Genomic DNA, 126,386 nt, shown 5'->3' with positions numbered 1-126,386 from the left:
CATACAACTCTGTAAAAAATGTGCTTGAAAATCTCACTCACCAGCTTTGCAGGGATCCTTGTAGTCGATCACATCTGATGCGGCAACGGGTTCCACAAAGTAGCTGGGATCGATCGCCTCCAAATCGAGTGCCAATATCACGCCGAGGAAGGGAACGAGAAGCAAAAATCTCGCCGCGAGATCCATGATTGTGCTGGGGAAGACGGCCAAATGCGAGGGATAAAAGGTAAAGAAACAGAGGGGACAGAGAGAGAGAGAGGCAGAGGGAAAGAGAGAGAGGAAGAAATGGGAGGTTTTGGGGGAAACGAGATCCGTCCGGAGGGCGGGTTTAAAATCCAACCTCTCTCCGGTGTCTTCTTGGATTTGGGGAGGGAGTGAGTCAAGTGATTGCTGTCCTCCAGCTGGAGCTCCAGGCGACTGCCGAGAACTGTTCGAGAAACTTTGATGATATGGCAGTAGCTCTCCGGGGGCGGCGAAAAGAAAGAGCCCCCCCTTTATTATTATTTTTTTTAACCTGGGTGTCCTTTTATGGCTCACATGGGCTCCGTTGGCCATATTATTGAGGGATTGTTGTTTTTCAATGAATTACTTAAAAAAATAATACTAATAAAAAAACAAGTGACCACCAGCATCCATTGTCCTAGCTAGCATCCTTGACATTTTACCACTTTTTGGAAGTACACTTTTTTTCACACAGAGCAGCAAATAGTTTAAAACGGCGAATACGGTAAACGGAACAGAAAACTGAAAATTATGTTTCCAGTAAAATCAAACTGAAGACAGCACAGTTTAATTACTCGGGTTGTTAATATTTCTACCTCTTTTGGCAATTTTTGATATGCGTGAGCGAGACAAACGCGGAACGTTTGCTTGCACGTGCAAGCGGATAACAACAAACGGGTTGAGGGACATGTCTTTACCGCCTCCTGTCGGCAAAAAAACGGGTACATTGTGCACAGAAATTATTACAGTACTCCGAATTTATTTAGCTCTTTTCGGCAAATATTCAGTAAATATTTTGCCTACAATGGATTTGATAGCTAAATTATGTTTCGTGTACAATCAATGCATTTATAACGTGTATTTTTTTAAATTGACATATTTTAACAAAATAAAAAACAATATTGCAGATGTATAGAATGTCGATGTCTTTTTGTATGAAATGTGTAATTATACTTTTACCTTGAATTTTAATTCTGTGATTAGTATTTTCGAAAAATAAAATCTTCATGTATCCACTCGCTGTCAAGTGAAAATGACGCAACCACCAATCACGGATCACCAAGTTACCGGGTGGATAGCCCCTGACAAAATGTGTCTTTCAAATATAGGTATTACGGGATTAATTGTACACGAAAAAGAGTAATCAAATTAACTATAGACATTTTATTATTACTATGAATGGCTAAGTAGCTCTAGAATCATTTTAAAGAAGGGCCGAAAGGTAGGATGCGAAAGAATGAAGATATGAAAGGAGGAGGTAAAGATCCATCCATCATTCATCCAGTTTTGTAGGAACAATATTTGCTTTGTAAAACCATCACACCACCAAAACCATCAGCAGCACAGTATATCGTTGTGTGGAGGCCTCTATAGGATTAACTACAACAGAAAACAAAGGCGCTTTCAGTAATAAGAGTGGCTTGAAATGTAACAGCCAGCATGTTTTCCAGCAGGGACAAACAAAGTGCCTTATATAAGAAGGAAGGCACACGATCTTCCTCGCCTTATCTGCGCTCAGAATTTAAGACAGGATGTCTGCTCAGATGAGTGGGCTGTATTTACGCTGCTGCTGTAAACACAGCACTTGAGCATTAGATCAGGCTTTGGGGGAGCTTGTGGGGAAAACACATGGAATGACCTTTGTAGAATGGCAAATAGCCAAGAATATTGAGAGGAATTAGGATTTTTACTGAGCGTGAAAAGAAAAAAATATAATAATGGGACATCGATCAATCCTTTTTCTAGAGCAGTTTGTCCTCATGAGGGTGGCAGGCTTGCTGGTGCCTATCCCAGCTGACTTTGGGCAATAGGCGGGGGACACCCTGAACAGGTTCACTGCCGATTGCAGGGCACACAGACAAACAACCATTCACGCATCCAATCACACCTAAGAACGATTTAGTATGTCCAATACATGCATGTTTTTGGAGTGCGGGAGGAAGCCAGACTGGCCGGAGAGAGCCCACGCGGGCACGGGGAGATCATGCAAACTCCTCACAGGAAGGCTGGAGAAAGGTGGATTTGAACTAGGGTCCTTGAACTGAGGCGGACATTCTAACCACTGCTCCACGAGCCACCCCTAATGGAACATACGGTTTTAAACACAATCTGCACAAAAGATATGGGATCATTGAACCTAACATACTTAAGCATATCTTGGGAATGTCGTCGGCATTGCCACTTAACACAAATATGCTCCTACTACCACATAAAAAAATAAATGCTGTGCACTCAAGCGATATTAGTGTACACCACTTAAGTCCCGCAAATGTGACAGGTTTGGACTGTGACATTTCAACCAGCGTAAACGTCCACTTGTACAGGCATAATGTTCCTGGAAGCTCAAGTGTGTTCCATATATTGGCAAAAGCTTGTTGATAGAAGACTGCAGGAGGGACCCCTGGAGTATGCCGGTGCCATGTGTGGGGCAATGTGTCACAGCAGTTTGGGCCCAAACACTTGATTACTGCAGGGAAGAAGTAATGGAAACATTAGTTTGAATCATCACAAATGACCCAACAATATTGTGGACGTTTTATAATTTAGATTTCTTGATGAACAAATCCAAAAGCAGCATCTGGCGCCTACTGTTTACGTCATTATCAAGAGGTCTAAGGTATACATTATAAAAAGCTCTACTGTATATAGAGCGAGAATTGAGGCTTTTTAGAGAAGTTCTTCTGAAGTTGAATTGGAAGTGATTGGTGAATCAAATACGCTCTATCCATGCGGAAAAGTATGTAATTTTTGGCATCCACATCATTCAAATAGCTTCTGAGGTAGCTACAGCTCACAACATCCAATTTAGACAAGCTCAGATAAGATTTAGCTGAAGCCATTACTTCACTTATCATAATTACGCTCCCCTTCGAACCCGTCCCCCTCGAGTCGTAATTGCACCAATGAAACGAAATGAGCACTTATCTGGATGTTCGAAAAGCATACATATTCTTTTTGTTGGTGAAAAATAGCAACACTTAGTCATCTGTGGAATTGCAATTGTTTCCAAACCATCCATTTTCTGTAGCACTTGTCCTCATTAGGCACAGCTTGGTGAATTTATTTTTATCATCTGCTTGCGTTTTACATGGTGTGCCCGATGGGCCTTCCTTATTTTCTTTTCTTCCTACCTGTTCCAACTGGGTGATGTTATATACTACAGTATCCATTTCAAACAAGCTATAGAGTACATACCATCATGGCACAAGACAATTTTTGGACTTTCGAAAATGAGACACACCTGAGAATCATTGTCGTGAGCGGGCGTCACCTCAGTAGCTTGGTTGAGGGATGGCGATCGGTTTGAATGTTGCGTTCCTCGAAGCATCACTGTTATGGATGTGGGGGCTTTTTGCCCTAAACGACAACATAATAAATATGTTCAGGACTAAATGCAAGAGAAAAGCAACTGTGCCAGAGAGAACATGAACGGTCTTACTGTTCCATGCAAGTCAAAACTGGAAGCTGAACGAAAAAAAGAATGAGGATTACAGAAAATGCATCAGGCTTAAAGGTATGGCAAATGGAGTTGGAACTGAAGACAAAAGGCGGAGGGTGGGACAGAAGCATTTAACAGCCAGTATGATTCCAGTTTTTATTGCAACAGAGACAGAGGTTGTGTCATGTCAATACATGTCAGCATTTGTTGCATTTATGGATATTACATGCGGGTGATTGAATGGCGCAATTACAAAACAGAGTATGGCATGACAAGACAAAAACAAAATGACAGCTTCAACACGTTGGGCAAAAAGCTACTATTCCAGACAACAAAAATAGCCGACCAACTTTATACACTATTTTAAGACATAGAGTTTCATAGATTTATTCTATCCCCCCTCAATAAACAGGGCATATTAAAAAAGACAGCTGCAATGAAAAAAGCTTTTTTTTGACCTGATTTTAAAACGTGTCGCCATACAAATGATATTGCGCCGCTAGTCTGTCACCAGATGCTGTCTCGGTCATCAGAGTTGCCTTTTTACACAATCATCCTTGCTCGGCTAGTGTTGGATGGACACCGTTGCCGGTCAACGTGGCCGTCGCCCTTTGGCAGTTCGAGACATACCGGCGGTCTGGTTGGTGATATGGGCCAAGCTTGGCAAACTGCTGGCAAGCTTGGCAAGTCCGCCATTAGTGAGCAGTTGGTGGATGGCGTTGGTTTTGGCCACGCCTCCCGCGGTGACCACAGGCACAGCGCGGACCAGGGTGCCGCCAGTGGTGGCGGCGGAGACGGCGCTCAGGATCTGACCCTGCGGCTTGCCACAGAATGCCTGGAGCAGAAGCAAGCAATGCTGATGAACGTCATTGTTTTTATGTATGACACAAACAAGTATACAGACATCCGTTGTCACTACCCAAAATCTTTAAAATCAATTATTCTGTTCCATTTATTCTTCGAATAATTGCTAAAAAAAAATGGTTTTGCATGAAAACATTGTTACTTTATTTACTGTTAATAACATTAGTAGTGTTTATCTGGTCATGTTTAAAATGACAAAAACAACTTAAACAACATCACACAGGATGGATCAATTTTGTACAGCCACCTTACCAGCACAGTTATTGTTTTCTCAAGCGTGAGCTGTTTGCAAACATATTGATTAAAAACACAAAAAATGATCTGTTTGTTTTTATGAAGGACTACAAAAATCAATAAATACTGGGGACAGGCTTTCGACAATATCAAGTTTAAAAAATGGCTCTAATACAATTATCCGGTTATGAAAGTAGTTGTCCATTAATATGACAATCGATAAAAATGTTAACAGCTCAAAAGTATGGTATGCAGACTCCCTTTCATCGCATATGAAAGGATCATAGACTATGTTCAAATTAGAGGTGTAACAATTAACAACTAATTATCGATTTAATAGAATATTTTGATAAGGGTTATTATTTTTGATAAGATGAATCGTGGGGACAATGTTTAGCTTAAAATAGTCCAAAGCAACACCTTGGTTGAACAGTCAAATTCTCTTCAATCCCTTCTTTTCATTTTTGCTCAGGCCTGCTTCATGACGTTTTCTTCCTGGGGGTGCAGGGCAGGGCGTATTTCTAAGCCACTCATGCTTCATCGTTAGTAAATAAATGAGTAGTCGATGTGAAGTCCTTTGAAGGCCATATAGATAAAAAAAAAAAAAAAACTAGATCTTTAACCAAATGCTCATAAAAATTCAGTGGATCGAATTAAAGAACGCAGTAGGCCATATGTGGCTCACAGGCCCTATTGTGTCCATTTTCCGTCCTACCTGTGTGCTTCCAGTGCAGGCTTCCGCCGAAGGCAAGCTAGGTGCTTTGGTGACGATCTCCTGAAGACTGAAACTTAGGCCTTGGAGCAAGCTGCTGGCGGAAGGCGCTGCACACAGTAAGACAATTATCATGACCCATCTTGAAAAGCCATCCCCGTCCCCACCCATGCAGCCCTGTGGCAACCTCAAACCAGGTGGACACAAACAACACGCACCACATGTCCAAAAGGGCAAATTCAGGACGGGTGACACACAAGTGATGGTGTAAGAGGTGATTGATGACATTTGCCTAAAAACGCTCTCGCACACAAATTCGTGTCACTTCATAACGGCCAGAGGCAATCTTGGCAGTCGTGAGGCTAGAGCACTGCACGGCGGAGGCTGGAGCAGGCACAGTTGCGAGTAGGATCGAGCATGGGGGCAGGGCAAAGATACCTTGGGCAGTAGCCGGAGCTTGTGCCTGGATTGGTGCGGACGACCCTGACACCATGCAAGGCTGCACGCTGTTGAAGGAGCTGGAGCCTGGGGACAGGGCACCAGACACCTCTGAGAGACTAGCAGACCTGCAGTGACACACATAACCACCAATCTACTCAAGAGCCACCTCAGAAAGTGCTCTGTGGTCAAAATCCGGGATTTTTCTTATTTGTGTGTAACAGTCCCTCGGCACAAGACTTATTTTTGTTGTTGCTGTTTGTGTTTTTATCTGGCTAAGTAGGAACGGGGCATGGGTGTGGTTAGGGGTTTAGTACTATCGTGGTTATTATGGCCATGTGCTGCCGGGAGGGACAAGCTTACCGTTGGCCTGTGAGAAGTCCGGAGAGCTCCATCGCTCCGGCCACAGTTTGCCCCATTGTCACTGTAAGAGGCTTTCCAGAAACACCCACTGCACAAAGACAATGGCCAATGTCAGCCAAAGATTCACAGACAGTCTGGTGCATAAAACCATCAAATTACACTATTCCACTGTTTTTGGTCCAAAAATGATCTATTCATGTCCTGAAAACGAGGTATAATTCTTCATTTGTCTTGCCAGCCACGTTTATTGTGACAGGAGGAAATACTCATCCGATAGACTGTGATTGGCTGGCAACCAGTTCAGGGTCTCCCCCGCCTACTGCCCGAAGCCAGCTGAGATAGGCGTCAGCAAGCCTGCGACCCTTGTGAGGGTGACCGGCTCTGGAAAATGGATGGATGTATCATCCACTAGATGGCAGTATACATACGTTGTGGCTTTACCTGTGACTTACTCATAATTGATCAAAGACCTGCCACTATCTGTTTTGTGTTCAACTAAATATGCCCCACTTCACACAATGTATATTTACAACAAAACAGCCAAGATCATTATTTTGACCAACACCTACGAATTTCTGACTGATGACCAGAGCTAGCCTCAACTCAAGTTTGGAGAAACCCTGATACTGTATATGTAATGTGTACATTGTCTCCATTCACTATGTTGTACAGTATCCACTGGCACCTCGACTTACAAACGTCTCGTTACAAAAAAAATTCAGGTTACAATACCCCTCTTCGGAAAAAATTGTCTCTTGTTACGAGGGGAAATTCAGGATATGAAAGGCAAAAATTGTTGGTGTATGGTAACGAGACACAAGATACCAGCGCTTGCTCAAAAAAAAAAATATAATGTAATACGTCCACAAGCTGCAATGTCTACCCTCTGTTGAGTTAGAACAAATTAGGCTATTTACGCGAAAAAAGCACCTCTACTTACAAAAAATTAATTCAAGTTCATTTGTACCTTCCTGTACAGCTGGGCTGATGGTAGCCCCAGCCGACTCGCTTTGGGAAACAAGCGTGACCTTGATCTTGGCCCGCTTGGAGGCTTTGTTCGGGGTGGGGCTCGGGGTTAGCCGCCTCTTGCCACGAGCTCTCAGTTCGTCTCTGTCCAAGGCCTCCATCTGATCACTTGCCACTGCAGAATAAGACATGATAGGTTTATGTGACAGGATGGCATTGTGAAATTATGCCAACAGAATGCAGAGGATTTAACAAATGCAGAATCAAACAAAATTTACAAAGCAATATGGAGATTTTTTTTCCTCTTTCAGTAAAACTGTTGGAGAAGGTAAGGCAGTACTGATTTATGCAATCAACAATTACACACTATAACCGTGGATTCTTGTTGTACGGCAGTATTCGACATTGTGGTTACACTATTAAGACAAAATATATTGTACAAATAGATCAGCGTGCTAATTTTGCATTACATGAATTTGATATGCAAAATTTAATTACTGTATATCAATCTTATGGTGGTTTAATTCATGGGATCTATTAGAACGGGAGGTAAGATTTTCCTGACATTCCATCTTACAGAAGTGAGTCTTATTCTTCTCTTTGTGTAAGCCGTGGGGCCCTTTGCAGGCAGTGGAAGCCGAGGAGAGGGGGGAAATAGAGAGGACAGAGAAAGGATGTGGATAGCCACTTACCAAAAATACAAGGAGGAGTACCAGGAGTAAGGTTTTTCCTCACAAGCATGTTTTGTTTCATAAAAGCGGCGAACTGAGCTGTGAATGAGTCAGGAAAAGAAAAGGAAGGAGGCCAGAGAGGAAGGTTGTAGAAAAGGACACAGAAGAGTATTTCAGTCACGTTCCATCTTGCCCCATCAAGATGTTGTGACGTGAAGAATATTCATCTACAAATCACGTCTTCATTGCTCTTTCCTTTGACAACACCGTTTTCTCAGTTGTGTCTTATAGGCCTTTTTTTTTTTTTTAAATATCGACCCCGTGTCGTAGGTTTATACTAAGAACTTGGTTTCAAGTGAGAGCAGAACCTTTGCACGTGTGAGAATGTGCTTGTTAAGAGTCGTCCCTCTTCTAACCTTGAGCCTGTTTGTGTGACAGCACTGTGCCAGAGCGTTGCATATGCGTCTTCAGGAGCTGTGTGGCTGTAATCAGACTGGACTTCTGTGCTGGGGACAGACCAATCTTAGGTTTGGGGCTTGAAGTGGGACTGCTGCAGACACTGGACAAATCCTGTAGAACACAAGCGGGTGGGCATTCACTACAGTACAAGGGTGTTCAACATATAATCAAGTCAATTCTACTGCCAGAGTGCATAGAGTTGGCGGAGTGCGAGTGTTGAGTGACTTGTGGCAATCAGCATTTCCTGTCTTCTGTCTATCCTTGGCAAACCAACCGCTAGACAACATTCGGTTGGCTAACATTGATGCGTTATTTTGTGATGGTGATTGGAGACATGACGGGCACAGTGGACGCTTGCGGCCAATAGTCAAAACAGGCAAAACGTCCGTAACACCCATTGCTGAAATTCTGACGTACCCCTACATTTCTCTAAATTCCTGAAAATTCTTACTGTTTAGGACTTAAAAATAGGAAAATGTGTGCGTAATAAAGGCTGTTTATGTCGCTTTAGACTATCGGACAAAAAAAAACAACAATAATGAAACGTGATGCCGCTCTGCAAACTTCTAGTAATGCAAATCACTATTGCACAAAGTAACAAATCTGAGATGTCAATGCATCTAGAAAAAAGAGTAAGGAAGAACTTAAATTATGAGCTTTTTAGATCTTTTCACCACAACTGACCCTTGGATGAACACTCAGGCCTAAAGCTGTCATTAACTGACCTCTGAACCTGACGGAGAGATAGGCAGTCTTAGCGCAGGGGAGGAAGACCGTCCTCTCTCCATGTCAAAGGGGAACTCTCGTCGAGGCCTCCTTTTCTTCTCAGTGTCAAGGTCCCTCATTTCCCCTGAGCCATGGCTGTGGCTCTCTGCCCGTGTGAGGACACCAGACAAGAAGTCTGCAATCTCATCCTGCAGAACAGAGAAACAACAAAAACCATTGGAAATTTGCTGTGGGAAGCACAAAAACACAGAGAGAAATAGATTTCAGGCTCCAACCTGAATGCAGCGGTCAACCATCGTCTGCGTCAGTCCCTCGGATTTCATTTTCGCAGAACTGATTCTGTCAAGGGGAAATTGATAGCACTGACTTCAATGACTGCATATGTGAATCTATTTTGAAGGACATTATCTCAGACTATGACTCACCTGACGTTATCATCGGCTCCTCCCACCACCACCATACTGTTATCGGTCCTCAGTTTCTCTCGAAATTCCTCCATTCCTTCGACCGTGCACTGCAGAGCATTCTGGCCAACAACGAACAACACTGGAGTCTTCATATCCAGCAGTGGGTCATCCACATCCTGAGTCACAAACACACATACATATGATATAAACATTGACTACAAGAAGTTAACAGGAAAAATAAACAACATGAAATAAATTTCTTGAAAACTCACCCCTCTTGGACCATTGACTGTAAGCAGGGGGAAGCCGAGACAAACGACAGCAGTCAAGTACTCCATGAGGGAAACCTGTCGAGAAGCCACAGTTAAAAGTAAACCAAACAAAAAAACAACAACTTTAGAAATATCAGGAATTCTTACATGACAAGCTATGAGAGCGCCAGCATTCCATCCAACCAAGATGATGGGTTTATGTGGGAAATGCCTGCGGACCTGTATATTTGATAGACACAGTCAAAACTCTGTAATCTGTAGGAGCATGGGAATTCAACACTTGTACATTTTTCCATATTGGCATCACAGTAACACCTCACCTGGGGATGAACAATTAATTAAATCAACATCGTAATGAAGCAGCAATTTCAGGGGGAAAATAAACACCTCCACTTGGTTTTATTCAGCATGTTTAGTCTCTTAGATACAATGGTTACGTATATTTTACTGAGAAATTATTTTAAGGACTGTTCTTCCTGGCAAATGTATTAATAAAAAAATGGTGGGGTTGGGGGGCAAAAAGCACACACCTCAGGTCTGACATAGAACAGAACAGAATGCCTTTATTGTCATTGTATTTGTTTTATTATTTCATCAGGGACTAAAATGACCTGCGTAATCTATCTTCACATTCAAATTCATGGTGGGATGATGGAGCCCAAATGCGGGTGTATCTCAAATGATTACATTAGCGTAGTAAGAAATTGTTTCACTTGAATTATAGAGCGATACCCTGACAAAATGTGACTCTGTGTCATACATCATCGTATAGGTTTGTTGATGCACCTACAAATATAGTACCACTTTGTTTTAATCACATAGCTCAGACCATGTCTAGTAGCTATGAAGAATCAGCAATTTTTTGCAAATTAAACAATGATTGTATATAATGATTTGAAAACTATGAGGAAAATAATAGTACAGCAGCACAAGTGGGTGGGGGATTCAAGACAATGCCCTCCTACCTCGATGACCTTTGCCCGAACAGTTCCCAGCATGTGCTCCAGACACTGAGTAATGCCAATGCTGGCACTACTGCTGACATGAGTGTGTATGGGAATGACCTGACACACACAAACAGCTCTCATCAGTACTGTTTGCAAAGACAAAAAGGAGTACTCATATTGTAAAATATGTGCCACCTTGCCGAAACATGAGAGCTGCGACTGCCAAAATCTCATCCGTCGTGATGTTGACACGGCTGGATTGGTCGGGCTAGATGGCGCTATTAGGATGAGTGGTGACCCGGGGAGCTTGCACTGCAACATTCAACAGCATTTTTTTTTTTTTTTTTGGGTGGGGGCGGCCACAACACACTACACAAACGTTTTGTAAGTGTTGAATTGTACCGGTTTGTTTTGAGATAGAACTCCAACAGCTGGATCCCACGGCCGCTTGAGCAGCAGTGAGAGGGCCTCAGCACTGGGGGAGCCGGTCTTCGCTGCCGGAAGCAACATTCGATCGATCAGCGACGGCAACTTCCCGGACAAAATGAAAATAGCAGGTCAGTACATAGGTCAGTACAAATCCCATAGCAGAAAGCGTAGCAATCATCGGACATGAAGCAACCTTGCTTTTGAGAGTCTGCAGAACATCCAAGTAGGCGGCCAGCATGGCGAGACTCAGAGATTCGATCAGAGTGGTGTGCAACCACTGCGTCAGCTTGGTCTCCCAGTTCACACTGGCTAAGGCATGCCGCACTTTTCTGGCACATTTGTCCACCGCTATCCTGCGTAATATTGGCTCGTTGGATGCCTTTTAGCACACACACATAAAGAGTTCAACGATTAGATAAGTAGACTCTGTATATGTATAGGTGTGTATGTCTGTGTGAATACAAATCACTTTTTAAGAGTTTAGACTCATCTCCGGTTGAACCCTTACAATGACCATTCCATAAGAATGACTAACCTTTGCAACATAAAAAAAACTGTTAGAAAAAAGACATTTGAGCGCAAATAATGCCCCGTAATTGTGGGAGAACTCTCACTGGTAAAGTATAGGGTGTCCATAATGTTTTGTGGAAATGATTACATAATTTAAAACCCATAGTTTCTATGCCTTCACTCTGCACGATTATCTAGTGTTGTTTAAACATTGTTTCTAACAGATTTCTTTTATATTCAGCATTTTGTTTGAGCTGTTTTTATGGATACAGTAAGGTTGAAATAAGGAAAGATATTTTTACAGTAATGCCTAATTTAATAAATATCTATTTGGGCAACAGTTAGTAGAGTACGTGTTTGTTTGGAAATTGTGAGGAAACTTTGCAGACCTTTTATAAAATGTACAGATTCTAGAAGAAAACAAGCTTTTTAATATTGATTAATTTACATGTCTAATGTTGCTCAAAAAGAGAATATTCTATCTTATGCAATATTTTTTATTTAAAATGCAATTTTAGTTAACGTGTCAAACTGACCCTTACACGAAAAGACCACAATAACTGGGTACCAACCAAACAGTGGTTTATGAATAAACTTTGTTTTACTTTTATTATTATTATGCTTATTGTCTTTGGCCACATGATAATCACAGTATGTAACTATCTCTATTGGACAGTACGGTATGTGCTTTAAAGATATTGGGTTGTATTGTCATGAATGGTACACACAAAACACATACAACTTACATTTTCATTGGCCAGGCGGGCTAATCTTTCAGCCTGAAGTGCTTTTAGCACTTTATTGAACAGTTTGGTCTGAGCTACAGTCCACATAGATCTGCAAAAACAACGACATGGTCATTAGCACATATTGTGATAGACGCATTTGTACGCTGTCTTGCTCCATGCAATTGGCTTACTTGTTGATATGTTCCTCCCAGTCATCAGGAGGAGGGGGACTATCCGCAACAGTGCGAGCAAACAGGACATGCCGCTCGCACTCCTTCATCACGCTCTGAGCTTTGTGGTTATCATACAGAGGAACTGGAGTAGGTGTGACCGTCTCCACATCTATTATAGCTTCTGACTCTCTGTAATAGAAAATTCAATGAATCACAGGGAGGTTCTTCAAATCTATTGTGGACATCATTTTAAAGATCAGGGCTTTTTTTAAAATCTATTATTATTTCCTGGGATAGAAAATTGGGCAGATATTTTGCACAACGTTTTCCCCCTGAAAGAAATGATTAAATGACCCATTTCAGTTCCATAAGATTAACTCACGGAGAGACTTCAGGCTGGCGCCGCGAGGTGACAAACAGCGTTCTCGTGGGTCGCGCACTGCTGGCGTCTGGGTGAGCATTCCACGGCTTGGCGTAGCTGTGGTCGAGACAGACCAAGTCCAGCTCCCGATCGTGAGGTGACAGCTGGAAGAGCAAGGACGTCCCCATCTTCCGCGCAGGAATCTGGTAATCCTTATCCCCGCCACGATGCATCCTCTTCCTGGGCCCAGACGGACCCTGGGAAGGGCTCCACAACTTCTTGGGCTTGACGCACAGCTAAAAAGAGTGACAAAGCACAAAACACTTTACAGTGGCGCTCCTTGGTTTGCAAGGTAACTTGACGTATGTTTTGAGGTGACAAAGACTGTGATGAATTAGTTTTGCCCAGTCTTGCAAATATGATGTCATGCATCACAAGAAGCCACCCTCAGTTACTAGAAAAGTAAGGCTGGATGATTAATCAATTGTATCAATTATTTTTTTGTCAATTATGTTACCGATGTGTGGAAAATTCCATAAGGAATTAAGGAGAATTTGGGAAATTATTATTTTTTTTTTTTAACTCTTGCCAGGAATTCACTGGGAATTATTGATGGTAATTTAACAGAAAGTTATCAATCATCCAGTGTAAGTAAAAGATCTTGTGATAAGCAGCCACCAATGTAATGTCTAGTTCCCCTTATCTGCACGAGTTCGGACAAGGGAATTAGAGTACATTATTTACTCCACCATTTTTGCTATGTCACGGTAAGCCAATGATCAAGAATTGGCCTGAAATTCATTATTATTTCCCTTGAAACACCTCCACATTTTCCGCTGCGTTAGGGGAATGAAAAAAAGTCAGAGCAACTGCAAGGCACTCAAAAGGGGCCGAAAAGTGTGTGCAAATTTCGTCTTAAACTTCATTAATCCTCTGTATTTATTTACATCCTCATTTATTGTTATATTTGAAATCACAGAAATGTTTACATTATTGATCACATGTAGTTAATTGATAAATTAAACTCGTAAGCCTATGTGTGTAGCTGAAGACATTCTTGACCTGTAAAAAAAATTGACATTGCAGGGATTGCATGAACATAATATTGGCAAGGAAGATAATTGGAAGGCATTTCAAATAATTACCGTACTTACCATCATTTATCTGCGAACGTGACGACGTCGTCGGTGCAAAATTTCTCAATATTTAAAGGCAATGTAATATAACAACAATAGCTATATTTAAGACTGCTCTACACAATTATATTCGGATCGCATTTATCCTCAGTAATCCAACTAGGCAAAATTCCATCATCTTTAGATGCTTTGCAGGTGCTTTGTCTTCTCTGAGCACCAACCGACCTTAATCAATTCCTACGCCATTCTAGTAAGAACTTTCACGAACGCTCTTTCAAAATACAAGTGATGAACAGCATAAAGCACTATGAAATAGGCGGCTGTGGCCAAACAATCAGTAATCGCCATAAAGGATCGGTCACTACAAGTGAGTGACTGTTGTGGGCGGGCTGGCCTAGCATGCTAAAGTTAGCATGGGTAGTTAAAAGCTAAGAGAAGCAGATTACTCGCTCACCTTTGCCTCTAACGATCCATTTATGGTCGCAATAGTTCAAAGTCTTCTTGCGTGCTCAGATTATACAAACGGGTACACATTAAGATATAATTAATACACGTTACATAAACGGCACGGGCTGTTACTGTTAGCTTGCTTTCTTTTTGTTGCGTGGGGTGTTGCCATGTACGAGCGCCACAGTCCCCATTGCAGGCTTCGCATAAAAAACACTTTGGCGAACTAGGCGGATTTCCGACGGAACTGGCAACCCGAGTTATGGCGCGTTGAGGTCTACCACAAAATAAGGACTGGATTAAAAGAGTAAAATTTGGTCACCCGCGCCTCAAAATACTTTTCATACTATTGAGTGACAAAATATTGTTCTTAAGTGCCACATTTGAAACGGACTAATGGATCAGGTAATTGTAAAGAAGCGCCATGCAATTTCCAGGTTTACTAGACAGTGCGACTTGACAGGTTTTGACATATCAGCAAACAAATTTCTTTTGGTAGACCTCGTATTTCGAATGAAAATGACGTGACTCTGCCATATGAAAACATCACACACACGCACACACTGTATAAACAAATTCCTGTCTTTGCTAAGAGAACTTCCTCTTCAAGCAGCTTGTAGCAAGGAGGAAAAATGAAAGCACATTGCATTGTAATTTCTGACAAAAGCCGAATAGGCGTTGCCTCCATTCAACTCATCAATTGTAGCGCCACTATGAGGCACAACACGAGATGCACAAAGAATAATGAACCATTCCAAAATATCCATAACGTATTTTAGAAGTGATCGTGTGTAGATTGTAATCGTTCAGTATTTAAACAGACGAAACAGCATTGCTGTTACAGCACTCTTTTGAAGACTTTTTACGACGCTAACATAGCAAATGTTTTGAGTGGTGTGAACGTCAATGTAGTTGATTATCTGGTTAAAAACAAATAAATAAAAAAACAAAACAAAAAACAACAACAAAGGTGTTTCACTTAATGCTGGTTGGGTGTGATGTCAAAGTATTCTCTTAGGGAGGAAGAAAATAACATGCAAGGAAGGATTCAGTTATATCGCAAACAACATGTACAGTCTCTGTCTGTCTGTCTGTCTCTCTCTCTCTCTCTCTCTACGTACTGTATATAATTTCACAGATTAAGATACAACTGTGCAAGTGTACGTAATAATAATGTGAGATTTGTCAATTGAAATGAGGCTAGCTAGAAGCGAAAATACTTGACATTTTTCCTCCAAAAGGCAATTTAACTCTTGTGCAGTATTTTGTCTTGTTCTTTGATCTCTACATCAAAGGCATTCCACATCAAAGGAAAAACTTTGAAAGATTTCACCCAGATGGTGACATCATGCCATTTCCAACACGGCATGACCACTTAAGTTATCACACAACCAGTAACGCGCCATCCCTTGCAAAAATATTGCGAGAAAGATGTTGAAGAGAATGTCCCAAAAAGGATCACTCCACAATGATTTAATATGCAATTGTTTCCCTCTGCTCTCTTCCCGTTTATTTTGCATGCAATAAATTTATCCAAATCTGTATTACATTAGCAAGGCGGCAAAACGCTGGTTAGCACGTTCGCCTCGCAGTTCAGAATCCTGTGTGATGTAAGTACGTAATTGTTTGTCCCTGTGAGCCCTGCAATTGGCTGGCAATCAGTTCAGGGTGTGCCACGCCTACTGCCAGTAGACAGCTGAGATAGGCACCAGCAGGCTAGCAATCCGAGTGAGGATAAGCGGCTGTAGAAAAATGGATGGATTACAATTAACTATATCAGATGTATAACATGTTTTAGTGTTTTGTGTTAGGCATTCTCTAAAATGAGGGTAACCGAACAATGAAATGTTGAAAAGTTTAGCTAATGTCAATCAGTCTTTTAAATGGAACACTACATCATAAACTTTTAGCAAACAAGTATTGCATACTTAAGTCCTCAGATAAATATAATGAAGCAAACAAATGTATGGCTACATCACTTTTCACATTGTATAAAACACTGTACTGACCTAAGTGCCCCCTCCCCCCATTACTGCCTTTGCTAATTAAGTTTATCACAATGCATGGTTGGTTTTAATGTATTCTGTAAACTGTCTATGTACATGTTTGTGTGTGTGTGTCTGTATAAATTGGAAATTACCTGGCACACCAGCACAAATCCCTTGTAGTATTATTGCCATGTTCTGGCACACGCTGCACAACCAAACTATAAAGTAAGAGATGAACCTTCTGTGGAGCATTGAACATACTTCAGCATTAATTAAAGCTTCTTGTAAATGAGGAAGGAAGAATCACAAGGTCTTTTCATGTCATACTGTATAAGACCTTTGACTACACAGTTCTTAAACTGTTGCGGTGTTGGTAAACTACTTACCATGGTTATGGGAGGCAGCTGTGAAGCCGATGTACTGGTTGGATAGTGGAGGGGAGAGAAAGCCAAGGAGAAAAAAAATAAAAGTAAATATACTAAAGCAAGGATGGGGAATCTTTTAAGACAAGTCCAAGGGGCAAACCATTGTTTTAAGAATCTCATGGTGTATTTTACGGACCCTTGCCCCAAAGAGTGTGTGTGCGTGCCCGTGACAAAAGCAAAAGGACAAAACAAGCCATGAGTAGAATAAAAATAAAAATGTGACTTTAATTCAATTCCAACATGCTCGTGTAACAAAATAAATAGATGGCATGAGCTCAAATGGGTACAACTCAAAAAGCGTGACGAAACTAAAAGTAGACCAGTGCAACACAAATGATGATCCCATGCCCATACAATCCTTTTCGACCACACGCTATCAACAAAACACTCGCAGTAGTTTGAGGCCTCTTGGGCTCGCTAGTGTTTGATACAAAAGTAAAGTGCTGGTGGTGGTTTACCGTCGAGTGAAGAAGCACTTATAGACAAACGAGACCATGTGGCAGTGTTCGTCAAACCTTGGAGGAATGTTCTTTAATGGCGGCGCTCTGTGGTTTACACTGCATGATGTGTTCGTATGATTGTGTGTGTGTATATGTGCGTGCACCTTTTTGTCAGTGTGGTTCGGTGGAGAGACAACTACGCTCTAGTACATCAGAGATCTGTTGCGCTAACACCACGCACATCAGCTCAAACTTGACAACACGCCAATTTGCAGGAAAAAAAATACAACCAAAAAAAAAAGAAGAAAAAACAGCGTCTTGTCCGCACTGAAAATCAGCAATCTCCCTTATGAGACACCCCAGATAAAAAAGGGATGCTAGTAGTTAAAACTAACAGTTAAAACTGTTTGAGTCTTTTCTTTTTTATACACTCGCACACAGCCAGCAGGCATTTTAAAAGGCGGATTGACAATGTACCACAATGTGTTCAAGGCCAAACAATTTCCCAAAGATGCAGTTTTTTTAGTTTTTTTTTTTAATTACTTTGTGGCGAGTCACAAGTGCCACCATGATTCCATGAAACAGGAAGAGATTGGGTCCAAGTTTTTGTGACCCTCTTTCCTTCAGTGCTGATTAAAACATAGTGTAACCCACACAAGCACCTGAATGCATCACACAAGGCAAAGAAGCTCCAGGCAGCGTTTCTGTTCTGCAAGCAACTTGTTCCTGCGGGTTCTCCTTCGTAAAACCGTGCACGCCGGCGAGCATCGAAAGTGGGAAAACAAAGCAAGATGGCGCTAGATGATTTGGGGTGGGATGAGGCGTGTTCAGTAGACCCCGGCTGCTATTTTGCACTTTTCTTGGATGCCGCGCCCCTTTTGGCCTGCCACAGGTGGTTGTGGATGGTCAGAGCGTCCACGCTGACAGACACAGTCTTGGCGGGGATGACTGTGAACTGCTTACGGTCCGAGCTGTACTTGTACAGCTTGTCGATCATCTTCTTGCTGATGCTCTTGGGCCCCGTACCAGTCAGCTTGTGGATCTCCTCTGTGTCTGGGAAGTAGGAGTAAAGCGCCCGGAACTGGCAACCGCCGTCGCGAAACAGGATCATCATGTGATTGGACTCACACTTTTCCAGCTCCTGCAGAGGGAGAGCTCAGTTTAGCGGTAAATCAATTCTTTTACAGAAATTTAAGTCCCTGGTTTTAAAAAAAAAAAAGATGCTTGAGGTATTTTTTTCTTGCACCGAATACCCACTTATTAGTCTACATGTCAGAAGAAATGTCAAGCCAATCATAGCAACAATTGCCGAATCCTGATACAAACAACAAAACGTTGTTTTAAAATGACATTTTACAGTCAATTCGGGGCACTACCAAATGGCGTAATTAAGCTGACATTGGCATACGGCACCTGTTGCCGGAGTTTACCAATGTCTTCATTTCATTTATAGCTGCGTCAAACATAAATTTTGGTCCAAGACAAATTTGCTGGTTGGAACAGCACATTTGAGTCTCTATGGTTCGTTATAATGTGATCATTAAAAACAGTTACTATGTCAAGGATGCAAGCATCAGAGTGTGCAGTCATTTAAATCTGTTATGCCAGTTTATATAGAGCACTGAACTAGCAGTGCACACTCTGATAGTGCACACTCTGATGCTTGCAGCCTTGACATAGTTGCTGTTTCTGGTTGCCGGGAAATCTGTAAATATTTGGAATGAGAAAAATGGAAGCAGTTGTCCCACGATTAATCGAAATAATATGAAACTGTGAATCGGATGAACTGAGAATAAGTTGAAACGCGTCAAAAAACGGACAGAGTAAAAAATAGGAATAACATGTGCTTTCGCCTTCACACAATTAGTGGCAAAGCATGATTTGTGAATGATACCCTTTAATGTAAAATCATGACTTAACCATAACCCTTACCCTATACCCTAACCCAACCCCTAACCCTTACCCTAAACCTAACCCAACCCCTAACCCCCTAACTCTAACCCTAAAGCCTCTAACCCTTAACATCTAACCCTTCCCTTCAAACCCAAACCCTCTAACCCTAACCATAAGCAGCCCGAACCCTAACCTCTAACCCTAACCCCTACTGACAATTATTAGTTTTACTTCACTGTATCTTCATTTTACAGTAAACTTCCCTTTCCACATTTATGACAGTTTCAAATGTTGAGTTAGTTAATAAAGGTCTCATAGTGTTCAGTTTCAAACTAGTCCAAATGTATTTACTATATTACTAATTGTATTAAAACGAGAAAGAACTAAACCGACCTCAAGGATTTGATTCTTCTGTGGTTCGTTGACTTTTCCGGCCAGACAGCAGTGTGAGATAGCGTTGTGGATGATTGGCTTGTTGGATTTGGCACTAGGCTCCTTGAAAAGTTTTGGGCCTGAAGAAGAATGATCAACATATGAGAGAGACTGGATAGGAAGAGGATGAACAGCATCAACTCACCAGTGTACTCAGCCAGGGATGCGATGGAAGACGCGGTGGAGCCGTTGTCCCAGTCCCTTTCTGCAGCCCGGCTGTGATTACGACTTCCGGGGAACGACTCTACGGAGTCACAACTAAAACGCCCGACAAGAATGACTGTCACGTTACGACACAAACAAGTATAAAGCTAAGTAAGGTGGACCATCTTACCGGTGGGACCCTGCACCCCCGGAGTTGACGCTGTCTGCCTCATTGGTGGCAGCAGAGGCGAGCGACAGACTGGATCCAGACTGGGCCGTGCTCAGGTTGTCGGCTGTGGGAGACAAAGACATTTTAGATTTGGGGGTTACGCAATTAAAAAGTAGATACAACTCTCAAAGAGGTTTGTGAAAGTTCATGATAACTAAAAGGCCTACACAACTGTTTGTTTCAGTACCTATACATTTGTTTTTTTTAAAACAGGCGATTGATTTTTTTTTTTTTTTTTTTAAACAAAAAGTACCTAAAGGACAAACCGAAAATATTCAAGTCAGACCCGTGCATTCAATTGTTTCAAGAAGATAATACTAATTTTACCCAAAATGCTGATAGGTCATTTTAGTTCATCCTGAAATTTCACAAGACAACCATCGCCAACCTTTTTGGAGCGGTGCTTATACTGCTACAAAACACACTTGACAAATAAAGGTCTTTGATCTAACTACTAAAAACTACTTATTTACAAGTAGTCAGGGAAAAAGTAGTCTGTTACAAATGTTAAAATGAAAGAAAATTGCTTTATAGTCAGTAAAGCACTAATCCAGATTTTACTGTGAAATGTTTTGGCGACAAGCAAAACAAAATGGTTAAAAAAAGGTTGTCTGGTGTGTACAAACATATGTACCAAAACCATGGTGCCTCTATACTGTGGGTTATTTGTACTGTTGTGCTCAGACTACAGGTAAAAATATCCAGTTAAGTAAGTTTAGACGACATGCTTAATAGGGTGTGGAAGGGTGTGTGTGTGTGTGTGTGTGTGTGTGTGTGTAATAAAGTAATAATGATGTAATTATGTGACCTTTATTTGTCAAATGTGGTCAGTGTCTACTGTTTGCTGAGATGTCAAGCGGAAGAACAGTGGAAGTACTGAGGTGTAATGTGTCTCACGTGTGGAAGAAGAGCACTTTGAGACGTTGTCGCTGGACGACTCCTCCCTGAGGATGGTCTTGGGTCGGTGTTTCTGTTTGGGTTTAGGAGTCTTGGGCTTGACTAGACCTTGCTCTTCAAAGATCTCCTGCTGCTTCCTACGCAGGTACTCCTGCTTTATCAGCTCCCGCCGCGTCTTCTCATCCTCTTTACGCAGGCGATCTTCCTCAGCCTTCCGCCTGTTGTTGATCAAACACAGACTGTTTGTCGGGCCAAGGCCAACTGATTGCGGGGAATTCTACCTGGCCTCGTCGCGCTTCAGCTCGGACTCTGCTTCCAGCTGCTGCTTGCGAATACGGGCCTCCTCTGCTTTTTTTTGCTGCTTCAGCAAGAACGCTGCTCTCTTCTTGGCAAGCTCATCCTCTGCTTTCTGTTCGTCCTGGCAAGTTGGAGTAGAATAATACATATGATTGAATCATCGATCTGCTGGGTTACCGAAACCTGATTTGAAGTCAGTAAGTTGGCTTCAATTACTTTTGGTAACTCTTTTCATTTTTGTTTTTAACCAGTCCTGCTCAATGACTGTAACCATTAAGTACAATTTATTAGCATACATTCTTTTAGAACTGCTAATTTTGAAACAGTAATTTGGGTAAATTTGAATTTACACTTAATGTACAATACGTTTTAGGAGTTATTAAAAAACAATTGTAATTGTTTAAGATCATCACAATATTGGCCTCTGTATTGGTAGCACTTCACATAAGCTGAATAACCTTCAGGTTGAACCAAAATAAAACATTTATACATGCTTTTACGAGTGCTGACACTGCCATTGATTCAGACGCACGTGACCAAAATGTGACTGCGCACTTGTAACAATTTAATTGACTCACATGGTGCAAGCATGGTTTGATTAGTGGTGAAATGGATCATCTACTTAGAAATAAATTTTTTCTGACATGATATAATTTACATCAGTAACTGAATCTTAATTTATATTTTGAATTTTCTGCAGTCAATTTGAATTTTTTTATGAACAAATCAAAATCAAATCTTTTATACCTGTTTAATTATTGGTTAAATTGATTATCAAAACAATCAGTTCTAGGTCTAATCTCTAGGAGAAAACCACTGCCTCATTTTTGATAATAGTGAGATGTTGAATAAGCTACGACATGGAAAGTACATAAAAGCTAAGAACAAAGTAATCACGTTGTTTGCCTCTGTACAAAGACAAAACACAGAAAACCATTCTAGTTCGATTTATGTATTATTTAGAAATGAATAAAATTCTCATTCTCCACTCAGATGAGGTATCAGGAACTTGTATTTTAAAGAATGTGACAAAAAATAGCGACCAATATTTAATTTGGCCCATGTTGATATGACAATGCCCTAAAACACAACTTGAATATGTAAATAAAATCAAGGAAGTGGTATCAGTAATTGTAACCGGGCAGCATGGCTGTGCGGTTGAGTGCTCGTCTGCCAACCAGTATGTTGTGGGTTCAATCTGACCCTGGCGACCATGTGGAAGTGTGCTTGAGCAAGGCACTCAACCCTAACTTGCTCCCAGTGGAGGTGGCATCAGCCTCCATTGGCGTATGAATGTGTGTGCGAATGGGTGAATGTGAGCCTCTGTAAAGCACTTAGAGCACATATGGGTGGAAAGCGCTATAGAAGTGCACTCCAATTACCATTTAATATAAAGAAACTGAGTTACAGCTATCACAATTTGTGTCACCATACCTTGAAAAAGAAGCCCATGACGGACTTCTGCTCTCCATCCCCCTCATCTGTGGTGCTGTCAACAGCCTCCTCATCTTCTGGGTCCTTCAGCTCTGACATATCCACCTCGATCAGGTGAGCTTTGCTGCGTTGGACTTCCTCCGATAGCATGTTTTTTTTACCCGAGCCTTCTGAGGAGCTGATCCGCGAGTCGTTCAGGGTGCTAGACAGGCAGTCATCTAAGGACACTTCGGAAGCAGACAACGCATTCAGGTCCACTCTGGTCGGCAGTCGCACGTTGGCTTCTTCGTGAAGCCTAAAAGCGGTACTCCGTGCCTGGTTAGAGGCTGTTTTGTTAACAGTCTCTACCGTCGGAGGGTTTCTGAGGCTGCGTGGGTCAGGATGCTCATTTCTGGGGGACCTGCCCCCACCTGATTGCCTTGGATGTGTTTGTGTCTCTGGCCCACTCTGGGAGGGGGTCAAGGTCCTAGTGGCATGCCGGTTTTGCTCTTTGCTCACCTTTGGCTCTGTCTGCTTGGACCTGGAGCTTCGGCCTGAACTCAGTTTGGGGGGTTTCCTTGTTGGGGCGGTGCCGGAGAGGTGTTCTGTATAATGTAAAGTGTCACTGTTTTTGTCAGTTGTGAGGGGCTGAGGAGTAGCACCGGGTGGGGACAGTACATTCTGCTTCATCATCATTTCTTGCTGAAGGGACAGTTGCATCATTTGCTGCTGGATGCTGCCGATGGCTTCGTGCAGTAGCTCGATAGAGCGGTTGCATTCATTGAGGTCCAATTCTTCTTCTTGGTAAAGGCTGCCATTGTTTCCCTTCTTGTCTGCTTCTAAGGCACCTGAGGAGGTAGGTCCCTCCAGCGCTTTGTCCCCTCTCAGGGCATCAACACACATATCATCCTTAGCTGATGACGCTACTTTCTCCCCATTGAGCTCATCTTTGGAGGGGTCGATTTTGAGTGAACTGGGCAACGTGGCACCCTTACCACCGCCCTTCTTCACTATATGCAGGAAAGCAGCCTTACCCAGCTTCTGCCTCTGCCGAGCTGACAGCACTTCCATTTTCTTCTTTTGATGCTCGATGGCCCGGCGCTTCTCTTCCAACTGCATGCGCAGCTGCACAATTTCAGAAGCAAGGACATTGGTGCCGCCGGCCCCGTCACGATTGCAACCTCCCAGGGGCGATGAGGGACTCTGGTCTCGTTTGAGCCTCCAGGATGACGACAGGGGCCCGCTGCTCTCCGATCCATCTGGAGTGGTCCGCTGCGAGCTAGAGGCACTGGAGCGTAGGTCATGATTACTGCCAAAGCGCTGTTGTTGGGCTTTGCGCTCGGCAAAAGAGGTCATGCGCACGCTTCCGCTGGCCACGCTGCTGGCTTGCGAATACACACTAAGGCAGGGGCTGGAGCGACCGCTGCAGCCATTAATGTCTTTGTCCTCGTGCTCTTTGACATTCATGTCCTCCTGGAGTTTGGCAGATTCCTCCTCTTCGTCCAGGTCAAAGCTTTTTCTTGGCCAAGCTAGATCTTTTGCCGTTACAGCCTCATCCAAATCCTCATCCTCTTCGTCCAGTTCTTCAAAGTCTGCATCAAGGCTTGGGCAAGGCTTTGCCTCCTCAGAATCTGAATGCAGGTAGAAACCTCCACCAGACTCTTTTAATGAGGAATCCACACTGCTGGTGGAAAGGGGTCTGAAACCTGCCTGAGCCTGAAGAGACTCATCTGGCAAGTCAGGCTTGTCAACCGTGGAGGTCAATGTTTTGTTCAAAGGGAGAGGAGCTTTCTTATTAACTGCCAGGGAAGATCCATCTCCTCTGCGTGAAAAGCCCCTTCCTGAGGACCTCGATCCCTCTCCTCTCTCCTCCTCCTTGTTCAGACATACGGACTTCTCTTTAGCTGGTTTCAGCACAGCGGGCATCAGCGGTTCAAGGTAAAAACCATCCGGTGCAGGTTTGGATTTCGACTCTGGTTCCACTGTGGCCGACGCTTGGATTCCATCAGAGTGTTTCGATATGGTGGCAACATCCGTCCTGGCCGCTGCCACCAGAGATTCTTCTTCGTAATCCAGGTTGGCTTTACCCAAGGGGCTGTGTCCGTTAACTCTGCGTAGCTGGGCTAGCGCAGGTTGGTGAACTGAAGTCTGGTGTTTGGGCGTTACATTAGTGACGTTGGACGCAAGACTGTCTTTACTTATTGAACGGGCCAGGCTGACACTGTCACCAGAAGCAACGTCTGCATCGCTGTCAGCAGCTGAATGGCACATGAATGGGTTCAGCGTGGACACTGGCCTGAGGAAGAACAAATACAGTTTTTATCACAAGCTTATGATGACAGTGTAAAATTACTTTTAATAAACTACACATTAGTACAAGAATTGTGATGGATCACTCAAGAAATGTGCTTTACATTTCTCATTTAATTTTCTTTACCTCTGTCTCTTGTCAGGCCAGGCAACAACAGAACCTCGGGCCTGTCTGTCCATCTGGTTCAAGGAGTTGGAGCGGTTTCTTAGACCTTATATGGAAAATAACAGAGATTTCAAATGTTACAAAGAGGATTCTGAAGCTCAGCAATATTATAGTGTGATGATTTTACCTGAACCATCATCTCCTTGAGGCTTCTGTTGCCTCTGGCGCAAAGGCAACAGGGGGTGGGAAGGGCTAAAGGATGGGCCGCCTCTACTGGGGGAGGGGAGAGAAAAAAAAAGCTTTTCATTTTTGGTAACATGCAGTACCAAATAGTAATTTGCCCTGCCAAGAAAGTGTAATCTATCAATTCCCAACACTAGCATAGACTGATTTGTTTAAAAAAAAAAAAAACAGCAAGTGACCTGCCATAGGAACCTCACACCATTTATTTAAGATTAGTAAATGTTGCAGCAATACAACATGGTAGGAGGTGGTTACCTGCTACAGGTTTCATGGCTGCTCTGGTTTTCCGACATGCCGGGACTGGTCAGGAAGCTCCGCTTGGTAGCATTAGAGATGGGTACTGATGGACGAGAACTCTTTGGCTGAGCAATAGCTCGAACTATGACAATAGAAAATGACATTGGTAGGCGTCCGTTAAAGTTTAAGGTTTCTAATATTTATCCATCTCTCCATCCATTATCCGTAGCTGCTTATCATTCGGGTTGCTGGCTTGCTGGTGCCTTACGGTCAGAAAGATCCTATCAGGCAGTAGGCGGGGGACACCCTGGACTGGGTGCCAGCGAATTGCAGGGCACAGAGAAACAAACAACCATTCGCACAATGAATCACACCTAATTTAGAGTGTCCAATACACCTGCCATGCATGTTTTTGGAATGTGGGAGGAAGCTGGAGTGCCTGGAGAGAGCCCACGCGAGCTCAGGGAGAATATGCAAACTCCACACAGGAAAGCCGGAGTGAGCTGGGTTTGAACTTGAGACTCTGAACTGTGAGGTGGGCGTGCCAACCACTCCTCCACCAAGCCGCCTTATTTATTATTATTATTATTATCACCATCATCTTCATTATCATCATCAATAACATTCAAAAGAGTTTCCCTTGCATCAATTGCGCAAACGTACCATCTTTTGACTCTTGCATATCCCTGGGCAGGACAAACTCTGGCTTGACAGTCTCAAACCACCAGAAGAGTTCAGCAATGAAAACCATCACATTGTGCTGTATAAAGAAGTCATGATTACTGACTGGGATAATTTTAGTCTCAAATCTTTACTATGTAAATATGGTGGGAAAGCAAATCATCCTACCTTGAGCACAGGAGGAGAGTAGAGTATGTCTTCTGTTGTCAGATACAAACTTTTATTAAGATACTCATTAGCAAACTCTCTGAGCAGCTGTATGTTGTACAGGCTATCGGCCATGGAAGGAACTTCCTTCAAGCAAATATCTGATTAGACAAGGAAAAAAAAAAAAAGAGCAGATGAGATAAAGACTCAAGTGAATGGCCCAGAGGAGGTTTATGTCACGCCAATGAAAAAAAAAAAGTCGTGTGAGTATACAAAAAACAATTATGGTCCACACATTCTCAATGGGGGAGTAGATTTTTGATTTGGCCAAATAACACAAGTGTGTCAAAATGAATCTAGCAACTGAAAGTGCTTGTGGGATTATGTACAATGGCAAGGCGGGCATACCTTCCAACTTCATGAGTTCTGGGCAGTAGTAGTGCACAACCGTAAGCAATGCGGCCCCATCACAGACATCTCTCATCAAATCTTCCAGGAGAGGGAAAAATGGAAGATGGCGGCCAGACGCATGCTCCCGACGATATCGTACCTGAAGATAAGATGATCAAAATCTAATCAGACACAAATATTCCTCCAATGCTGTCATTGGAAACATGACCACAGTTGTAAACTGCAAATTCTTTCCACTAAAAGGCACAGCTGAGCTTGTCGACATAGATTTAACCCAAACATTTTTGACGTTTATTGCAGTCTTAAGCTGTCCATTTAAACATCCAACCAAGGTTCTCTCTTCCAGAGCACAAGGCTTTAGTTGTACTGGTATGGACAGGAGATCCAGAGTGCGGTGAAACCAAAAGGCCATGTGGCATTAGTTTAGGGAGAACCCGGAAGAGAGCAGGTTGCTGATGGTGAGATGGAGTGTTGAAGCAGTGAATAATAATAAAAAAAAAAGCTTTAAGCCTTAGTGAAAGGGTGGCCAGTGATGGAGCTCAGTCAAAGGAGGCAAACCAATGGAAAAAAAAAAAAAAGCCTTAAGCCTCTGGGAGAAGGTGGCCAGTGATGGAGCCCAGTAAAAAGAGGCAAGAAGAACCAGCATAACATGCAGTGAGACTGCACTTCAAGGACAATGTACGCAAAAAGAGCAGAAACTTGGAATTGATATTTGAATAAATGTCCTTACACATTGGGAGTACATTATCAACTTCCAAAGGCACAGCATACCATTTTCCCAAAAGCAAAAATCGCCATTCCATGATGCAACAAAATACCAGTCAATTAACAGATATTAGGTATTACAACGCTCAAAAAGGCAATCGGACTTAAACTAACAAACCAACTTGAACAAAAACAAAGTAAATTCAGCCTATGAGACATATAAACATGCTTAGTGACAAGACGTGTCATTAAAAAAAGGTAACACATTTTTAAATTTGCCTTCGATCTCATTATATACCATCATGTAATTAGACTTAACAGTATCCCCACACAGCTCGACGACGCAGTGGTTAGCATGTCCACCTCACAGCTAAGGGACCCCAGTTAAAAAAAAGAAAGAGTGAATAAGGCTCCATCGGCTTTGAACCCCCTTGGCTTTTAAAAGCAGCATAGAATGAACTTGAACAGACCTCCGTGAGGGGCCAGCACACAACACAAAACTATGCGTGCATAGAGGAGAGGGAGGGTGAGTGGAGGGGGTGGGGCGAGTTCCAACTTACAGGGACAAGCTTCCAATACCATTTGGAGGGAGACTATCCAGTTTGCAAGGATAAGAGAGGGAAAGGAGGAATAGACGGGGAACAGGAGCAGAAATATTAATAGGTCAAGGGTATTACACAAAGGAGTGGAGCTGTGCCCAATTTAAATAGAGAAATATAAAAAGGGTTACAGCAAAACAAAACCATAATTGAGGCGCTAACACTACAGTATATGAAGAGTAACTTCTTTAAGGAGATCCTTGTTTACCTTTTGGTGACTGGGGGATTCCAGCAGGTGATGTTTAACTTTGTGCTCCTTTTCACTAATTTCTCTCATTTTAGTGTTTACCTGCAGACATTACAAATCTGCGATTATCATCAAAAGTCACATTGATCTTAAAGAGAAAAAAAATCCTTTAAGCCATGTGTGATTTTATTTATAACACACAAAACCAATGGGTCAGCAAGGTATTTCCCTGCATCTGTACATATTAAAGACAGCAAATTCAACCGACAGTGTTTCATAATGAAAATGTGACAATTTTGTGATTGTCCCAACATGCATAGTTTTTTTTTAATAAGATAAGTGCAGGTGAAATATCGAAGTAATAACTAATTCACCTGTGGGAAGAACTATGTTTTGTGTGAATACTGTGTTCCCACTGGGACTGATTTGCTAGGGAGGACCGCATGTTATTGAGAGCGGTGTAATGGCGCCGTCTTCCAGTTTAATGACAATAAAACACCTGTTTATGGCCCCGTATTCACGCTGTTGGAATACTCTCCATCAGCTGCGACATTTGTGAGGATGAGTGCTCAAGATCATGGATAGATGCATATTGCGTGGCCCGCCGCTAATGAGCTGTAAGAGGCACGGACTGTGCTAACAAGGCGTTTTACTTCATGGTTAGAAATATCGGTACCAGAAAACAATATGTTATAGGCCCTTTAACTTTATACCTTATTGATCCAAAAAACCATGGCATCCTCCAAGTCAAAGGGAAGTTCTTTGGAAGGATTGAAGGTAGAGAACCTCTCCACTGAGGCTACTACTTTCTCAATGCTGATCATCTCCACTGTGTAGGCCATCATCAGGGCATCAATCATGGGTATGTGAGCACTCTGCAAAGGATGAGACAAACAGATAATAACACTGCTTTGTGTCACACACATAAGTGAAGCAGATGCTTCAAAAATATTTGCAATGGTACTAAAAAGATGATGAGGGACCATCAGTAGGAGAGGCTTTTTGGTTTCTATGAACTTGCTTTGTAAAGTCAGCAAAGTGGGAGGAGCTTTGAGGCAGACAGGACAAGGACGGGCCTGCACAGGATTTTCCATCCCCTCACTGGGCTTTGTGTCTGTGGATTATTACATCATGCCGCAAGCAGGAAAAGCAGACCCACGCTGATCACCATGGTAACAAACAGGAAGAAAGGCCGCCGAACGCAACCAAGCTGATGGTAACGTTCATTCTGTCCAGTCATGAATTCCACTGGGTTAGGAGAATATCATGGAAGATCCACAATCCAAGTTCAATCTCTGAGATGCTATCTGACTTTCAAGTTAAGATAATTTCAAAACAAATCTTGCAAAAAAATACTCTTTGGGATTCCCTTGTTTGAGTCTGAAATCATGATGCTATAAAAAAAATGCAGAAACAATTTTAAGTAACAACTTACACTGCTGTCAAAACAGCAAGATGAATTAAATAACTAAAATTCAAAAAGCATGTTAAAAAAAGACAAAAATGTCTAACTGTAAACTGCAATTTAATGTTATAAGACCAAAACAAACCAGTAACAACAAAACCATAATTTGTTTTCGTCTTCGTCAAAAAATTGCATTCGGGGTTTATTTTAAATGTATTTATTTTGATGAAGCTGTACTGGAGATGGAAGATAGTCGACTGGGTGTTATAGTAATACTAAACCAAAAGCATTAAAAATTAAAAAAAAACAATGAAAAGCAACCAACCTGCCCTGAAAACTATTGAATTCTTCTATAATACTTATTACTTTTGATTGCCTTTTGACCATCTTGGCACTCCTCCAATTATATGCGGTTGACATAATGAAAAGAAAAAACATCTGGAAAGACAGTACAAAATCATAACCGTAAAATTGAACTCTTAATTTAACTACAAAAAATAATTAAGGTAGAGTTGATTTTCTTGGCAGACAGAAGGCTATATTCCAAAAAGGTTAGTTGTAATTTCATGGTGTACACACGTTCACATTAACAACTCTTTCCTGGGTCCAACTCACCATTTTAATGGGCATACAAGCCAAGTCCTCCTCCGTAACTGCTGTGTCGTCACTCTCCACAACATAAATGCCCTTCCTGTCCAGAGACTGGATGACAGAGTGGTGCGACTGGAGGGATGCAGCCTGCTCTGTTTTAAGGATGAGGGTGCAGACACGACAGTACAGCTCACACGACAGCAGCAGGCGGATGACGGGGGGCTTGATGTGTTCTTGGTCATACTGGTCGGTGTAGAATGGGTCCCTTAAGTCCTCTGGTATGTGGTCTGAAATGCCCAGACAAATGTTAGATCAGATATGTTAGCTAAATAAGTAACAGTGCAGGTGGGAGTAAAAAAAAAGAAGATGTTACAGGAATGCAGCAAGATATGGCCTTTATTAGTAATATTTTGTTCACATCCCACTTTGTCTACTCGGAGTAAACAAAAGTGCAAGTCACAACTCAAGTAATGTGGTGTAAGTTTTGTTTGCAATCTGAAAAACTGGTCCCTTAGAAACTTACAAAAAAAAGAAAGCCTTAGTAAAACATTCAATTTCTGTGCATGTGTTGTCAGACAAAATCCAGGCTCACAACCTTAAGGAGTTGGAAAAAAGCATTGGATCACTGTAGGCCAAAACTGAAGGCTTAAAATAGGTTTGAAAAACTGTTAAAATTGTGCTCTACAACTAAACAATCCGGAAAACAAATTATTCCACTAAAGGTGTTTTTGCACCAAATGTGTGTGCCAGAAGAACAACATTAGTGAAAAGTGTGCTACGTGTTGTGATGGGATAAAAGAATGCGATCGTCAGCAGTCTCACATTCACAAAAACAAGACAGGCAGCTTCTTCCTGCAAAACCAAAAACACTTTGGTTCGAGCAGGATGATACACAAGTGGAAGAAAAGTGAAAATTACCAATAAATGCAGAATTACCGTGAAAATGACAATCTATCCAGCCAAAATTTTAGTTAGGAATATAAACAACTGCACACCCTTTTGAAATAAACAATTTATAAATGCATGCTGTTGAAATTGAGCACCATTCTCCTGTTCTAATGCAGCTCAAAATCGATATGGGCCTCTTGTTGAGAGCTGGGTCTGCTCCTTCACAAGTGAAATGCAAATTTAACACAACTGTCATTCAAGCTTGTCTATGCACTTAGGCTACCGGTACAACTGGAATAAATGATCCCATAACAAATGTTGATTCATCTGGACAGTAGCTTCTTGCCTGCTGTGACATTATGGATCAATAAATTCTCCATAAAATTAAACATATATTTCTTATGTACTTTTCACCATTTATGTTTGAGAACCATTTTAAACAATTCAAATAGGGCTATCACAAGCATTTTAGAATTGATTATCCCTTCAGTTATTCTATTAGGTTTTGGTTCCAAACCAGGAGGCCAAAGAACCAATTTGGAAGTAATTTGGACTAGGGCTCACCTTTAGAAAATTGTTTGATTTCCATTTCGTGGAGTGTAAGCTAGCCATCTGCTCATCTAGCCATCAATGAGCTTATCGTTTTAGTGTGGGCCATGGCTAATGATGCAGATGGGAGATTTTGCTCAGATACAGCACAAAAGCCTAAGGGACCCCCTTGGTTTTAGTGGTCCATCGGGAGGCTGGTCCCCTCTGGGAATTCAATGTAGCAGTCTCATATACTTTCACCCAGCGGCTTGTGTGGTGTTAGTTACCATTATATGCCTGTTGTTCTCTTGGCATAGCTTAGCGGAATCACATTAAGAAATACTGCTTTCCCTTTTGCAAATGTTTGTGCAGGATGATGCTTGAGGTTGCATAGCACTCAAGAACAACAGTGTGTCACTAGTATTTATTTGAATGTTTCTGTACTCATGTTGTCTGCCTAGCCCTAAGGCTGCTCCAGCTGCTCCCAAGCCTGAATGGCGGACAGCCAGCCACGGTGTCAAACACAGTGCGCACCTGTCACGCTCAAACCCTTTTTGCTTGTACCCTGCTTGTGCTTCTTAATTCAGTTGGCTAACTCTCGTAGCTCATCTCTTGCTCCGCCCCAACCCAGTTCGCACTACACTTTCAGCTCAGTGCCGTCCTAATGGGATCAGAAAAGGGAGGGTGCGGTTGCTATACAATGTCTTCTTCTTGGGAATCAAGTCAATTGTGAACACTTTTTTTTTTTAAAATACGTAATCACACGGTTTCAATGTTTATAGAAATAAAAACTCTCTAAATCATAAACACTAGATCAGAGGTCACCAACCTTTTTTGAAACTGGGAGCTATTTCTTTGGTACGGAGTAATACGAAGGGCTGCCAGTTTATGTGAGGACACCGATCATTTTAATGAGTTTTCACAATAATTAAGGAACAGCTGCAGTAAATAAGTAAATCAAGTGTAATATGTAATGTAAATGTAGTACATGTATAGTTGTTTGTAAAATTCATAGAATATCACCAATGTTCTATCTCTTGTAAGCTATTTTCAGAAGAGGCCTGCGGGCTAGTCATGATCTTTGGGGACTACCTGGTGCCCGCGGGTGGCAGCCAAATCAACTTGTTACACAAGTAGCAGTTTGGCGGATAGTGGATTGAACATTTTGTCCATAACAGAGAGGACCTCATCCAGTTGTGTCTTTCTAACAGTCTTGCCATACCAAGGACGGATCTTTTGTAAATTGACAACACTACCAAGCGATATTATTTAGTTCACTACAACAGAGTGATACACCTGAATGTTAGGTCTCGCCTGGTGAAAAAAAAACAATGCTGGCCAGCCTTTATGAAAAACAAGTTATTAAAAAACAATAAAAATAATTCCACAATAACATTATTTGTACAGGATACCGAATAAAAATATATTTTTAGATGTATTTATGTGTAAAGAAAGAACATCCTGCGATCATTCAAACATTCTGCATCGAGCAATTCTTTTGCTGGATGTCGAGCAAGTGGTATTAGCGATGCCTCGTTTGTCTCATCATCAGCCAATACAAAATTACACAGATAAGGAGGTTTTGTTGCTATCAGACAAGATGCAAACTGTATTCGTATAGGTTTCCATCATGAAGACAGACAGAAGGGACTAAAGGGAAAGTATTCCTGGAGAAGAACAATAGCTATTGTGATTTTGCTCGCAGTTGTTGATTGAAAAATCTACCCAGCAGTCAAATTACGTTGGTTAAGGGGTGAATGTGTTTAGTCAGCAACAGCTCAAAAAAAGTAGGCCACCCTATTCTCACAATAGGTTTATTATCCATTATTATTGGAATGTGGTTGACGATAAACTAATAGGCGGGATGCAAAGAATGCGTCTGACCACTGTGAGAGAAAATAGTGTTGAAGCAAGCACTGAATTGTATTGATATTTTGTGTTAATGGGACAAACATGATGGTGGAGCAGCTCAATTTGAACAGGGATAGATTTTTTTTTTCAATTTAATGAACTCTTACAAAAGGCCAACTGTTATTTAATCCTTAACCCAATTTAGATGAAATTCCAATGGCCATGTTACAAGTATGAAAACTGTACTACCTGCCAGGAACTGGATGTTTAACCTTTCACTGGGCATGGTGGATGCTTTTCTATTTTTAAATCATAAAGAGCCAAGACTTTTTGGCTGTTTTGACCATTGGCCGCTGTGTCCAGCAGGCAAAAGGGCCGACATTTCTCTGAAATCCTGAGAAGTCTTTCCTGTGTGGGACTTAAAAATAGAGAAGCGCTCGCTGTGCCCAGTAAAGGGTTTTTAAGAGGGAGACACTAAATAGCTGTCAAATCCATTTTCCAAGGTTAATGTGACACTTCTACACTGACCAGTGAAAATCATCTAGCCATTTGGTTAATTAAAGTCTTAATTTTAACCCTGTGAGGACAACTGATGTCTCACTGGTGAGACAACACAATCCATATGCAAATCCCAGTATGGTATGTGAATGTTAACAGAATTACTCACCAATGCCATAGGCCTTAGCAAATAGCCACCGCAGGTTGGCAGCTATTTTGGCTCTGGCAGAGTCATACATCTCCAAGGGTATGACATCCATGGTGCCTTCAACAGACCCAGTCAAGTCCACTTTCCTCCGTGTACTGTCTCCCGCACATAAATCAAGATCCATCCTTTGGGAGAAAAAAGAAAGTATTAGTTATTCAATCAATCAATCAATCAAATTTTATTTATATAGCCCTAAATCACCGAAGTCTCAAAGGGCTTCACAGAATGAAAAGAGGTCATACAGAGACATCTTTTCAATGTAAGGTACACAACAGCATCCCCTGTCAAAGCTCCCAGAAGGGGAAGGAAAAACTCAAAAACCCCAATTTGGGGAAAATCAGAAACCTCCAGAAGGGACCACAGGTGGGAGGAGCCCCCTTCCAGGCCCACAGGTTGAAGTGGATGCTGCATGTACCGAACACAGAAACAATATAAATTACAGAAAACATATTGTGCTATATAGTGCAGTGATGTCTTGACAGCAGGCAAAGCCATTGGGCAGGAACCATCCCGCATTCCAGCCAGGTGGACCGCAGACGGCTAGACTCCTAACCCGTGATGGTCGACCAGCGCAGGACCCAATGGAGGCGGTCAAGTCAACTCTCACCATCTAGCTAGCCCCCTCTCCCGGCCGGAAGAGGGGGGCAGGAAAAAGGAAGAAGGCTGCAGACAGGCTAATTTAACTAAATGCTTTTGAGTATAGATGTGTTTTTAGTCGGGATTTAAAGATTTCTACCGAGGTGGCTGCGCGAACTTCCATAGGTAGGGCATTCCATAGTACTGGCGCGCGAATGGAAAATGCCCTTGATCCCGCAGACTTCTTTTTAGCCCGTGGGGTCGATAGCAAACCGGCATTTTGTGATCGAAGTTGTCGGGACGGAACATAAGGTGATACTAAGTCGACGAGATAGGAAGGAGCTAAACCGTGTAAAATTTTATAAGTAATTAACAACACCTTAAAATCACATCTCACGTGTATTGGAAGCCAATGCAGGTCAGCTAGAATCGGAGTAATATGATCAAACTTTCTCGTCCTTGTCAATAGTCTCGCCGCTGCATTCTGTACACACTGCAGGCTTTTAATGTGAGACATGGGAAGGCCAGTTATTCTAAACATATGTTGAGCACAGTTTCCAGGTTCAAACTTTTTGCTGTTTCTCTTGGTTTTCTTTTTAGATGGCAGGCTGCTTAGAGTAAAATGAATGACAAGAAGGTTTACAAACGTACTTCTAAAAACACAGACAAGTAGAGAAAATCATTCAAAGCTGTATAATGCACGGAGCGATTCTTTTGGGCACACTTGTATTAATTTCGGGAATTTAGAATCATAGTCATGGCGAACCAAGTTCTTGTAGCGTAAACTCATAAGGTACCTGTGTAATTGTAACCATGAACGGCCCAATGCTCGCTTGACAAACACGCTCCCCAACTATTTCAACTACGTTGATAAGACTTGTATTTAAAGTGAATTCTGAAAAGTGGTTGTGAATCTTTGAGCGACGAATCGGCAATTAGCTAGCAAAGTGATTGGCTTAACAGGCATGTACGGAAATGTACGAGCAGCTAACCAAGCTAACTACGACGCTGATTTGATAGCGTGTACGATATTTCCAAAACGTGAGCTCATCTTACCTTAAAATGTGGAAGATCAAAATCACACTTTGGTCCAACCGGTGTCAATAATCAACCGAAAATCCGCCTTGCTTCCCAGCGGCCCGCTGCGCAGAAACCCCCCGCAGCCTGCAGCACATCGTAGCCGCCAGCTAATGGTGCTAACAGGGGAGGCGAGTTGGACGGGTCGCCCAGCAACAACACCCCATTCGCGGCCTTATTGACAACCACTCTGCGGTTAAACAAATGTACGAATAAAAACAACCGCAAGGCAGGAAAATCAGAGATGTGACTAAAGATGGGTTCCGGATCTTACAAATTTATCTCTGTGATGAACGACGAGGTAAAATAGGCAATTTCTATTCCCAAAAGTTGAAAACTGGCTGGGTTAAAGGCAAAGCACAAGCTAAATGCAGAAGGGCGTTCGCGCTCTCTGCTACAAAAAAAAAAAAGAAACACCTTGTTATCATATAGCTAATGCGCATGCGTGATTATTCCATTTACTCAACAAACTCATATTAATACATACATACATACATACATACATACATACATACATACATACATACATACATACATACATACATACGCCTTAATTTTTCAATGGACAACATCCGATGGATAATCTGATATAGCTGCCACACAAGCAGACGAATAATCTGAACATCACGTGGTTGCATGTTTTACGATTGAACATGGTAACAAGTTGATATAACATAAAACCTAATTAAAGTGTATTTAAAAAGATACAGTATGGCAAAATAAAACAATTACTTCCTGTTATATCGGAAGTTGTTTTTTAATTAACTTTGTAATTTTTAACAAAGTAGCAACGGAACTCACTGTAATTCCACATAACTGCCAAAAACAGTAGACAACGCTGTTTTCAAAATTTTATATATACTGTGTATATATATATATATATATATATATATATATATATATATGTATATATATATATATATATATATATATATATATATATATATATATATATATATATATATATATATATATATATATATATATATATATATATATATATATATATATATATATATATATAATGACCATTTATAAAGTTTCAATTAATCAAACAAATAAACAAACAGGCTACAACAACACAACTTGACAAAAGCAATATTAAGGCATATGATATAAATCAACTCAGATTTTCCTCAGGATATTAAGTATGACCCATTCATTCACCTTCAATTATGTAATGCAACATATTTACGGTGGCCGACTGGGGCAAACGCCCTGCAGCTGGCAGAACGCCAACAAAACAAGAATGAGGCAAACAAACAAATAAATAAAGAACTGCGAACAGAAAATGTAAATACATGAAAAAAAAAGCTGCAAATTGTACATGCTGCATTCACAAAAACAAAAAAGTAGTGCAATTACAAATGTCAGAACACTTGCAAACACAAAAATAACTGCAAGAATTAAAATGTTGCAAGTTGTCATTCTCACGACGGAAGGAACGCCACTGGATCAGAAATATAATGAGACCAGATCCTCGGATACCTAAAACTGATTTAATTGACCAGCTCTTGGATACTTTGAATCTTTTTAAACTTTAGGACTATATGTTTTACTATGTTTTCAAAGAGCTGTTATCGAAACCTGTTGATTTCTAAGGATTTGCATCTAGTAACTCAGACATGCATTAAGTATATTAGTACTACATTATATACTTAAAGGATTATGTCATTGTTTTTCATCCTTGAAATGTATGAAGAAGAAAAAAAATGCAGGGTAAATGTGTAAGTCAGTGGTGGACCTCAGCCTTGATAGCCCCCCCCCTCCCCCAATAAATAAATACATAAATAGAATTAAATAAAGAAAAACCCACTGCAGTACAGTACAGCGTATGCAATAAAAATAGAAAACACAACAACACTGTCCTCTAGTGGCCATCGACAGAGTAGGTACAAATGACATTACAGAAACCTTGCAATATACAGTACTGTACTTTGGAAGTACTCAATTTTTCCTCCGTAAAAGTTTTTGTTTAAATTGTTAAGGTAAACTAACAACTGAACTCAAATGGACACCACCTTCTGACATCACCCCTTTACTGCAAGTGGAGTAACGTTGTTTATATTTAACCTTATTCTCTTTTTTTTGGGCCAAAGGTTCATTTTTGTTTTTGTTCAAACTGACAGTCAATAGCACAGGGTTCAGAGAGCATGCAAACCCTCTCACTGTTTGTATTATCCTGTGACACAACCTTTGCAGGTAAACTGAAATTATAAGTGACACTTAATGCGCTGCTGGTCAGCAGTACTCAGTAAAATACGAGAGACAATAACAGTCTCATACATAAATAAATGTTACATTTCAATGTTGCTTCATAACTCTAAGACACAATTGTACACACCATTTCAAAGTAATATCATTGTTTTCAGGTTCAAATGTATTTCAAGTTGATAGATAGATAGATAGATAGATAGATAGATAGATAGATAGATAGATAGATAGATAGATAGATAGATAGATAGATAGATAGATGGATGGATGGATGGATGGATGGATGGATGGATGGATGGATGGATGGATGGATGGATAGATAGATAGATAGATAGATAGATAGATAGATAGATAGATAGATAGATAGATAGATAGATAGATAGATAGATAGATAGATAGATAGATAGATAGATAGATAGATAGATAGATAGAAGTTAAGTAAAGTAAAAAGGAAAACAGACAAGACATTAAAGTGCCTCACCAGACTGAAAAAAGGACTGAACACATTAATACAAAAACATGAGTACATAGTGTTCATAAGAGGTTTTTTGTTGTTTTATTCATGTCCATGTTTGACTTTAAATGTGGAAATAAGTGGAGTAAATGTGTCACATGAGTGTTTTTTTTTCAACAAGTGGCATTGCTTCGTCACTTTCCAACCATACTAGAAAATGGGCACTCGATAGATGGGTCATCCCGCTTGTGCACCCTGTATTTACATGCTGGTTTATCAAAAACAGACACACAGTCATCTGGGATTCCTCTGGGAATGCCATACCTAAATTAGACATAAACATACAGTCAACAACTGCATAATTGAGATAATAACACTTAAAAAGTGTGATCACTGTAACTTACGCAAAGCAGCATTTGGTGCAGGTACAATCCATGCATTCACTGTTTCTCCAAGATGATCCAATTGGGAACCATTTGTTATCTATCTCATCCAGGCATTGTGTTGCTCCTGCATGAGCAGCAAAAGTGATGACAATTTGTTGTTTTTTTCACAATTTAGCATGTGAAGATATAAAAATCAGCCCCAAACACAGAGCAACAACTATTTTAAATATTGTCTGTACCTGGTTCCAGTGTTTTAGGATAGCACTGGCCATTTGCCAGTGACAGCACTGCACATAGAAGTATTGACAGAGACAGATAGTTTCTCTAAGAGCATCAGAAAACACATAAAACAGTACTATCAGAAAACACATGAATCAGGACAATGTTAACCCTAATAACCTTAATAAAACTGGGTACACTTTACATTTGATGACAAAAGGCAGGAGTTTCTGTCATTTGAAGTTGGTTATAGCTTGTGAAAATGAAAAATAACATGACTAAATAACAGAGAAAAATTGGGCTGGATTTACAGATTATTTTGTATGGCCGATACTCATTCTATTTGTCAAAGGAGAAAAATGTGATAGTTGATTAATCTGGTGATTATCAAAAAAAAGTATATACAGTAATGACTAAAATAATTTATTGTTCGTCCCTTGATCCAGCCAATTATTATTGTTTTGAAAAGCCCTAACCTCAGATGACATAATTGCTCAGGCTCTAAAACACCCACATAAAAATTAAACTTACCATTGTGACACGTGTTATCAGAGCAAAAAGAGCCTTGGGTAACAAATGATTAAAGTGGGCATCAATGGAAAAAACGGTGAAATTTTATATGGCAAAGTCAGGGAGGAGGGGTATTTCTGGTGGTCACCACCTCCTTTTGACGGTAAAACATAAAAAATACATTGGACAGCTTTACTGGAAGTTATATTACATGATTTAAAAAAAAAATCAAAGTCCTTTGGGCTCAAAATGATTCTGCATGGTACCGGTGTCGATAGCAGCGGTAGAACATTAACCTAAGTAGCAGCGATACTGATTTTTATTTACCTTCTGTCTTCTGATTTTTTTTTTTTTTTTTTTACAGCCACAATTAATTCTGGTTTTCCTTACCAAACTGCCAGTTACTAACGCTGGGTTCAAAGAGCATGCAAAACAAAAAAGGACAACATCAAGATAAAAGGCACTGAGCATTTGAATTAGAAGAAGAGTGCTATACTGTAAGTGTAAGTCGATTTACCATTGCCCTTTGGAATGATGGGAAAAATGCTTTGTTTTAGCACTTACTCTATACTGTATGTCTGTCCAAAGGTATTTGCAAGTACAGTATGTTCCAAGGAGTTTGCCAGTCAAACTTTTTTAGTCCACATTGGCAGTTCCACGATTGGCAGTTCCACGATGAAAGCAAAACCATATATAAACACCCAGAAACACCACCATTTTCTCATCTGAGCGCAAAGTAGCAGACACTAACAAAAACTACTACTAGCAGTAGTAGTAGTAAGTAGAAGGAGTAATGGAAAAGTGTGCTTTGGTCTGATGAGTCCAATCTGTTTTTTGAAATCATGGACGTAGGGCCTGGAAAAAGCCGCCCGGATTGTTATCAGCCCTCATTGGGTAACTTTCACTTGTGAAGGTATCACTCATGATGAAAAGGTACAAAAAAACATTTGGAGCAACATGCTGTATGTTGCCATTAAAGCAACTGCTTTTTCAAAGAAGACAATGCCAACACACATCTTGTACAGGTTACAAAAGTGCAGCATCACAGCAAAAGGGGACAAGTATTAAGCTGACCTGCCAGCGTCCGTCAGGCCACGAATGTTTACTGTGCGTTTTTAACAGGAAAAATGATGTAACACAGAGACAAACATTGCTCTCCCAGTTTCAGTGGAGTACGTTTAAAGCATCAAATTCAAAAAGGATAAATGTTTGTTCAAATCAAATCAATTAACAAAATAAACATTGTTGAGGCGTAATGGAAATATTGTTTATAAATGCAATGAATCAGTAAACTAGTGTCTTCATGAAACTGTGTGTTATTCTAATAAAAATGGAGATGATGTGATGTCAGTGTAAAAAGCAGGAATATCATATTGGCCCTGAAGACGTCTGGATAGGACCGTTTGTCTCCTACAGAAGAAACAAAAGGCTTCCTCCAACAGACAATTAGTATCCGACTGTGAACAAAAGGCCAGCTGCTCCCATCGTAAGAAGCTGTCAATCAAGATTGATGGCTCACTGACATCTTCCCCCTTCAACAAGAATTGCCTGCTGACTGACGAAAGACTTTGAAGACACCGACACACACGTTTCCAAGAAAGTTTCAAGAAAGTTTCACGAAAGTTTCCACCGGCCCGCAGCGTCTATCATAAAATGAATGTGTACCCCTGTTAGCACTGTCGACAATAGTAGAAAATAATCAATGACAAATAAGCTATTTTATATTTCACTACAAGATAACAGCAGACCCGTGGTCGCACTCACGGATGATTTCGGGCACTTTAACCTCAGTCGTGTCAGATGACAGAGTGAAACCATCACTGCATGACCCTTATACGGCCCTTTCTGCCTCATTTCTAAAATTGACAAATTGCTGGTGGGACAAGGGGAAATTGGCATATTTTTTCAGTGAAATACAAAAAAGTGTCTGCCTAGTTTACTAGGTGACTGTGACTGGCCTTCAATATCAAGAATCACAATCAGATAGAGATGCAACAATAGTAAGAAAACCTCACGATTCAATAATTAGCATGAAATTATACAGTGTTTCCTCGCTACATCATCGTTCGCTTATTGTGGCTTCACTCTATCACGGATTTTCAGTTATGACCATCTGTTTTTTGTTTTTTTTTACTGCAGGCCAAATTTTCTTGCAAATTTTCTTCCCGTTAAATCAGACCAGACAAAAACAGAACAATTTTATTAAAAAAAAAGTCAACCTCTACTTCATGGATTTTCATTTCACCATAGCTTCTTGCTGTTTACCTCATTATTTTTTTTTATTCCTCCTTCTTCGTGAAGACCAGACAAAAAACATTGATATGATGTATTTTTTGTAATAACAAAAAACATAAAAAAGGAAAAAAGCAAAATAATAATAATAATAATAATAATAATAATAATAATAATAAGTATACAAACTGTAATTTCTGGTAAAGTAACCCTGCAATAAATGAAGGAACATCGTACTATACAAAAACTCACAATATTAAAGCTTGTGATAGTGAAAGCAGCGCTGACAAAAATAGGCATGGCCAGTCATTTTCTATTATTGTCTGTCCCTCTTGGTTCAGCAGTGCAAAATATCATGATGAGTGAAGTTCAAAATTTGATGTTAATGATGCAGATGTGTGACTTTGAATATCATAATGTGACTTTGATGTTAGTGTGGCAATGGCAATATTGAGATATTTAAGTTATCGTTACTTCTACGCTGCCCTAGGAAACTTGCAAATGATGACAGGATTGCTGGGAACAATCACTGTGAAAAATGAAAGCAATTGGAAGCTGAATAGTTTTCACATTTTCACACCAAATCTGGTCTGCTATGAAAAAGGTTTAGACGCAACTGTTTTGGACATTACCCCAGTCAGTAAAATTGTGGTTGGTGAAAGTCCAAGTATGGTTACAAAAGCTACATTTGAAAAAAGCAAAATCCAAAATTTCTGATGTACGCTTCTTGTAGCAAAAAATGAACACAAAATCCGAATAGATTGTTTCAAGTGTTATTTATTTTTCATACACAAGCTATTGTTGTGTGTGGGTTTTTTTTGGGAGGGGGGGCAAGAATATCATTGCTCCATCACTTCCCTATCGAAGCAAAAACTGGACATTCAGTGGATGGGTCATCCCTTTTGTGCACTCTGTATTTACATTCCACTTTGTCAAACACAGATATGCAGTCGTCGGGGAAGCGTTTGGGAATGCCATATCTGCAAATACACAGTGCGCACAAAATTAACGACTGAATATTTTACTGAGATGAAAAACATGAGGAACAGTGTGAGCCTTCAACTTACGCAGTGCAACAGCCGCTACAAGTGCAATCCATGCATTCACTGTTTCGCCAAGAAGCTCCCACCGGGTACCATTTATTATCAGCCGCATCCAGGCATTGTGTTGCACCTGGCATGGAAACAAACCTCAAAATCTCAAAATATGCATGCATTATTTTTTGTATTCATGTGAAAACCATCAGTCTCTGCATGAAGACAAAGTAACAAAATGTATTCTTGTTACCAGGTTCAAGCTCTGTATAAGTGCAAAAACTGTTAGACTGTGGCAGCAGGACGCAGAGCAGCAAAGCCAGAGGCAGGTATGTTCTCTAGGGATGAAATGAAAATAGCATAATTAATGTTTTCAATTGTCAAAAAGCAAAACAACAGAATAATTAAAAAACAAAAAAAAAGCATGAATTTTAAACTTACCATTGTTGCAAGAAATCTCTTCTGAGAGCAGCTGTAGTCTCCAAGGATTGTTATAGTGGACACAGAAAGAACCTTTGGAATTATGGTAAAGACAGGAGCCCACGCCTGATGGTCATGACCTCTTTACGTCAATACAGTAAACGGCAAACATCACAAAATGTATCGTTTGTCCTCGTATCACGAAACCTAAAAAAAAACAGGCTCAAAGTTCCAAATAGCACTTCTAGAAATGCTAGTTTGTTATAATTCTGCTTGAATAGAAATTGCTTTTTCATTTTAAATTAAATAGACAGATGCCTTTGAGGGTCTTTTATTGGGTTGAAAAAGAATATGATTAGAGTAATATTTTTTTTGTCTTTAGGGTGGCGTAATATTTTTTGGTGCTTACATACACCTCAGCCATTTGATCAAAAACAAAAAAGAAGTAATACAAATCATGCTAAAGAACATGCTAAAGACTTGATCTCGTGTGAGTCCTTACAATATCGTATTTATTGTGCATTTTAGTGCTTAATTCCAACTTTATTTGGTTAGCCATGGGTCCCAAGATTGCTAGGGAAGTTAAAGAGAGAAGCAAGGAGATGATTAGTATGGAAACGAAGCAGGAGATAATCAAGAAATGAGAAGAAGGCTAGGCTAGGTTAGGCTAGGCTAAGCTAGGCTACACTCGCTAGGGATAATGGCCATAATAGCTCAAGTCAATGTCACTCAAAGCTAAATACAATTTTATTTAAAATGTATATATTTTTTATTTATGATATTTAATCATAGACATGGATATTATATATAAGTAGCACCTACTAAACTATTTTGTTACCTATTTTTAATATGTATATACTATTTTGATGTTTTTACCGGTGGTTTTACATGCATTAGCTTTGCAGCATTGCAGTAAAATCTTCTAATTAATAAATAAAACACAGAGCACAGAATGAGCGAGGAATCCTTAGAAATGCATCTATGAAAGAAAATAACATGTTGGGTAGTTAAAATGGTTAAAAGATCCAAAAAGTTTAAATTTTGTGATGTGGGCCCTTTAAAATATTGCTAACTTATTCACTTCTAGCCATTTTTAAGATTTTTAACATTGTCAATTTCCACATGATATCGTGTTAAATGATTATTCATACATCATAACTAAATAATGAGTGCATAGGCACTTTTTTCTGCATCTTCCATTTGTTAGGAACTAATCAGTAGTTGAAAACCAGGTTGGTGTAAAAAAAAACTGATCTGTTTCTCTCAAACTGTGTTCATATCTAAATTGAAGAATTACTCCCCCCTACTGGTGGCTTTGCATCTATACATTTTTTGTTGTTACACGTTTATGTTGGAGCCATGTAACTTTTTTTTTTTCAATGAATAATTGGTTGAGGAAGCCTAAATGAATTACAGATAAAATAATGAAAAGAACATGCAGTACTACCATAAGGTCACACACAATTAGACACATGATTTAGGCAGCCTCACCTCTTTGGGTAAGCGACAAAGGCAGAATAAGAGTTTTATGAGAAAACAGACCTTCTTCCGCACCGTGCAGAAAAAGGCTCCACAGCAGCGTACTCAATCTTTCTGGCATACTCTAAATTGTTCAACTGAGATCATGCAGTATTCTGGTAATTGCGATAAGCACACAAAGAACCGGAGGAACTTAAGGGTAAAACTACTGATGATTTATTCATATCACATTTTCTTCTTTCATACACTCAGTAAATGTGCTACAACTGTGTAGTATTACACAAATGCCATTGTTGTTGATGTTTGCGAGGACTCAGTGAAGGATGTCACTGCTCTGTCACTTTCCTACTGCGCCGAAAATTGGACATTCCGTGGATGGGTCATCCCTCTTGTGCACTCTGTATTTACATGCAGCTTTGTCAAACACAGATACGCAGTCATCAGGGAACTGCCTGGGAACGCTATACCTGCGAATGAGCAGTGCAAACAAAATAAGCAATTGCATATTTTGCATGGATAAAAACACAAAAATTGTTATTATTCAACTTACGAGGAGCAACAACCGCTGCAGGTGCAATCCATGCATTCACTGTTTCTCCAAGATGATCCCACCGGGTACCATTTGTTATCAGTGGGATCCAGGCAACGTGTTGCTCCTTTGTGGTAAGAAGAATTATGACATTTATTTTTGCATTCAAAGGACAATAAGCGCGACATCGGGAAAATGAGCGAGAAGGATTTGCAGTCACCTGGTTCTGTATGCAACGGAATGCAGTGGCCATTTGCCATTGACAGCACTGCCGACAGCAGCAAAGCCAGACTCAGGTAAGTTCTCTACAGAATAAAAATGAACATGTTTCACTGGCAAACACAGCTTTGTTGCTATTAAGTGCTGCTTCATCACCTCAGATAAACAGTCAAATAAGACTTCATTTGTTAATGTCACACAAATCAAACTTACCATTGCTGCAATAAGTTTCATCAAACCGAAGAGAAGCTCAGCTTTCAAAAGCGATGACCAGTTATATAGGGTGAACCTCCTGGGTGATTTCGGACACCTCCTCTTTTGTCAATAAAGGACCACACACCGGACAGCGTGTTTAGCAATAATACTGTTGTATATTACTGGACTTAAAAAGAAAAGTATCAAAGTTCTTTGATAAAAAGATCATTTTGCTTGTACAGTATTTGTCAATATTAGCATTCAGGCAGTTGAACATTAACATATATTCCCCTTCTAACGATATTGCTAACTGAGAGATTACCATGAAAAAAGATTTCACTTACTTTGTGCAAAGAATGTTTTTTTTTTTTTTTTCTCCATCGGTGTGGTTTACTTGCAGCTGCATTTACCAGTGAGGCTTATTGACAATTTGAGCTTAAAGTCATGGCCCAATTCATTAATCATCAAGCTTATTTAATATGCTGACATTGGCACTTTGAAATTAAAATCAAGTCTTTGTTAAGCGTTAGAGACAGTGATAGACACCGACATTATAAGTGCCTCACCTGAAAATAACTAGGGTAGAAAAAAAAAGCCAATTTATGCTATTGTAAAGAACAAAGTGTTGCCATAGTGCCCATAATTCTAATGTTTATTGTTGTAAATATTTAAAGACGATAAAGGTTTTTAAAAGTCATTATATACTTTTACAGTAACTGGCTGATTTATGGGTTATCCTAATTTTACTCGGTTAAATATCAGAAGTGACACGTCAGCGATTGACCAAACAAAATGTGGAATTTCTTGCGGGAAATAAATGCATGTTGACTTAACTTGGCTGCATGCAGCTTTTATTTGTTCATGACCTTCAAATATGACCTTTCCCATCATAAGAAAAATAGTACAAAATGCATGTAGTCGAACACTGAGGTGGCGAACATGACACGCAGGCTACTGACACGTAAACAACATGCATGTTCCGTTCATATAAGAAAGACTGCGTATCAAATGGCGGCTCCGACATTGGCTAACGGGTACACTTATTTGTTCTTGGCAAGCTCGTATACAAAAAAAAGCATGCTGTTTGTTTTCAAATCCCTTGAACATGCCCTTACACTGCAGAGAGAAGCACACGTGACGTGGATCATTGCGGAATGTTGGGAGGATTTCAACTCCTCGGGTCCCTAAACATTTGTTAAAATGTGGATAAAGTTGGGGCGTTTTTCCAAAATTATATTAAAAAAAACCTCATGTACACTTAAGTGTTTTCACATTTGCCTGCAAAGAAAACAAAATGTTCCAAATGCTTCACAAAGGAAAACAGTAAGTGATGAGTTGGGAGATTAAAGGGTCATGCCGTAAATGTTCCATTAGTGCAAAAATAGTTGTTTATCATCTTGCTGCAGCACAAACGGGGGTTGGGAAGAAAGGGGGGGGGGGGGGGGGGGGTCATCAAGTCATTTGCACACACACAAAGAAAGCAATCAATGGTGAGACTTGGCGAGAGGAGCCTTACAGTAAATAAACAAACCTTACATTATGTCACCTGTCTGAATTCAAGAGCCTGACCGAGATTAACATCACGAGATTCGACAGGCAAAAAAAAAAAACAAGCTTACATGAAGGTCTTCTACCTGAGTGAAAAAAAATGCTCAAAATGTAGAATAGAACTGTAAGTTAGCGAGCTTAAAAAAACAACAACAAAAAAACGCTGCAAGAACCTAAGCTGTCAAATGCTCTCCATCAGATGCCTGAAATGAAAAAGTGTCCAGAGAGAGACCCTCTTGTACTTACAGTATTTGATTGAAATGTTATGTTATTCATAGTTTTTAGAATATTGACAATTTAGAGCGTGGGACATGGAATGAATTAACATATGTTGATGTTTCCATAGGAACAATTTAGATTGGAAACTTCAACTATTTGGAATTCAACCAGTAATTCAGAACGTCACTGAATTCATTTTGGCCAAATGATTTAAAAAATATATATTCTTTAGGACTGAAATGACTGAAAAAGAAAAGCTAGGAAATGCCGGTCAGGCTCTGATGTTCCCCAAAAGGGATGAGAAATGGCACATAGTGTAGAAAAAACGTATTTACAAAATAAATAATGGCACAAACAGCAGGTCATTTGAGGACACTTAACACATTGAAATCAATGAATAATACTGTCATTTTTTTCCCTCCGCACAGCAAAAATTATATTTAGAAATACTTAAAAAACATACAAGATGGCTAATAAGCCCACTTAGTTGAAAAGTCTTTCTCCCAGACGTGTGCATTCTGATCGCCAGTGGGGGGGCGCTGAGAGTTCCGTAAACATTTCCAGTGCTTCAACATCGCTCTCTTCAAGAGTCCGATACAGCAGGTTGTTGCCGAGGCGACCCGTTTGTCATCAATTAAGCGAATCGTGGCTACAGTCCACCGACCTGTCATGACAACCATGGCAGTCCAATGTTCAATTCTTTGACACTCAATGGCACCCCCTATAGAGAGGTGGCGTAAGACGCTTGTGCTCCTAAATGAAGTATTTACTACAAAGCAAAGTAATAGTTATAATAGAAAGATTAGTACGAAACGCAGGAGCGTTAAAGAGTCACAGACACCGTGTAAAATTTAGACCGTTAAAAAAGAATAAATTAAATGATTTAAAAACTTGCAAGCAAATGGGTTCTTAACGACCAACAATACGTTTTAACTATAATCGTAGGTCCAGTTATCATTAAATGATATTACATGGGGGGTGGCACTTCTCCGGAGGCTGCCATGTTTGTTATCGCTACAGACAATGGTATATGCAGCACCTCCTGCTGTCTGTAATGAAAAACGATCTAAATCTTACACAGTGTCCCTTTAAGATTGAGTGAATTAGGATATCGACTGATGGTTGCCCCTCCGCAAGGCACAAGGGCACAAAGTGTGCGTGTGCACTCGAAATAAATCTATCACCTGTACACTAATTACAAAAAGGTAGAGATTTTGGGCTTTCGTGGGGGAATTTGAGAAAAAAAGACAGAAAATAACAGAACTCAATATTCTTTATCTTCTGTGAATAAAGGCTAATATTAGCGCCGCACTGATGGTTGAAAGGATTTGAAAAAAAAAACACGACAATGAAAAGTTCATCTGTCTCTTTTATACTTCCCCCTGGTGGCCAAGGTGGGCACACCGGAAATGGACATTCAAATGGTGTCAAAAACATTTTCTATTTCCAAGACTGTATGTTTTTTTTTTTTTAAGTGAACGTGCACCACCAACAGCCCAGTATCTCTACCTTCTCATGAATAGAGTATAATAAGGAGCATTCGGGGGGGGGGGGGGTTCATAACAGTTCCTCTGAGGTTTTACTTGTTTTCAGAATATCCCGGTGGGCCAGATTCAATGCCGCACAAGCCCTATGTGCTCACCCCTGTTCTCCTCCAGTGTTAGTTGTCTATGAGAGGTGAGTTATCGACACGTGAAGATGATGAGGCACTCTTCATGCATCCTCCCGCAAATGTATGCGGCGGCTCAGTGGGAACAAGCAGCAAACGTCAGCCTGCTGTTCGTGTGTGTGTGTGTGTGGCTCATAGGTGCGTCTCGTCTCTGGCTTCTGAGACAAAGTGCATCTGGTTCCTAGTGCTCCGGTTCTGGCCCGCTTGGGACTCCTCGGGCATGTGTGCCAGTGGGTCGGAGCGGATGATGTACCTGAAAGACACGTCACTACGTTCAGTTTGACACGGGTTCACAAATCGAAAGCCCAAAAACAGTTGAAACTGGAACAACCTCAGTATTGTGGAAAAAATGTGCTCACCACTAGTGAAAATGTTTTGTGGCTTTGACACTATAAAGCAGAGTATGAAAACCTGGAGCTGCCAATATGGGTCACTTGAAAATACCTGTATGTTCAAACATACAGGTACCTCTACTTATGAAATGAATTTGTCCCAAAGTCATATGGTAATGTGACATTTTCGAAAGCAGAGGCGCTTTTAACATGTAAATAGCCTAATCCGTTACAAGCGCCAAAAACACTCCCAAACCCTTTGAGTTAATAATATTAATGGTAGCAGTTGACAATATGAACGCAGTTTATGATGGTGGTGTGTTGGTGGAGCCTGCAGAGAACTTTGAGAACTTCTCGCTAACATGCTAATGACGCTAACGTTAGACGCTTTCAGCGTTTCTTTACAGCAGTCCAAGGTGCGATGTATGTGTTTTTGCGTGAATATGTACAATGTTAGTGTTCAGTGTTATTGTATGACTGCTTGTTACTGTAATATGCTTGTTTGTCAAAAGGGGCGCTGTTGCTGAAATATGTTGATAAAGGTCAATAGAAGCAGTGTGCTTGATGATCGCACCTTCTACTTATTCCCACTCTCTCTGTGCTTCACTCTCTTGGTGAGCAGTTCATGTACGCGTGTGTGACGTTAAATAACGTACGCCAGTCGGCTAAAAGCAAAGTTGTCGATTGGTACATAGTTGTAAATGCATTTGAACATAGTTGCAAGTATTTTTTTTTTACAAGTTTGCCATCCAAAAATGTTATTCAAATGTCCAAGCAATCAAATAAACCTGCAACATTTTAAATAAATTACTTGATACCAAGCCACTGTACATAAAATATGTCTAAATGTGAGGCTTTCTTACACAATGTCGTTGAGCTCCAGCATGGTGTCTGGAGGCGGGTTAATGAGCACGTAAGACAGAGTGTTCTGGTGGTCGTTCATCTCATCTGTGGAGGGAAACCAGGAGAGGATTCAGAGTGGCTCGATGGTGGGGGCTGTTGCCCCGCCCTCGCCCCACACGGCAACAGTACTGCTCATTCGCGACCAATCACACGAAAAAGAAATCAACGTGCCAACTTTGTGAGTTGATGCGCTGCTAGAAATGTAAATAACTAAGGAGTATTAAACATTACTGAATGTAAACACCATAAATGATTATTTTACAATTATTTCAATATTAGGGAAGGGGAATTTATTTGAAAATGATTAAACAAATCCCACCTAATTTGATAACTAAATATTGTATCGTGTATCAGCAAATTTTGTAAGAGGATTATTGCATTGGATTTATTTATTTTTATCGGCTATATCCTTATACAGTTTTATCACTGTTGTTTAATTGAAGTGGAAGAAGTCTATTTGAATGTAATCAAGTGCGTTTTGTCATTATGACGTGTCAAGTAGGTTCCACGTGCCTCCACGACAACCCACCTGCTTGTGTCTCTTTAAAAAGACAAAGGGTGGAAGGGGGGAGGGAGAGAGAGAAGGGCCAAGCGTTACTGACGAACACTGCGACGAGGACGAGGGAGCCAGGGAGGGGGTCAGCGAGAGGGATCCAGAGGCGCATGCGCAGCTTCAAACATGCACATACAGTAGCGTCCGTAGACGCACATCATCGTCGTCATCATCATCATCATCATCATCAGCATCATGGCATTCCACGCGACTCCACTCCAGACTCAACTCCAGCCATTGAGGCGGGAGGTTGCCATGCCAACACACACTCACGCGCAAACACGTAAAGGACATGCTCCAGCATCCGTCAAGACTGAACCAAACGTTGAGAGCGGCTCAAAACACAAGCTAGTGTGGAGCAGAATGCAACCCCAGTGCGAGGGCGGAGGACGCCGTCTTGGACCCAAGAGCGTAACCTCGGTGAACCGGGAGCCATAAAACAATTGCTGGGATGTAGACCCTTTCTACCATCTTATAACAGATTGCTCGGATTCGTTGTCATTTTATTTTCAAGGATTTAAAAAAAAAAAAGACATGAAATGCCATAAGACCTGAGCACAATAATATCCTTGTGTCAAAAATCGGAAATTACTTTGTAAAAACAGCCAATTTATGACTAAATATGTGCCCGTGACAGGATTGTGTTATTACCTATTTAATGTGACTTCTGTTTTTGGACATCACTGGACAACTTCTCAACATGGGCCATGTAAGATGTTTTTGTTAGCCTTAATCCTTCCTGTTGAACATTCTGCTCTCAGCTTTCTCTTCCATGGCTTATCAAACACCTGTAGTGTTTTTTTGTTTTTTTTTTGCAAAAGCCGCCTGCCTGACACCACGCCAACCTGAAAGACGCATGGATCGCAGACTATGTTTCTTCGTTGACAGAAATGTTGAAATGTAACATTTATTCTATACTCAAGTGACCCATGCAACTTTAGAGCCAAAGGTTGCAGACCCCTCAGCTTTTATCCCACACTTAAATCAGTTAAAACAAGTTAAGCCCACAAATTCCAAATAGAAATACCAACACATCAGTTTAGGCTTACAGCAGACTAGAGCAGGCACAAAGTGCAAATGTGGCAGCCATATTGGCAGGGGCAATTTTCCCCTGAAAAGCATATGCGGTGGCCATGTTAGTAGGGGTGAGATTCCTATCAAAAGAAGAGGAAAATATTCGCGAACATTTTCCTCCCATTTTCCAGAACCAGAATCCATCAACCATGTTTGTTTGAGCGATCCAAGACGGGCGCCTTCATCCACAGACAATCATGCGTTCTGCTCCAGTCAACAAGGCAAACAGACGCCCTGCAGGGACTCCAGATTTTTTTTTTTTTTTAATGACACAACCTCACTGACGTGACCACGATGCAGAGAAGGCCAGAGAGAGAAAACGAGAGTGACAGGAGAGCGAGAGACTGGCTGCTGAGCTAACTGTGAAAGCCAGTTAGGGACATAATTCAGGATTAGCTCTCAAAGTACAAAAACATTTTAACACACAAACTACTGAAACAGGTTTTTCATTGTGAATGTACTATAACATTTCAGTTATATGTGTGTCACGAATTTCAGTAGTGTGTGTAAGAAACCATGTCAAACTCGTGTGTGAAAATAAATGTCCAGTAGTGTAAAAGCTTTTAAGCCTTTTCCATTTTGTGGAAGTGCATTTCAGTAGTGTGTGAAAGAGCATATCAGGAGCATATGTGTGAGTGGTTCAGTGGTGTGTGTCAGTGAAATAAATGTGAGTAGATTCTAAATGTTTCATTACTATGAGAGAAATTCAATAGAACGTTTGAGAGTTTGAGATCAGAAGAAATTCCAGAAGAAGAAATTCCAGCAGTGTTTAAGCAAATATATGTTATGTTTACGAGAGCATTTAACAGCGTTTGTGTGAGTGTTCCAGGGTTATCGCTCAACAAAATAAAAAGGTGTGAGTTCGTAGTGGGGAAGAGGGCATTACTGTAGCATGAAAGTAGTTTACTTACATCAACATATTCAGTTCAATGTGTTAGAGCATTTAAGTAGTCTGGGTAGTTAGTGTGAGAATGTTTCATTTGTGACATGACAGGATTTCAGCAATACCCCTGAGAGCATTTCAGTAGTGATGCAAAAACATTTCAGTAGTATATTAGCAAAAAACATTACTACAGGAGTGTCTTTGAAAGTCTTTCAGTGATGTGTATGAAATAAATGTCAGTAGGGATGTCGGAGCTTCATCAATGGGCATGAGAGCTTTGCGGTAGTGTGTGGTACGATTTATGTAGTTTGGGCATGTTCTGTGTATGACTTTACAATTCTTAAAACATTTGGGCTATAACCCAATTGAAAAAGAGGTGAAAAGAGGACCAGGCCATCATAATAGAGTTATTTTTGATGCAACTGTTTGAAGAGAATATTGGTAGCTAGCGCAGTTAGGTCGTGTATTTGAAAGCATTCTAGTAATGGGTGTGAGTGCTTTGGTATTCCGTGAGAGCGTTTTTAGTATTTTGAATGTGGACAAAATTGGCACTGATGTGACTACATCTTTGTAGCCTGCCAAGAACATTTCAGTTGTGTTTGCAGCAGCATGACTGGGACTACGTGTGAGAGTTTCAGAAATGAAAGTGAATTGAATAAACTGAGAATAAAAAAAACATGTATGTATTTCTAGTACATGTTTTAATAGTACTCGTTTATGTGAGATTCAGTTGTGTGCGAGTGTTTTAGTAGCGTACCTGCATGTAAGCAAAGCATATTTTCAGTCATACGCATGAGTGATTTATTAGTGCACAAGAGTGGGAAAGGTGCGTGTGAGAGACAATCCTGAATTATGTTCCTGATGGCCTCTCATACTGAACACTCGTCGTCATTGGACACGCACCCACACCACTCACACACGCTCTCACACATGCAAGAGAACAGAGTGGATGGACCGGCTGGCTAACCTGACGGCCGGCTCCCGTCTGTATACGGCTGCTCTGATATGTCCTGCAACTCTGAGCAACGGTATTCACGGTTAACTTGACCACACAGTGTCAACGGGAAGCACACACATCTAGTAGAAAGGAGGATGCTGGTGAAAGGACGAGCTCCTTTCGCCCACATGTCCGCGACCTCACCACTCACACTCACCGACTGGACAAAGAACACACACACACGCGTGTTACCTTGCAAATATCCTAGATTTACTCGATTCATCACATCGCTCGCAGTGAGATTAGAAACATCCTCTACAAGCCAAAAGGGGGAAGAGAAGAATCAGAGAGAGAGAAAGAGAGGAGAAGAAATAAACAGAAATCAGGCAGGCAGCGAATGCTTTTGCACTTTGACCAAAAGAAATGTTCCAGATGTGAGAGGATGCAAAAAAAAAAAAAAAAAAGTGAGAAGAAGCCATGCTTTAGTATGCACAGTCACTTCCAAATGATTCATCTGTCGAGGATGCTCACTCAGAAGATCTGGAGCGTTTGGGCTTCTCCCTGGAAGCAGCGTGATTGACACAGTACACAAGATTCAGCCGGCACAACACACTGGGACTATGCTTTTTTTTTTTTTTTATCACTTCGTTTTAGAAGCTTAACATGACAAGTGAAAATGTGAGCAGATGCAAAGGCGAAGCAAACAGAGGCGTAATGCATTCACATGTTGCAGGGTTTCTACAGGTATGAGCTGTGTCAACTAACTAAGATTATTTTTCTCAAGGTCTCAAATGTTCTAATTTGTGAGTCAAGCCCATTAGAAACTATTGTGGTTAACGGTTACATTTACAAATTTGCAATGAAAATGTTATTTACTCATTTAGTGCCATAGATGGTTACAGAGGACAAAAATCTGTTCTTAATAATAAAGCCAACCCTTTAAAAAATGTAATAGCATTCACTATTATTATCAGAAAATAAATGATGCAAGATTTGTTTTGAGTATTTATTGAATATATACAATTTTAAGGCGTCTAAACGTGCCTCGGTTATTTTTTATTGGCTTTTGTTATAAATTATTGTGCTGTATTGAGATCCTAGCAGGGATGCGATGTTTTGCTACTTATTTTTTCCAGGCATGTAAATTGCAATAAATGATGTATGTATACTGTATATGTAATGAACTGAGACCCACACAAAAAGTAATTGTGTATTTGTGTATAGTTGCCACATGATAGAGGCACACCACATTTTTCTATTAGACCGACACAACAAAGTTTGTTTTTCCAAAGATGCCATCAGAGGTGCCAAAGAAACAGTTTTAGATTAGACAGGGCTTTAGCCTGAGGATGAAAGCAGTGAAAAGAGCAACTTTCTTTTAAAAGAGTAAAAATAGGGCATAGCTTCTCCTACACATTTGTAATGGGTATATTTCACAAATGCTGAACCACACAATGTTTATTGCTCAGTGTTTGCCTTCAAATTTGTGTCTCCATCTATAAACGTCACCTTTTATGTATAATAGCCCAAAACACTTGTAGCATTTTGATTGCAGCGTAGCATCCACTTTGTTAAGATGGAAGAACATTATTAGGATAATAATAAAGAATAATCCTCAGATATACATAACCCGTGGAAACCCTATCTTGACGATGTGTGGCATGACTGCATACATGCATTGTTTCCCCCCACCAGTTAATGGTGGTTGATAAAATTGATGCTTAGATGCATGGGTTTACTGTGTACCATGAAAACACAGAGCGGCATGACCCAAAAGGCCATGAGATGAGAAAAAAAGACAATCACAGATTGGAGCTCCACAAAACACATATGTTTTTGAATTAAAGCACGGATATTAAAATTTGTTTTTAGAAATCAGATTCATCTGATTGATCGTTTACTAAAATAGTTGTTAGTTGCAGCTCTGGTATATATACTGTAATATTGCTGATAACAAAAACGAATGGAAATGAATACTTTTATTATATGTAGAATCAAACTACACTTATTATATACAGCCAAATTTGTGGATTCCATCCTTTAAAGTGAATTTTCTTCACTGAAACTCCAATCTGCAAAGAAAATCTGAAGTTTGTCTGCTGAATGAGAGCCATGATGCTCTGGTGAAAAATTGATAAAGAAACTCAAAAAGATGCAGTAATTATTTGATGTTTTGAGAATGGATGACATGTTGTAATTTGCCAAGTATTCCTTTCATGCAAGTGGTGGTTCTACTGACCGTATCCAACGGTGGGCAGCCCCAGGTGCTTCATGCGGTTCTTGACCAGCTCGGACAGCTCCTGGCGCTCTGAGCGGCGGTACAGGTTGAGGCGCTGCTGCGAGATGCGCTCTGCTCGGCTGGAGGGCTTGCTGGTGTTCTTCCTGCTCAGGCGCCGTGCCCACTGCATGCTCTTCTTTCTTAGCAGCGGGTGCTCTGACTGCTCGCTGGCGCAGGAGTTGCGGTGGGCCGTCTTCTCCTTCCACGACTCCTTGCGGTCGCGGTGCTCCTCGCCCTGCTCCACGTTGATGGACACCTGAGACTGGGAGGGTTAAGAAGCCTGTCAGAACACCACTTTAGGACCCAGCTGGTGGTCATGATGCCGGAGGTATTCGTCATATGCTTTGAGCAGGGTGGGGCAAGCTGACAGTCTTACCTGCACGTAACTGTCTTTGCACTGAAATAAGAGAAGGACAAACACACATCCAAACAAAAGGAAAGATGGGTGCATAAAAAGCAAAGTAAACTCATTAAAAAACAAACCAGACAAAACAAAAAAAAACCCACCAAAGAAAACTAATTACACTACTCACAAAAATTTTACAATATTTGGAGTGTCACATCACAGCACTTTAATTTTTTCACATTTTGTCAAGTATTACCTTGTATTAACTGTCGCTGAATTAGATTAACCGTCTTACGCCTAAACTTTGCTTAACCACAGGCCATCCGTATTCTGAACAAATCTGTCACGCACTTATCTGCCACAGCACCAGTCACTTTACTGCATGCACACATGCGCCTTAAAAACCCTGCACAGTGCAGGAAAGCTGCTAAACACATATTTTGCAGTACATGATATTTTGAATTATCATCCTCACATGTATGCAGTTTCTTCCACTCCTTCTACAGTACTCCATAATATGTTCAGAATGTAAGTATTCATTAGTGGTTCATTACTATTGCCCTTACTTTGTGAATCTACTTTTGACAGCAATTACAGCCACTAATTTTATAATATACAGTACTGTAATGCCACAAGCAAAGCACAAGTATCTTTAGGCAGTTTTACCTATTCTTCTTTGTTGTAATTCTCAAGAGCCATCAGGTTAGATGTGAGATGTCTGCGCACAGCCATTTTCAGGTTTCTCCAGACTTGCTCAATTGGATTGAGGTCTGGGCTCTTGCTAGGCCACTCCAGGATATTCACAGAGTGGTTCTTAAGTCAATCCTTTGAGATCTTGGTTGTAGCCTTTGGGCTTCATCCGTATCATTTCATCTGTGATTTCTCTATTTAGTGTTGCATTCATTTTTCCTCCTATGCTGACTGGTCTGCCAGTTCCTGGGGCTTAAAAACATCCACATAGCATGATGCTGCCACCACCATGCGACACTATAGGGATGGTAGAGAATTTTGTTTCTCATAGTCTAAGTGTCATTGAGGTGCCTTTTGGCAAATTCCAGAAGGGCTGTCATGTTCCTTTTACTAAGGAGTGGCTTTTTGTCTGGCGGATTAGTGGATTGCTACAGAGATGGTTGTCCTTCTGGAAGGCTCTGTTCTCTCTAGAGGAATGCTGGAATGAAAGTGCCAACATTCCATAAATAAATGTACTATTAAATCATTAAATAAAAGTGTCAGTAATTAATTAAAAACATTTTTTTTAAGTTAATGGTGCGGACGGCTTGCAAATTAATGGTGGGCTGCAAATGGCCCCGGGCTGCAGTTTTGACACCTGATTCAAAGTGAAGAAAATGGCTGGGTCATTTTCATGACGCAATGCTAACGGTTGAACAAACTTGCCTTTTCGGGGACTCCTGAAAAATGATGATTTTGGAGACAGGGGAACATCCAAACCAAGAAATAATAACTTAAGCAGACACAGGCAAATTGTAATGGCAAAGTAGACACGGGTTAGCCTATATGTTAAATATCATTTGGGACTGACTGGGGAGCATTTAGGGACGTGGGGAAAAAAACCCAACACTTTATTATTTATTTATTACTATAACCACCAAAATTACACAAGATGGCGCCAAAGCTAACTTTTAATTGTTTTGGCAGGCACACAAAAACTAATGGCGAGTTCAGTAAATGACACACTCACACACACACACCCACGCTAACCACTGCGCCACTGAGACGCCTATGCAAAACTAAAAATCATAAATCGCAAAAATGTAAGGCTTCAACGTATTCATTGTAGGTAGTTGTTGGATTGACTCAACTTTTTGTGAGTAGTGTATGTTGCTTTTAACTGCAAGCAATATTTTCAGACAATGGATGACAGCCAAAGCAAACACTCGCTATCACGTGTCACTTTGTAGCCAACTTGCCTCGGATGAGGAGAACATGTGCGACTCAGTGCGGTAAATCCCGATGGGGATCTCTGCGCTGGAGGAACAGAGTTTTTGAAAGAGTCTGCCGTACGTTCTGATCCACAGGTCCTCCTCTGTGATCTTCATCTGAGGTCATTCAGAGAGAACCAAATGATTGCATGGCATCAAGACACACACCTCCTTAGAACCTCGTGATAGTCCTACTTACAACACATAGATACCCGGAACCCGGTGTGGTGTCCAGACCGAGGAGAAGCCTGGCAATAGCTATCATGTAGTCTTTCACAAATGACTGTCAAAGCAAACAGAAAGGTTTCTAAGTAGATAGAAAAAGAGAAAATAGTACAGCGGTTCTGATCTAGGTTACACGCATTACAGGGTTAGAAATTACCCTGACCCCCCCCCCCCCCCCCCAAGATATTGAAAATGATTCAGTCAGTGTTTTTTTATGGCTCAAAGCAAAACCAAATGTCTAATTTTTATTGAAGGAACATGATCAAACCATTTTCACTAAGGACTACAGAAAACCTAGCATCTAGAGGCTGAAATTGGAGCATTCAGATCATTTTAAGATAAAAAAAAAAGTTAAACGATCACTCAGTTATTAAAGTGGTTTGATAATCTATTAGTTGTCAATCAAAATTTGATAGCTCTAATAATAACAAAGTCCAAAGCTAACGTTACCACATGGTTACTTTTGCCATTTCCAAACACACTGTCATTTCAAGTCTGCTCGGCCAAAGAGTGATCGGCGGTGGCATCAGCTCTGTACGCTTTGTGCCAAGGTTATTCCAACGGAACGATATCAGTTGTGAGTAGAACAGATAAGATGCGGATGGAAAGCGCCGTCCCACCTGGTAGAGCAACGTATCCAGCATGCTGATACTGAACACCCTGCCTGCTGCAAATGGCAAGCGGAACATGAACGCCAGATTGGAGCCCTTATCTCGTTCTATCTGGAAAAACATGACAAAGGTGAAATTAAATTGAAGTGTCAGGATTTGTAGTTGTTCGGTTACTCTTTACTACGCCCACCTTCTCCAATTTGGAAAGAGCGAGCGAGTAGCAGTCCTTGGCTCTGAACTGCATGAACCTCATGTTGGACGGATGCGTGAGCTCAGTGATGATGCTGAGACTCGGGAACAGTCTGAAAATTTGAATTAAATACATGCAGCCAGGGAGAATGGAGTAAAATGACCCTGTATTTTGAACAGTTTTTTTTTTCTTGCTACCTGAACATAGTCTGGACATTGACGATGGTCTTTGCGTCGGCCATGTAGTCTTCTTCTGCACTCATGGTGCTCTCCTTGTCCACAACCACCAAATTGTCAGCATAGATGATTCCACACTGCAGAAGATTGTCCAAGCTGTTCCATTCAAACAACAAGCATATGTGATTTGAATTGTAAAAAACAACAACACATACACACACACACACACACACACACACACGCACACAAACGCACACACACGTTTTGCAATAGGAAAGTCCTCATCATACAAGTGTCACATCCTGCGTCCCTAATGTGTTGTCCTGTTTGCAGATTGGGGAGCAGAACCACTGGCCGCACACCTACTCCTCATTCCAATCAGGAGACTATTTAGGTGCGGTCAGAGCTGGAGGGCGTCGCCAGATTATTGCGTCTGTAGCCCTCTCGAGTACATGCAATTCCCTCGTTCCTCGTTCCCTCGATTCCTAGCGCCCCTGCCCTCGTGTTTTATTTGCTACTTTTCCTCCTTGCCCCCAGTCTGCCAGTTGGTCAGCACTTTACTCTGTTACTTTGCATTTTCGGCGACGCCCTCCTGCTGGTTCTGCCCCCCCCCAAGTCTTAGTAAGTTCTTGCACTTTTCGAATAGTCTCTTTCAGTTGTACTTTAAGTCCCTTATCATCTTTTGTTGTACTTTGAAGTATCTTGGTTAGATTCCCACGCGGTGCGTGCTTTTTGTGTTAATAAACCGTTTTTTCAACTCCACGCTGTCTCCTGTGTGTCCCGAGTTCACAATCTACCTGCCCGAGTCACAGCCGTGACAACAAGAAAGTCATCATCCTGCAGGTCACAACAGCATGAGCATGAACCGAAATAGTTAATGACACAAACAAACACAAAAATCAATGAAAGCCTCTGAATCCATTCAAAAATGTATAGCAAATAAAACTTAACTTAAATTAAAATTAGTGCCTAAATAAATGCTTGAAAATAAAAATCTCTAAAAAATTAAATACAAAATGAACATCACAACAGAGGTGCACCACAAATTTATTGTGCAGGATTTTATATCAGTTTATGTACTATAGACTAAACCGCTATGCTGTTTGAACGTTTCTTTCAGTTCTTCTTTAATGTACCACTGGAGGGAGCTCACGTGACGCACTTTAACACTGTCAACTTTTTTTTTTATTTTTTTTATTTTAAGTAACCCATTAGGCTACAAAGCCGTGACTTCCTCCAGCTCTTTTCTTAGAATTGATCAAAAAGCTTCTAGTATTATTAGGAACATTTGTTTATCATGAAAAAAAAACATAAGTTGTAATGACTTGTAATGACTATTTCCATTACTTTACAACTGAAGCCCACATATTTTGACTTGATTTTCATTGCCTTTAAGGATGAATTAGACGCTGTAATTATAAATTCCTACATTTTACGGGAATTTTTCTTCCGGGATTATCATTTTATTCTTGTACTTTAGGCTTTATTGTTGTAATATTGCAGATTTATTCTCAAAGGTTTACAGCATTAAAAAATACAATACTAAGCTTGAACACTGAGATTTTTCTTGTAATTTTTCAACCTTTAAAAAGAACATATCATAGCATGACTTAATTGTCATGACACTAGTTTTCTTTCTGTAATAACGCCTTTAGATTTCATAACTTTATTACCTATATTTTCTTTAGTTTAAGTGTTTTGACTTAATTGTCTATGTAATATTGTAAACAACAAGGAAACTGCAATTATTTATATTGAAACGCAAGCTCAAGCAGCCAATGTAAGTTATGTCATTTTACACTGCAGAATCACGCTCACTGACTGATGCACTGATGTACACAGTGCAGAAAAAATCTGCAACAAATCTATGCTAAATGCAAACGTGGAGGGAGCTCTTCTTGTGTGTTTGAATGGAAAATACTATTCTATTTATTTAAACTTTTGTTATTTTCTGGTGGTTATTTCTCGGAGGGTTATTTAATTTGAGGAATAACAGTAAAGTAGAAAAAGAAAAGCTGATGTAAAATGTTGACATGTCTTCAAAATGTTTGTAGGAAAGTTGGTGTTTGAAAGTAAATGAGTTTAGATGATCAATAGCTAAAGTGAGGATAGAAATTTGGTATAAAAGGGCCATGAACATGAACTGACATCACCATTGAATAGGTATAACTGTAACGCAATCACATACTTATCGATGGTGCCGGCCATGAAGTAGACCATCGGGAAGCAGCAAATGGCTTCTAAGAAGTGGTTATCTGGCCTGGGGGGAAACAGGAAACATCACCGGTTAGCAAGCCACATGTATTATAGGCCACTTCTAGAGAAACCAAGAAAGAGTACAAGAATAACTCCTGAGATATACAAGTTGTGATGAGAGTAGCTCACTTTTCGGTACCCTATTCATGTATTTTATTACAGTTGCAGGGAATAGGAAAGAAAAGCAAAAATCTGCTAATCATTTTCTATAAATAATAATAGAAGAAGGACGCAAAAAACTACATTTGACAAAACAAAGCCTTAGACTTACTTCATAGTTCCTTAGCACCAAGATGCCAAAGCAAGACATTTCTCTAAACGAAGCTCCTCCATTTACACCAACAATGTTCCTTGGCAACTAGATAGCCTTGAAAGCACTATTTATGAGGAGGGGTACACCGTGGTAGCTTCCCATTTACATCAAGAAAAAAACAATTCATACTCACATCGACACTTACGGAGAGCAACATAACTTACGGGTAGTCCAGCAGTAGCACAATGGGGTTGAGTTCCTTCCGGGGTCTGTAGTACGCTCGGAGGGGAACGATGAAGTTGTACAAACCGTTGCCCGCCGTCTCAGCAGACACGATAATCAGCTTGTTCTTGAAGCCGTACGCTTTGGCGTCTTCAAAGCTGTTGTGCGTACAGCCCTGTGAGGGATCATCACATAGGAAGGGGAAGTTTTACTCTCAACCTCTCATCTGTACGAGTAGGAGGTCGCTCACCTTGTCGAGGCGCAGGCAGCAAAATGGAGCTTTCTGCGGGAGGAGGTGGCACAGTGTCGGCGAGCTGCCGATGTAAGGAGAGTTGGGAGGGTAGCCCTTCACGAAACTGGCAAGAAAAAGGCAAAACATGATTTGATAGAAGATGCAATAGAAGTCCCCATAGAATGGTGACATTGAGAGCAGCAAACATTTTTCTTCAGGCTTTTATGTGAGGCCACCCCAAAAAGGACACGGGAACAACCAAGAAGAAATGTTTTTTGATTATAATGAATAAAAATGCGTGAGATAAATCATTACTGCTATTAATATTATATATTAAACTTACTGTGACATAAGACTGTTTTTATCTGCTCAGTGCATTGTAAGCAATAGAATTTCAACAACAAAACACACACATTTTATTCAGCTGTGCAGATCTACCATTTTATATATATTTTTCTATTTAAAAAAACACATTGTTCGAAGGCCAGCTGCACATAATGGATTGTTGTTTGTCCGAAGGTTCTACTTATCAACACTAGGAAGATAGTGCACAAATATTTGCATAATCTCCTGTAGTATAAAGAGATGTAACATAACTCCCTGATCAACATACAAATACATTGTGGTGCATTCAAGGCACGTGCATGCAGAGAACCTACAGTATGAAGACAAATAACCGCACAGGCACCAAGAAAATAAACAACCACAAAAATCCATTTAGTATACTTAGATTAATAAATGTAATGAGGTAATGCGGTTTATATTCTCCGCGGAACGTTTAGTTTGATGTATGGCCAGCCAAACCAATAGGTTAGGATTAAATGATGCTGTCAGCACAGTATTACTGTACTATGGTTATTTTTCATGCACACATAATATGTTGTGGATGAATTTTGAACCAGACCAAGATTATCCTCAAAAAGAATGTGTACCTCAAATTATCAACTACAGATCTCTTCAAATTGTTTTCACTTGATAAATAATCCTTAGAAACCTTTTCGTACTGAAGAGAATGGAAATGTCATTGATTGGGTTCCACAATACTGCAATTAATAAAACCCAAGTACTAAATAAATGGATGGATGGATGGACACCAGTTAAAGATGGCTCTTTCTAGGGCAGTATAAAATAGACAGCTCACTATTGCAGTTTCACATGGCCTGTTTTCAACGCCGTGACTTATATCAGCAACTCATCTGTTCACTGAGCTTGTCAGTATGGCATTCATTTAGTCATTAAAAACACAGGATACAATGCATATGCCTGTTTGTACTTTGAATTGTCTATCTACATGTTGTCGCTTAACCATTTGTGTTCAACCGCTGCTTAAAGGGTTCAAGTGAGACAACATAGAAGATGAATGAATTTAGCTGCTTTGAATACATTTTAGTGTAACTCTCCATTAACAATTGACACCTCTTTTTTGATAAAGTTTTAACTTCCAAAATCGCAGTGTGTGGAGTTGAGCTCCACCGAATGTTGTGTCTAGTAGCTCTAGCCATAGGATGGATTGAGCTTTGGTGTCTCAACAATGATGAGCATGGAGAGTGGTGGTCTTTCTCAACTGCTGGACTCTGTTAGCCTTTTAAGTGTTTGCTGGACTGATAAAACACCACTGAGAGAGAAAGAGTACTGTGTGTGGGCAGTTTGTGAATGAGCTGCACGCATGATAGAAAGTGCTGCCCTTCCCTTCATGGCACATGCATTGATCATTGTCAAGCTGGCGCCTTTCATCATCATGACACACTGATTACATGCCAAGCTCATCCATCTCACCTTACAGGCCCCCCTGACACTTGAAGAGGTAGAGGACATTAATTCTTTAGCGTGTTTATTATGCTAGGGGAGGGACCGAATGGGCAGATTTAGTGTGTTTGGATCATAGCAGCATAATTTATTACTTACTCTGACCCGACGGAGCCCTCCTCGTCCGATTGGTTGGTTTCGTCCTCCGACTGGTCGCTGAGGAGGTCGCACGGCAGAATGGCGGAGGAGTCTGCGATCTCCAGCACGGGCGCGATGCTCGGCCTGCGGCTTCCGGCGCCGTTCTCTGTCGGTAAAGTCAGCTTGCTGGTTTCTTCGGGGGGATCCGGGTTTTGGAGGTCGATGGCCACTGTGCCTGCAACACACATTCCACTAACTGTTCAGTCACGGCCCAAACTGTGCTTTATTCTGTCAATATCTTTAGCCTGCAGACATATAATCCCTTGTCACCTTTGCCAATCTTAATCCTCCTGTGCACTGTAAAACTGTGTCACTTCAGTCAAATAGGACCCATTTTGGGCTCTAAAGAAACTGGCTCAATTTTTGGGATATATTTTTGAAATTACTTTTTAGGTTACAGGTAATTTATTTAACGCATACTAATTGGGTCAAATGTTTAAGCCACAAAACATAAATTGTGTTATTTGGGACAAAATAACATAATTGGCTTGTTTTGTACAACGCATGTTGTTATTTGAATATAGAAATAATTTGTGAGGTGAAGTTTTTCCTCATTTTTGGGGTTATTTATTATTTTGTGCATCATTTAAGGTTAAAAAAAAAGGTCATGTTAAATGAATATCACAATACAACCCAATTTTAGGTGTACTACGTAAAACAGCATTATTTTAGGGTTATTTTGTGAGTCATACAATTGACTTAATTTGTTGGGTTAAATGAAAAACCCAAAAGGTTTGACTCAATTGCTTTTACAGCACAGGTGTCATACTCCAGTCCTCGAGGGGCACATGTTTTCTAACCCTCTCTCCCAAACACACCTGATTAAAATGATTAAGTTAATTTTCAAGATCCTGCCGCTTGCTAATGTTAATCATTTGAATCAGGTTTATTGAGAGAGACAACCAGAAAACATGCAAGATATCGGCCCTCGAGGACTGGAGTTTGACACATATTTAGAGTGACCTTTCAAAATGATTCAAATTCAAGAGAAGCAATTCACGGTACAAAACATGATGACTTTTTGTGAATAAAGATGCCGCTTACAAAACTAAAGCAAACCAGTTCTATGTAGGATGATGCCAGCTAATTACCCAAGTCATATTTCACATATCTGGTATAGTAGAAACACAACATCTTTGAAAGTATTTGCATTACACCCATTAATGCCACTTTTTCACTGCACACTACCAACTTAGTTTAGTTTGTACTGCGGCAGACTCAGAAAGGCACTGGTCGGAATGAGACTCACACTGAAGATGAAATATTTTTAGAACATACCTATAGGCTATTCGTGTTGTTGGAACTAGCACAGACTAGCATCGTCTTTATTTAATTATTTTAGGACAATGAACATTAATCAGAGTTTAAAGTTTTTTCACTCATCCATGCATAACTGCTCATTTCCCTCTGCTATGCTGCCAGGTAGGAGCCCTAATTGACTTGAAAGAGATGGTCATATTGATTGTATTTTGCTCTGCTTCTAATCCATTCAGCTCATTGCAGGTGGCCAAGATTATTAGCGGTTCTTGAAATCTTGATTTTTTTTTTTTAAACCACAAAAGAGTCAAATCGATAACTGGTCCAAGCCTACCGCGTAGTATGAGTTTATTATACAAATATGGTCAAAAGTAACCCAAACTGTAAAATGCGCTGCGAGCAAAAGGGACGAAGCCAATGCTGGGTTATTCATAACTAGTGCAATGAATTAGGAATTTGACCCAGTTCGGTGGGTGAGGGGGGAAAACTATGCACACGGATGGGTTACTGCAAGCAAGAAATGAGTTAGCAGATTATCTGAGGTTAAAAATAATACACATTTTATTAGTAACATGAAGTCATTGGCTTGATATGTTTGGCACAGTTTTTACACCTGATGCCCTTCTGACACAAGGACAGATTTTTGTCAAAAGTTTGCAGGTTGCAGGAGCCATTCAACCAAGGTTAAAGAGTAAAAAAGTGGCACTAATACATATATGGACTACAAACTGTGCTACAGCTGTAGAAAGTGATGGTTCATGCACAAACTTACCATATGAAGTGGCCTGATCAACTTTTACAGGTCAAAGAAAAAAGCACAACACAATGTAGTCAGCCATGAAAGTAAAAAAGCGGGTAAGGAAAACAATCATGCTTGCAGCCGCCATTCATTCACCTTAACGCAATTCAAGCTTCAGTGTATCATGCCACTCTCACCCATGCTGGCGATGATGCTGTGCACGGGCAGCCTGGAGGGGGCGTCATAAAGACCGGCCACCGACAGGCTCTTGTTGTGCTTCTCCTCCTGTTTGAAGATGAAGGCCGAGTTCTCCTCCTTGGTGATGTTGATGTAGTAGCAGGTGTCGGTGGCAGCCATGATGTGGCGCGGGCCGGGGTTCAACAGGATGCTCTTGTTGTCCTCCCGCTTAACCCCGATCAGGCACACGCCATACCTGTCACACCGCAATTTCGTAAAGGAAGGTGGTGGCAATTGCACGATCATTACAGCGTAGCGTATGATTCAATTAAAGATGACCCCGAGAGAGGTTTGCATACTTTTTATGAGCGTGAAAGGAGGCGTAAGTGAAGCTTTTGCCCTCGTACTCTCCGAAAAACTTGCTGTCACACAATCGGATGTGGTACACCTCGTTCCCGGAGCAACGCCCGTACATCCTTTGCCACTGCTCCGGTGACAGCTGCCCTTCCCTGTAGAGGTATTAGCCGTGTGATGACTCCAGTTTCACTGATGATTGATTTGTGAATCATTTTAAAAGGAAAAAATGGAAAATGAAGGATCATCGCCAAGTCGGCACAAGTGAAATGGATCTTTTCTCAGTTGACGGCGGATACGATATATAGTTCAGCTTGAGTGTGAAACGCAACTCGATTTAGGACCCGGCTTTGAATAGGGAAAGATTTGCAGCGACAAGATGCCAAAAAGTAATCGACCCCCCGAAGACAATTACTTACGGAAGATGTACAAGTATTCTGCAGCTGTAATGAATAGTGCCATTGATCGCTAATGGATGCCACTGTGTAGTAATAGATGTGCCTTACACCAGCAACCTTGCTCAGCTGTAACATTTTAATACACAATCTCAATAATCCAGGTGCAATTGTTAGGTTAGCTGACGTTGCACTTGAAGTGTGTTCCAATTGTGTGATGGATTTTTGAAATGGGGCAACATGGTGGACGAGTGGCTAGCACATTTTCCTTGCAGTAAAACTGTCAAGGTCAGACCATCCCGTGCAAAGTTTTCATTGTCTCCCTGTGCTTGAGTGTCAGTCATACCCTAATTCAAACACCAAAAAGTGGAATTAAACATAGATGAAATCTGAGTTTGCGCACTTACTGTCCTCTGGAGGTGTGAACGAGTAGCGTCACTAAAGTGGACATGGCTGGACACACGCAGTTAAGTGCAAGCATGGCGTACTTGAACTCCTCTTCACATACGACATGATCTGTAAATGCAGGCGTTAGAATTTCTGAGAAATGAGATAAAAATGGAAGAAAACAACAAGCCTTTCTTCTCTTTACTTTGCCATCTCCAGATATAAATGTAAAGCAAATGTTTGTATCTGTGAAAGGTGTCAATTTTTGAACAGTTGTGAAATTAAACTGAATTTTTTTTTTTTTTACATCTTTGGCTGTGTTCAAAAAGAGTTTTAAAAATACAGTATTAGAAACATACAAAAGGCTTTATATATATATATATATTATATATGCTTTTTGGGGGTTTTTGTTCTCAGATTTTGAAATGTGTTTATTATTTGTTCAATCAATCAATTGAGTGGTAAAAATAGCCTATTAATTATTTCATAAAATTTCATAAACATTTTTCATAGGAATACAACAATGAACTAACTCAAAGGTTTGAATTTAACATAGTTATATATCCATGTTAACCTAATCCTCCATATATAAAAAAATGACCTAGTTTAGCATTTATGAAAATGTTTCACAAACTTGACTGGAGAATTTCCACTCTTTTGCAACGTCACTATTAATTGATTATTGTCTTGATGTGCTTCAAGACATGTCTCCAAAAAGTGTAGGAAATGTGTACTGTATGTACTTGACTTACCAGCAAATTTAACATGGAATTTGTTTTCTGGTTTGAGAATCTGCACGTAGAGTGGACAGTTAGGAGCAAAGTCCTTTGCAGCCCAAGCCCGCAAAATAGTCTGATGATCCTGTGGAAGAGCTGCACAGTTACTGATTTAGGCAGCAAAGAGTAATAAATAATACTGCTTTGCTGCTGAGGTGTGATGATAGTTTATAGTTTGATGCAAAAAGGTCTAGATTGTGTGATGTGTCCAAATTTGAGTGTGACTTACGGCAGCAGTTCGGTCACCCTCATTCCTGCTGCTGAGAATGAAACATGCCTCGGCATCATCCATTCTGAAACAGAAGAAGAAAGTGCTGCGACCGCCCGTGTAACTCAAAAACTTGTATCTTAACTCTTTCTGCAAAATGAAAGGAAATGCCATCGATCTGTCCAAACGGCTTCAATAAAATATTTTTTATGTCATTCTACAGTGATAATGGGTGAATACAAGTACAGTTCCAGGTATCGAAATCAGGCTGGTAGCAGCCTTTTTTTACTTAGTATTGGAGGCAAGTCATCGATACTTAAGGCAAAAATATCTGACCAACTAAGTTCTCCTCAGCAGGTATTAGCAAGGAACATGTCAGCTGAAGTGACATTCTTGTGAGAATGCAGTCACTCACTTGGCCCTCATCAGGTCCTGGTCTTTGAGGGCAGAACCTTGAAGGTAGATGACCCTCTGGGACCATAAGGGGATCTGGAGGATGCGGCGAACCTGAATGTCGATATCGGTTGGACACAGGATCACCACATAATAATCCTAGCAAGACAGAGAAAAGTGAAGACGCTGTTCAACCAAAATAAAGGATCATAGAGCAATGTGCAAACAGACAACTCAACTTTCTAAACTATACCTGCAATCTGGGATGAGCATAGAACTCATTGAGGAAGTCCATCAGCAGGTCAATCTTCAGCGAGCTGACGCACAACACCACGTGCTTTTCCGTTTGTGCTCGATGGCGACTGTAGTTGCCGCCTAATTTCTGACTCTCCATCCACAGGTACGCAAGCTCTTCAAACTGAAACGCAAAAGCCATTGAAGGCCAAAATGCACAGAAGCTGCTTTGACCAACCTCCACCTTAGTTACCTGCAGCGGGAGCACCACCAGGGCCACGCAGATGAGGATGACCACCAGTAGCTGCGAAGGCCAGATCTGGGGCGTCACATCGCCGTAGCCCACGGTGGAGAAGGTCACGATGCAGAAGTAAAAGGAGTCAAATAAGGTCAGGTTCTTTCCAGCTCTCTCTAGGTGCTGAATGCCACATGCTCTGCACACAAATGGAACGACACAAATTTGCATCAAAGAAAAAATATCAGTAATTCTTTTAGACACGAGCAGATGTTAAATTAAAGAAAAGAGTGGTTGGTTATGTCTGCTCGGCTACATTAGCGCGTGCAAGGTATTTTTAAGGTTTATTCCTAAAATAAAACGCAGGCCATACATCATGATAATAAATGTCACAGACATTGAAATAGCTTATTATTTTACTGACATTTTAACGAAAGAGCAAAGTCAATTTTCTATCATCTTAGTGTGGGGATATATTTGTTTCCCTGGTACTTTTCAACAAAAAAGTGTTCAAGTTTAATTTGCGTAGATGTGCACTCACCCAGTAAAAACCAGACACAGTAAAGTGCAGATGAGGATGAACACCTGGTTGAACATGGCCGAGTGTGTCCTCTGGATGGCACGGTGGAAGTCGTTCTGACATGAAAAAAAAAAAGTTAGCCATCATTGCTCATCTGCTCCTGTATGTATTTTTCTTTCTCGGTTACATGAATGATTGCTGTTAACAGTTGTTGCGCGTTAGTATGCTTCGCAGGCCACCGCCTGTCTGGCGTGGCCTCACTCTGCCGCTCTGCTTCACATCAGATTATGCCATCTGGCTGACGAGAGAGGAAGCTCTTCCTCTGAATTTCACGTCACCTTTTATCTACCTAAGGTCATGAAAGTGGGACATGGATGTTCTCCCACCCATTTTTTATGGTCAACTTTCAAACTTTCACAGCACCTTGTCTTTGACAAAAAATACATACATAATAATTAGGTATGGGTATGACGATCAGTTGACTGAGGTTTCGGAATTCTGTCAAATCTCTTGAATTGATCTTCAATAAATCGTGCCTTGAAGCGATTGAGGCCAATTACTTGGCCGTAGGTGATTCAACCTCAAGTGGCTTGCTGTTAAAAGATCAATTTTGATATATGTTACACGGCTATAGCATTTATGCAAATTCTGCTTTCTAATAGCAGGGGTGGGGGGCATTTACTGATCATGGTCATCTATGTTTTACTATGATGCAAGTTTTACATTATGTACCTATCAACTACTAGACAATACTGAGAAAATGCTGTCACCACGATATTGGCATGTATAATACGCATGTTGTAAAGATGTGCAATAAATTGCATTCAATATGGAATGGAATATTTTACATGATATTGACCAATTAGATGAAACCTTGATTGCACATTGCCATCAAACAGGAGAAATACATTACAGGGACATAAACATACCTTAAATATGATAATATGAGAAGGTAGTCGTACAAATGTCAAATTGCACCTGTGTCAAAGCACCTTCTGACCTCAATCTGACGTCTGTTCTTATCTTTAGTATGTTTAAGTTCTCATGCTGTTTAATTCCTCCAGTATTTCAAGATTCCCAAATGACCATTCAAAAGACCAAAAGGTGCATGTTTCAACAAGATCCTGTAAAAATGAGATGGGAACGGTTTCAAGCACCCTCCTAACACTGTAGCCACTGGCCCATAAAAATACATTCATGGCATGTTTAGTTTCAAGATTCCCACCATTTTCTTGATTTTAAACACACACTGGGAAATCTAAATTCTATTTCAGTAGACCAAATCAAATTGGACTGAGAAATGCCTCATTCTAAACAACTTTTGTAGTATCTGTAAAAAAAAAAAAGTTTTCATATTTTGCTATTTTAGGGGCATTTGGGGATGAAAGAATGATGTTTGTGATATTATTATTACTATCAAAATTTTGACCCATTTTGATATGACACATGGTTTCTAAGCATTAATAATGAAGAATGTCTCATTATTTGAAAGAGGCTGCGATTAGAAACACAGGGGTCTTTCCAGAGACAAATTCTATTAAACTGCAACAGAAATGTGACTGCACATCCCACCTCTGATGCTGAGCTTTCTAATCCCTATTCCAAGCGAGACTTAGCCCGGCTGACCTAAACAAACCCTGTGAGACGTCGACTCATTACCAGTGACATGAAATAACGTGAGGATGTGTCTTGACATCTAAAACATACTTACAATCATGTTTTCCAGTGCTCCTTTGGCTAACCAACAATTAAGAAAAACAGGAACAAATATGTTTCGTAAAGGAGGCCAGAAGATCTAGAAAAAGCAGTGGGATAAAGGGAGTCAATAGCACTCAATCAACAGATCAGAACGAATACGAGGGAGGTCAAACAGTCAGTGTTGTGGTGTTTGCATCCAATAATTGAACAGTGATTGCAACAATTCAATATCAAACTGATTTAGACAAGCACACGCTAATTACTCACTGTGATAATAAATGGCACTGTATTGATCATCTCCAATATGAAGGATATCTGGAATATCTGCTCCCAAATGTTGCCCTGGAAGCGGGTCAAAATGTTTAAAATAAGAACACGCACACACAAAGTCCGTCACATTGGTATCTAATGCTAATGCTAACAGACAAAACACAATGCCATAGCCGGTTAAACAAAACTAACGTGAATTCTGGTTAGCTGTGATCCTTTAAGAAACGGATATTTCAACACGAAGGGTGAAACAACACATTTAGGCATAAAATATACTGTAATATGCACAGGCCTGCAATGTTTAGCCACAACTAAAAACAATTAATTTATTGGCCGCTCAGTTAACTGATGTGACCCCCATCTTTGTTCTGTTGAAAATGGTGAAAGATGATTTCACTTGTTTTGAGTTAGGCGCATGATCGCAGCAAATTAAAGTAAAAAATCAAGGCCCATCTGTGCCTTAGTAGAAGAACAGAAGTGACTGAATAAACTTAATGTGAAAATTTGAATCTGAAATGAATTAGTGCGAGGTCTTTAATTGTCCCCTGGGAACAATTCTCGGGACAAACTTGGAGACAGATATCAATACATTTGGACATGGACTGTGACCCAATGATCTTTACCTTGTAGCTGAGATATGTGATCAGCATGGTTTCCAGAAAACTGATTAAAGCCACCGTCACCTGAAGTAGAGCAGAAAACAAGTGTCATGAAAGTTTGGAATTAATCAAACTCATTGTGTTGTTCAACCTTCATAGGGCAACAACTTTCCAGTTTTCGTTTAACCGAGGTTATGCAACAGAATTTGATTTATTGTCGAGGCGCTTAGGGGCGAAGGCTGCTGGTAAATTTGTAAGTATATTGAAAATGTGAGTGTGTAAGTCATTTTATGACCAAGCACAGGAAGGTTGGGGCAGAGATTTGAACCTCCAACCTCAAATCTGTGAAGAAGCTATGCTAACAATTAGTACACTGAGCTTCACACAATAAATTGGGTATTTAAAAAAAAAAAAAATCTCACCTGTATTGCCCACAGTGGATCAGGTCTGGTAACCCAGAATATCAATTTCCTTTAAAAAAAACATACAGTACGTCCATTAGTGTTAGGCATATACAGTATATTTTGTTGCTGACCAATGACAAGCTTTTTGTGAGTTTCAAAATAATGGGATTTAATTACTGTGGTGTTTTGAAACAATCATCTTTATCCGTGTCATGTCAGAATATGTGTGCATGGTTGTAGTTGGATGACGACAATTTCATTTTCACAATATCGTCACACTTCGGTTTATTTCAAAATCATTCTATTACGATAGATGAATCCAAAGCATTCCACAACATCCCACATGTCAACATTGACTTGCAATTCTTCCAGAAATTGCTTGATACTGCATAGTTCATTTTGAACATGATTTGTGAACCCGACGGAAATAAACTCGAAAATCAAAGTACAGTATCACTGTATGTTGTCGTCCAAGGGCGAACGTACCATTTGATTTCCGGTGAGGCCGCTGCTGAATTTGGCCAGCTGGAGTTCCGAATGATTGCAGTGTGACTAGAAAAAAAAGGAGCATCAGTGCATGGCCCAGGACAAATATGATCTTCATTTAATATGCTTATTACAAATGTCCCATTTGCACAGTATAAAAATGTGATTCATGAACTTGAGAGATTGTCACCAAGGGTTTCCATTAGTCTCCTGGGGGTCGTCCAGGCTGACTCTCACTATGTAGAGGGCACAAGTGAGGATCTTCAGGGAAAAGTTGAACAAGCGGATCCTCAAGCCTGTGAAAGCACAAAAGCACTTGACTGTGCTCAACATTTGTTCCGTTTAAGCAAGTGTCAGCTGGATTTTCTGGCTTTTGCGGCTCAGCGTTGTTATTTTGTCACGAGGCGTGAATAATAGAGCCCTCCGCTGCTCTTTTACCCCGTCAACGCTAGTTCCCACTGGGAGAATAGATTTCAAATCCCAAAAGAATATCACTAAATAACTCAGAGCTTTTGAGAGAGAATTGCAGTGATTGATGGTGATTAATCAGAACCTTGGCTGCAGTGGTGTTTTCTGACCAAATGGAGGTGCCAGCTGTGATGGCCGCCTCCTGAGGCAAGCCAGACATCGATGTTAAAATGATTTGGTCGCGGCTGAGAATCGATCTCTACCTGTAGCAGACTTTTACCGAAGGACATCAGTGTTTTCCTCAACGTTGTTTTGATCATCTTTGTTTTTTGTATTTCCTCATTAGAACAATTTGCTCTCCTTCCTCTCAAATATGAATTAGAGCCACCATCTTCAATATGAGGGTTAATAGGAGGCCTAATATAATTATCAAAACCCCAAGTGAGACTGAGATTGGATGCTTCATCATTGAGTGTATTTTCCCAACACGATGCAAATATTCACTGGGAGCCTTCAAACAAATTGCTTTGTTGGATATTACCACTGTGGCGCCTGTTGTACTTACTTGACCTTTGGTTTTTGATGAAGAAAAGCTTCAGCCTCTCCTTGAAGGTGTTTTCGTTCACGTAAAACTCCACCTGTACCCTGTTGGGAGAACAGTCGCATACAGTCTGAAATGTTCACAATTCTATGCAAATGCAAAGGTCTTCAAACAACAAAGTAGTTAATGCTCTCAATTGATTAGTACAGAAAGGCATCATTGCAGCCTTGACGAATAATAAAACAACAGAACAGTTAGATGCATTTCTTTATCCTATATCAAATAACATACTGTTGCGGTTATGGGGGGAAGGGGTGTGGCAGGAGCGAGACAAAAAAAGTCATCATCACTATTTGACAAGCCAAATAGCTCCTCCCACTCAATCTCTGGTTGTCCTTATCTCTCCGAGCCCTCGGCTTCCTCCCACACTCCAAAAACCATGCATGGCTAGTGTATTGGACATACTAAATTGACTTTGGAAATGATTTGCTGAACATCTTACTTGGGATATCATCCCAACTGACATCCATATATATATATATATATATGTATATATATATACACATTAGTTGCTACAGCAAATAACGTTGTCCCTCAATACAAAGATACCATTGATCGCTGAGCAAATTATGACATTGGATTACATTAATTTGCATGAAATGGCAAATATCAGTCGATCAACATCAAGCCAATCAAATTAGTGTAAAGTCTACAAAAGTATCATTCCAGAAATATCTATTTTTAGTCATGTTAACCTTCCAAAAACATCTATTGAATTTGGAAATGCAGTGATTACTTGATAACTAATCAATAATCAATTAAATTTATTTTTGATAATCAATTAACTGTGGAAACCTAAAATTGTCCAAATCCTTCTAGTTCCAGCCTCTCAACAGTAAATGTTTCCAGGATTCTTAAGTCATCTATGAAAGCAGACTGATTATCATTGTGTTCAATCAAAACAAGAAAAATCTATCCATCCATAATATGGAGTCGGGAGGAGCTCAGGTGATGCTCAGTAAGTCAGTAGGTTTATCCAACAACACCGTTTTAATAATATTATTCTGAATTGACTTAAAGTGTAACTCAGAGATGTATAGCAGCAGGGATAAAGCGAGGGAGCGATAAATGAAGGAGGTAAATGAAGTCCTAGCTAGCAAGGCAACATAAGTTTGTCTTAAGTTCATGCTAAGTTAGCTAAAGTTATTCCTTGTGTCAAGGCAGCCAAATACATTTTCTGTACGAGCTGTTGGGGGAATTCCATCAGCATGAAACATAATGCTGCTTTTGGTCTCTTGGCTCTGCATCAACGATTGTAGGTTAAAATGTGTATGTGTTTGCCCTTGCCTAGATTCAAGAGGATTAGGGCCAGTGATGTGAAGAAAAAAATAGCTCTCACAATTCTGAACAGTTTGTCTTTCTTTTACTGTAGTTCAATTTTTGAGCGTAAACTCTGATTAAAAAAAAGTAAAAAGCCTGCACCTCTCCTTTTCTTTCCATTGGTCCAAATCATCTCCTGTAACATTCTGTTCTTTGAACCAGACACCTGTGTGTCCACTCATTAATAATAGAAATCTAAAGGAAAGCAGACAGAAAACATTTTAACGACCCCGGTGAAGCAAATGACCATTTAAGCTGCGATGATGATGTCGAAGGGAGCGCCGATGAATGCGAGTTCCGTTTTGCAGCAAGGCTCATTGTCGCTAATGAACACAGAGGGAGTTATTAAAGGAACACGGAGCTGACAAGATGAATATGAGGCACAAAAGAGTCGGGGAGGAGACGAGAGAGCAATAGGGCAATTGCCGCCGCCGACATCAGGAGTAGGAGGAAGACAATAAGAAATGCAGCATTCCCCAGGCTAATTCCCCCGTCGTATCCAATTGGCTCTGTCGCCATGGATACAGCTTCCAGGGCAGGAAGCGCTCACTCACGTGTCTGTGTGCTTTCAGAATGAGGAATTAACCGCAAGCTGAAACTTACAGGCACTCCCATCGCAGAGACTTCGTTTCACCCAAATATACAGCTGCGGGTAATCCGTGTGAATCACCTGCATGGACTTCTACTTGATCACATGAGAAAGTGCCATGCAGTGAATCTGATCAATAATGTATGCGGACCAGGTGGTCTCTAATGAAAACAGCTGTCAGGTCCAACATATGCTGCAGCGACAAAGGCGTAGAGTTTACCCAGCTTTGCACACAGCGGCGTGAACATCCATGCAGTTACATACCGGAAAGCACTTCAACTTGAAATCGGACTCCAAAATAAACTCCCATCTAATAATAATTGCTGTGATGTCACGCTCTGTTTGAACATCGTGCCGTGTGTTTGTCTGCATCTTCGTGTGGGAGGGTGAGATGAGAATAGTAGCACACTGACTTGGATGGAATAGAGTGCTTATTGTTGTGTTTTGTTCAAAATGGGAGAGAAACATTGTGATCGGTCCATTCTATGTGTTTTTTCTTGAATACAAAGAAGCTGAACCTTAGAATGCTAAGGAGTCAACGACAGGGCGAATGTGAACGGCGGGGTAAACATGAAGAACATGAGTACGTTTCGCTATAGGCAGTATAGTGATAAATGATTCATCCTTTCTTGAGAGCACTTGTCCACTCTCACCAATGGACAATCCGGAGTCTCAAATGCACCCACAGTATAACATGCATGTTTTCATAATGTAGAAGAAAGTTGGAATACCAAAACAAAATAACTAGACTTCACAGTTTGAGAAGGACATTGACTGGTGTGGATCCTTGGAGTCATTTTTTTTAACACAAGGCCTTGATGTCCCATTTTTTTTTTTTTTAGTCCAGTCTGCAAACTAATTGGTTAAGCCACACAGAAGTCAAAGCCATTCATAGGATAAACCAATTTTATCGTTTTATTTTCACAAACATGGTAGCTGCATACCAGAACTCAAACTACGTAAGGCGGTACTCGAGAGTTTAAATTAAACGAACAAGCATGCAACAATACTTTAAAAAGAAAAATTGAATTAATTAATTGTTTTAGGAAAATATAAGTTCATAAACACTTTATTAAATTGAATGTTTTTCTTTGGACAAATATTTATTTATAAGAAGTACTTTTCAAAACAGTTCTGACACTTTATATTGATGATTTTTTTGTGGGAACAAATATGTATTAATAATTATTTCATTTTAAAATTTCTTCTATGATCCAAAAGAGGACATTTTAGGTTGATTATTTTTTATGGACCAACACAAGTGAAGTTTGCATGGGTCCAAAGTAAAACAAATCAGACACTGATGGCATGTTTTAATTCTTTTTTTCTTTTTAACCAAAAAATGCTTTGCGCTGGTTAAGGGGTACTTGGTTGAAAATATATTTCACAAGGGGTACATCACTGAAAAAAGGTTGAGAACTACTGTACAAGTGTAATTTTAGAACTCAACAGTTGTTGTGTGCCAACTTTGGAAGAAAAAAGCTTGCTCACAATGATCAATAGTTAAATGAAGAAGCAAAAGAAAGAGAGTAAGGTACTCCCTTACGCAGGTGACTGGAGGTGTGTTCAATGACCAATCACACAGTAGGACATCTCAAAAAACTATAGAAATACAGTACTTATTCAATACACTAAACAGCAATGACTAGTGCCTGATCACAAAACAGAGGCAACGTGGAAACGTTTTATTATTTATTGGACAAACCAAAATTAGAACAGCTGCATGCCAAGTTTCTGTGGTGAAAAAAATGTGACTACATTCGCTCAACATTGGGACTAAAGCAAAAAAAAAAGTGGGATCAAAGTGAAAGCATTGTCTTGTCAACAAAGATATCATTTGGTATTAGCCAAAGCTAGTGAGAATTTATTGCATATTTTATTTTCAGCAAATTTATAATGTCCGGGTTTTCAGTTTTGAAAATCTGGTCCACTCATGAAATGACCACTCAGAGCAGAGATTCAAATCCAGGACCTCATATCTGTGAGGCAGATGATCTAACCATCAGGTTGTCATGAAAAAATGATAAACAGTACAACTGGTTGCCTGCATCTTCATAGTTCAGGACATATACTTTACTATTTTTGTTTTTTGTTCACAAGCCAAAACAATAAAATTATTATTGCCATTTGATGGCTAGGTGTTTTTTTTTTTTTTTTTTAACAAAAGTTTTTAGTGTATTAGTAATAGAAATATCCTGTTATGCTAGCAGTCTAAAAGTATGCTAAAAGTATGTTTCTGTTTTGTCCAATATTTTTGTGTGCAAATGGCAAAAGGTAACATTATTGTTTGTTTAAATGCTTTGTTTGTGTTTAGTCATTGTAAACTGTACAGCTGTTTTTGTTTTCTTTTTTTTACCTGCGTGCTAGGGTGTTATTAAGGCTTGTATTCTTACTAATACTAAATATGTTTTGTAAGGATTTGAGTTGGATCATTTAATGACCAAAATACTGTTTCTGTAACATGGCCTTATCTTTATGAACATGCCGAAGGCACGATGTTGATGGTTTATGAACCTCTCTGCTTGTTTTGCTTCTTGTAGCATCGGCTCGCTGCATGATTAAAATCTTGGATCGACACCAAATTATATTGGTTGGTACCTAATTTCAAATGCCCAACATTTAAGAACACTTTAATATACTCTGTACTCTTTTTTGCTGCAAAACAATCTTGTCCTAATTATCCACACTGTTTCATACACTTTAATTTGCAGATTTTTTGTGTGCGCATCTATGTACGTATGTAACTGTTTTTTACAAACTGCAGTTAAGGTATAAGTTCACTAGTGGACATAAATATCTCAGTGTATGAATACATTTCCAGTTCAGCTTTGCTCGTTTGCTTGCACTTCTAACATGTTAGCCTGTGAAGCTAATGAAACAGGTTCTTATTGCAGATAACAAAATGTCTTCATTGTTAACTGCATAAACAATAACTGACGGAAAGCTGGTTGTGCAATTATTCCAATCAAGGCCTCAAAAAGATCAGCCCTTGTACTGTTCGCGACCATTACCCAATGACAGTTTCCAGTGGTGTGGTGACATTTCATTTGCTCAAGTTGCCTTGTAAGCAGTATGGAAGCTGCACAGCATCAACCTTTCTCCTTCGCAGCTTGAAAACAGTTTTATTTATACTTTGCTGTATTTATCCCCTGTTCGAAAAAGGCAGGCACCATACCTGGGATATAAAGGCAGCAGGCACGCTAAAAATATGCCCCGCTGTCCTGAATATTCAAAAGGCTGAATTGTCTTTTCTCATATCCTCCTCCGCCTTCGGAGAAGATATTGTGGAACTGGCTCAAGTCCAGAATACCTAAGTTAAGTACTGTACATAAGTTTGATATGATCACTGAATAACGACCTTAATGGCCGGAGGCCTCAAAATATGAAGGAAAAAATTCAGGTACCAATCACTTTAGGTTCATTGAGTCATCATTACGGGCTGTATGATGACTATAACAAACAAAATGCTGGAGCAACTGGCTAAACCCACATAATTATAATTTAAAATCCATTGCAAAAGTTTCCTGATGAATGTGCATTTCAAATATATGCTGATGTAATGCAGTTGTCAAAAGTCTTTTAAGATCTGATATGCTGTTGGACTCAAATGTGCAGAGGTAGTAAGAAAACCTGCTCATCAATGTCACAATTTCGAAAAAGCAATTTTAATAAAAGGTTGGTATGCAAAGCTACCAGTGTGCTGCTGCAGGATGCTGGTCAACCTCAGATTTTTTTGCTGGATTTATACTATGTATTTTTCTTATATTTGTGAAATAAGAACTAAACAGCAAAATCCACCTGTTTTTGTCCATCTCAAGGGGCGGCCATTTTGTCAATTGCTGTTGACTGAAAATTATATAATTATTCATGATTTAGGTAACGACCAAACACGGGTTATTCAGTCATGTGACTTTTGCAAGTTAAGCCATTATTGGTTGTTACCCGAGTAAATATGATGCCGGTATTAGCCGACAGAAAGTGACAAAATGAAAGCCACCTACAATAAAAATAGGTGCGCATTGTGACTTAATTCAAATTCCAAATGCAATGGTAATGCTGTGTTTATTTTTGTGGGGATGCGTAGAATATATTATTGTAAACAAGTATTTTGCGTTGAATGATGTGTCTCTCGAGGTAAACTGGATGGCCAGTAAATGGCTGACATTTGGAGCACCAGTATGTTGAGTTAACTTTTTCAGTGCCAAGCATTATTGGAAAAGGAAACCTCTAGAGGGCCAGTATTTTTAGCTTTTTCACTCACCTTTCAAGGCTAACAGAATACTGTGTGCTATATCTATGTAAATATGGGTGGTATCATATGAAAGATTGACTTAAATTCCTTACTTTGAATTGCATGTAGATAATAGCCGTGTGAAAAGTGTGGAAACTGCCATCCAATGGTCACAGTTATCACTACAATGCTCAATTGACTTATATTAGGTAAGCATTAGTCAAGGGTGACAGCTCCTCTCCATAAAAAAAACAAACAAATATATTGGACCAGAATTTTATTATTTAATATTGTTATTACAATTTTAAAAGATGAGAATTATTGTCCATGGCACTGAATGAGTTAATATGATCGAAAGCTGATGTTCCTTATTGTCTGCCACAGGAAATTTAGTGAGTTTGATGTCAGGTGTTTGGGGTTGCACTCGTTACAGGAAAATGATGACCACAGCAATGTTTAAATATTTATGGGACTCATTCAAATTGCTTCTGTCATCCCATTCACTCAGAGAAGGTGGCAATAACATCACTCAGCCATTTGACAGAAACAGCTTCTTGTTGGGCAGGGTGAAGGTAAAGAGCGCATGTCAACAAGCTTACAGCTTACCACTTAGTATGCCCCCGGGGATCAAATTCCATTTTCTAACAGTAGTAAAGGATCGTAAAGATATGGCTAGGCAGTGGAAAATGCAAAACAAAAAAGTAATTTGTGCAAAATTGATGTGGGAAGAATCAACCACTCCCAAATGTTGCTTCATTTATGTATGACTGGGGAGTTGTAGCATGCAAAGGTATCGCGCTTTGAAATGGATCGGTGCTCAGTCAGTTTAGACAACGGTGATGTGAGGATCCAATGAGAACTCAGAAGCTGGCCACTTTTTACACACAAATAGCCCTTTCACCATTTAGTGTGGTGTTTGAATTAAATTTAAAAAAAAAACAACCATTGTGCTTTCTGTTCTCTCATTTTAGGAGGTTTTGTCACCACAGCAACTGGTGAAAAGGTAAATGACAGGCTCATTATGAGCACTGTGTAGAAATATCATTGCTCAGGCCTTAAACGTAAAACCATCGAAAATGATCAGGGTGATGTTTGCACAATCAGTGTACAAGTGGACAGTGTACCATTGTGTTTGTTTTCCCAATGCCTCCTTTGTGCTATCAACCTTATGAAGACATAATCCATGCCATGCAAGCATGATGCTGCCAGAAACTTACTGGGCATTGGTTGAGTCCATACTGTATTCCTCCTGATACCTGGACGCAGCACACATGGACACAGATAGGCACGGTTAGGAAAGCAAGAGGAAGGGAAGCTAGGACAGAGAGAAAAGGATTCTGCCGCAGATTTGGTTGGCTTCCACCAACAAATGCTGATGGTCTGTATGCTTGAGGAGGAAAAAACAAACTCAATGCAAACCATGGGAGATCAGTGAGCACACACTTGGGACACTATCCCAAGATGGATGGCTTGGAAGAAAGAGGAAATGCTGATCGTTGATATGCCAGGATAGAGGAAAAAATTACTGACAAATCAATTTGAAATCAAATGAAATTGATTTATCTTGATGCGGCTATGGTTAATAGCAGATCGTTTGGCAGTTAGGGCTTCATGGTTTAAAAGTTCCTGACAAGGAGTCAACCCATTTACGCCTTCCCAAATGGGCTAATGGAGATTCCATTAAGCCCGGGAAGTAGCTGGGTCACAAAAGAGGACCTCCACATCCCATTAATCTGAAGCATCTTGCCATATTGAAAACGTGGTTGAGTCATTTACTCAATCCTAATGACTCAATAATACGCCCAATTGCGGCTGTTTGTGACTAACAGCTGCTTTTAGTGGTTTTTCTATGAAGTATGCACACTTTTTCACTCCTAATTTGTCGAACCTATTCACTTCTGTGACTTTCAGTTCAGCGTTGACAGTCTTGATGTGAAAACGAGTCTCATTTGAAACACGCTTGTTCAATGAAACGTAACAATTGTCTTTTACATGCCACACGTACACAATAAAGCAATCCGTCGATAATTCACTAGCCTGTCAGGGATACAGTACATAGCAACAAGGTCTATGAGCTCTTTGATGGCAGCAATTGTGTTGGCAATAAAGATGATATCAGATTGCAAACAGCTTGATCAAGGCACAGGCTGAAAACTCATAAGTGATACAAGCTTCAAAACAGTCTTGGCACTGTAAATAACATGAATCCATATTCATGCAATTAGCATCTCTGTGCCCTTCAGATATCTTCATTTGCCAATGTTCTGTGAAGCAAATCATGCTCACCTCACCTCTGTGCAGCAGATGTAAAACCCCAAGCAGGAGCTGAGCTAGCAAGACAACAAGTAGATGGGAGCACTTTGGAAGCATGCTTTCAACCACATTCCCTGCAAAGGACTAACGGATCTGAAGAGGGAGGGCCTCGCACACGGGTATTATCTCTGCAACAATTTCAAGGGCAAATGGGATTTGTAGTTTCATTTGTGGAAAGGACACCACCAGTCAGAGAAAATTTGAGCTGTTAATGTAAGGTTTGATAAGGTTGACTGTTCTGGTATTCCTTTGTTTTGGTACTATATCACTAACGTGCATCTGTAAAGTATTTTTGAGGCTAATAAAGTCGACAACATTTACATTTTCGGGATGAGTCAACAGTAAAATGGAATTGAAAAAAAATCACCACTCACTTTGTCTCAGATAAAACCATGGTAAAATATTAATCTCATCACCAAATTCGAGGGTTTTGATTTCTAAGTAATTATGAGTGAATGGTACAATAATTTTAGCCTCACAAAGCTCACTATCACACATGTATTTGTAGATTAATTTACTAATTTCTTTTTTCATTAGTTTGTTTTTCAAGCATGCGAGTCAAGGGATGGATTACAGCCGAATTCATTACAGATAATGACAATGTAGGGTTGTAGGCAATAATATGAGTATATTCAGTATAGTATATTCAGTACACCTGCCATTCATGTTTATGAGTGTGGGAGGAAGCCAGAGTGCCTGGAGAGAACCCGCACAGGCTAGGGGAGAACATGCAAACTTCTTTTTAGTGTTTCATATGAAATCTTCAAATCCAAACTCAATTATTTTTGTCTTTTTATCATAATTATTACACTGAAACTAATACATGCTTGAAAAGTTTCACTTTGTGTATTATGACCCAGTATGGGATACAAGTTTCCCATTTCGAATCAAATTATTGAAATAATTGGAAGTTCCATGATACATTTTTTTGGCACCCACCGGTACAGAAGGACAAAGTGGAAAATGACTGAATCGATCTATCAAAAGATGACAGCGTGGTAAAATGTGACTGCCAGGGATGAGAACACAAACGGAGCATCAAGAGATCTAAGTTGATGAATAGCAAAAGTGTTTGAAACTGGCAGCCACGGCTGCTTTGCGGAAAGATCAGCTGATGAGCGGGATGTGGTTGTGCCTTGCTGTCAATCAACAGCTCCGCTCTGCTCTTTATCAGATTGCTTCTGTGCTGCTGGCTGACTGCTCAGGAAAGCGCTCCCATCGGTCAGTGAAACTCGCACTGACCAATCAAATTTCAATCTTTTACAAGCAAAAGATCCCCAAACAGATTTTACACAGCAAGGTAATGAGCTGGCAAAATAAATCTTTCTGTTTTGACAACATTCGGTTGTTGAAGACGCTCCAAGACTCATTAAGTGTCGTCAATACATAGCAATAAAATATTGCTTGGGTTTTTGTTTTACAGTATATTCCGCACAGAAACAATAATAAGGTGAATTATTTATGTCAAAATAAATACATTGTGTTTGCTGCATAGGATCGGTTTATTGATCTTGCTCCCTTTATTTTTGCAAGCATAGGTCTCATGATGACTCTTTCACAAGCGAAAGAGCCCTGAATCCTGCCCACATTCTGCGGATAGGCTTTCAAATGGAAAGACTGGAGGTAAATCCCTCAATGATTTGCCTACTGATTCATCAAAACAGTAGTCATTATTTGAAATACCTGCAAAATCTCTAGGGCCTTTTCTTATGCACATTTTAAGTGTGCTGTGGAAAATTTTGAAGACTTCAGGAGAGAAGGTTTTAATCTTTAACTACCATATTTCTCCATGTACAAGTCGAGATTTTTTTCCCCTCATTTTCAACTCCCATATGGGGGGAGGGGGTTTGTCTTATACCCACATAACTCAAAAGCAGACAAGTTTTCTCTACATATGTGTTTGAATAACATTAATTTGAATGCGAAATAAGTAATATCATGTCATTTACAAGGCTTAAAATGATTATATGCTCCTCTAATTTGATATACTAGTATGCATTCATTTTAGCGCGTTTGCACTTTTCCATGCACTTTCGTCAAGCACCATCTTATTCCCTCGTTATTGTCAACAACGAGGCTGCGTGGGTCATTTTCCCGGCGTACTTTGACCCATTATGAAAAGGAAAAGATAGCTTGACTTGTCCGTTCAAGACAAAAATGCAAGAGCGGTAGCATAACACTCGTGGATAACAGCAGGTGGAGGGAGAAACAGCGAAGAGCAACCAAGTCACTCTTTGATCTCGTCATGGTCGTCACTTGAGTAAAGAAGGCTTCAACAAAGCATTTCCAAAGACCTCCATTTCAAACATAAGTGGAGGAGTAAAGAGAATGTTAGTGCAAATGACGAGCAGGAAGGCGAGAATGTCTGGGATTTAAATGGGAGGCGCTATTTGGCGTGTCAGATAGTGATTATGACTTTTAGGTCTTTTTGGCAAATTCATATTCAGCTGTGTCAAAAAAATAAAGCATTGAAGCTTCAAATCATTTTAGTTTCAGTTTCAGCATTTGCGTCTACGCGCTCGTGTGCTTTGCTTCACACTTGTCTCGTGTCCTCTCCACCCCTTCCATAACTGCAACAATATGTTATTCATATTCGATAAAGAAATGCGTCTAAAAGTACCTTGATTTCGTCCATGTGTTTTAATTTGTCAGCCATGAAATGTGTAACCACTAAAGTCAGGAGTAGACTTACACTCGCGTTTTTGTGAAATTCACCTAAACTGAAGTAAAAAAGGGGGGTCGACCTATGCACAAAGTTGACTTGTACATGAAGAAATACAGTACATAATTTTGTAAAGGCCACTGGAGTCGTTCATCATCCGAATTTTCTAGAGTGACTGCGGGCGAACATGGTCCACTAGCTTTTTATTAAAGCAAAAATAATGAATTTTCGATGAAAATCCGCCTTGCAACATAATTGCAGCATGATTAGGAGCAGTGATGCTCATTACTCTGACAAATATAATGAGAACACTGCAATGCATAGGTCAGTGACCCTCTCACAACTGAAAGCTACTTCTAATCAATGCGTAGGGCTACCAGTTTAACACAAACTGCCCAAATTGCAAATTTGCTCATATTAACTTTAATTATATGTAATAATAATAGATATTAATCTACAGTAAATGAAGACACTGATCACAATGATTTTTCACAATAATTGTCAAAAACGATTTGAGAAAGTAGGAAAGAGATAAATTACATTACTGTTACTCACAGACATTGCAATGTCTTTTACTACCTAACTCTGTGAATTCCCTGCATGGAAATATAATTTCTGCGACAGAACAAAAGCAGCTGATTGACTGACACTTTAGGTGTCAAACTTATTTTCATTGTGGGCAACATTGTACTTACGGTTTCCCTGAGTGGGACCTTATGACTGAGAACCAAATAAATGTAATATCACCTCATCATCTTAAATGGCCCCTGCACTTGAATTCATATTACAGCGATGTCTGGAGATAAAGACTTCCTACTCAAAATACTATTATTACAAATCATAATTTCCCATTGAAATTAATGAAAAATGCAAAAACTCCCTCCTTTTTTTTAAATAACTGAAAATATAGTATAATATTGTACTTCATAAAAACTTATAACTTGTTATAACATGATTCAGATGTAACGAAATGAACTGTTTTTGCATCATGATTTAATGCTGCAATCCAATTCAATGTGCTGCCCCAAATGCTGTACCTGCACTGGCCACTAGCAGGCAATGAATATAACAACACATTCACACATGCAGGACAAAACCAAAATAAAACAAAGAATAGTTGCAGGGATGTTGCAGTTTTGTCACTCTCCATAGAGAATACATGCGGCCAATTGTATACTTTGTATACATGTGCTGCTTCATTGTTTGTGTTCAAATATAAACAAGGAATTCAATTCAAAATCAAGTGTTGTGGTGAAAACAAAATTCTTGTAAAATCAGTTAAAGTGAAAAGAATGCTGCAAATTTTTTGTTTCGGATCTGGCCCGTGGCCTAGACTACATGAACAATTCATTTTCAATGGTGCTTGGTTATTTTGAGTGGAAATGAATCAAGAATACTGCAATTGGCTGGCGACCAGTCCAGGGTGTTCCTGCTGGGATGTCTTCCAGTATATTCGCGACCTTAAAGACGAAAAGCGCCTAGAAAACAGCCTGTTGGATGAAATCGCTTAAAGGTATTAACATTACTGCGGTTAGCCCAGTGAATAATTGCAGTGTGCATGCTTGCCATATAACATACACAAGCAATAACAGCATTAAAATCAACACTGTTGAACAGTAAATGCTGAGTGATTCTAGAAATACTCGACTCCCCACTGCAGCACTAGAGTTGTGCAGTGCTCTATGAAACACAGCCAAACAAGGAAAAAGCTCTACATTTGTGTTTTGTGCTGCCAAACTTGCTTTAAATAGCCCACAGTACAAAGATGATTGCATCAAGCTGGGTTGCCTTTTTGATTGCTGTCAATCAAATAGTACATCAGTTTCCTCAGTCATACAACTGCATTGGTTTTAATTTCAACATAATCATCCATGGTTTGCATTTGATATTATAAATAAAATTAGATGACGTAAAAAATAACATTAAAAAAATGAAAATAAACTTTTCCTCTGAGTCATGAAATTCTAATGCGGCATTTATATGGAATTATGTAATCCCTGGTCAGCCTTCACATCGACTTCATGTGACGCTGAGGTGTTGTTTTTTTTTTGTGTTTTTTTTTTTTTTTTTTTAAAGCATGACAGCAGGTGCCATTGCAATCTGTCATGACATTGCCTCACACAGGGGCTGCCAGATCTTTTTGACGAACCCGTGGTCCTTCGTGCGTAATCATCACTCTACGGGCACGGGGGATTCAACATTAAACGGCGATTTGATATCGATCATGGTATATGCACGACAAGACAAATGTATGCATGTGCATGGTCGCGTTAAGTGTGTCCTGCTGCAGCTCGATCTCTACCTTTGGCCGACATCGCTCCCAAACGAGTCCATGCTCCTCAGAGGGTTGGACGAGTGGACCCAAGCGGGCTCGGGGGTTTTCCGCACCTCGGTCTTGACGTCTGGGTCGATCTCCGAGGGCGAGGGTGTCAGCTTGGCGCCCGCCATGCTTCTCTCGCTTGCTCGCTCGAAACGCCCCCCCTCGCAGGCACGCAGCTCGCTCAGCGCATCCTTGTCTCACTCGAGAAGCAAGGAGGCACAGGAGAGCGAGAAGCTTCCTCCTTGTCGCATCGGCGGGTGTTCTTCCGAGAGAGGCGGTGAGGAGATCCGGCTCGCCTACTGCTCATCGAGAGCTTCTCCATCCCTGACGGAGAGGAGCGCAGTCTCCCTGCGTCGTCACGATGTAACGTCAAAGCTCCCTCGGCCAAACGAGTATCACCGGCTTACATAACTTAAAGAGTTTAAGTCTTCGCTTTTGTAAAGGATGGTGCGCGGCGCATGTCCCAATTAAGACCAGAAGCCCTAACGCGTATCGTACCATCTAAATCTCGTTTATTCAGACCCTCCAAGCCTTTTGTTGTGAAAGCCAAACAAACCGCAGTCAAATAAGCAGGTGGCCTCTTGGAACACGTTTGCATGGCAATGATATGAAAACATTAATGCCAAACAAAGTGTTTGCATGGGCCATTATGTGCACTGAGTCAAGATGAAACGCTTTTCAAATGGAACGTTTTGTGAAAAACGATCATCTCAATACTTTTTCCACGAAAAAATCTCCCAAATCCACGTGTGAAAATATGTTATGGGCTAATAAAACCCAGATTAACCGCCCTCCTACCCCATCCAGGATAAAAACTGTGACCCATGAGGTTTAAGACCTCTTGCAATATGATTTTGTTAAGTAAAAATGAAAGGAATTGGGACGAACCCATTATTCCCCTGTCCATAATCTATCTATCCATCCATCCATCCATCCATCCATCCATCCATCCATCCATCCATCCATCCATCCATCCATCAGTGTTGTATCAGCAATGATCAGAGTTATTCATTTACCGCTCGGCAGTTAGCAAAGAGTGCTTCATTATTTGACGTGACAGCATGACTTCTCCTTTGGAAGTTTTCAATTTCTTCTGTCATGTTTGTCATTAGTGGGTGCCATCCAGTGTCCAAAATGAGACACTACAGCACCATTTTATTCTGATTTGCAGATTGCACTTCACTGTACTCCTTGCCACTATATGTACTATACGCCATTATTTTACTAGTCCAGCCCACTTCAGAATGTTTTCCTCCATGGGACTCTGAGCTAAAATGAGTTTAACTCCCATTCCAAAACATTGTTGAATGGAAAAAAAAGTCTGATAAGAGTACTGTGCCATGCATGCCTAATTTCTTCAACTTTGGTGAAAAAATAAGACTAAGTCCATAAAAGTTAAATTAATTGAATAAGCATGAGTGGTACAAAATGTTGCCAGAAAGGAAAGAAAATATCAACTCCTCCTCAAAAATCCTCTGACTGATCCAGTGTTATGAGCTGCTGCTGTCGTGAAGAACTTTGCTCAGATTCTTAGCAGGTTTATTATTGTAAACCAAAAAAACTGAATGATGAAAACAAAAATCAAAAAACTTTTTCATTTACAAAATAATTTAAAGATGGAAAAAAGTTCTTTAAAAACAACTTCAATGGCTTGGCTGTTCAACACAAAAAAGATGAAAACGAAGAATATATCTGCCACTTTTTGCTCCTTTTAGTTTGTTTTGTGATGTCAACGTAAAACTTGGGGCTGTGGGTTTTACACCTCTGGGTTATTCAAGGTCACTTTTAGTCAACCTTTGCCCCAACTATTCCCTTTTAGGACATACTCATTCTCGGTAAATGTAAAACAAGATGTTATGCATAATGTGTTAGAAGTGCTAACAATTTAGAGACTCATAATCACTACAGATAGTAAACAGGATGTATGCATTTTTTAAGGCACTGAGCCTCGCTTATTCAAAGCCACACACCAAAAACCACATGCGCACAACTGCAGCAATAAATGCGCCACACCTTTCCTCACCACACCAAGAAAAAAAAAAAGTATGAGTTTTCAGGAAAAAAAAAATGCAACCAAGATTAACATTTCACCTCAAAACTCTACCAATAATCACAACTGAATTTTTGGAGTATTTAAGTAGAGACGTCGAATGGCGACAGTTGACAATTTTGTACGTACAGCTAAATGTTCACAATAATACTGGAGTAAGTTTTGTAATTATTTATCTTGATTTCATTTTTTTATATCACAAAAGCTGTCATTTTAACAGGAGTGTGTATACTTTATAATAGCTGATGGGGAACGTGTTTTTTTTTATAGTACATTCATATATAGTTGGTAAGTCAATTCCCTTAAATGTTCTTTTATGAAGCCAATACTTTTTTTTTTTTTGATTGAGCAATAGTACGAAAAACAGAAACTAATAAAACTAAACTGAAACTAAGCATTTGACAAAACCAAAAACTAATAAAAATAAACAAATCTATTTTTAAAAACTACATTTAACTGAAATTTGGTTGGTGGGTTGAAATGAAAGTAAAATGAATACTCCTTAACATTAACAACCCTGAACCTTTGTGCCAATTAGTTAAATTAATCTGACCTGGTTGGTTCATCATATGCACAAAGTTGGCAAAGCTTCAGTGAGTAATATTAGATTCTGTTACATATACACAGTAGGAATATTATGCAATTCTCCGACTGTAAGAGCACAAGAAAAACATTTGAAAAATCATTCCCCTTGAGAATCCTGCGTGATGTCCTTATTTGGATTAGAGAACTACCCGGTAGGATTGTTTTTTTTTTTTTTTTTGTCATATCTTGATATTGACTGACCTCTAAAAATAACCAGATACAAACCTGAATGTGGATTTAGTTGAACAATATTAGTCAAATAACGAATACAAAAGTGCAATGAAACTGCTAAAAAAAAAAAAAAAAAAAAAAAGAGCAGGCAGCAAATTATCGGTTTCAATGGATGCAAGCATGACAGACAGATTCACTGATTGGGGCAGAGAGACATTTAGTGGCGTGATGGGGAACTGCAGATAGAGAACCACTATGCATCTGATTAAAAAGACGCTGATCAACAGACACTCCGGGTTTAATGCACTGTACGGCTAATAATATAGGTGGCAGTGTTTTTGCGGTACAAAGGCAACCAAAGAAAATGCTATTCTAGTTAAAGAAGCAGCAAATAAAAAATCTCCGGCTCTGCAATGCCCATTAGATTCAGTGTATAATCCATCCAAGAACCATATCCCCCAAAAAACATTAGTAACACAGTTTGCAGGCGTTTGTGAGCATAGAAAAGAATATAAGCGGTCCTGAGGAGGATTGGAAGCACCAACCTCAGACATCATTTGTGTGCATAATGTGCTTTAGTGCAAGAGCCGCAAGAGCAGTAACAACTAACAGGCTATTTTTTTTTAACTCATCATGAGTGAAGTTGCTCACGTTTTACAATAAATTGCTAAACTGCTGCAAATCCTTATTTCTGTCCTCATGTTTTATTGTGACATTATCATTTACACATCGCTTGTTTCAAGCAGCTCAAGTGTCCCTTGATAAAGCTGTGATGGGTCCAATCACAACAAAATCCGTGCTTTCCACAAAGCTTCACATGATGCTACATGCAGCAGATGGGGACTGAAAGCTGCAATGATGCCTCTTATGTCAAAACATATTAGGGCAGCAAGCTGGCGCCGCTGTAGGCGAGCAGCACAAGTCTCGCCAGGGCCACTGGCTACATATTGAACACGACACACGCACGCACACACACACACACACACACACACACACACACACACACACACACACACACGCACACACACACACACACACACACACACACACACGCACACACACACACACACACACACACATACACACACACACTTCAGCAGTGCACAAACGTGACTAGACTGCTGTTTTGCTATTAACTGTTCAGTTCAGGAAAAAGATCCACTAGCCATTTATTGGTTGTAACCTTATGGTCTTGCATGAAGTAAAAATGCTGGAAGGTATGACTAAGTGGTAATATGAAAATGGTAGACGATGGAAACTTGAGTTGCTAAACTTTTAAGTGATTTTATGTAAAGAACACTTGTCATACATTTGGACATGCTTGCTCATACCTTCTACAAAGCAATTTAAAGCAGAATCTAAGGCTAGATTCACATCACAGGGTTTAATGCACAATTCTGATTTCTTGTGAAATCCAATTTTGTGTTCACATTTTCAAATGAACAAGACCCATATGTGAACACCAAAACACCAAAGGGCCCAAAACTGTCCCACATGCGCATTGAGGACACGTGACATCAAACACAGAGGGCGTGCTTAACGTTAGTGTTTACGGAAGTACCTGGCAATTTTTAAAATGGCTCTCATACTAAGCAGAGCATTTTCAATGTTATATTTAAGGAGTAAATTATGGTACGTCTAGGAGGCAAAGGGGCAGGTTTTTGGCCATGGCATTTTGTGCATCTCGAGCAGGTGAGAGAAAGAGAGCGAGACACAGAAAGACAAATTAAAGCTCGCTCTCCCTCCACTGAGGGTTCTTTGACTCGTCCGCTATTGCTGTTTTGGCTTTTCCAACCTGCTTTCACCCTTTTGAGCATAGACAAACACCGTTTGTCGCTTGTTTGTTATGCGCGAGTCAAATAAATGGGACTTGGCCGTTCACACTGACATCACATGACAACAATAAGAGATATGTATCGGATTCAGGACCACATACCGAAGTGGCGTGAATCGCATTTGAGGGTAGCGCAGAGCAAAAAAGATCAGAATTGGGTCCCTTCTGGCTGTAGTGTGAACCTAGTCTAAATGTATGTTAAGTAGCTTTTATCTGCTTTTTTTCCAGATTACTGCTCTGCTAAGGAAAGCACAGTGGTCTAGTGGTTAGCACATATGACAAAGATTTTGGGTTTGAATCTTGTTTGGCAAGTACATGTTCGTCCCCACACTTGCATGGATTTTCTCTGGACTTTCCAGTTTTCTCCCGCATTTTATGAGCATGCATGTTCGGTTTAATGAAGACTCCAAAGTGCACATTAGTGTTAACTAATTAGTTTAATGAGTCAACTTTTCCACTCAGCATTGAAGAGATACTAAACCTATTTAGCCGTTTTAGCAGTAAAAAGTTACATTTTGTCCAAGTTACTTGATAACGAGATTACAAACACTTGCAGTGTGAATGTCACATGACCAACCCAAAAAGGCTGAAATGCCTTTTTGAGCATACATCTGTGCAGGTACAAATGGATAAAAATAAGATAGTGGTGGGTGAAAATCATTGTTAGTCTTGCTAGCTCTGGCTATTCCAATTGTTGCTGATCTTAAAATATTCATACAAGTAGGACCATGGGAATGGCAGCAAGGGAGAAGGGTAGCTACGTGAAGGGTGAAGGCAACATTAATTTTTTACGATACTTTGTCATAACAATACTACATTGCAAATGTGTGGACATAGTTTGCAAAAATATGACTGCATTTTCATTTGTACAATACACAAGTCCATCTACAGAAACAGTGAAACAAAGAAATTACAGGGGCAATGATAAATTGTTGTCAAATGCATCAATATTTTTTTCTGACAAGGTATGGACCAAATCAGAGACTGAATTATAATACCTAATGCTGGTGCAATTTCTACACTGTCAATTTGAAATGTTTTATTTTTTTAAATAAAGGAATGAAAGATTAGAAACTAAAACATGTTTTTACTCAAACCCATTCGATCGATTAATTGACAACATAATCAACTGCCTAATCTTTTATTACCGTAATCATTAGCTGCAGCCCTGGAAGAAACACTTTTTTTTTATGGGTCTGACTTTAAAAACTACTGTACATTCAGTATAATGCCGAGTTGTGACATAGTTTCATGCTGGTGTGTGAAAATATATACAGTATAGTCACGTGAAACCAGTTCGTAGCACAAAAAAGGTTGGGACCACTGTACTGCATTATACTTGCTTGACCGTGTCTGCAAGTCGAAGACAGCTAATTACTGAATCTTAAGCTTCTCCTCCATCACTCAACACGTATATTAGGTGATTTTTTTTATGTTATAAAAGGAAATTCATCCATAGTGTACTGTGTACTAGAGTACTGAAACTGAATTGTACTGAAACAATGTCAGACAATTATCTGACATAGTTAAATAGTTTTTCAAATATACGTCGACAAGGGTTGTTTATTTTCAGCTTGAATTTGATTTGTTTCCTGAGGGGGTTTACTGTCCCTTTTCCATCCAGCGAAAAATGCATTCAGGTGTAAGGAAAAAGAGGATTTATTCATTATAGACCACTGTACTGATTGCTTTTACTTGGCAAAGCCCAAATAGATAAATCACCTCACATTCTCTCTGTAAAATGATTGATGATTAAATTCGTGCAAATTTTAATCAGCAGTCCCAAATGGCAGCTCCAGTCCTAAGCATTAGTCTCATACTGTTATCCCTGAATAATCCTCCGAGTGACGCTGCATACCTCAAACAACACTGGAACCCCCCCATGGCCTAATTCAAATGCCTGCATCATCACAGCTGCTTATCAAAATTTAAGGAGCCAACACCCCGATGTTAATTAGGCAAGCGAGATGAAGCACGGAGGATTACAGGAGGGGTTCTCAGAGCAAAGACATAATAGCACGAAGAAAATAATTTTTCGCTGAGCATTCATCTAATCGTCTTCTCTGTAATTGTCTGCTCTGTTTGAGTCTTGCGTGCTTAGTCACAATAATGTTCCGGATAATTTCAAGCAATAAAAGTGCTATAAGAGAGCCGAAGAGTTTACAATCACTTATGCAAGCTGCGCCACGTACTAGACTAATTCCCCGGTGTAACGAGGGACTGATCCGTGGTCGAATGTCTCCTTTTTCTGACTATATTCCGACATTTTGTGATTACATGGAATGTGAAAAAAAGAGTTGGTGACTGCACTTTGCCATGGCAATAACAGTCATCATCAAGCTGAGAGCACATCACAGACAAACAGCCTCTCTCAAGTTGAGTGGCCCCCAAGTGTTGCCCACCCACTTGCTGCCATCAGCGGTCCAAAGTGCAAACGCGGTTAAGCGGAACTGTGTGTCTCCGTGAGAACAACACTAGGTCTGTCAAACATGTGAGAAGATGATTTTGGAGAACTGTATCAACACAAGATTAAGAAATGTGCCATCAGAGTCCATTTTAACTCAGTTGCTGCCATTGACGGCTAAAGCGGTCAAGGATCTATTTTACTGGGCTGGCGGTGAATGAGATGGACACACCTACAGTATGGCTGCTTCTTCTAGAGGCAAACGTGACTCATCTCCCTCGCCTTTTAATCAGTCTTGCATTTTCTGTCATCTTCTTCTTTTCTGTTTATCGGCTTCTCAAACTCACTCAGGTGGAACTTTAATGCTGACAATACTCAAAGGTCACTACTGCCATAACAGAGTAGAACGTGGAAGCATTATTTCCAGTGAGTTGGAAGTGGTCAAGCTTTCACATTCTATAGTTTCAGTGTGATGGAAGGGAAATGGGAATGTTTAAATGGTTTGTTTCCCAACATTAAATAGATTTGAAGGTAAGTCATAAAGACTCTATCCTAGAGATGTGAACATTTCCTAGTACTGACACAGGCAGCAATGCATGTTCATGCCAAGGATTTGTCAGGGTTCGTTCAAGTTCGTAATTGTTCTGAAAATGTTATTAAGCCATTCTGAAACAGTCTTCATTGTTTTTTTGCCACGTTGCAACACAAAAAAACAACTGAGGCTGTTACACTGTTTCAGAATAATTACCAGTTTAGACCAGGGTACTTTTTTCAGCATGCGGGCCGCTTGGAAGAAAATCTATTCCCAAGTGGGCCAGACCAACAAAATAAAGGTACAGTGGGCCCCCGCTTAACGAACACCCTGTCTTACGTATTTTTCATCTTACGACGTGGACCGCGGCGTTTTTTTGTCCCCCTCTTACGCACAAACCTTTCGTCTTACGAACCATCCAATAGTGTGTCCGCACTATTTTTTTCACTTTGCTGCGTCAACAAAAACAACTTTTGTCGCATGTCAGGGAAATGCCGATATGCTATTGGCCGATTAAGGCAGTCACGGAGATGTCGATATGCTATTGGCCGAACGCCCTCATCTAGCTTGATGGCACAAGCTGGTCGGTGTGTTGTGAAGACTTTGCAAACTTTTATCTGTTAGACGTGGCTTCTAAAATTGCAAGTGGCGGTAAAGGAAGAAGTAAGAGGATGATGGCAATAGAAACAAAGCAGGAGATAATAAAAAAATACGAAGGAGGCACACGCATAGTTAACCTTGCTAGTGAGTATGGCCGTAACCGCTCGACAATCGCTACAATTCTCAAGAACAAGGAAGCTATTAAAGCAAGTCTTTAAGGGCATGACTTCCCTTGCCAGGGGACGGACCTCGGTCAACAACAAAATGGAGAGGCTTCTTCTATTATGGATTAAAGAGAAGGAAATCGCCGGTGATATGTTCTCGTTTGAAAAAAGTTCTCGTTTAAGAAAAAAAAAATCTGCGGGTTCATCTCTGCTCCCCTCCGCCTCCACCCACCACCAGCTCAAGTCAAGTCGGCGCAAAGGTAAATGTCATTTTTCCTTTGTATATAACTGAACAGTAGATTATGTTACTAATTTTTAATATGTGTATAAAGTCGTGATGTTTTTACCTAAGGTTTTTGCACGCGTTGCAAGCATTCACTAATTAACAGATGTTTGGATTGCCTGTCATACGGCCAATTCGAGTTACGAGCCTAGCCGCTGAACGGATTAAGGTCGTAACACAGGGGCCCACTGTATTACTTTAACTTTAAAACAACAACTTCAAATGTATTGTTCTTTTTTTAATACTGTCTAAAACAGTACAAGCACCACATCACTGTTCATTATAAAACAATTCACATTAGTCTTTTTCATAAAACATTTTCAAGTTTTTCATATATTGAAAAATATTCAGCCCATTTTTAAAGGAGCCAGATTCAACCCATTAGCGGGCCGGAAGCGGGCCGCGGGCAGTATGTTTGACACCCCTGGTTTAGAATGTCTTGAGAACCATTTCTACCACTACATAAACGTACTGGACTTAGCAAGCTACAGTATGAAAAAAAGGGCATCATCCCTTGAAGTGTCATGTTTTTTGAGGTGTTTGGGGTCGTGTCTTTGTTGTGTGTAGCCAGGCGTATGAAGCAGAGTAATGGCGAATTAGATGGCCCTGCCAGCTACCAAAAAGTTTCATTACAGGGATCATTTATCAATGTGATATAACCCAAGCAAAATGATATATCTTATTGAGTGAAGAGGAAAATGAGCACATACCCACAACCCATTGTCAGGGGAAAAGCTGCCAAAGAATATGAGCCCTGACAGGGCTTGGAGGGGGAGGATTCTAATTATTCACTGACTCTGATATATTGAACATGCTAAACACACAGTCAGTCAGATATCCACAAATGCGCAGTTGGAACAAATGGACATATAGTGAAGCTACCCAAATTAAGGGCCATTTTTGAGTAGACCATTTTAAATTAGGGTGGATTTCAGGACTTGCTAGGAATCATTAGTCGATGCAAAGTACTGAGGAAATGAACAGTGGTTAGCTAAGATGCATTTCTCGCTTTATCAAACCATTTTCTAGTCGAAACGGTGAAGTCATAGGCGTAGCAATGTGATCACATTTTCCAAATCCTGAGCCTTTTTTCTTTGTAAATAAATATAAGTAAATACATACATAAATACACATAAAGTGCTGTACATAGTATGTACATATATATCATACAGTATGTACTTTATATAGTTTTGTTCACTCCATCAACTCCATAATATGTTCAGAATGTCTATTCTGGAATTAGTGCTTTATTATCACTGCCCAGAATGACAAATTACAGTTTTTTTGTTTTTGTTTTTGCCTACTTTATTATTTGCCTTATTGTGTGGAATCTAAGTCTGCTCAGGGAAGTGAGCAGAATAAGAATTTCATTATGTAGGGTTACTATGTATACAACAATAAAACTCTTGAATCTTGAATAGTTAAGATACAAGCATACATACAGTATTAAAAAAATCCAGAGCATGCCAATATAATACAACAAATAAAACAAATTCAAATAAAAGCAAGTTATATAAATGTCAAAACAAAATACTATTTTGTCTTAAATATGTTTTGAACCCGCTGCTTTTTAAAATTTACACTGCACAATATATTTGTTAAAATTCAGGGCAATGTAGGCACCATAACCTCCAATAAAATTTAATAAAGTGGGTGATCTATAATCATTTTCCGTCGAGTTTTGTGATTCTAAACGTGTGGTCCCTCATGAGTCACCCTAAATGAGTTGATCACAGTTGACCAATGGACCGCCTAGCTATTGTTGATCACCCGCATGACATCTCACTGCAGGGAAATAAAAAACTCAGCCTAAAAACAAAACAAAAAATAAACATCAATCGAGAAAAAAAAAAAGAACAGTGTTGTTTACATTGAATGCTGCTCACTCTGCACGGTAAAGATGATTAAGTAGAAGACCGTTGTCATGACCTTGCTTATGGTAGGAACTTCAAAACAAAAGTGTGCCGAGGTCGTTTGTGTTATACATTACTTGATATCCTACAGTTTATTTTGAAGCATTGGCTGGCTTTCTAACAATGTTTGGCTGTTTTATTATAATACAGTGGCTTAACAGACAGTACATTCTCCTTTATGCTTGATTGAATTTCTGGGACAACAAGCCAAAAAAACAAAAACAAAACACAGATCTCATCCCATAGTTACTGCCCTGTAAATGAGTTTATCCTGCCAGTTGAAGCGATGATTACTGCAAACCTAAGTAAACTAAGCGAGACTTTCTCTGCAATTGCAGTTGGACGAATCTACACGACACAGCCCAAATGTGTATTTTGTGTGGTGTATACTAAACTGTGATATCCCTAAACATTGTTTGGTCATGTCACTTCAAAAGAGATTTATTATATTGATGCTGAGCTGTATTTGTCACCTATCACTGTTTATCAGGATATCAACAATGGCTCCTTACAAAAAAACCCGGTCTGACTGCTTGAATCTTTAGCTTTCCATCATAGGGCTTTCACTCACCAGTAAACAGAGTGAGATGGAATTTAAAAGATTTTTTAAAACCTTTTGATATAGCACAGTTACTCCTGAGGTAGGGATGTCCATGAGAGTCGGAATATACACAAAGCAGCAGTCAAAGGCATTTAGACAGGGGGACAAATTGGCAGGGATCAGAAGTAAAAATGGCACCTCCCCAGCAGCCAGCCACAACTTTTTTTTTTGGACTAGAACCAGCAAGATGTCCAACGGTAAGTGCCCACACACTGAATTACTGGGCACCCTGTAAAGAAACCAACTGTGACCGATGTTCCGATGCTATGTATTTGAGTCTCAGAAAAAGTGTGCCGCCTGCAACATTCGTTCCTGCCACTCATCACTGCCTGCTTAGGTATACTGTAGGATTGTCTATGTGTGATACGTGTATAATTTTTACATTTGCAGAAATTACATTTTTAAACAAATGGGTGTTTCTGTTCTGAAAGTCTACCCAATATACGGTAATTACAACAAGGGTCACAACTACAATTAGCATTAGTACTAGTAAGAAAAACATGCAGCAAATGGATGCTTTAGGGCGCCCACTAAGACAAAGGTTCTTACTATACATGATAGTAGCAAATTTTACTGCCAGGTCAATCATTCTCGATACAACGTCTCGACTCACAGGGAGATGTTAAGAGGTGATTTAGTAGACAATTAACACTGCCCATTCTGTCCACATCTCTCCCTTTTCAGTCACTTGAAGAAAAAAAAACTGCAAGATTACACACAGAGAGGGAAAGATGGATGGAACCAATTTTCCACCCGCAGTTCTTTTGTGTGGTTTTTTTTTTTTGCCTCTGTGCATAAGAGGCTCGCTTCTATTTCTGACGGTGGCAGAGCCAAGCCCCCTTTCACTGGCTGACACGTTGAGAAATAAACCCACACACACTTCAAGGTATAATAGGAATGGCACAGGTGGACACACAAACAAACATACACTCGTTCGCAGCTCACACAATTGCAGTCATTACAGTTCTTAAACACTAGACTAGAAATAATGACATCTGTGGAAGGAGACCCCTTCCACATACCCACCCCTACATCCACAAAATAACACATTCAATCTCACTACCACTTAGTAAAAGTGGACTAAATAAGGGTTTACCAAATTGACGCGCCCACAATTATACTCATGCACACTACACTTTCATTCTAGAACTCCATGGATGTACAGTATATAAAGAAAAACTTCATTTTCTGGCCTGGCAGTTCATATCCTGGCTGCTATTTTAGCACCTATTTCATCAAGCCCCCACACTTGTCACTAGAACCCCCCCCCCCCCCCCCCCCATATTAGGTGACTGCTGAAAGGCTGCGATTCGTGGGTGTGTTGGGCATCAAACCGATGACTGAATAGACATCTGTGACAAGTCAACTTTTTGACTTTTTAAAAGAGCAGTCTGAAACTTTTCTTTTTACATATATCAACCTGATCATTATAGCTGCAGTCTAGTGATGTTTCAAAAGAAATTCATTTGGTGACGCAACAAGGAAGCATTAACTTTCCACTTAAGAAAATCCAAATTGAATGCAGGAACAATGTGAAGCCTAATTGCCCTGCAAAAAAAAAAAAGACAAATTCAGTGGAAAACCCAAAGTTTAAATTTATGTGCTCAAAAACTCAATTTTGTAGGGAAACTGTACTGCTAAAATTATACAAAATGAATATTAAGTATACATCAAAGCATTTCTATACATTATTCATCCGAGTTATTAAAGTGTTTGTGTTTATTGGGGTTGCGGGTGAGCTGAAGCCTTTTCCAGCAGACATTGGGTAAGGGGTGGAGCGTACCCAGGGCTGACCAATCAAAGGATACTACATTGTTATGAGATAATGGTTCAACGCAGACCAACATCCCAAAACACACTAACTACATATGATGAATATTTATCAACTTCCATTTACAATTTAGACCAGTCACCATGTACTCACAGGGTACAATCATCCATTCACACTTACAGTACATTGACACCTATGGACAATTTAGTCTTCAATGAACCTAAAGTGCATGTATTTGGAATGTAGAAGAAAGCTGGAGAAAACCAAAGCAAGCGGGAAAAGAACAAGCCCTCTCCACAACAGGAAGATTTAAACACTGAATCTCTTTAAGTGGCAGACAAGTCAAACATTACATACACATAATATTTGCCACACATATGCCAACAGGTTGCTTTATAATCAAACTGTCGTGCATATCTTATATAAAGCTGCCTTAAACATTCTCGTGGCATTACCTTCTGCTCAATATGTAATAAACTGTGTTGCATAATGCATATTGTAAATAAACATGCCTCTTAAATGGACCCTACTTATCTAGGAAATAATGTTAAGTACATTTTTCTGGACAGCCTCAATATTTCAGTCCACTGCGGTTGAATTTTCCAGCCCGCTGTACGACAAACGTAAGCAAGCAGACGCCAAACGCCATCAAGACAGCGAGGGGGAGGCTGTGCATCTCCCTCCGGAGGCTAATTTGTTTCCAGGCTTTTCACTTGATGAGACTTCAGCGTAGGAAATAATCAAGATTGCAAAGCGTGAGGATGCGGCAGATCAACTAATGGCGGGTCCCCAAAGCTCAGTGACATCATTTGCTTCTACTCTGTAGCTCGCAAAAGCAGCAATTACAGGACTGCACCATCAATAGCAGTCTACCACTCCTCTAGCATCTTTATTTTCAACTGCATTTCATAATGTGCAGAGGGAGAGAGAGGGAGTGTTGCATTACAGCTGTTATTTGTGTGGAAACATGTGTTTGTGACAACAAAACAAACACGTAAACAGAGATGCAACCATTGACAACTAATCCAAAATCAAACTAAGCAATACTTTTGATAATCGATTCATGGTTTAAAACCGCTAATTTTCCAAATTCTCCAAATTTACACTTCTCAAGAGTTGCTATTTGCAGATTTCTTTCGTCCCCTATACAAGCAGACTTATTATCATTATTCAATTCAAAAATATATTTACAAATTCCTGCTTTTAATCTGGAAATCAATTTAATTCTTTACTGACCAAACTAATAAATTAATCATTAAAAACATTTTTCTGCACTGTCAAATTGAAAAAAATAATAATAATTTTGAATGAAGAGATAAAAATAAAAACATGTTAAAAAAATCAATTAATCAACAAAACCAACAGATTAATCAATTTTTTTGGACTTTTTTTGACTCCTCTATTATGCCAGCAGTCGGGAAAGAAAAAAAAAACTGTATCTCCATGAATAAATGAAAAGGCTTTGTAGTCCAATATATCGGGAGACTCTGAGGGAAAATATAGCAGCATATAGGATTTCTGTGTTGGGCAAAACATTGGAGTGCAACTTTAAAATGTTACGGGGCTACAATAATGGTTCCAATTGATGTAAATCTGATTGACAAAAGTGCACAGCTGGGAGTCTCTGAAAGTGACAGCAAGCGCAACCAAAAATGACAAAGCCGAGTCGAGACAGAATGGCGAGCGATGGTGACGAAGCAGAACATCTTATTTACAGTCATGTCACATGAGACACGTCACCCACTCTCGGGAATAATCTTCACATTCACACATGCAGTGGATCAATGAGCTAATTGTGAAGCACAGAAGCCGTCCAAACACTGTTATTGATTTATCACTGAGATTTTGCGGTATCCACGAGCAACCAGAGGCCTGAGGTGGACAAGATAACATAGACAATGCGTTGCCTGTTGGATGGAGGGATTTAATTATAAAACAACTTGGTTGCGATCAAGGGGTGCAGCGATGCACCGATGTTGCATTAACAAAGCTCACATCGGAGTGTGAAAGGACATTATGAACATTTGCTGAGTTTCTTACTCCTTTCATATTCCAAATATATCACTGGACTAATAGCATGAACTGTTTTCCCCCAAAAATCAATAACAGAAATACGACAAACTAAGAATTTACACACATGGAAAAATCCCTTTGTTGGTTATTCTGCAAGTTGAAAATGACATGGGCAGTACAATGCATCATTAAGCAAACCAGTAAACCATATCTACATTTTATCCCCATATCCTAGTTAAAAGGTTTCAGATCCATGTTCTCATTGCATCTTCCTTGATAAGAAATTAAGATATCATGTCTGATAAAAAAGACAGCTAAAACGTGTCTCCTCAGCTCACATAATAGGGAAGAACATTTTTAAAACAAAATGGTCACAAAAAGCAAATTAAGAGATTAATTACCAGGTAGATTGTTCGATGAGGAAACATATCTCTAATTAAAAAAACATTTTTGGGACCTGGGACACACCTGAAGATCTCTTTTGGCATCGATTGCGGCGTGACATTGATTTAGAATCACTCTTTTTTAAGATTAAGAAGTGCCTATGTGGTTTATTTATTTATTTTATTTTATTTTTTAAGTCATGGTAATTAGCCTCATGGTGGCTTTTGTTTTCATGCAGCTGGCAAAAGCAATAGGAAGCCTACGGTCCATTTGCTCTGCTGCAGCACTGAAATTATCCTCGAAGCTTTATTTCAGCACCACGGAGAGCGCCACCGATGCTCTGCTGGCTCTTTGCCCTCCCGGGCCTGCTACAGCATCTGCTGGTTGTCCTCTCAAACCGTAACAATAATTCAACCCTTAGGAGGCTCCCAAAAGTGCAGACAAATGCAGTAGCATGGACACAGCAGGGGACAGTAAAAATACTCACTGTATGTACAAGTAACCGGATGCAGATACTGTATACCGGCTTCCAAAAGAAGCGTCTTAGAAGAGCTTTTACACTACCTGTCATCATTCTGAAAGGTCTGATCTCCCAGCAGCAGGTCCCTGAAGCGGTAGCGAGGTGGAAGAGGAGGCACTTCGGTATCCACTTCAGCCATCTTGAGAGCGGAAATGTCCAGAATGACACCAGAATTGCTGCTGTTGTTCCTCTGCAGAGTCTCAGTAGAGGGCCTGCTGGATAAAGACCATGTACAGCATAAGAAGTAATGCGATGATAAAGACGGTGAAAAGCACAAGAAGTATATACTGAAGAAAAAAATGTTTGGATAGAAATCGTAAAATGATAAATATAAAAGTACTAAAACGGTCACACATTCACTTGAAAAAACATGATTTTACCAGATTAAAGGTGACTTTTAATTTTAAAAAGTAACAAAATCTAAACAAAACACAGTTAAATGGAAAATTTTAAATTGCATTTCATAAGCAATGAAGCAAGAATTTCAAGAGCATAAAATGTATCTTTTACGACATCTATGTTTTATGATGAAAACCTATATTTAACATATTATTTAACAAATTTCAGCCTATAACCTCATGAAATGAGTTTCCTCAAAGGTCACAGCTGAATTCTAGCTGTTTGGCCTAATTTTTGGAAAAAAAAAAAACAGACTTTATAATCAGTTCACTTTCTACACAGAAAACTTTTTTCTGAAAGCCTTTTAAATCTATGCACAGAAGATAATTTTTGAGAAATGTTTTACTTTAATCACTGCTTAAACGGCACACTATATCACACGTTACAAAATGTATATATGTATGGATTTACTTTACCTTAGACAAATTTAAAAGCTGTCCTACTGAGCCAATTATACATATAGTCACGTTCAGTCACATTGAACATGTTCAATTATCTTGTTTTTCTTTCATGATGATAAGATCCAAAAAGCAAATATAATTGTATAATAATGTTTGCTATGTGTTATTAAAATTAATGAAAGGAACACACTTGAGGAATTAAAGATGCATGAATACGTACACACCTGAAAGCATTTGTGCGTGTACTATATGCATACAATGTTGGACACACATTGCTTTACAGTATCAATTATGTGTTCCTTGTGGTCACAGAAAGGAGAGACGAAGTGCTTCAAGAAATTACCTGTCGCTATGGGAACTCGATGATCGGCGTGGAGGGCTCATGGCTGCCTCTTGTGGATCATGTCGGAATGACGGATCCAGTACAAAAAAAAAAAGAGAGAAAAAAAAGAAGAGTTCTTTAGAGGACTGAAGCACAGATGCTGTAATTCATTCATGTGCTATCTGTCTAATCCTTGTTGATCTTATTTTACAAATGGCTTCACTTGGCCAGCCTCATGATTAATGCGTCTGGGCACCCTGTTTGGATTCCTCTCCGAAGCCATGACAGTGGGAACAATACATAAAAACCTTGCGCTCTGAGAGCTTGCCACAACACGGCGTGGGCAGCTTTGAGTGGACTTAACGGCATCAGGGGACAGGTGAAGAGGGGTGGGTGGACATCAGGACGGGAATGGGGGCAGGTTGCATGCTTCCTTCAGGGAAAACACAACCGCACAATTAAGCCCTACAGGATTCCAGTGAACTGAACAGTGACCTTTATATATTTAAAGGAAAAAAATCATATATGAGGCACAACTGGTAATGAACGCTTGCTGGAAGGAGTACAGAGTGCAGATTTGGGTCAAAAGTACAGATGGAGCAAGGTGAAGCAAGTAAGTGTAGCTAGTACTGGTTTGTAGATTAATAAAAAGTATGAAATGTTCATAATCTAAGAATGGCCAAATGCAGAACTATCCATGCATTTTTTTATAGCGCTTGCCTTATTACCGTCATGGATGATTTCTCAACAACCCGTCCGACAACCTGACCACTATTGCACCGCCCATTGCAGAACATTATGTACATTATTGTACCATATTCCAGTTTTTAAAAGAAAAAAGCCATGCAATCAAGTACAATTGTTCACGACAAAACGACCGGTTGTCATAGTCCAATATCAGCACCCCCAAGAGAAACTGTATTATGTTGGTCATAATCCCAAATCTCTAATATTAGCACTCTTATACCATACCTATCCAACAGGATAATTAAAGAAAAAATAACATAAAAAAATATAAATGATGATTAAAAAATATTAAATGAATAAAAATAACATTTAACAAAATTAAGACATACGTTTTGAAAAGGAGTTACTAACAGAATTTAGAAATAAGCTGCTATTACCAGTAATTTGTGCAAATTAATTTGCTCTGACTTTGATAGGAAAAAATTAACATTTCTGACATTGCATTAAAACAGCATTATGCTAGTTAAGCGGAAACCTGCTGAAATCATGTGAAAAATTCTCACGTACGCCTTGAAGTTCATTTACGTACCCCCAGGGGCATAGACACCTCCTATTTGAGAGTTACTGCTCTAGACTGCAATTTACTAAACAAAACCTATCAGTTGTAAGGTAGAGATGGGGGATTACCCATAGCAGGTATTTATATTGGGCCAATACCAGCCCTATTTTAAAGTATTCAGTACTCATGGAGGCTTGCTGATATGAACAATGTGTAAGATTTAGCGACAACTAAAATGAATTAATAGTACAAACCCTACCATAAATCTCAATGATATATAAAAACTCATTCAATGTGCAATTTAAAAAAAAAGTATAATTAAAAAAATATAATCGTAGATCTAGTACTCAGTAGTGATATAACACAGATCACAGCACACCTACAGGAAACTGACATCGCCTCCATATTTTTGCTACGGATCCTCGGTGAAGAAGAACTTTGCAAATGTAGTGTAGCGGTAGTTGGAGTATTAATTTTGTTCTCTCTTCAAAATCAATGAATCCTCTTAATTTACCAATAGATGCTGCTCCATCTTTCACATTGTCCCTTCAAAGCAAAAAAAGCAAAACAAATAAATCTGGCTGAGCATGTAAGTCCCCCCTCGGCATAACTTGGCACCATACCGCAGAAGATGTCAAAATGAAATTGCTCATTTTTTGTTGTTGTTGTTTTAATGTCAAATGGAATTTTAAAGGAGTGTTATCAAACATTCCTACCATTAGCACAGGCTTCTTCAGTCCAACCATTTAAATTCAAGAACAAAATGTGATTCTTAATGGAACTGATTATGAAAACCTGTAAAGTCAATTGGGTTTTCGGAGATCAGTCTCTCTGCCCACGCATCATAACAACCACATAAATTGGAGTTATTAATTCATAATTAATAAATGTACATTGTCTGTGAACAAGCCATTTTGTGAAACAGCCATTCTGCATGGCTAATTTCCATAATACCATCTGCAACACAGAATTTCTCTGCCCATGACTGGGCAGCTGCGGTCCGAGAGCTGCCATCTTCAATTGATGATCAGTGAGATGGTTAAATAAAATAGCCCAGTGGTGACTTTGCACAGCCACCATTCATTTACAGTCTGAGCATGGAGGAGGGAACATCTCATTCTGTGGAGGGAGTTTCAGTCTCCAGAAGTGAAATGTAATTTCATTTGTCACTTAAAAGTTTCTACTTGGGCAACACGGCTCAATTTATCGAATGCCCTATGCTTCCTGGTCATTATTGTAATGAAAGATGTTCGTAGAAGTTGCAAGAGACTGAATTAAAACCCCAAAGCAGGTTGACTTCTACAAAGTTGATTTTAATTGTTCTATCATTTTTTTATGCTTTGCATATTTTGATGGAAGGAGTTTTCCCAAGTTTTCCCAGGTACTCCGATTTCCTCCCACATTTTAAGAACATGCATGGTAAGTATATTGTGAATGATTGTTTGCCTCTGTGTGCCCTGTGACACACTGGCAATCAGTTCAGGGTGGAGGCCGCCTACTATTCGAAGATGGCTGGGATAGGCACCAGCACCCAGCGACTCTGGAACCAACTTTGGATCCTGAGCCAAGTTAGAAAAACATTGATTTTGCTACATTATCATGATCAATAACTGTCAGGTTTCTACCTACAATAGTGTTAACAAATATAAAAACAGGAACTTAAAGATAATATTGAATAACTACTTCCAGAGAAACAGGATAAATACCTATCTTCAACGTTATATAACTGCGACAGAAAAACGATTTACAGAGCGTACAAAGTAACATGTGAAGGGCCTTATTTTGTTGCATTTACCTGCCTGCGTCCCCGTTCTTAATCGCGGTCCCATCAGCGTAAACTTGCTCTCAGGCGTTTCTTCCGCGACAGCAGGTCTGCCCCACCACTGTGTCCGTGACAAAGCCTTGTCATCTTCTTTCCAAAAACGTCAACGGGAACACTGACGGTCGGAGGTCAAGAAGGTCCGACCGATTTGCGTCACTTGAACGCGGCACGGTTCCGTCAAGCTAGCAGTCTGCTTGTAGCTGTCATTCGTTCGATGTTTCTTTCAAGGTGGGTTGCGGCAGCCACAAAAAGTAGTTCGGTCTCAGTCAGCTCTGATTGGTGGACGCGCTTTTCCGAAAAGATTTACAACACACCTGACGGCTAATTTGAATATCAATCCGCCAACCCAACACAGCTTCGCGCCAATGCGGAGTGACTCGCGTGTCCCATAGCAACAACTTTGTTAGCTACTTGACGAACTACATTACCCTGCTTCGCCTTCTTATTTCACTCGAATTCCTTTCCGCTTGTCTCTTAGCACGCTACGGCATCTAGTGACGCCTCTTGTTGTCGACTAGCTAAACACGCAATGCCCCGACTGGCGAGAAAATGCCGTTGTCAGCATCAGCATCTTTTCCTCTGGAGGACACCAGATGCGGAAGAGGACGAGGAGGAGGGTGGAGGGAGGGAAGCGCTCATGCCTCAACCTGGAGGCACCTAACGGGCGTCACGCCATCTACCGACCAAGCAGTGAGCTGTTTGGCTGGGTGGAAAGTTGACACAAAAGAGGTACACCATTTCGCTCGGCAAGTACACTTTTATCACTCACTTTGTCGCTATAGTGCCGAATGAATAAATGGAAGTAATTTTCCCTACGGCTTTTTAAACTGCAGTTTTTTGTACACGATATTGTGCTTTTCATAATGGAGGATAAAAAAGTACAATGGGGCCGATATCTCTCAGTCATCATGAACATAGTAAAATATTAATTGTCGATGCAAAATTTGCACACAAAAGACTAGGTTTCTGCATTGGACAGACGCATATGCATTGTAGGCATGACCCACATTGCGATATGAAATACACTTTGACATAAGCGGTTAATGAGTCAGTCAAGAAAAGTGTTTTCTTTGCAATTTAGTAGCTGACCAATCACAGCTAAGCTTGCAAATGTCACATGACCAAAATCAGACGGCAGGTGAGCCGCAATACAGCGTTACCTGAGCCGTGAGCAACTGTGAGGTCATTTTCAGTCAACAGCAGGCAGCATTTTCTTTCATAATTCATATTTCACAAATTCAATAAAAAAAGAATGCCATGTTTGGATAGGTTTGAACATATTATTCTAAAGAAAATATTTGACTGGACTTCCTGTTTAACATCAAAATAATTTTTCTGTACATTGTTTCATCTACCACAGCAAAGTACATATTTGATCAAAACAAGTCATTTAAATCATGGATCTTCATTGTTTAGTATCGTATTGAAGATTTTACATGTGTCATCATATTTCATCATATGATGTTGGCATGCTTAGCATGTCTACTCTGTCAATTCTTAATCATTACAGCCAGCTTAATAGCGGAACCATGAAGCTAAGGATCAGCGTGTGCTCGTGACCAGCCTAAACTGGTTGAGAAATGTTAATAAAATGTCCACCCTGTACCAAGCTCACATTTTTTGCCATTTGTGTGTACATTGTTTGCTTGATGTTCATTTAATTGTGGGAGCTTGACCATCATGCATATGTAACTATCTGACTGAAATGAATATAAAGTACAATTTAAAAAAAACAACTCTTTCAGTAAGTCTGCTTTAGATAACCTTTTAGCAATATTGAATAACTTTTGGAAATATTCATCATACTTTACATCACTGTATCAAAAGTTTGCATTTTTGTTGAACATAGGAATTGATTTACCTCCTGCCTGGAGATTATGAGGCATTGTAGAATAATGCGTAATGTCAGAGCCATTACTTTCAAGATAGCTGATGGAAAATCCCCATAATTTTTGGACAGACGCAGACGGATAAACATGGGTAGAATCGGGAACGAGAGCAGATCTGACGAGAGGCTTGTTCGATGGTCATTGTGATTTCTAATTGAAAATATCTTTTGTATGTCGTTGCTATTTACTTTGCAACAAAAGCGCTCAAAGGTACCTTATGGTGATATTTACACAATAACATAGGTAAAGCTCACGTTTTTCCTTGCCTGATGTAAAATAGCAGACAAAAAAATGCCATTGTAAACACGCTTGAGTGGTTATCTCTCCTGCCTCAATTCTGAGGTTTTTGATTGGAATCTCAGCTTTCCTATATAGAAGTTTGTGTCTTCTTGCTTAAATCCCACATCATTTTTCCCTTTCACTCGAGGCTCTAAATTGTCTACAGTTGTGTGAATAATTATTTGCGAGATATTCCTTAAAAATGACCTGCCTATTACCCCAAACTTCAGTTACCCATGAAGCTAAAGAGGACACGCACTGTAGCAACAGGATGACTGGGCGAACATGCAAACTCCAGCTACAGAACTTCTTAATGCAGAAGACATACAGAGTAGATTTCCCATTTACTACGTACCTGGGGCTGGAGCTGCTCTATCCTCTACCATCTGTCTGACAATAGACCCCCTCAAGTTGAAGAAAACATTCATTCTGCACGCGCCGAGTGGGAGCGAGGCTGGATAGCTGACGTCTCCAGGAAGACTGTTTGCGGCTCACTGTGTGTATTCCTTGTGCTCAGCCAGCCTCACCGCGATTCAGCCCATTATCCTCGAGGGGAAAGAGCGCTTGGAGCGTCATCGTTTTTAAAGCCCACACAGCCACTTATGGTGTGCCGTGCAGCCGGCGCATCTCACTCACTCTCTCGCCTCACTCTGGTGCTTGATTTCCTCCAGTTTTGACCAGAACTTGATCTGTGTCGTGTGAGCCTTGGGTTTGTGTTTACACGGGAAAAAGTGTGGACGGAGAGGTAATAAGCATAGAGAAGCGCAGATGCAACACACAACGCAGTATGATTGTGAGGAACATTGTATTGTATACAATATACAGTCATGGTACAATATTTCAATGACAATACTAATAATACAATATTAAGTACAATAATTCACTTTTATAACATTCTGTATTCTCTCCACAGATCCCCAACTCACATCTCATCTCTATCCATGGACCTTTTGACTCCAGTCTGTGCTCCCCAAATATTGTCACAGTGGAACAAAATCTGCATTATATTCAGCCTCCAATCTGTCTATTTTAATTTTATAATAGGAAATAATGAGATTAGGAATAATCTATTAAGAGTCCAACTGTCACCTTCATACAACAACAACACAAAAGGTTAAAATAGGATAACCTCATACATCACACATTCACTCATATTTACACATAAACTCTCACTCATTTAACTTTAATGATGATTGCAAGGCATAATTAACATCCTCGTCCTAACCCCGTTCAATGCTCACTGAATCTCCAGTGAGGTAAACAAGCATCATCACGCATAGTTTTATCTACTCTAGTTGTAACAAAAACAACAACCCAGGCACATACTTTGTACAAAGCATCTATAAAAACGAGGGTAAGAGATACAGGTGTAACAAAAAACGATTTGAATAGGAAAATCGCTTTTAGTTTAGAAGATTTGGCTGCATTGAATCGTACCACTTTAAAATATAGATGTATCAAAGCAGCTTCTGTTGAAGAGAAAATGCTAGGTCTACAATACTGACAAGTTCATTCATATGAGCTGTAGCATAAACTCGAATTGTAATCGCATTGACTCAAACTGGATTGTTCCACTTCACAATTGAACAATTCTCGAATGCACACTGCAAGTAGGCAGTATAAAATGAACTGTAGTTAACGACTTAGGAAAATTTACTCTCAACTCTAATTCTATCCTTTCCATTTTGAAAAATCGCTTCAAAATACCTTAGATGTTCCGCTGTGCTTTACAAAAGCTAACTCTCTGTCATCTCATTTTGGTGCAAGCATGTATAGGCCACTTCCAAAAGCTCCATTTTCCTATGCGAGCAAGGGACATAAAAATAACAGAGAGGTAACCTTTTAGCCTATAATGCGCTTCAATTCAATGCGTGGATTACGTTGTTTTGTACCAGCGGTTTACTAATGCAACTCATTTTTGAGCGAACTGTTCAATTATTCAGTCATTATGCGGCCAGGGCTCGAAGCTTATCACAGCATGTCCTGGAGCAAGGCACAGGCATCCATTAGCCTATCTTTGCTCTATCATTTCTGTCCTGCTCACGTAATAACGCTCCATTGTTGGCTTTCAGTATAGCACAGCCACTCGTCCTCCTGGATGCTTACTCTTCATACTTCCAAAGTGTCTAAAAACAGACAAGAGAAGGGAAATGCTCAGACAGCGAGGCAATCAGATGCAGGATGCAGCCTCAAGGCTTATATAGGAGCCTGGCATGAATCACAGTCACTGTCTCCGTGCGCTGTCCAGTTTCATTTAAATGTCAGTGAGAGGAGCACAAAAGTTTGGCGTGCCACATTGGGAGCATTTGATACCCTCAATTATGTCTTTGACCTACATTTCTAATAGGAATGCCCTGATCACATTTATTTTGCACCTGAGTCTGAATCACCCGATTATCCCCAAACAACACCACCCTTGTACGGCCATGTTGTACATGCCAGAAACCATAACTACCACTAACTTAAAAGTTTTATGTATTTACAGCCTCTCTATGTCTACACTTGCAGTAAACCGATACAAGTGTCAATGACAAAGGTGAACGCAGTTTTGCACTTGAAATCACTTTTAGGTGTGATTGTGAGTGTAAATGGTCAATCGCCTCTGTGTGCCCAGCAACTGGGCGGCACCCAGTTCACGGTGTCGCCCACCGACTGCTTGAGGACAGTTGGGATGGGCACCTGTGACCCTACAAAAAATAAACAACTATAGAAAATGGATAGATGGATGGAAGGTGGATTTGTTCTTAAATCACATACTACTCACTGTTTATGCAAAACTGACATCGGAATTTAGATTCAATGTATCACCAGTATTATAAAAGTCTATTATGATTGACAGTCAAATTTTTATTAAGCAATTTTTATTATTCTTGTTATATTTTGTTGTGGTGTAGACTGTATTGCATCATTTGAAATATCTACATCAATGTAAAATTTGAAATCTACAACCAAAATAATACAAAAAAATGGTACAGGAGTACCTTTCTCTTCGTATTATATTTGTTTCCAATAAGATGAATATCACAGATGTAAAAAGGTTCTGATTTCTTGAATCAATAAAAATCATGACTCAAAATGTATTTTCAACCGCCTGCTATTGGTTCTCTTTCATTTGGCTATATTTTCTAATCCTTTCAGTTTATTCATGTGAGAGAATCCTTGCCCTCTCATTTTCTATGGTCCTTTTTTTAATACTTGTTCTCCCCAGAGAGAAAAAAGCAATATAAAACACATTAAACAAATGAAGCAAGGCAACTGATCAACAACACTGAGGGAACACGAAATAGAAAGAGCGTGCAGTATTCCTAATTAGAAGCCACAATTTGACTACAGCTCTGAAATTAAACTGGAGGAACTGCACAAATTCTGTTCTTACCTCCATGTGTTGCTTTCACTATTGTAAACTTCGATGGTTTTCAAATCAGAGACTCCATCAGTGCCCCCCGCGGCCAGCAAAGCACCATTGAACACCGCAAGTGACACCTGAAAAAGAATTTAGTTTCATTCAGGATGTCCCCTGTTAAGGAAAATGTTATACTGTTAACATTCCAGAGGCCCTGGCCTCAACTCCCACACGCATCTACTCACATTGTCTCTCTTGCTTCTCATGCACTTGACAGGAGTCCACCTGGTGGTGTCCGGGTCGAGACGCTCCGCTGAGCACAGACCCAGGCCGAGGTCATCTCTGCCCCCGGCCACGTAGATGTGTCCCAGGTACACGGCGCAGCCCGCGTTCTCTCTGGGGGTCGACATGTGAGCGCATACCGACCATGTGCCATCTTCAGGGTTGTATTTCTCCACTGTATAACATTAACAATTAGAAGAAGGCTTCGTTTACTGATACACAGGCATACTACAACTCTAATATGCAGTTAGAGTGCCTACAGTGTGCTCATATGACCATATGACCATGTGGACTGATCTTTAAATGAGCCTGAATTATTTAAATATAGTTTAATGAAAAATGCAGAATCTCGAACTTGGCCAAAATAGGTTGTGGGAATTTTACAAGCCTTCAGTTCTCACAGACGAATATAGTAAAAATGGGTGCCAGCACAACATTGTTTATCTTCTGGTAAGGTCAGGTCATTTGTGGAAAGAGAGCATGTGAGTGTTAGGTCATATCCACTCAAAGTAAGCAGACCTACAGTACTAGATTACATTATTAAGGTCAGAATTCATGTTTCCGGCATTCAAGTGTGTAAAGGCTGTTTAAAGTTGAAAACAGGAAAGAAAGAAACCCTCATCAAGACATATTTTGCTTGTTCCACTACTGGAGTCATTGGTTGTGTTTGGCCTGATGGGCAGAGCAATATAGTGGTCATGAGTGGCCATAGCCACCCCAACATCCAGGGAAAAAAGTTTGATATGTGATTTTTGCATGCATGCAGTATTCTCCAACCCAATGATACCTACGTTTATTTTTTAATACTAACCTCATGTTTACAATGAATTAAACTTCTTGGTTCTTTTATCTCAGACTAGCAAAATAGCAGGGGTCAAATTGCTTCTATCGTTCAACCTTTAGTAACTCTAAGGTATAATGTATTACATAAAACTCATGAAAAGTCACACATTTTAAGATTTACATAACAGTCGCCTATTTTGCAAAAACACAAGTGGATGTGTGCCAGGCTAAGGTTTAGCAGCCTTTGCTACTAAAAGGGCATTTGACTTTGTTGCAGGCATAAAGTACCATGATGGTGTTTTTTATTTTTGCTGCAGAGCTCCCTAGTACCATCTACTTTTAAGACACTAATAAATAGATACTGACAGCAAATGTACATTGGTTAATTGGAAAAAGCCAACAATAAGACACGTCAGCGAAAAAACACACTTTTTGTGCTTAACACCATGGCCAAATGTATACTCTGTATTTCTCTAGACTCTTCACGTTTTGCTCATTACAAGCAATTGAATCATCCCAGCGATTACAAAGCTGTATCTCAAGATAGAATTTACAACATGTCGCCACATTCATTGCATTGATTGCAATGCAGGAATTTATATGAGGAGCCTATAAACCAAATGTTGAACAATACCTGAATTGAGAGCCAAGACTCCATCATTGCCCCCGATCACATACAAGTGATCCCCCAACATGGCAGCCGCAGCTCTGGCGCGTCTCGTCAGCATGGGCGCCTGCTTGCTCCATGCGTTCATTTTCGGATCATACCTGCAGCAACCCAACAAAGAATAACAACACCTATTTAACACCTCCTTTGTTAGTCATCAGTAAATGTGCTTTTTTATTGTCTTCAACTCCGTTATATAAGATGCTTTTAAGGCGCGTCAGAAAGCACAATGACAACAACTGCACCCACATAGAATACAAGACATTGTTTGAGTATCATTCACCGCAGTCTTTAATAATGTATTGAACTTTAATATAGAAATAGTGCCACAGTACCTCTCTACGGTATTCATGGCTGCAATACCATCATGTCCTCCAATAGCATACAAGTACCCGTCCATATCAACCACGCACACTCCACTGCGGGGGCTGCTCAAGGGTGCTACATCTGCACTCCAGCTGTCTGTGTCTGGGTCGTACCTGCCAGGGTGGGGGGTGGAGGTGTGGGTGTGGGTAGGGGGTTTGGTATCAGAGTGAACATGAATAGGAACAACAAGCAGTTTTGTTTCAATTAGTCTTCCAATGATGATGTAGTAACACATACAGTATATGTGATGTCACAACTGATTATGGGCATAAGTAGTTAGGGTGTGCTGTTAGGGGAAGCTGTGTAATTTTTTTTTTATTCTTGGTTAAATCAGGTAATTGTGCAGACAATTGTTGCTGGGCAGAAGTCTTGGCGCGCAATCAATTGTGTCCAATGTAATAATTGGCTGGTGCTAGTCACATTCATTTGGCTCTTTGACTGGCCAAAAGGTGATGGAGATTATGGACGTCAAGACCAAAACAGCACGATAGGAATATAAGCCATTAAGTCATACTGCACACATTAACTTTGTAATTGTCTTTATGAAATAGTCTGGAAGGAAATGTATTGGAATAAAATTAAACATTTTATTTAGGCAGTATAATAGTAACAAAGTAAAGTACAGATACATGAACGTTTTATTAAGCGCTGTCATGCGAGGAGGAGGATTTGGAAAGTCTTTATACATAAAGATCCAACGTAACCACAGCGAGCAACGGGAACTAGACTCAGAAACGTAGCTACTTAAAGTACCAAAACAACTACTAGCAACTGATACATCAAGGAGCAAACCAGTCACAACGGAAATGGAAAAGTCTGCGCCGAGGAAAACGGACATTTTGTATAGCTGACATGAAATATGGAATACCCCGAGCCAACTGGCAAGTCCTGTGCTTTTTGTCGAACGGTTAGCTGGCCTTGGCTCCAGAAAATGTTGCCCACTTAAACATCATTGTCATCCCACTTTTATTGAATTGGTGTTTGGTTGAACACAATCAAGCACTTTAAATCCCACTGCAACACTAAGCAGCCTTCGGGGAATGCCTCCACTCAGGTAACTGTGACCCCGGCAGGCTGGAGTGGATGTTTCCCAACTCTGGCTCATTATTAAGGCTCATTTTGTCAAGAAGTGTCTCTCTGTGGGAACTGGAGGGTAGCCAGCTGCTTCAAGCTACCTGATAGTGTGGGAGCCAAGTATATAGTGTACGTGTGTGCTTGTCCTTGTGAAAATGTCCCAAATGACTCATGTTGTCTGCAGGGCCGCAAATAAATTCTGCTTTAATGCTGACCTCTGCTGTTCAGGGACATGTCTAGCAGCATACTGAATGCCAAAAATGGAGGGACATTTATAATTACAGGGGACAATACTTTATGATCTGTGACATATCAATGTTTGCTGTGTCCAAAATTAGCTTGATTCAGGATTGATTCAACAGAGAACATTTGACCCTTTGTCAGATCGTGAAGGAAAATTAAAACGGTCATATAGGTACTTTACAGCTATCAAATGTATACATTAATATTTGCTTCATCTGCCTTGGCTCAGATCGAAATAGAGTTGAAGGCTGATGTGACATCAACTATTATAATTATGTACTCCAATTTGTTTTTTTAAATCAAATTTTGTCTCTTTTGTATATTTATCAAGGTTACACACAAACTACTTGTGTATGTATCATTTTTCCCAGAATTCAGATCAACGAAAGCATACCTATACCTGTAATGGTAGGATTTTCATAATTGCATTTTCTTAACTGTAAATAACAGTAACTAGAAAACTTTTCTGAGAAATACATTTTGACACTTTGGTATAGATTCTGATAACAGCTAAGAGAGCCATGATTGGCCAAGTTGTATTTTGTAATCCTATGTTGGTTAATAATGAATGAATCTTGCAAAAGATGTGGATTGCTCCAAAGTGACTTTGAGTTCAATTAAAGTTTAATTATTATTGCTAACTTTTCTCTTGTTCCCGTCATTCTTGTGCAACAAGGGAACTTGTTCCACCCAAAACCAAGGCATTAGATGCCGAAATTTGGGATGAGCGCGATAAACAGTTAATTGATTATGGCAACTGTGTGGAATTGATGGTTGCAATTGCAATAGATAGTTGTAATTGCCAGTTAATTATGGAAGCTCGGATCTAAATGCAGCTCACCTCTCAACATTACTGTAACATCGCATGTTATCTCTGCCACCCACTGTGTACATCTTGCCATCCAGGGTGCCCACAGCCACGTCGCCTCGCTGCTTGATCATGCGAGATGCTGTCTTCCACTTATTATATTCCGGACAGAACCGCTCGACCAGACAGGAGGTATCTTCCTTGGTCCAGCCGCCCACTGTGAAAACAAAACAGCAAATTCTAAGTTACATTTGTCATTAAAGCTACGCTGTCCTCCTAGCCTGACCGGCCAAATAAATATTTAATGTTGCAAAATGAACTGGTGTGGTAAAGCAGCAGAATGTTTTGTAAACAGATAGATGAAGTTCCTAATTCAAACACAAACTCTACGAGCTATGTTGACTTCTGGTTTTTAATCCTGGTTGGGAATTATCTTAATGGAATTTAAGCACTGTAAAATATTATTAAAAATAAAGTAAAAGTTGCCAGATGAATAACAGAGCTAATTTCAGAGTGTTACTCTCACCTAGTGGTGTTTTATAGGGACTACTGAATGTGCCGTAGTGTAATGGATACAGCCTTCCATTTTATGAAGTGCTTGAGTGGGAGTAGTCCTATATGAGCGAGAATACATACCGTATGTATGTGTTATGTGAACCATAGACCATGTAAAAAAAAAAAAAAAAATCACAGAAAATTTTGAGTCTTAAATGAACCTAACATGCATATTTTTGGAATGTTGAGGAAAGTGAACTACACAACAAAAGCCATGCAAGCATGGGAGAGCACTAATCTGCAGTGTCAGCCATCATGGATGAAGGTGATTAGAGTAATTTGTTTGCAACGTGTTTTCACTTGATGTAATCAGCATACATGGCTGATTTTGACAATTTATGGTCATAGTACTGCCCGATTTGCTGTTTCCTTAAACTTCCAGGTCATGCAAATACAACAAATAAATACAAAATAAAAAAATCAATGGAACATTTTTTATTTTGTATTTTTGATCAGAACTTGAAAAAAAATCCCTTTCGTTTTGAATAAAAGAAAAAATAATCAGTCATTAATTTGCTCAAAAAAGCAAGCTAACATACTGTTTCTCTACTAATGGTTTTTACCTAAATGTCCAGGTCACGCAAACACAACAAATACATATGAAAATAAACTTGATCGATACTATCGCACACTTAATTTATAACACCCCAATTAAAAAAAAAGGAAATCTCCAATTTTGTGTTGAATTAAAAACAAATGACAAACTAAGTAGTCATTAGCTTGCTTGTTAAAAATAGAAGAAATGATCAAAAGATTGGGTCATTACAGTAGATTTTCACCTACACTTTGATCATCTCAGCAACTGCCCATACATTGATGCAAGATGTATTTCTTCCCAATTAGTGAAATTAGCATTTCCTTGTCAGTAGTTATGGGTATGTGGTTAAGCTAGTGAAAAAAAAAAAAAAGCTATATGTCGAGCGTAGCAGAAAGTATTCATTGTTATAAAGAATGTTAACAGCAGTAAGCACGGAGGAAAAAACATTTGTGTCCCCTGAAACAAGCTACCGTCTTGTTTTACTGAAAGTCTTTGAGGGAGTCGTCTGACAGAATGTGTCTCCAGGATGCCTCATCAGGATGAAGCGGAATGTCTCCCTCAATAGACACTAACCAGATGGCGCCATCATGGCGGCATTAACACCTGCTGAACTTTCTCCCCTCTGTCTGAGGCTGTTCACTCCGGATTTAATCTCATCCTACATGAGCTATCCAACTACCCGAACAGACACTGACCCATAAACATCACGTCAGTGACGACATCTGCCGGGGGCAGTTTGCTTTGAGAGTCCGCCGTTGACATGCGGCGGTTGGGGGCGGTGCCGCTGTTGCCATCCTTGATTACCATGTGCTGATTTTCTGGATCCTCAAAGGACGCCCTGCAAAGAGAAAATAATGATTAAAAAAGCAAAAGATTGTGACATGAAGACAGCGTAGAATTTGGTTTAAAAAATATGTGTTGGCTCTCATTATACTGTGTACATGTTGTGCCAGCGAGTTGAGAGACATGGCTTGAATGACTAATTGCTCAAAGAAGCTCAAAATGATATTCTAAAAGATTAAAATCTGAATGACTTTGTTTTGCTAAGCATTTGACTCAACAGGTTGTCGCAGTCCAGTGAAAACCAAAAACATGTTTTATTTTCCTTCTATTTCTCTGTACTTTGGACGGAAATAATAGGCACAGTACATGGTTTAAATCGGACACCCAGCAATTACTTCAAACCTAAAATGAATCTGTTTTTTTCCTGTTGACTTGACCGCAGTCAATTGCAAATGTATACAAAGTAGAGGCCCTTACCCTTGTTCATTGTACACTCCCATGTTTTATCTCCTTGTTATGTTGCTCAGCGTTTCTACCTGCACAATGGCTGGCTGTAGTCTGTCCTAAAACAACCGGCTCCAACACTTTTGTACTCTGAGCAGTCTTTGTTGCTTCAAGGAGAAATGTCACCCTGTCTTGCCCACCCTCTTTAACGGTACTACCCCCCTCAAGTAGTTCAACCCCCCTCCCCCCCCCCCATCATCGCAGTTTGAAACCCAAGACTGCTCCTAAACATTTTGTCAACTGTCACGCTCTTGGAATTCTTGAAATGCTCTCAATATTAGATAGGGTGGCATCAGTTGGTGCTTGTATATTGGGATGAGTTTGGACTTGGTATGGGGCACAGGCCCTTTCAAGATCTTCTTTATGTAGGTTATGCAAAAGTTCATTTGTGGGAGAGTTTGGACCACATTGGAAAAAACAAACAAACCTACAAATCATAGAAAAACCATACTGCAGTTACAGTGTGTGTGTGTGTGTGTGTGTGTGTATATATATATATATATATATATATATATATATATATATATATATATATATATATATATATATATATATATATGTGTGTGTATATATATGTGTATGTATATATATATATATATATATATATATATATATGTATATATATATATATATATATATATATATATATATATATATATATATATATATATATATATATATATATATATATATATATATATATATATATATATATATATATATATATATGTCATATATATGGTATTTGATTAATTTCAGAGATTTTGTGTTATGGAGACAATTGTATAGGGGTAACACCTCATTTTGTGTTTCCCATGAACTGGCCTTCTTGTGTACAGTGTGCCTGAACTCGTCCAAATTACAATATTGTAAAATCTCTCTCTCTCTCTCTCTCTCTCTCTCTCTCTCACTTTCTCTCTCACTCTGTTTCTCTTTCTAGCCGATCATAAACATCTAAAAATGATCATGAAATTATGCATATTTCAATAACACACAAGAATGGTAAATTAAAATTTTCATCATTGTATAATAATTTTAAAATAAGTTATAATTTTTTTTCGAAAAGACTTATTTTTATGTTTGTAAGATCTTCAAAACACCCAAAATTACCTAGTTCATGTGTCAAAAGTGTGGAAACACCATTTAATTCAGTACTTTTACTACTTATGGAATTATTGCTTGATGTATTGATAGCCTTGGGAAAATGTTAGTGAAAACCTAAACATGTTTTTGACTGATATTGTATGTTTTTTGTTTGCTATATCTCAGATATTTTTAATAAAAGAAATCATGGGTCAAAATGCATGTTTATGTTTGTTTTATAGTGTTTTGTTTTAAAGTTGCATGTTCTCCCCGTGCCAAAGGCACTCCAGCTTCCTCCCAAAGTACAATAAGCAATGATGCTACAAATATTTTTATTATTTTCATAACAGCAACTCCAAAGTAAGCCGTTCAAAGCCAGTCACTCGAGGGAATCAATCTGTGCAACAACACCTTGCAAGGCTAGGTGCAAGAACAACGACACCTGCCATGTTTAACGCCTGCCTGCCAGATGCATCTCGCGATTGATAGATACCGATGCAGAATGTTGAATACTGGCTTTCGGGTTTCAAATTGCAAACAAACAAAAACAAAAAGCAAGTAGGTTTTATAGTCCTCCTATTTAACAGAATGGCATGAAGCGATCATAACCAAATTATTGTCCTGACACATGCAGAAAAGGTTTTTTTTTTTTTAAATGCTAGTTTCAAATGACTAGTTAGTGTAAAGCGTTTTGAGTACCTAAGGTACAAAAGCGCTATATAAGTGAAAGTCCAAGTCCAAATGCTGTAAATCATTCTAAATTCAGCATCAGACTTCCAGGCTTACTGTTTCTTAGAGCTTTCGAGATGGATCTCACCATCAGTCAGTGGATGAATGATGGCACTGACAACTGAGTCACACTGAAGGCGTTAAAAAAAAAAAAAAGCTTATAACGTGTATATCTAAACTGTGCAAAATGACCTTGCATCTCCTTGCTGTTTAGTTGACTCATTCCACTGGAATGCTTTATCATTTTAGTTAAAAGCGGTCTTAGCTGTTAAATTAGTTTGGAGTCTGAGTTTCTTATTGCCCGAGTTTGTCCATCTGTCACCTTGCCCATGTCTCTGGAGTTCAAGTTCTACAATGACTCATTTCCTGACTCATATCTGAAATAAATGGACGACCTTAACCTTCAATATGCTACAGAAGCAGCCCGCGTGTGAAAAATAACAATCTTTAAGTAAAACTGACCTGAACACACCAAGCAAAGAGAAGACAGATCCCTCCGATTACTCAGTTTGAAATGGCGAAGATTTCCCCCGAGGTCTGAAATGATCCAAGTTTGCCCTCCCAGAATCAACACGAAAACACCTTGGCTGGCAACGTTCATTTGGTCACTTTATGAACTCGCTAGCTTTTACGCACTCGCCTCGAGGCATTCCCTTGTAAAAGGCCTAATTTTTACGAGGTCAAGAGGTTTGCTGAAGCCTCGGAGAGTTAAAAAAAATGCCGCCTCAGGACAAGAAGCAGCTGCTTCACCTGTAGTAAATTTGGTTTTTGGCCTATACTGAAGCAGAAAAACAAAAGCAGAAAAATATATAATTTAGTTCCTTTTTTATCAAATATCCTTCATTGCCCCCCCCCCCCCCCCCCTCCCCAAAAAAATCAATAATGCAATACAGCTTTACATACATATATATATTTTTTTAACACTTTTTTCTGAGCAGTATAAATTAAGAGCACACATGGAGCAGTTGATCATGTGCAGGAGCTGGTGAGAAGTAGCTGATAGATATTTTACATGAACAGGTGGATACTCCATTTTTAGCCCTAGAACATCCTCACAATGTCATCACGGTAGATTACGTCATCTCATGTTTCCATGTGCTCCAAAAGTTTCAGAATTCAGAATAAACGGGGAAACTATACTGCGTCGTGACAAAGGGCCATCACCTTTTTTTTCTTTCTTAAAACATGAAATGAGCAAAAATATTCACTGAGAAGATGAACTCTTTCCATAAATAAATCACATTAAGGGTAGAGTGTTTGCCTTTATTTAAAGTTGATCATCATCAAACACCTTTTGATGTTTGGGAGTTTCATCTCAAAATGTTGTTGGATATTCTTATACGAAGCTTGTTAGTGAATAGGAGAAAAGAAGTCCAAGTAAAAGACAATATGAAAGAATCGAGGAGAACATTGAGAAACAATTGATTTACTGTGTTCCCTTGCCACCTTGCGCTTTGTCTTTTGCGCCCTCAGCGCTTTGCTTTTTTTTTTTCCATAAAAAAAAGAAAAAGAGTTTCTGGGATGCCAAACAGACTTGACTATAAACGCACATGTCGCGAGCACTCCTACAAGACACGTGATTTGCTCCTGGCGCAACATCGACCAATGAGGGCAGTGGATTACAACTCTGCTGATTGGCTGATTCTCTGGTCTTGTCCAAGCTGTTGTCAAAGCACATTTTGGTCATGGTTATTCATTCAGTTAGCTTGATACCGACTAAAAACTTTCCTAGCTAGAAAAAAATGTCAGCTAACTCCTTCCTAACATGAACAATGAGCTAAAATTGAATGCAATGAGGAGTAAGGATGATAGAGTCTTATGAAAGTCTTGACTGGTAGAAATTTTCCGCAATAGCCAGGTTTAATCTAGGTATTTGCAACGTACACTACATACTTGTGAGCTGACACTTGCTGTATGTTAGTATATCGTAGGAAAGCACCCTATTATTCTATGCATTTTGTTCGGGGAGAAGTGGAAGGGATTGGGTGGAATGAGCAATGTTTAGATGGACGCAATGCTGCAATTTTTTTTCATCAAAATAGTATAGTGCAGTGAAATATTGTACGTCAATACACCTAGTTCACTAAGTGCTTTGATTTAATTTAGGGGTACTTTAGCATTCCCCAATAGGCTGTCTACAGTGAGCCTGAAATTAATTAATTATATTCGGAAAACGTATTTAATATTGAATACAGATTGCGTTCAAGATTCAAGGGTCCGCCAGAATGTTAAATGTATGTCAGGTAAATGTTAATGTAATGGTCTTTGTATTATTGATAGTAACCATCATTGACAATATTTATGCTTAAATGTGACTCAAATGGCAGCCATCCACTAACATTAAAGGTCAACCTTGAAACGCTTGCCAGAAATGGAGGACCTGCCATTAAGTCATGAGGGGTGGATCTTTTTATATGTGTGTTAATGTATGAGATGTTGTCAGCATTCAGTAGGTGTGAAGGGAAAGTCCTGAAGCTGGGACAAGAAAATGTTTGTTACATCTTTTTCCTCTTGTCTATATCAAGCAAGTGAGCGCTGATCTTTCCAGTAAGCAGTGACAAACTGTAATGCGCCTTACAGTTGGTGCTCATGTGAGGACTGTCCTCTGACAGGCATCTCCTCAGACTTTTGGGATTTCTCGCATAGCAGAGAGATGCCTGTCGGCCGGCCAGACCGTGAAATGCATAACTTCCTGCAGCTGTCCCAAGGGCCTGCTTGCCAAATGGATTTCGTAACAATAAAAGCAAGGCGCCAACGTAAGTGATCTTCAAGCTAAACTGCTCATGAAGTCATTCCCTTGAATGTGTCATGTGGTGGCGGACTGCAAATACTGCTTTAGTATTTTCGTTGCTGGGGGATTTTGGCTCACCTGTTTTGGACTGGGAGAGTGTGTCAGACAAATTTAACTTACATAATACCTACAGGAAAAATTCTTATTCAGTGTTGACACTCATTCATTCAATGAAAGTTCAGGGGCGCCCGAAAGTATGAGTGACCGTACTTATGAATTTTGTTTTACATAAGACTCATGATTTGTCTGGCTTTATGCTTTGTAATTAAAAATCGATAAATGAACAGGGGGAGCAGCTACTGAGTATTTTGGTATTTGGATATTTTACTAAAAAATTTGAAAGGGAAATCCATTAGGTCCATGAGGTATTCAAATTACTCAAAGACTCATTTAAACTAGGATACAAACAGTGATTAGTGGCAGTGAACTGAACTCAGCTCACTTCACATCAAGAAGCAGTTTGGTTGATAAACGTTTATAAAAGGCAATTTAAGCTGTTTGACATTCACTCTCCAACTAAACATAAAGAAAATGCTGCTTGCTTAAAAATATCATCTACTTTTGCATTGACCAAATTCAGAAGATGAACAGAAATGGGTGGAATTTGCTGCTTCATGTTACAGAAGTGAAAAAATCGGAACACCAAGTTTAGACTGATGGTTGCTTGTAGAACTTATTGTCCTTTTTTTTGGTTAACTTCCCCTTTAAGATGCACCCCCCAGAAGGAACTGCAAAGATACACAACGACTTGAATCTAGAAAACTATAAAGAGCAGTCATGTATATGGCTCGCTGGCTTGCAGGTGCCTATCCCAGCTGTCTTCAGGCAGTGGGCAGGGGACACCCTGATCTGGTTGCCAGCCAATTGCAGGGCACACAGAGGTGACAAACCACTCAGGCACCCTGTCAGACTTAAGGACAATTTAGAGGGTCAAAAAAACATGCATGTTTTTGGAGTGTGAGAGGAATCCAGAGTGCCTGGAGAGAACCCACGTGGGCTCGGGGAGAACATGCAAACTCTAAACAGGAAACCCTGAGCGAGCTGGAATTCAACTCTGGACTTTGAAGCACATGACGTGAACGTGTCAACCGGTCTTCCACCGAGATGCCCATGTATTGGTTCTTATAAAATGTATAAATAGAATGCTTTTTAAAAATTATTTCATTTTTTTGAGGGGCTAAAATGCATTAATGGCATTTCAGTTGATTTAAACTGAGAAAGATGATTTGAGATACAAGGTTTTTTGTTACAAGCATGGTCACAGATCAAAATTCAGGCATCGCTAGATTAGTTTTGCAAGCGATGAACTGGAACAATTAAATAGTAGCACGCTGGAGAGGACAGACAGTCATTGACACCGCTGAATAATTGAAGGATCTTAATACAGAAAAAAACCACTCATGTCAACAGGGAAAAACAGCTCCACAAAAATAAAATGAAAAGCAATGCAGTATATTTTTCCTTCCACCCTAAATGTCACAAGTGG

The 126,386-nt window shown here is 39.8% G+C and overlaps 8 protein-coding genes and 1 long non-coding RNA gene across 29 annotated transcripts in view; 1 reads left to right on the top strand and 8 right to left on the bottom strand.

Annotated features, from left to right (window-relative positions):
* Positions 1-685, bottom strand: part of bmp1a (bone morphogenetic protein 1a) — a 39,389-nt gene extending 38,704 nt beyond the window's left edge. For both annotated transcript variants that reach the window (XR_015865163.1, XM_088411201.1), the window contains exon 1: positions 42-685. Coding sequence is in view for 1 of the 2 variants with exons in the window: in XM_088411201.1 (XP_088267327.1) it covers positions 42-555 (514 nt within the window). In the remaining variant the exon portion in view is untranslated. The remainder of the gene's footprint in view (positions 1-41) is intronic.
* A 1,074-nt stretch (positions 686-1,759) lies between these two features.
* kansl3 (KAT8 regulatory NSL complex subunit 3) lies at positions 1,760-14,689 on the bottom strand. 6 transcript variants are annotated; one of them, XM_088411216.1, is made up of 22 exons: positions 14,076-14,689; positions 12,943-13,217; positions 12,579-12,749; positions 12,406-12,496; positions 11,343-11,528; positions 11,123-11,251; positions 10,916-11,032; positions 10,739-10,837; positions 9,921-9,992; positions 9,774-9,848; positions 9,520-9,677; positions 9,370-9,433; positions 9,094-9,282; positions 8,326-8,479; positions 7,931-8,008; positions 7,240-7,413; positions 6,273-6,360; positions 5,910-6,037; positions 5,475-5,581; positions 4,292-4,496; positions 3,464-3,579; positions 1,760-2,689 (listed from the first exon to the last, which is right to left on the bottom strand). In XM_088411216.1, the coding sequence occupies exons 1-22, from the start codon at positions 14,079-14,081 to the stop codon at positions 2,687-2,689; spliced, it is 2,685 nt and encodes an 894-aa protein (XP_088267342.1). In that variant the 5' UTR covers positions 14,082-14,689; the 3' UTR covers positions 1,760-2,686. The 6 variants fall into 6 exon arrangements, with proteins under 6 accessions (XP_088267342.1, XP_088267350.1, XP_088267359.1 ...); XM_088411224.1 differs by having other exon boundaries at positions 14,512-14,689; XM_088411233.1 differs by lacking the exon at positions 7,931-8,008 and having other exon boundaries at positions 14,076-14,688.
* Positions 14,690-17,414: 2,725 nt separating this feature from the next.
* LOC148429390 (calmodulin-regulated spectrin-associated protein 1-B-like) lies at positions 17,415-36,303 on the bottom strand. 4 transcript variants are annotated; one of them, XM_088420003.1, is made up of 20 exons: positions 36,185-36,235; positions 35,890-36,100; positions 34,219-34,382; positions 30,309-30,571; positions 29,002-29,163; positions 28,310-28,390; positions 28,063-28,095; positions 26,795-26,936; positions 26,408-26,547; positions 26,222-26,318; positions 25,577-25,700; positions 25,266-25,351; positions 25,100-25,184; positions 22,684-24,958; positions 21,234-21,370; positions 20,953-21,170; positions 20,017-20,119; positions 19,828-19,940; positions 19,644-19,762; positions 17,415-18,498 (listed from the first exon to the last, which is right to left on the bottom strand). In XM_088420003.1, exons 3-20 carry the CDS (start codon positions 34,379-34,381, stop codon positions 18,202-18,204), a joined length of 4,638 nt encoding a protein of 1,545 aa, XP_088276129.1. In that variant the 5' UTR covers position 34,382; positions 35,890-36,100; positions 36,185-36,235; the 3' UTR covers positions 17,415-18,201. The 4 variants fall into 4 exon arrangements, with proteins under 4 accessions (XP_088276129.1, XP_088276121.1, XP_088276136.1 ...); XM_088419995.1 differs by having other exon boundaries at positions 35,890-36,303; XM_088420010.1 differs by having other exon boundaries at positions 25,266-25,348; positions 35,890-36,303.
* A 2,354-nt stretch (positions 36,304-38,657) lies between these two features.
* On the bottom strand, positions 38,658-39,845 carry LOC148429389 (beta-microseminoprotein-like). The gene is made up of 4 exons (XM_088422974.1): positions 39,715-39,845; positions 39,204-39,288; positions 38,983-39,088; positions 38,658-38,902 (listed from the first exon to the last, which is right to left on the bottom strand). The coding sequence occupies exons 1-4, from the start codon at positions 39,715-39,717 to the stop codon at positions 38,773-38,775; spliced, it is 324 nt and encodes a 107-aa protein (XP_088279100.1). The 5' UTR covers positions 39,718-39,845; the 3' UTR covers positions 38,658-38,772.
* A 2,898-nt stretch (positions 39,846-42,743) lies between these two features.
* LOC148429388 (beta-microseminoprotein-like) lies at positions 42,744-43,586 on the bottom strand. Its single transcript, XM_088426562.1, has 4 exons — positions 43,401-43,586; positions 43,213-43,297; positions 42,993-43,098; positions 42,744-42,905 (listed from the first exon to the last, which is right to left on the bottom strand). Exons 1-4 carry the CDS (start codon positions 43,401-43,403, stop codon positions 42,776-42,778), a joined length of 324 nt encoding a protein of 107 aa, XP_088282688.1. The 5' UTR covers positions 43,404-43,586; the 3' UTR covers positions 42,744-42,775.
* Positions 43,587-45,051: 1,465 nt separating this feature from the next.
* Positions 45,052-45,922, bottom strand: LOC148429387 (beta-microseminoprotein-like). Of its 2 annotated transcripts, XM_088409996.1 has the most exons (5): positions 45,820-45,921; positions 45,608-45,692; positions 45,409-45,514; positions 45,173-45,325; positions 45,052-45,126 (listed from the first exon to the last, which is right to left on the bottom strand). In XM_088409996.1, the coding sequence occupies exons 1-4, from the start codon at positions 45,838-45,840 to the stop codon at positions 45,196-45,198; spliced, it is 342 nt and encodes a 113-aa protein (XP_088266122.1). In that variant the 5' UTR covers positions 45,841-45,921; the 3' UTR covers positions 45,052-45,126; positions 45,173-45,195. The 2 variants fall into 2 exon arrangements, with proteins under 2 accessions (XP_088266122.1, XP_088266113.1); XM_088409987.1 differs by having other exon boundaries at positions 45,052-45,325; positions 45,820-45,922.
* A 713-nt stretch (positions 45,923-46,635) lies between these two features.
* On the bottom strand, positions 46,636-110,808 carry LOC148429385 (potassium channel subfamily T member 1-like). Of its 11 annotated transcripts, XM_088409878.1 has the most exons (35): positions 110,707-110,808; positions 105,137-105,185; positions 104,038-104,208; positions 74,698-74,777; positions 73,915-74,020; positions 73,725-73,790; positions 73,257-73,305; positions 72,859-72,918; positions 72,233-72,307; positions 71,979-72,062; positions 70,289-70,383; positions 69,766-69,946; positions 69,532-69,696; positions 69,301-69,437; positions 68,907-68,970; positions 68,654-68,762; positions 67,922-68,030; positions 67,125-67,274; positions 66,786-67,021; positions 66,622-66,642; positions 64,554-64,767; positions 62,667-62,772; positions 62,419-62,591; positions 61,874-61,945; positions 59,707-59,841; positions 59,510-59,621; positions 59,329-59,430; positions 58,683-58,766; positions 58,472-58,600; positions 56,574-56,594; positions 56,159-56,459; positions 54,172-54,234; positions 53,950-54,000; positions 50,433-50,517; positions 46,636-49,490 (listed from the first exon to the last, which is right to left on the bottom strand). In XM_088409878.1, the coding sequence occupies exons 1-35, from the start codon at positions 110,777-110,779 to the stop codon at positions 49,370-49,372; spliced, it is 3,849 nt and encodes a 1,282-aa protein (XP_088266004.1). In that variant the 5' UTR covers positions 110,780-110,808; the 3' UTR covers positions 46,636-49,369. The 11 variants fall into 11 exon arrangements, with proteins under 11 accessions (XP_088266004.1, XP_088266036.1, XP_088266020.1 ...); XM_088409910.1 differs by lacking the exon at positions 53,950-54,000; XM_088409894.1 differs by lacking the exon at positions 56,574-56,594.
* On the top strand, positions 49,145-50,129 carry LOC148429386 (uncharacterized). The gene is made up of 2 exons (XR_015865037.1): positions 49,145-49,245; positions 49,376-50,129. It is a non-coding gene; the product is annotated as an uncharacterized LOC148429386 (long non-coding RNA).
* A 365-nt stretch (positions 110,809-111,173) lies between the features above and the next one.
* Positions 111,174-120,366, bottom strand: LOC148429384 (uncharacterized). Its single transcript, XM_088409973.1, has 8 exons — positions 120,271-120,366; positions 119,706-119,848; positions 117,951-118,134; positions 115,762-115,905; positions 115,394-115,527; positions 113,940-114,151; positions 113,728-113,834; positions 111,174-112,477 (listed from the first exon to the last, which is right to left on the bottom strand). The coding sequence occupies exons 1-8, from the start codon at positions 120,291-120,293 to the stop codon at positions 112,420-112,422; spliced, it is 1,005 nt and encodes a 334-aa protein (XP_088266099.1). The 5' UTR covers positions 120,294-120,366; the 3' UTR covers positions 111,174-112,419.
* Between the last annotated feature and the right edge of the window lie 6,020 nt (positions 120,367-126,386).

This window comes from Hippichthys cyanospilos, chromosome 1 (assembly GCF_059441005.1).
Source record: "Hippichthys cyanospilos isolate Australia breed blue-spotted pipefish chromosome 1, RoL_Hcya_1.0, whole genome shotgun sequence".
Taxonomy (NCBI): Eukaryota; Metazoa; Chordata; class Actinopteri; order Syngnathiformes; family Syngnathidae; genus Hippichthys; species Hippichthys cyanospilos.
Note: the sequence above shows the minus strand (reverse complement) of the source record. Positions and strands in the feature narration are given on the sequence as shown.

Excerpts from the sequence above, each read along its gene's own strand:
- kansl3 (XM_088411216.1), bottom strand. Across the intron at positions 8,480-9,093 it reads TCTCTCCGTCAGGTTCAGAG|GATTTGTCCAGTGTCTGCAG; the intron begins GTCAGTTAATGA and ends TGTGTTCTACAG. Across the intron at positions 8,009-8,325 it reads GTCACACAAACAGGCTCAAG|CTCAGTTCGCCGCTTTTATG; the intron begins GTTAGAAGAGGG and ends ACTCATTCACAG.
- LOC148429390 (XM_088419995.1), bottom strand. The coding sequence starts at position 34,381 with ATGGATCTTGATTTATGTGCGGGAGACAGTACACGGAGGAAAGTGGAC. Across the intron at positions 26,937-28,062 it reads GGTATTGGAAGCTTGTCCCT|GTACGATATCGTCGGGAGCA; the intron begins GTAAGTTGGAAC and ends TCTTATCTTCAG. Across the intron at positions 25,701-26,221 it reads TATGCAAGAGTCAAAAGATG|TTCGAGCTATTGCTCAGCCA; the intron begins GTACGTTTGCGC and ends CTATTGTCATAG.
- LOC148429389 (XM_088422974.1), bottom strand. Across the intron at positions 39,089-39,203 it reads TCCTAAAACACTGGAACCAG|GAGCAACACAATGCCTGGAT; the intron begins GTACAGACAATA and ends CTGCTCATGCAG. Across the intron at positions 38,903-38,982 it reads TGCACCAAATGCTGCTTTGC|GTATGGCATTCCCAGAGGAA; the intron begins GTAAGTTACAGT and ends TGTCTAATTTAG.
- LOC148429388 (XM_088426562.1), bottom strand. Across the intron at positions 43,099-43,212 it reads TTATACAGAGCTTGAACCTG|GTGCAACACAATGCCTGGAT; the intron begins GTAACAAGAATA and ends TTTCCATGCCAG. Across the intron at positions 42,906-42,992 it reads TGTAGCGGCTGTTGCACTGC|ATATGGCATTCCCAAACGCT; the intron begins GTAAGTTGAAGG and ends GTGTATTTGCAG.
- LOC148429387 (XM_088409987.1), bottom strand. The coding sequence starts at position 45,840 with ATGAAACTTATTGCAGCAATG. Across the intron at positions 45,693-45,819 it reads TGAAACTTATTGCAGCAATG|AGAACTTACCTGAGTCTGGC; the intron begins GTAAGTTTGATT and ends TTTATTCTGTAG. Across the intron at positions 45,515-45,607 it reads TCCGTTGCATACAGAACCAG|GAGCAACACGTTGCCTGGAT; the intron begins GTGACTGCAAAT and ends CTTACCACAAAG.
- LOC148429385 (XM_088409878.1), bottom strand. The coding sequence starts at position 110,779 with ATGAATGTTTTCTTCAACTTGAGGGGGTCTATTGTCAGACAGATGGTA. Across the intron at positions 68,031-68,653 it reads ATTCCATGTTAAATTTGCTG|ATCATGTCGTATGTGAAGAG; the intron begins GTAAGTCAAGTA and ends CTGCATTTACAG. Across the intron at positions 62,773-64,553 it reads GAGGGCTCCGTCGGGTCAGA|TTTCGTGAAGGGCTACCCTC; the intron begins GTAAGTAATAAA and ends TTTTCTTGCCAG.
- LOC148429384 (XM_088409973.1), bottom strand. The coding sequence starts at position 120,293 with ATGGGAGTGTACAATGAACAAGG. Across the intron at positions 118,135-119,705 it reads CACTGACGTGATGTTTATGG|TGGGCGGCTGGACCAAGGAA; the intron begins GTCAGTGTCTGT and ends TTGTTTTCACAG. Across the intron at positions 115,906-117,950 it reads TGTTACAGTAATGTTGAGAG|GTACGACCCAGACACAGACA; the intron begins GTGAGCTGCATT and ends CCACCCTGGCAG.